The 103669-nt window shown below is 40.7% G+C and overlaps 9 protein-coding genes across 11 annotated transcripts in view; 4 read left to right on the top strand and 5 right to left on the bottom strand.

Annotated features, from left to right (window-relative positions):
- Window positions 1-615: 615 nt before the first annotated feature.
- klhl2 (kelch-like family member 2) lies at window positions 616-15663 on the bottom strand. Its single transcript, XM_083934876.1, has 15 exons — window positions 15265-15663; window positions 10926-11045; window positions 10702-10808; window positions 10474-10595; window positions 9905-10067; window positions 9595-9704; window positions 9378-9494; window positions 7245-7394; window positions 7033-7150; window positions 5880-6077; window positions 5629-5730; window positions 4140-4268; window positions 3912-4052; window positions 3670-3813; window positions 616-1986 (listed from the first exon to the last, which is right to left on the bottom strand). Exons 1-15 carry the CDS (start codon window positions 15330-15332, stop codon window positions 1958-1960), a joined length of 1818 nt encoding a protein of 605 aa, XP_083791002.1. The 5' UTR covers window positions 15333-15663; the 3' UTR covers window positions 616-1957.
- Window positions 15664-18527: 2864 nt separating this feature from the next.
- Window positions 18528-21068, bottom strand: med28 (mediator complex subunit 28; the record flags this gene model as incomplete). The annotated part of the gene is made up of 4 exons (XM_083932169.1): window positions 18528-19103; window positions 19406-19518; window positions 19627-19693; window positions 20910-21068. The coding sequence occupies 4 exons, from the start codon at window positions 21066-21068 to the stop codon at window positions 18900-18902; spliced, it is 543 nt and encodes a 180-aa protein (XP_083788295.1). The 3' UTR covers window positions 18528-18899.
- Window positions 21069-22200: 1132 nt separating this feature from the next.
- lap3 (leucine aminopeptidase 3) lies at window positions 22201-29416 on the bottom strand. Its single transcript, XM_083927781.1, has 13 exons — window positions 29220-29416; window positions 27747-27862; window positions 27343-27397; window positions 27153-27258; window positions 26891-27050; window positions 26637-26801; window positions 25660-25818; window positions 25443-25567; window positions 25131-25219; window positions 24920-25022; window positions 23719-23798; window positions 23518-23630; window positions 22201-22664 (listed from the first exon to the last, which is right to left on the bottom strand). Exons 1-13 carry the CDS (start codon window positions 29316-29318, stop codon window positions 22478-22480), a joined length of 1557 nt encoding a protein of 518 aa, XP_083783907.1. The 5' UTR covers window positions 29319-29416; the 3' UTR covers window positions 22201-22477.
- A 1533-nt stretch (window positions 29417-30949) lies between these two features.
- On the bottom strand, window positions 30950-34162 carry clrn2 (clarin 2; the record flags this gene model as incomplete). Its single annotated transcript, XM_083934029.1, has 3 exons — window positions 30950-31218; window positions 32192-32371; window positions 33910-34162. The coding sequence occupies 3 exons, from the start codon at window positions 34160-34162 to the stop codon at window positions 30950-30952; spliced, it is 702 nt and encodes a 233-aa protein (XP_083790155.1).
- A 1666-nt stretch (window positions 34163-35828) lies between these two features.
- On the top strand, window positions 35829-48474 carry tapt1b (transmembrane anterior posterior transformation 1b; the record flags this gene model as incomplete). The annotated part of the gene is made up of 14 exons (XM_083929614.1): window positions 35829-36006; window positions 37541-37671; window positions 37781-37899; window positions 38732-38894; window positions 39568-39703; window positions 40257-40354; window positions 40440-40509; window positions 40672-40752; window positions 40954-41063; window positions 42096-42155; window positions 43091-43159; window positions 43281-43357; window positions 43459-43631; window positions 44729-48474. The coding sequence occupies 14 exons, from the start codon at window positions 35829-35831 to the stop codon at window positions 44980-44982; spliced, it is 1719 nt and encodes a 572-aa protein (XP_083785740.1). The 3' UTR covers window positions 44983-48474.
- Window positions 48475-50960: 2486 nt separating this feature from the next.
- Window positions 50961-74645, top strand: prom1b (prominin 1 b; the record flags this gene model as incomplete). Its single annotated transcript, XM_083935598.1, has 26 exons — window positions 50961-51231; window positions 60261-60322; window positions 60800-60826; window positions 60930-61135; window positions 63674-63794; window positions 64051-64114; window positions 64205-64294; window positions 65762-65785; window positions 66039-66256; window positions 66383-66457; window positions 66560-66623; window positions 67104-67263; window positions 68088-68240; window positions 68642-68765; window positions 68907-69010; window positions 69114-69198; window positions 69310-69456; window positions 69766-69837; window positions 70622-70714; window positions 71013-71030; window positions 71325-71378; window positions 71711-71791; window positions 72158-72226; window positions 72806-72895; window positions 74276-74391; window positions 74590-74645. 26 exons carry the CDS (start codon window positions 50961-50963, stop codon window positions 74618-74620), a joined length of 2619 nt encoding a protein of 872 aa, XP_083791724.1. The 3' UTR covers window positions 74621-74645.
- An 8865-nt stretch (window positions 74646-83510) lies between these two features.
- Window positions 83511-85041, top strand: fgfbp2b (fibroblast growth factor binding protein 2b). The gene is made up of 2 exons (XM_083924195.1): window positions 83511-84349; window positions 84745-85041. The coding sequence occupies exon 1, from the start codon at window positions 83554-83556 to the stop codon at window positions 84328-84330; it is 777 nt and encodes a 258-aa protein (XP_083780321.1). The 5' UTR covers window positions 83511-83553; the 3' UTR covers window positions 84331-84349; window positions 84745-85041.
- Window positions 85042-90798: 5757 nt separating this feature from the next.
- LOC310960668 (fibroblast growth factor-binding protein 1-like) lies at window positions 90799-91485 on the top strand (the record flags this gene model as incomplete). The annotated part of the gene is made up of 1 exon (XM_083932425.1): window positions 90799-91485. One exon carries the CDS (start codon window positions 90799-90801, stop codon window positions 91483-91485), a length of 687 nt encoding a protein of 228 aa, XP_083788551.1.
- A 9293-nt stretch (window positions 91486-100778) lies between these two features.
- anxa5b (annexin A5b) overlaps window positions 100779-103669 on the bottom strand; it is a gene marked incomplete at its 5' end in the record, with an annotated part of 11580 nt that continues 8689 nt past the window's right edge. For 2 of the 3 annotated variants that reach the window (XM_083934291.1, XM_083934290.1), the window contains 6 exons: window positions 100779-101244; window positions 101358-101483; window positions 102396-102454; window positions 102543-102638; window positions 102725-102818; window positions 103198-103248. In XM_083934291.1, the coding sequence (XP_083790417.1) occupies window positions 101182-101244; window positions 101358-101483; window positions 102396-102454; window positions 102543-102638; window positions 102725-102818; window positions 103198-103248 (489 nt within the window). In that variant the 3' untranslated portion in view covers window positions 100779-101181. The remainder of the gene's footprint in view (window positions 101245-101357; window positions 101484-102395; window positions 102455-102542; window positions 102639-102724; window positions 102819-103197; window positions 103249-103669) is intronic. The other variant, XM_083934289.1, reaches the window with a different exon arrangement.

Below are 103669 nucleotides of genomic sequence, written 5' to 3' on the forward strand. Positions count from 1 at the left end.
TACTGGCAAAAAACAACAAAACAATGTTATACTGATTTTGTTATTGTTTTTTGTTGTTTTTGTTAAACTACACTAAATTCAACATACTTTAATATAATTTAACTTGATTAAAAGTAGCTGTAGAAATACTGCCTGATCTATATCTGCATAATGTATTAAGATTTTTGGTATGAAGCAGAAAGGAATCAGCAATAAATTACTACATTTTATATTATTACTGATCCATAAGCAGCACAGTTAAAGATCTGGAGGTCATTTTAACTGAAGGCAGGGTTGCCCAGATGGGGGGAAATAAATTTTAAAATATATAAATCAATATAAATCATATTATAAAAATAGGAAATGTCAAATATAGCCAGCTTCACCCGACACTAATGGCGTCATATGAAATTGCGATAGATAAATCCCTGTGTAATTATTCAAGTATCACACACAGCATATTCCATTTCAACGTTTTACTGATTTGGCAAAGTTTTAAAAACACATCATGTCATTTCACAGCTTTAAATACAAGAAGCATATTTATTAATGATAATATAAAACAAGTAATGAAACATTGTCAAAGTCATTAGCCTACATGACATTCCTCAATACACTGACAAGAAAACAGCGATACCAGTTACCATTATAGCAATTTTTTTTTTTCAATATAGGAAGAGAAAGACTGGAGAAAAACAGAAAATCGAGAGTAGGTTTGGTCACGTTCCAGAAAGAGAGAACAGATTAGTAAAGTAGCAAAGAGAGACGGAAATGAAGAGACATATTAAAATTGGCACATTCATATTACGTCAGGGTGTGCAGTAGTTAATAGGGTTGCTACACCAAAAGGAGGAAGAGGAGGAAGAGGAGGAGAGTCGGAGTTTGGGGACCATGCAGAGGTTTCAGCCTGTTGCTGTCATTAGTGGTTACAACCGCAGCGAAGACGGCTGCGGGGTGACGGTAAAGCACTGATACATCCAACTGTTCATTCACGTCAAACAGCTTCTCCCTCTGTCTGTCGCTGGTTTTGGCAACACTGACGACTGTTCTCCTTTAAGAGTAGTGTTCCAGTTAAAGTGTTTTTAAAGAAGAAATGTACATTTTCATCAACTGCATCAACATGCGGGCTAACGCAGCTGACGCATCACCCCCGAGCTGGAGTCAAGTGTACTTCTTTATCTCAGAACAGCTGCCGAGTCCAGCTGTTGCTCTGTCCAGTAAAAGTAACAGTAACAGTACTCGAGGCATAACGAAAGGGTGGAATAGGGGGAAAGCGGGGTGTAGTTTGACATTCAGGCACTCTTAAACAGCCACGCTGCAACACTGTAAAAGGTCAGAGGTCAGACAGAGTGCGTTCATGCGGCGTCGGACCACGCGTCACCACACAGATGCACACAAACACACATGCTCACATGTGCAAGCAAAGGAGCACCTTTAAATGCAAGCACACACACACACACACGCACACACACGCACACACACACACAGACACACACACACACACACACACACTTTTCAGGATAAAACGAAAGAGGAACAAAGATTTCAGTCCCAAATGTTTCTCTGCTTTTCTCTCCCGTAGGTTAGATCGGTGGTCTCTCTCACAGCTGCTTCGTGTTAACATTACTAATGTTAAATGCAGTTATAGTAGCTTCATATCAGTAGCATTTCAATGACACTGCAGTTGTGCAGCGGCGCTTCAGACTGGTTGGTCCAGTCACCAGCGGCAGTCCTGCCAGGAGGGGATTAAAACACGGGTTTGATTCCCCCCCGTTTGTTTACAGCTCCCCCTTTCAGGTAAGTGCAAAAAATCTTCGCCGTCATCCTCAACAACAACAATTCTTGTCATTTTCTTCATCTTCTTCAGTGCCTGTGCTAATGCTGCATCACATCGAAGCATTGGCCTCATAGACAGATCCCAGATCAGTATTCAGCAGGACACATGCTGCTCCAAATCAGTGGCAGGTGTCAAGAGCAGTCATAAGGGCTTGTCAATCACAGTCACACCTGTGGTGAAAACGAGAAGATCAAGATGATGCATCGCCTTTCGCCACATGTGACATTAGTTTTTTATAAAATCTCTAATATGAATGTGAAAAATAATGAAAATAAATCAAAGTCCACTATATTTAGAGTTAAAAGTCAATATAGTGGCCTGGATTTTCTCAAATAAAGGCCGGGTCTGGAATAATGGGTTGGCACAAACAAACAAGGGTGAATAAACTCCTGGTGGCTGTCATCAGAGTTGTAAGAATTACTCGGAGCTTTAACTAAAGTAAAACTAGTAATACCACACTGTAGAAAGACTCTGCTACAAGTAAAAGTCCTGCATTCAAAATGTTACTTAAGTAAAAGTAGAAAAGTATCAGCATGAAAAGGCACCTAAAGTACAAAAAGTAAAAGTACACATTATGCAGGATGACCCATTTCAGGATATAGGATTATTATTGGATTATAATTATTAATAGATTAATGTAAAACTGGGTCATGACCGAATGAACAGGGTCGCGGGTACAAGCGGCCGAAATGGGTTTTCTCAGGAGGGTGGCTGGAGTCTCCCTTAGAGATAGGGTGAGAAGTTCAGCCATCCGTGAGGAACTCAGAGTAGAGCCGCTGCTCCTTTGTGTTGAAAGGAGCCAGTTGATGTGGTTCGGGCATCTGGTAAGGATGAGCCCTGGGCGCCTCCCTAGGGAGGTGTTCCAGGCTCCTCCAGCTGGGAGGAGGCCTCGGGGAAGACCCAGGGCTAGGTGGAGAGATTATATCTCCACACAGGCCTGGGAACGCCACGGGATCCCCCAGTTAGAGCTGGTTAATGTGGCCCGGGAAAGGGAAGTTTGGGGTCCCCTGCTAAAGCTGCTGCCCCCGTGACCCGACCCCGGATAAGCGAATGAAGATGGTCTATTTTCAACACAAGTGTTGATCTTTGTACTAAAATATGACCAATTACGCTTTAGATTTACATTAGACAATATGAAATTGGATACCAGTGGTGGGGGGGAAATCGATACAGCATAGTGTCGCGATATTAATGATCTTTTTTATTGCAAATACAAATTTTTATATTTAAAAAGGGACAACGCAGATTAATTAATTAGAGCAACAAAGTCACACGTGCAAATGTGCCCGATTTTGCCACGCAGGCTCATTTTTATCTGCTGTCCTTCCAACTTTTTGGTACTTGAACAATAAAATCAATTGCTTCTTTGGTCCACTAGATGCTGCTGAGTTGTTGTTTTGTTCTATTTGTAACAGCACAGTAGTCAACAAGTTTGCATTCAGAGAAGTTGGATTTTGTAAACTGTAATGTAAACAGTTCAGTTTGTCAGGTACATGTATATTTATTATGACAGGTTTTTATGAGTGTTGGTCAGTCTGTCTGCTAGACCATTGTTGCATTAAAAATGACCTCAGCGAACAGACTGAACAGACTGAACACTTTGTTATTAGATTAAACAAAGGCTGCCAAATTTTTCCTCATTTTTAGTTGGAAAAAAAGTAAAAAATGCAGTTATATGCAGCTATATATCACAATAAATCGCAATGTATTTCATATTTAGCGTATCACAATATGTTGAAAATTGCATTAATATCGTATCATGGAGCCTCTAGTCATTCCCACCCCTGTTGGATACAAGATGTTAAGTTAAAACGAGTTTTCAGCACGTATGTTCACACGTGGCGTCAACACACCTGCATAACTGCGTCCTGTGCTCATGCAGGTCGGCAGTAGCGTCCACTTGTCCAAGTTTGGATTGTAGAACTCCACGGAGGCCAGATTGCAGCTGCCGTCGTCTCCTCCCACCACATACAGTAAGTTGTTTACAGCACACACACCTGAAAACACAAACACACACACACACATACACACTCAATGAAGATTAACGGACGTCTTACATCTCACACCTGAGGATCTTCTGGACTCTCTGCATTACCTGCGTTGCGTCGACACATGTTCATGTCAGCTACCTGCCGCCAGCTGTTGGAGGCCGGATCATAAACTTCACAGCTCTTCCTCACCAACGGCCCGTCGTGACCGCCAACAGCGTACAGTAAACCTTTCAACACACCGACGCCTGAGGAAGGAATCGGACACAAGATTGTGAGTTTCCCTTAAAAAACAATAATGTCTTGTTGACACCACTGCTGCCGCTCATACGGACCTGCTCCACTGCGTCTCGTGCCCATCTCTGCGATGTAGCTCCACGTGTTGCTTTTGTTGTTGTAAGCTTCGACTGTACTCAGACATTGCCTGGTCGCACCATCATAACCTCCAACTGCGTACATGATCCCTGAAACACACACACACAAACAAGGAGCACATGCAATTGGTTATTAAAATTCAATATGGTCGCAATCCAGGAAATAAAAAGGTGTGAAAGTCAAAATGTGGAAGTTTTTCTAAGAAGAAGAAGAAGAATTATTTTATTTATCCCGCAACGGGGAAATTTAATTTTTCACCCTTATTATTGATCATGTTACACACACAGGCCCGAAATACACAAACATGCACAGACAGGACCTATATACATGCAATTAAGAAGAGATGTTAGAGCAAGGGGGCTGCCAGTGACCAGCGCCCCGAGCAGTTGGGGGTTCGGTGCCTTGCTCAACAGCACCTCGGCAGTGCCCAGGAGATGAACTGGCACCTCTCCAGCCACCAGTCCACGCTCCATACATGGTCCACACAGGAACTTGAACCAGCGACCCTACGGTTCCCAGCCAAGTCACCTATGGACTGAGCTACTGCCGCCCCAATTTGATGCAATTAAGCCAGTTTTTTTGTATTTTTCTATTTGAAGGTCCCATATTGTGCTCATTTTCAGGTTCATACTTGTTTTTTGGGTTTCTACTAGAACATGTTTACATGCTTTGATGTTAAGTAACACATTATTTTTCTCATACGGTCTTTCTGAATCTGTATGCACCATGGACTGGAAAATAAGGGCATGACAGCTCCCCGAAAGAGAAGACAAAGCATCTTGACTGCATCATCACTGCCGTTGGGGAATGACTGTACCTGCACTTTCTACCTATATATAATAGAGTTGTGACATCACAACCACATAGAGGTCCTGAAGGCTCGTTTATCGGCATACATCCAGACTAAAGACGTTTCTGTTTGCCGCTGCTTTTCCGTAAACTGCACTGTAATAATCTTTTATGTTTTGAATGACCTTTTTTGTGTAGGACTTCAAGCTGCTTTATAATAAATTTAAAAACAAAAAGTGGAAATTTTTATTTTTTACTAAATTTTAAGTATTTAGCTCAAGCTTTTATATTGTGACTTTTACTTTATGGGTTATTTACTTGTTTCTCTCTTTCCCATTTCTTTGTTCCTGTGGAGAAAACTTCTGTTTTGAAACAAAGCTACATAAATAAAGCTTGCTTGATCAAATGTACATCAGTCTTTGTCAATACTTGTTATTATTCTATTAATACTGTTTTTTTTCTAGATTAAAAGAGTGCATTAATGCATTACTGTATTAAGCTTTAATTCAGTTCCTGTCTCTACAAACGCTGGCTGTAACACCTCTGATGGCCTTAAATTAAAAACAAGAGATGGTCTATTGTTTGGTTTATAGAGTGATTCTGTTGTTTTAATCTATTCCTAGATACTGACTGTAAAAATGAACTTGGAATTGTATTCACCATTGACAACACCCACTCCTACACTGCTTCGTCGGGTGCTCATGGGTAACACATGGAACCACTCGTCTGTCTTCGCGTTGTACGCCTCGATTGTTGACAGACCTGCAAACACACACACACACACATACACACACACACACACAAACAGAGCGTGCATTGAAGAATACCATGAACAGTCACATATAATATAATTTCCTGTTGTTGCAAAATGAAAAGCCTGTGGGGATTCATCGTCTTGAACCAAGCTGTACCTGTGCTGCCGTCAAAGCCCCCCACAGCGTACAGGAGTCCGTTGAGCACAGCGGCCCCAAGCGTCGATCGACGGTCCTGCATGCTGCTCACGCTCGTCCAGCGGTCCATCATCGGATCGTAACAGTCGACCGTCCGTACGCGCAAAGAACCGTTAAAACCGCCAACTGCATACACGCACCCGCCCACGTACACAACGCCTAAAAGGCAGCAAAATAAGATAGAGCTTTTTTTTATCCAGAGGTGAAAGTGCAAATATAAAAAGATTGATATGGTGCAAATCCAAAATGTAAAATAATACAAATAAAAATACTGATGTTAAATAGAAGTAATACAGTATGTCAACCTTGTATGCTGTTTGCCAATAATAACACTGGTAATGTATCATGCAACCTGACCAGTTTTATTTCTGTTTTAATGACTGTTTGAGGTTCCAAGTCCTGGTGAATTAATCAACTTAGTATTTACTGGTTGACAAAGACCACCCATAAACTGTATAAAAAAAATGGACGTAGCATCTCCGTCGGGGTGATCCAATCGTCCTCACCTACAGGAGTCGCCATCTTGTCAGACTTTGACTCCGCCTCATTTCATCTTACTATAAAAGGGCACTGATGTGACATTGGGGGGAGTGAGATACTTCCATCTGACTGACGTTTACCTCCGAGGAGAAGTGAGGGCCAGATGCTAGCTGTCACTCAAGAGGCCAAGCATCTAATTATTCATAAACATTAACCTCTAATAAAATGAAAAACTATCCTGGTACAAAAAAACTCACCTCCTCAGTGTTGTCTTGGAGATCTGACTTAAACATACAGAGTAGAAATTTTTTTGTACCGGGCCTTAAAAAGGTTTAATTATGCTGTGAAAACGGCCTGTTTAACATGGGGGTCAATGAGAAACTGCTCTGTTGTGAAACCTATGAAACCCTAGTAGACACTCAGAGAACTGCAGTTTTTGGCACTTCCGTATTGGATCAACCAGGAAGTGGCTGTGGTGGAGACTCTGTACCACCTGAACGCAACATTAGTTTGGTGATTTGGGGAGTAGGTGACGGTTTAGTCTAGCTTTGTGATTGAACTGCGTTCCTCAGAGGATTGAGCCCCCTGACTGATGCAGTTAGTGTTGTTGCTGCTGTTATTGAGGGTTTCCTACCTGCTCTGCATCTCCTGGTCGGGAGCTCAGCCACCTGGTACCATCGCTGCTCCTCAAAGTCATAACATTCAACACTGCGGATGGCCTTGGGAGCCTGGCCTCCGACCACGACCATCACCTACACAGAACAGAAACGTGAAGAACGCATGAAGAATTGTACATAAAATACACTTTTTCCTTTTCACTTAAAGTGTAAAAACTGGTGTAAATACCTTAGGGCAGCAGGCTGGTGTCCTCATGCGTGTGCGTGCGGTTTTCATCAGAGCTCTCTGGTCCGCCGGCAGCAGGTGATACTTCATGGCCTCAATCAGGTAGTCTTTACACGCACTGCTATTCTTAATCAGGAACTCCTCCTCCACCCGCTTACACATCCAAACAGTGAGAGAGGAGCCAGTCAGAAAACCAGATTCACAAAGTGCTACAGAGGGAACTAAAATCACATGCACTCAAATCAAAAGGAAAAACCACTTTGACCAACGTTTTGATCCAAAATCAGCGAGATCTGATTCTATATTTATCCGGTTTTACCTGAACAGTGTTAATAGTATGAAGACATTAAATGTTCTATTCTTAAGTTAGATAACACCCAGAGATTACAGAAAATAAAAAAACTATTAAATTAATGCAACACTATATGTATATATAAATGAAAAAATACACGTTTGGCGCCATTGTATCAATAATGTCTTGCAAGAGGAAGTAATGTGATATATTAGTGTGTGAATATTTCATCCCATCTCTATAACTAAGCATTTCACATCAAATTTTATTCTATAAATAAATCTTTGAATCTTGGCTGAAAATACACCCAGGTTGGTCGGTCTCCTGGGAAAAGCCTGATTTAACATTTGGACCAAACATTCCTCAGATGTATCAGAGCAACAGCGACACAGTGAAAATGCTCTATACCAGGAAATATTCTCTATTTTTGTGAACATTATCGTGGGAAAGAGAGAATATACCAACAGGAGGAGCCTGGTCAGACTACCCTTGGAGTTTACTTGACTGTAATAAAAGACATGAACTGATGTTTTGTGTCACCTCGTTCCTGTTTCAACAACAGCAGAAAAAGAAACTAGTTGGACAACTGGATATGTAGCAACATGCTGCTTGTCTGTATGCTGCCAATCACAGACACAGTGTATCCGACCGGAACCACTGAAGCACAGAACCGTTCTTATGGTCAAAACATAACTGTGATCTGGTCACAGGCAAGAAATGTGACTGACAACATCTGACCTTCAACTCATCTCTTTTGGATGTAAGAATAACTGAGTCTGTTGCTCTGTCACAAGCTCAGCTGTGGTTTAATGTTCAGGATGTGTTTGAACCTGTGTTGAAGTCACATGATCACTTAAACATCACTGCTGTGTCCTCAGATGCTGCAGTTTAAACTACACCTGTGATTTGATCTGAACTCATGCAGAGTTCACTGTATCTGAGCTTTAACTTACAAATCTCTGTACATTAATCGATAAGAGTGAATGCCGTTAGACCGCGTGCATGTGAGGATGTGTGCACACTTTCTCAGCTTTGACAGTGGCCGCATTAACAGTGATAATGAATTTATCAGAACATGTTGACGTGTGACAGCCGATGGTCACTACCATTAAGTAATATTTATCCAAATATTTCTGTCAAATGAACATCATATCGTAACACATTTGTCTCTTTTCAATCTACTGTATAGTCTACTGTACCATATCTGTCAAATATACAGAAAAAACTGAGGTGGGTCTGAAAATGTTTGCGTCATCATTTGTTTCTCTGACTTCTGTGACATTCCTGGAAAACTGACCTCCTGTCCTGTAGGAACTGGACTTGTGACTTGTGATTAATCAACAACTTGCTGTTGCGGTTGTGAGGTAATGGTTGAATTACAACTTCTATTTGGTCACGTGATGCAACCTGGCCCACTGAGACGTCTATGAGTCTGTGGATACATTTTTCTCAAGCATCCCAACCCGCCAAACGACTCGTGTTCATATCAGAATTTGAATATTCGGTCTGATAACATTTCAAAAGTCTAGAAGAGCTGCACGATCAAATCATTTGATCCTTATTCTACTTAGCCGGAGCACTAAACGGGAAGTAGCCGACCTGAGAGGTTTAAGTCTCTAGTGCTCCCTGATCAGCAGCGTCAATCATCCGAAGTTGAACTTTCCATTCTGCTCATTCTAAGCTAACAAAACGCCTCTTATTTTCAGGTGATTATACTGTACAATAATGAAAAACATAATTATGAGTCCATTTCTGCCAATACATCTCTAATTCTAAATCTCTAACAGCTCTAAATCCTACATGCTGCTCCTTTAAACAAAAACAAGACATGCGGACACTCATACCTGCACCAGGTATTCTCTGGAGAGAAGCGGCAGGCGAACATGTTCCATCAGGTGAGCCAAGTGTTCCTGTCGGACGTCTTTATCGTGGTTGACCCAAGCGATCACCGCCTCAAACACCTACACAATAAAGTACACAGAGAGACCTAAAGCACATTAGGTACGACCTTGGTCGTGATGTCTCACCTCCGTATACTGAACAGACTGAATGTGTGTGTACCTTCTCCTCTGTGGGGATGGTGAGCTTGTCGCTGGCGATCAGGCTGGACACTTGCTCCATGCCCAAATTAAGGAACTCTTCACTCCCAACCACCTCAGTGAAATGTTGCTCTGTCAGCAAAAGCATCAAATGGAAAACCCTGTGACTGCAGATTTTCTCTCAATATTGTTGTCAACTAAACCTGTTCTCGTTGTGTCCAACATCCTCCAGCACACACACAAACCCAATTAAGTGGGGCAATAAGAGCTGTTCACACGTGCACATAGAAAAAAAGAGATTTGCACACACACACACACACACACAAACACACCTGCGTAGCTGTTGGCCTGTGTTAGGAGCTGAGAGCAGGCGTGTAGGTCAGCGAAGGCTCGTATCCCCAGACAGTTGGATGGATGAAGCTGAGAGCTCAGGAACTCACAACAAGCCTTTTTCACCTCGTTCAGCTGGAGGAGGCCGGCTGCAGGCAGCAACGCCTGTCGCACGCACACACAAACACACACACACACACACACACACACACACACACACACACACACACACACACACACACACACACACACACACACACACACACACACACACACACACACACACACACACACACACACACACACACACACACACACACACACACACACACACAGTTACCAGCATAAAGTTGTTGTTTTGGTTCTATAATATACTACAATGCAGACAGATTGAATTAAAGGGGTGACAGGTTGGCCTGGTGTGTAGAAACACCATCATTATGTCAGCTGATCACAGGTTCAGTCACCTAAAATGACGTTCTTGTCACCACTACAGCTGAGTGAGAAATTTGTGTGTGGATTACAGTGGCTGTGTGTCCATTGAGCGGTGAAAGTATAAATGTGTGTTTACCTGCACGTTATCCTCCGTGACCTGAATCTCTGCTGTGTAGATGTAGTCGATCAGCAGGCCCAGAGTCCAACCGTCCATCTCCTTTATCCTCACTCGTTTCGCCCGGCTCTCTGCCATCTCACCTGTTGATACCAGACATCCTTTACCGCACAGACACTGAAACACAGGGTGAAACAAGATCCCGCCACGCGTCCAGCACCAGTAGCAAGGATGGAAGAGAGTCCTCACCTGTGAACATAGCGTGGAAGTAGGGGCTCCCGGCAGCCAGAACCACCCTGTGAGCAGCGATCTCTACATCCTCCGCCACTATGGTCACATCGCACAACAAGCTCTGGCTGTTTGGTGGCATTTCAGAGACGGACAGGTGAGAGGTTACAATGAAAGCTACAGAAGATGGTGCTCAGAGGAAAGTAAAGTGCTGAAGAGAGAGAGTGAGTGTGTTTGTGCATCACCTGCGCAGCTCGTTCATGACTTTGAACGCCTTCCTCATGTGCCGAGGGTTGAGAGTGACAGGACCTTGCCTCTCGACGCCATCTTCTTTGTCCAGAGTGTGTGGACAAATTCTGGTGCACCTGAGAGACAGAGAACAGACCCTGTTACTGAGGACAGACATCAGACTTTCTTTTACACACAGGAGGTAAATAAGTAAGGGATAATAAACAACAGGGTGTTCTGATGTGAATATAATTGTAATTTTCTGTAGCAGGACATCATGGTGGTTACTTACAACAACCAAATGAGAAGCTCTGTTTAAATCAGCATTTGTCTCTATCTGTTTCTTGTTTGGCATCAGTTTAGACCACGACTCGGTCTGTTTCACCAGCGAGAGTTGGTTTAACTGTTGGAGTGACTGAGGCAATTAGCACATACTGTTGTTATTGGTGCTTGTACAGGGCTCCCACTCTTCTCTAGAGATCATTTTCCAGGACTTTTCCAGAACATTTTCACTGATGATCTAACTGGTAAAACAGACAGGGATCATATATGTTTCTCTCTATGGAAGCCTGAATAAAAGTTGGGGATCTATATCTTAAATTGGTCATAGAATAATATGTTAATAGAAACAACTAATAATTGGATTTAAAGGATAATGTAACGCACCTTTTTTTAGAGTTGCGGCCACTTTCCAACCTGCACGTGCTACCATGTGACGCAAACCTACTACATCATAACCGACAGCAGCCTATTCAAGATAGTCTCATTCATAAACTACCATTTGAACGTTAATGTGACCCTGAACACATCTTGGTCCTTTCAGATGGAAAGGCTATTCATTTTGTTGAGTTCTGAGCACAGTTGTTCATTCTCACCTAAAGGGAAATAGGACAATGTTGAAATTATTTTCCAGGACATTATATTTTTTCTCTAATTTTCCATAACTTCAAAATTGGTCCGCTGTTTTCCAGCTTTTTCAGGACGAGTGAGAACCATGTTATGGTTTAAAATGTTCAATAACTTTGCACACTTACGTATTTTGAAGGGTTGGTTCACCCAAATTCTGAAATTATCCAGTCATGCAGATAGTTTAAGTTTTATTTGTTTTAATATTTGTTTCTGAGATTTCTGACTCCACTCCAATAACATGGATGTGGTATCATAACAGGAAACTTTTAATTCAGACCACACTCAATGATGATTTGTGATGTAATATAATATGACACCTGCAAGCCAATCAAAAAAAATGGTATTTTACACAGCTATGACATAAAATAATGTAATTTCTTCATACATAATAGTTTTATCTAAACCAGTTACAAACACTGCTTCACCTACACCACCAGGTGCACTATAGTTTAAAAAAAGAACAAACATTATATTGTATTAAGTATTTAAGAAAAGCATGCATATAAATCATTACAATAAACACCAAACGCGAACACGCGGAGGAGATACAGGGGTATTATTGATATGTATGTGATACCTATTACCTATAACTACATTTAACTCTACAAGTTTGGTAAATGGAGTTGTATTTATATAGCGCCTTCCTAGTCTTCTTACTACTCAAGACGCTTTCACAGTGTTTGTCACATTCACCTTTTCACACAGACATTCACACAGATGGCAGTGGACATCTACAGACCATCTAATCTAACCATTCACACCATATTCGCAAACCCATGTGCAGCTCGGGGAGCAATTCGAGGTTCGGTGTCTTGGTAAAGAACACTTCGACATGCGGACCGGAGGAGCCGGGGATCGAACCTCTGATCTCTCAAATGGAAGATGTGACAAATTCTCATGAATACTTCTGACAGCAAGTTGTGTGGATTATTCAGACGTTTGATTGTGGAGAGAAATGTTGCGGTTTTACGTGTTAAATGTAACTTTTCAATGCTGTGAGCACCACACATTAAATTCCATTAACTGCACTTTTGTATTGAGGTAGAACAGGGAGCATCACAAACTAAACGGCATCCTCCAGAAACACTTTCAGCAAAAACTGAAAAACTTACATGAAGATTTTATCGCAGAACTGTTGTATTAGATCACATTAGTTTTAATAAACTGCCCCCTACGGACACCCCACCACTACCTGGCTCCAGCTTTGATGTGAGTCTGGTGTTGTCAGCTGATTTGATTAAAACCACCACTTCATTGATCAGTATAAACTAATCAATAAGATCATCTGATGAGCCTTTGACAGAGCCACAGCATTAACTAACAATGCAGGGCTGGGCACACCGGTTTCTTTAGCGCTCGGACAAATGAGCAATTCATCAAATTTCCCGGGAGATAAACCAGTCTGGACCTCATAAAGTGGCCACTGAGTGTAAATTTGAATTGAATTGGTGCTGCACACCTTTAGCACTTCAAACTACAAATACACAATTTACTAATATCCAAAAGTTCTCTGTGGGAGACATATTCAAATCCTTTAATGTAAAGATACTTATGATACAAGTAAAAGTAAAAGTCTGCTGGAGTGATGAGTGATGTACTAGTATGTATTAAATTGTTAATACAGATGTCTGTTGAAGCTGGTCAGGGTGTAATTTTAACTACTTTATAAACTGGGGTTAACCTCAGTGAAAGAAATCAGCATGAAAAAAGCATAAAAAAGGACTAAACTAAAGAAATCTTCTCCAGAAAGTAGTTTCAGTCAAAAGCAACTGGACTTGGTTATTAGGGATAACAATGACCTGGACAAATGAGAACATTCACAGGCTTAAAGAAATCTTAGTTGACTAAGAACAAAACATCTGATTTTGACTATTATTATGTTATATACAGTTAGCTAGTTTAGTCCAGTGGGACCCTCAAAAGGGTCACATGATAAATCTGAGGGGCCAATAAGATGAAAAGTACACAGTTGCAGCTTTGCATTCAGTTTGTTGCACTTCTTCATAAACTTAGCAGTATTTTGTGAATGATTGTGAGCAACTGTAGTTTCTGGCTACAAAAAAAAGGTTGTAAGCTACTGAAACAAAAGCTGTCATTTGAATGTAGAGGGGTAAAAAGTAAAATGCACGCTTCCAAATTGAAGTGGAGAAGTACACAACAGCAGGAAATGACTTTACTCATGTAAAGTCAAGGCTGGACAACCATTTATGAGCAACTGGCAACAAATCTTGGCCTTGATGGCGACCACATTTCAACATATAGATTGGGACAGCAAAGAGCAAAACATGCACTAATGTATATATTTGCTGCATTAGTGATATTTAATATATTACATTAATAAATATGAATTATAACTGTTACAGTCAGAATGCTGCACATGTGCACAGATGTCTGTTTTAGAGACGATGGTGACGCAAATTAAGGTGCAAACTGGGGTGAAAAGTTTTAACTAAGCCGTTAAAATCACACACAAATGTGAAAATCGATTATGAAAACATATGAACCCGAGGGGAAAACAGGAAGACAACTGGTGGATTTATGTGTCTCTTATGTCACATTTTAATCATTAGTCTGATGTATAATAACCATGTAGTATCTTATTTAAGGTGACTAAAAGTGGCAACCATATTTCCAGTTTCAGCAACCAAAAGCTGGCGCCTGGTTGCCAACCCGGCGACCACCTTTAAGTTAGTGTTGAGCCCTGAAAGAACCAAACTGTAAGTGTTTTACAGCATGGTTCAGCCTCTCCCTTTCATAATAAAACACAATACATTTACACATATGATCCTGCTGCTCATACCCCTATAAAACAAATACAATATTAATAACTGGCCTAATAACGTGCATGGACACTGAGTATGTGGAAAACAAAGATGAAGAGATTCAATAGTGAAAATGATAAAAGAAAAATGGGAGATGTGTTAATTTGCCTGCCTTACCTGCCTGTCTCATTTTTAGTTAATTAATTTCTTCATATTTTTCCTTATTTATCATTTTATTTTGTTTGTTTGTCTGTTGCAATAATGAAAATATAATAAAAACTTTGAATTATATATTTAAAAAAAAACAATAAATCACATGGCCCTTGTTTTCTGTCAAACACACACACACACACACACACACACACACACACACACACACACACACACACACACACACACACATGGCTAACACATACAACACATATCCCCTCACATGCCATAGACACAAACACCTCTCAACAAACATTAAACACACTCAACACAAGCACAGACCCCCTCAGACCCCCTCAGACCCGGACAGGCTCGGTATCAGTCCCCGGGTGTCAGTGACCGGTCCCCCCCGGTCAGTGAGCAGCCACACCGGGGCTGGCCGCTGTCTCTGTCAATGCGGCACCATCAGTCAAGCGGCCACTGGGAAACGTCAACACACACACACACACACACACACAGTTTTTTCTGCACTTACAGCGGATGACTGTCCATGATTCCGGTGTTTTTCAGAGGCTGGAAACTTGGCCCAGCAGCGTGCACCATTCCATATCCACAATGTCGTCTTCAGTGGGGCTAAAGTCAGGCGTGGATCGCGGGGATCAGCTGTCCAGAGGCGGGGACGGGGGCTGACGGCAGCCCCATTAAATCAGCCTGCTTCATAGAGAAACACACAGCTCTGACTGCGGTGACACTCAGCCACAAACACGTTGCGACTGAACCCGGCTGTTGTGCCCTGCGGACCGCTTCTTCTGTCTGCAGGAGAGGAGCCAAACCACCAACCAGCAGCGCCAAACGGGGCTTTGTTGTGATGTTGTGTTGTCCTCCCCGCTCTCCTGGGTGTATTTGGGTGCGAGAGGCGGACGGACACGGCTACCTGTTATTTTCCAATCGCTGATTAAAACGCACAAACAAGGACATGTCGGCAAAGACGGTCCTCCGAGCGGCCAAGGCGTCCCGCAAGAAAGCACTGCCTCCCTCTAGCTGTGGAAGACCGGCCACATAAAACACCTTATTAGGGTTTATTATGGGTTTGTTATTAAACATTTATGAGTATGTAATGGATCAGTGTGGAATGCATTTTGTGCATTTATTTAATAATGTTTCACCTATTTTCTTCTCTTGTTTTTTGTATTTTATTTATATCTTTTAATGTATTATTTTGCTTTGAGTTGCTTCATTAATAAAGTTTAAATCCTGCTGTTATTCTCCATCCAGTGTTTAACTAACATCTCTAAATACATGGTTGACATTTTTTATTTGCTTTGTATTTTTGACTTTTCTTAATTTTAAGGGGACAACTGGGAAAACCCAACATTTACATGATTATATATTTTTATTGTTCTGTAAACTTACTCTTTCCTTTTTGTCAAGTTTTATAATTTTAATGGTTTAATCATTATTATTATTATTATTATTATTATTATTATTATTGTTATCTGTTTTACAATTCAAATATTTAGAAATGTTTACTGCTACTGTCCTTAATAATGGAAATGACTTTCCTTCCAAATATAAATAAATAACAAAACACAAAATAGTACTTACAAATAATATACTTACTTTAAAACACACAAACACATATCCATCAATCCAATTTATATTAATATTTATATTTAATAGATCAATCAGTAATATATATATATATATATATATATATATATATATATATATATATATATATATTAAATAAATACACATTCCTGACATAAAAACTTGAGTTACAACTTCGATAATTTGATCATTTTCTGGATGTTTAAATTGCTGAGGGCCGGATTAACCCCAAGGATAAACGGTGTTAGTAAAATCTGAGGGTAACGGGAGGGTTAACTGAACTGAAACTAATATCTCATTATTCTGACTTAGCTGGCCAATTCACAAAACAAAGGTAAGAACAAAAATCAATTAAAATAAATAAATATAATGTAAAAAAAAAAACTAAAAAAAGTTTTTAAACCAGGAAATTTAACTTTAGTATGTATTAAATATACATTGTATAATAATAATAATAATAATATTAATAATAATATTAATAATAATATTAATAATAATAATGCTTTATTTTTGGTTCGGGACAGTGCACATTAATGAACATCTATATTTAAACATATCTGTAAACATGTGAGATTAAAGCAAAACTGCTAATTTTAATCCGTAGTCCCTAATAAATAAATAAATAGAAAATACATAATCAGAAGAGACAGGACACACAGCACTTTACAGTCAGAAGGATACCAGACACAGAGAGGATATAACAATGAAATAAAAAGTCATGTTAAATTTGGCTCAAGTCCAGTTGGTTGTTGCACTTTTGGTTTTATTTTGTTTTAGTTGTCCTTTAAAAGAAGAACGTGTCGGGCGGTCCCTTATTGTGGAGGGACGACTTTCCCCAATGTCCCCCCTACAGCAGACGACACGTTCAACCCAAACACGGGCGTCTGTGGGGGGATCTCACTATACATTAATAGTGTAAATCAGTGGATAATATGTGCTATACATTAAATAGAAATGTACACAGGAGAGGCTTGTTGGGTAAAAAACACAAGTATGAATCTAATTATCTAGAATCATTTTGATTCTTTAAGTTGATTTGAGTTCATGAAATTTGACTTTCTACCTTCAATTTCTATCATAATCTTGATTTAGTATCAAACAAACCTCCTAAATTTGTTTTAAGTGAAATTTTTGACATGCTGAGTCAGTTTTGATAAAACCTGCATGGTTCAAACCCTCAGGGAGAGTAGTTGTTGCCAATGAACAATCAGAGATTTGACGTTAAATCTCGTCGTTTTAATTTGATAACTGTAAACATTTTATCACTATTTTGACTTACAATCCTGTGATCTTTCATCAGCACCTCATAACTTTTTCAGCATTTCTATTTTTATTCTTTTTCCTGGCAGAAATGAGCATCCATACGGCAAAGATTCAACTAGAGGAGGCAAAACAAGAGTTTACACAACGAACATCTCGTGTGTAAAAAGAAGAAAAGCCCATTTGGAGCTGTGCAAATGCAGCATAAACCCACAGTTCCCCTGTTTATTCACGCCAAGACCACAGACCCCTTGTTCTGTTCTGCAAGGATTTTTGTCCCCGGAGTCCATCTGTGAAGATCTGTGTGTGGCTGTACCGTCAGTGGACGGGCGATAACTGTGAAGCTGCGGAGAACAAATCTGTTATGGTGTGAAGACGCTGAATGCATTACAGACAACGGGCTCAGTCATGGGTTATCTCAAGTCACTCCTCTGTCATGATTTCAAACACAAGTGACATATTAAAGATGTCAGCATGTTTTTTTAGACTCCTCTTTCATATTTATGATAAATCTAGTTTATTTGAAATCATGCATCATAGTCGTTTTGTAAGTGATGATTTTCCAGTTACTCACTTCCATATGGGAAAAGGTTTTAACGCCGTTATAACAAAGAATGGTGCACAGCATCTCTTTGTTAGGTCCTCTCTGCTTTGTTAATATATTTAAAGTCCAGCCTCCCAGTATGTAACACCAGCGGGGTTTCTTTTTTCAGACTAAACAAAAGACATTAAACAACTGTGCATCTTCAAGTGTAAAAGTGGGTGAATGTCCCTTTAAATTCACTGCAATTTATAGTTAATGTGGATCTATTTCTTCTTCTCCTTGTTATTTCTCTGATCCAGCACCCATTGGCACTAGGACTGTGTGTTTTTAAATAATTTCTTACTGTAGAACAATAAAAACATAATAAAGACTTCAGTTCAGAGTCAAAATACTCAGAAATTTTAATTTTACAGTTAAAAAAAAAGTCAGCAACATAAATATTTACATTAATGAAAATTCTGACAAAAAAAGTTTAAATAAAACTTTGTGTGATTTTCCCACAGCTGGGCAGTGACAACCATCTGTTCTTCTGTTTTCTCAGAGGTTGACATTTATCGGCAGACATCACACGGCGTACGTGGTGTGTATACGCTTCTCGAGTGTTTGGGTACAGTCACATTACACTTCTGTTGTTCCTTGTTCCCCATTTCGGTGCAACCCTTCAGCCGGCTGCAGCTGACTTGCAGGTCAGAGTTCAACATCACACTCTGGACGGGGAACAATTTAAGGAGTAATGGGGCCGTACCTTTGGTGTGTTAATTTGGTTTTAAAGGGGCAGGGGGCAGACTCGCAGAGGCCTGCTCCAGAAAGGCCAGTGGTCCAGGAGGGGGCAGGTCTGTGGGTTTGCGGTGCTGAACGCTCACATCCTCCAGCACTTGTTGCCAGTGGTGCAGTTTGGACAAGTGTTTCTGAACCAGCATTTCTTTCCTCTGCAGCTCATTGCGTAACTCTGACACATCCTGAAGTGAGAAAAAAAAATTAAGGCGCATTAACAAACAGAGAGAAATAAATAATAAGTCAACAGTGACAGCGGGTCTAAGAAATAAAAGCGACGTCAGTGAAGCCTGGATACGACACAGATGACAGTTCTCAACGAGGAGTTTGGGAACTAATTTTGTTTGTTTTGGTACACAGACGATTAGGGAGAGCCAACACCTACAAATATACAAATGATAGGGAATGGAGAGTTAAATAAGTGGACGGGAGGTGGAGAGAACGACTTCAAGAAGAGAAGAGAATGAAAATCAGTACAGTAATCTACCTCTTTCACCACCTGCTCTGGTTTCTGCACAGATAACTGAAGTCTCTTCTGTAAGAAGAAGCACTCGGTCTGTCGAGCCACATCCAGGAACTTCTGTATGCACTGGTCAACGCCTAAAAACAACAGACAGATGGATAAATGTACTTAATTATTACAGTTTGAGATAAACTAAAACTATCATAAACATAAAAGAGAAGGAAAAAAATGAAAGCTTCACTCACCAGTTCGAATCTCTTCCTGGTCAGTCCCATTAACGTAGTCTTGGCTTACCAGAGATGCAAAACATGCCTGAAGAACAAATGAATAAATGCACAGAGAACAACATGAGTAAAGGTGCTTTTTAATAAATTAGTAGATCAAAATGATGCTCCTTGGGGTTGGAGTACAGGTGGTTGTGTAGCTCTCCAGTCCCTGACTTGAATAAGGATGACAGACTTTTTCATTTTCATTGGGAAGGGCACTATAATAATAATAATAATAATAATAATAATAATAATAATAATAATAATAACTAGAAGGGGACTTAGAGAGTGCAGACCTCCAACCTACCTTGAAAAAAAAGTTTGTTTATTCACCCCGTCATTGAGATCCGCTCCAAAATGCCCACGCCATCCAAGTATAAAGTAACATAAAATGGAAATACTCACGTACTAGTACCTCAAAACTGTATTTAAATACAGTGCTTGAGTAAATGTACACCACACTCACTGACCGGGGCCCTCTGACTGGAGCCCTGTAGCGGCCACAATCACATCTCACTAACCAGCTTCAGGGGCCCGACAGCGCCAGATCACAATCTCATTTACATGACGTCATGTCCTTTCTGTCTCTATATGGTTGCACGTTTAAAATTCTCCTCTGCACTCTGTATCGTGCACGGCGGAGAAAGTCCCCGACTGGGACTTTAAGTTCAATAAACGTTCCTTTATTTTTAGATGGAGTCACGTAACATTTGTTATCATCATTGTGTAATTTGTATGATGTCCATTGAGGGAGCAAAAGTAGTATCGGCGTCAAATGTCGGCTCAAGAAAATCAGAGGTCCGTATCGGTCATCGGCTAAAGCTGATGAAAATTGGCCCTAAAAAATCCATATCAGTCGATCCCTAAAAACATGTATTGATCTTTGTACTAAACTATGACCAATTATACTTTAGATTTACATTTACATTAGACAGTACCTCAGAATAGTACTTAAGGACAGTACTACAGGAGGCTGCAGTACTAACGTTAGAGGTGGAGCCGTCGGGTTAAAGGGCACGACTCCTGGATGTGAAGCTATGAGTCAGTCTGAAAACAATTTAACATTAACATAGTTATTCAAGCGTTTACAGACCAAAACTTTCTTTACATGATTTACTCTTCACTCATGATACATTACGGTCTATTGTAGCCCTCTCAAGCGAGACCGCAGTATCTTAGCAACGCCAGCGAATGGAACAGCTAACAGCTAACAACAGTTAGCACACACAGCTAACGGAAGCTAGCACATGATAGCGTCCTACCTCGAAGGAAGCCTCCAGTTCATCCACCAGTGTGTTGTTCCCCGGAGCTCTGGTGGCGGTGCCGGGGAAGCCCGGCTGACCCGGTCCACCGGGACCGCCGACTGGATGAGCACCGGGCGGCTGCTGACCAGAGAACATCCCGCTCATGGACGACGCCATCTTGATCTGACCCGGTCCGCACATGCGCACACAGAGGGAGGCGGCTGGGTGTGTATATCTGGCCAAAAGTATGTGGACAGCCATGTTCACATACCTATTTTGTTTTTTCATGGTTTGGCTGGTTTCACTTAAGAGTAATGTTTATGCTACAGCACATAATACTATTTTAGACCAGTGGTTCCAAACCTGGAGGTCAGGGATGGATATGCTTAAGGGAACTGGAAAAGAAAACATCTATTACACAAACACATCTCAATTTCCTGCATTTTTTTCCCTTGCAAATTAGTGGTTACTTTCCCCTCTTTAGGTTTCTACAAAAATAATCAAATTAATTCAATTACATTTTGTGCCAACTCATAACAAAAGTTATCTCAGGACACTTTACATATGAGTAAAGACAATATATTCCTCTATTAATCACACAAAGGGGATATTTCATTTTTACAGCAGCAAATAGGATAGCAGACATAGAAGCATCAATAATAATTAAACAATAAATTGCAGAAATATATTAAATATAACAATAACAGGAACAATATATACAATGTTTTAAATTTACTCCAAGGCACTCTTGTGCACACAGTGGCAACAAAACCTTCCCTTTAACAGGCAGGAACATCGGACAGACCCAGCTTTATGGAGGACCGACATTTGTATACACCGGTTGGGGAGGAAGAAAAAGAGAGAAACAGAGAAAAGACAGACAGAGAGACAGTCCCAGAGATGGAAGCAACCTCAAAAGTACCAGTAACTATGATAATATCTATAGTAATGTGATTATGACTTATATGTTATTGCAGTTAATTTAGTAAAATAGTAGAAACAATTCCCTGTTTTTCACAAGACAATCCCCCCTCACACAACAACAAATTATTTTCAGAGTTTGGTGTGGAAGAACTTCACTGGTATTTAAGATGAACGCTCAATATCAGCGTTGAACCTCATGAATGCTCTTGTGACTGATCAGGCTCCACAATACCGTGCTGTTACAACACATCAATGCCAATGGGCCAAGTAGTGTACTGTTCCTCCATGTTGTCGACAACTTAGCCATAAGCATAACAAAAGTGTCACACACATAACCAAAGTCTTATAGAGTTTATTTTACACAACATATAAACTATGTGAGCTGTTTAGTTACAGAGCTTCAGGTGCTTTAGCTGAAATCACAACAGTGTGGAGAGACACTGAACCTGAATGCATCAGCTGTATGTAAACATTAAAGCTGTCAGGTTGATTTAAAAATACAGCCATAAATGTCTGCCAACTTTTCTAGAGCTCTTTATTTGGAAAATGACACAGTTCATTAGTGCACTGACTTCTAAACGCGTTGAGAGTTCGCTCCAGAAAAGAAGCTGACAGTCAGAGAGAGAGAGTCCTGTGTCTGATCTGGTATTTGTGTCGACCTCTCAGCCATTGTGCGCCAGTCCGGCTGCAAACTCCACCAGCGTACGTGTCGGTCTTCCAGACATGCCTTTTCTCAGGTAGGGAACTTCATCTTTGTTACTCATCACACCTGCGATGTCCAGATGGGCCCAGTGAGGAGCTGTGACAAACTCTCTCAGGAATGCAGCTGCTGTGCATGCACCGCCAGAACTAGAAAGATAACCAACACACACAGCAGTCCGAATCAGGTAAATAAAGCCACGGCTCAAACATGCCGTCATCAGGCTAAAATCCTGTTAATTCTCATCATTTGGTTCTTGATTTATCAATCCTGGATAACATTATTTTGAGTAACACTGCACTCTTACCTTGAAATAAAGGCAAAATGAGTCAAGAGTTGATCAGATTTATTTTAAAACAGTTTTGGAGAACCCAAAATCCAGACATGTATCAAATAGTCATTCTAATTTGGATAACTCAATTGTCTACCAGGGTTCCCACTCTTTGCTTAGTCATTAACCAGGACCTTTCCAGGACGATTTATGTCCCGGTGTTTTTTCTTGAAAATACAGGACAGCACATGCTCAAAACCAGACATAATTTATCGGTAGGCCTAGTATTGAAACAACCCACTTGCAGCTCTGCAAAATTTCGACTTGATGCTGAAAAGATTACTGCAAATTCACTACAATCCACAAATCGACTAATGTGGGAGCTGAAATGGAAAAAGGAGCGTTCTGCTTTACGTCTGGTGGACCAGCTTTTATGTGTCATACCATGCAGTTTTTCCTACCAACAAGTCGAGTTTCAAACTTAATACACACCTAGGTGTACGTAGTGAGTGAGGGGTTAAAATACAATCCAAATTCTATCAGGACAACATAGATCGTATGTAGGATATTTGGTAATTTTAATCAATTTTCAGGTGTTTCAATGACTGGAGAACCAGTCTCTAAATTTGCAGCTTTTCCAGGACGCTTGGGAACCCTATCTAGGTATGAAGAGCGAGGCCCTGTACTGCGCTGATGCTGCAGGTGCTGACTGAAAGTAGTGAGATACGTACCGGCTGTACTTGCCAATGTTGTTGAGGTCAGCCAGCTGGCTGTCAGTCACCTGTCTGGTGTAGTGCTGGAACAGAGGCATCCGCCACAATCTGTCACCTGTCACAACACTAGCCTTCACACACACACACACACGCCATTAGTCAACACAGGAGCTGACGGACTGAGATGTTGTGAGTGTGTTCATTGTGCATACACTGGACCTTGTGCAGCTGCTCCCAGAGCCAGTCAGAGTTTGTGAATACTCCAGTTGCTGCTGAGCCAAGAGCTACATCCATCGCACCTTTGAGACAGAAGAAGCTACAGTTTTAACATTTAACAATTATATTTGCATATCTTATTATCAGCCTAAGGTGGCTTATACACCTACACTTCAGTTAAGCTTGTCTATGACAACGCTAGCCTTCTTGTTCTGCTCCATTTCCTGTTCATTATAATTATTACCAACAGACTAAAACTGTAAATGTGAACTCACATGGACAGGCAACTCAGTAACTGGACAGTTTTGGTGACAGCGCGTCATGTGGACTACATGGGGACTACATGGAGATATCAAATGTGTGTTAACTTATCTTTCCTGGTGTCAGTAACTGATTATGAGCACTTATACTTAAGACTAAAACTGGACTTCACATGTCATTGATAAATGCATGTTGATATGTTCAAACAAGACAAAAAAAGAGGCATCTTGTACCCATGGGTTAAACGATTTGTGAGCCTGAAAACTTTTCCAGGAGGAAATGTGGACAGGTCTGTGTCATAGCAAGGTGGGCGGTGTGTGCACATGAACAATGTTTGGCTTCCCTACGTGGCAGAAATGCCCGCGGAGCCTAGCAGCGGAGAACAGCCACGGAGCGTAGCCGCGAAAAGAATCAGCGGATTTCTCTGACAGTTGATATGATCACAATGTTTTCAGCCCAGCAGATCTCAGCGGACCTCTGATGCTCTAAAGTCTGTGCATTGCAGACACGGAGGGAACCAAACACTGTTCAGCTGCACACACTACCCATTACCATGATACAGAGCTGGAGTTAAATCAGCAAATATCTCTTTAAATTTTATATGAATTTTAAACTGCTCTATGCCTGAAATCGGACATGGAGCCAGAGGACTTCAAACCCTGTGTACCATAATTAAAGGGGGGTATTTTATTTTACCAATATAGTGAAGATATAGACAGGGGATAAGGGGACAGTTAGAGATGTATGATAATCAAAGGGGCCCAGTGAGATCTGAATTGGGGACCTTATACTATATATATATATATACTACGTCTTAATCACTAGACCATCTTTGTCCTTTTAACTTTACTTACAATAAAATAAAATGTGATGTGAACATAAAGCATCAGTTGTGTTTTGTCTCAAATGTCACTGTGTAAATAAATGAATTGAAAAATCCCACCTGTTAGCGTAGCAACATTGACAATGGCTCGGGGGTTGAAGGTGTGTCCGTAACACAGTGCGTCAGCGAGAACCAGTCGGCCCTCTGCGTCTGTGTTATCCACCTGCACAGAACAATTAAACCTATTCATCTGTACACACACATGTAAGTGCACAAACACAACACACTCACGTAACTGTTTGAAGCGTTCACATTTCATCGTGACTCCCACCTGAATAGTTTTTCCATTTTTGGCCGTGACAACATCCCCCGGTTTAGTAGCTTTTCCACTGGGCATGTTCTCACACAGAGGAGCCAGACCTGATTCGTTTTAATCATTGGAAACACACAAGCTTAGAGACTTGTTTCCCTTAAACATTACAATAGGTTTTTAGATTTAATACATAAAAATAAATACATGCACAGTGATTCAAAGTTAAAAACAAAACATTTAATCAGGAGGGATTTATTTTTAAAGAAACGTTCATTTGCTATCCATGATAGAAAAATGATGTAAGAGGATCCATGTTGTCAAAAAGCTCACCAATAATGTTGACTGGCAGTTTGAGAGCCGCTGCCGTGACGATAGACGCACACACTGTGGCAGCTCCACCCATATCAGCTCTCATTTCATCCATAGAAGGAGACGGCTTCAGAGAAATACCACCACTGACGGAGAACAGACAGAACCAAACGGCGTTAATGTGAGCATTGTAATGTTTTTTTTTTGTAATGGGGTAGAGAGTGTTATTATGGTTTACCTGTCAAAGGTGATGCCTTTGCCCACCAAGAGCAGCGGGGCCTGCGTGCTGTCAGGACAACCATTGTAATGTATCTCTAGGAAAACAGGGGGCTCCTCTGAGCCTTTAGACACACTGAGAAACGCTCCCATCTGTTGCTCCTCTATCCAAGCCTGAGATCTGCAATAAAAGGGTTAAAAATCAGACCTTATTTCAAGTGATAGAATATTAAGTTGTTAATAAGAGTTGTTTGATGGTGATTAAAGCTGCAGTCGGTAAGTCTGGGAGATCGAGCTGACTCAGTTAAATGTCAAACGTTTAAAACTCTCACCCCCCTCCCCGACTACCACCGAGCTCCTCCGCTCCCTCCCATAGAGTTCTTGTCAGCGTGTGTCTCTTCTCATCGATCAACGGCATGGAGTAACCGCTACAGTGATAGGCTGGCTAATTTATTCATAGATAGCAATTGTTAACGTAATTTAGCGTATGCCTAGCTTGAGGCTCGTGTCTGTGATATTGTAACATGTGCGAGCGGGGAGAGAGAATCTGTGGCGTGTGCACAAACTGTGAGCTGTGCTGAGTGGATGGGATGATATGGGCGCAGACGCAGAACAAACAACAGGCTCTACGTGCACGTAGAGGCGCGTTCTTTTTTCTAAAACCGATTTATGTTGTTCTATCGGAGCATAGTGTCGGTTTCAGTGAATATGATCAAAAAAATATATTGCAGACTGCAGCTTTAATCAATTAGAACATTAACACACCGCACTGTTTATTTGGATCACATTCTCACCTAAAGTGAACTCTAGAGTATTTGGAAGGATACGGAGACCCTGCACTATCAGGCAGACCAGAGTTCAAATGTAAAATGCTCCAGGGTTCATTTAAAACGGACCAACCACCCTAACGTGCCCTTCAATTAATCGATGCATCAAAATACTGTATTTCACGTTTCTTTGTTGTTTTTTTCTGAGTACTATAATCACTGATGAACGAACCTCTTATTTATTGTGACTCCTCCAGCATGTGGTGCTAGTTTCTCCTCGATGGTGTTGGCAAAAGCAGTAGGAGTGATGTGATTGGCTGGAGCTTCCATGAGTAGCCGTGCCAGGTTTTGGCCTTCTGCATACATGACTCCTTTCTGCCAACCGGCCGAGTCAGCACTGCAAGCAAATACACACAGACATAAACACAAGTGACCCTGCATTTATCTGTATTAACCCCAGAGTGAAGTGCTCCTTTGTTAGTCTACCTTCCATGGAGCTGTGTGGTTACTTTGGTCTTCTTCTTGGATTTGAGTTGGTCGTACTGGAACAAACCCAGAGCGGCACCTTCTGCTGCTGACTGAGCATCGCCGCAGCCATCGACCTCCACATGGTTCACCTCCAGATCCTGAAGCGACCGGCAGCCCACTGAACACACACACACACACACACACACACACAGACAAACACACAAACATCAGCTAGGTTCTAACGCCAGTAAATAAAGACGAGCAGAGTCATGTGTCTTACCCGACACCGCCTGTCTGATGTTCTCCTTGCTGGTGTCCCAGTTCTCTGACCCACACACACCTGCACTGGTCTTACCCAGCCCGACTACTGCCACACAGGGAAAGTCCTGTAAAAGACACAGGGAAGAGTTAACTACTCCGATGTTGTTCAGAGACCAGGTTTGTCTTAATCTATCGTCACACCTTGTTACCTCGTGGATTCCATAAAATATTCTGCTTTTCCCTTTCTTGAGAGCCGGACCAGAGCTGCAGAGAACAAAACAAAACCAGTTTATTAACAGCTTTAGTTGAATTTACTTTAGTTTATTTCAGTCATTTGTAACTTATACAACACAATACACTGATAATAAACAATAAAAAACTTCTTAACAACCGGTGCAGTAGATTATTCTCGATAAATAAACAAATTCTGCCAGTAAAAGAGTAATAATACAACATTAGCCCCCAAAACGACCATAAATTGAGTCAATAACTGAAGGACTGTTGTGTTAGTCTGCATCAGTTTACGTCAGGAGTCCCAAATAAACTTCATGTATGTTGTTATTATCACATAATAAGACAGCTGTGACATCTCACCGATATATCACAGACTCACATTTTCAGCAGTTCAGAGAGTTTCCCAGACAAAGTTTGGTCAAAACCTGCAGCAGCTTGTGTCAGATGAAGGCCGCCCTCCTCTCCCTCCTTCTCAAACACGCCCAGCACCAGACCCTGCAGACACACACACATCCACACAGTGAGGAAGCTCATCATCAGTCCTGTCAGAGTCCCCACAAACCTCACAGAGTACACCGACTAGTTGTGTTACTGTTCTGTTATGAGACATAATATTATTGACAGCTTTATAATTCCGATCAAATACATTTTGTAACATTTGTTTTTTGAGGTGAATGCTAAATTCTACATGTATATATAATCCCACATAATTCTCCAACGCAACTCTTGCTATCAAATAAATCTTCAGATCTTCGTCCTCCACAGAGCTGGGTCTGTCTGACGTTCCTGCCTGTTAAAGGGAAGGTTTTCGTTGCCACCGTACTCTAAAGGGGAATTGTTGGGTCTATGTAAATCATAAATAAGTCATAGAGTGTGGTCTTTACCTACTCTGTAAAGTGTCCTGAGATAACTTTTGTTATGATTTGACACTATAAATAAAATTGAATTGAATCTTACACATACATATTTTAAATACTTAGTACCATAAATATGAATACATGTATTTATTTATAAATAAGTGTATTTATTTGCTTATTTTGGAACCAATATTAATTTTATTTTTGTTTCTTTAACAACTTTTTTCCCCCTAACACTTCAGACTTAACATTAGAGGTTCCTTTTTTTTTTTTTGGTATTACCGGTCAGATGATCGTATCCCAAAACTTTTGCCACTTTCAAATCTAAATGAAAAACTCTGTTCTCCTGTGCTTCCTACTAGTTGTATCTCCTTTGTTGCATTTGAGGCGACTTACTAATTACAACACTGTAACTGAACTCTAACTGGATTTCTGGTCCATCCGATTTTTATTTTATATTATCTAATAAAATAAAATAAAAATAGTTTTATTCCATCCTTTTTTTCTTTAAACATGTTTTTATTTGAGAAAATGAGGGTTGGGGACAGATATTCAACATACATACCGTAGTTTTCTTATTATCTTATATATATATATCAATAAAATAGTGAAGATGAACTCGAAGAGCACACCTCAAATGTTACACTGAAAAGGTTACAAGCATGAAAATATACAAGGTCAGAATAATAATAAAAATAATATATACATATAATAATAATAATAATAATAATAACATAACATCCTAATGTATTTATAAACTAAATGTATTAATTTTGATATTGCTATAGTTTTTAAAGCACTTTGAATTCCCTGTGTCTGAAATATCCAATATAAATCACACACACACACACACACACACACACACACACACACACACACACACACACACACACACACACACACACACACACACACACACACACACACACACACACACACACACACACACACACACACACACACACACAGCTAATGTTTGACAGATTGACAGTTACCTTCCTCTCGTGCAGGTGAGTCTGTGACGCGGAAAATGACCTGCAGTGTTTTGTGCGCACCGCCGTCTGCGCAGCTCTCCTCAGAAGCAGCATCGTCATCTGTTATTCATGCACCAAAAAACATTTAAACCCCCGAAACACACTAAACACTCAGAGTTTAGAGGTCGCACACATGTGGGGAAAAGCAGGCAAAAGGGAGTCGAGCGACCTGACAGCGTCGCATTTGATATACGTCACCAACAAGCGACAAAGACGAACTCTTTTTTTTTTTTTTAACAAACTTTATTTTCAGAAATATTCAGACATTACAAAATACATAAAGGTACAGACAGGAGTTTTACACATAAACATATATTTTTATTTTAAAAAAAAAACTGAAATCACCTGGTCCATAGTGTTGTTCAAGATGTGAGAAATTTGTTTTGTTTTTTAAATACTTTACATACAGAGTCATCTAATATCTAAAGTCCACCATAAAACAAGTTTTTACTGCGAATAAACTGAATAAATCTGGCCCTTGTGAATGTGAGTGTGAATGGTGCCTGTCTCTGTTTGTCTCTATGTGCCCTGGGATAGACTGGCGTCCTGTCCAGGGTGTACCCCGCCTCACGCCCAATGTCAGCTGGGATCGGCTCCAACACCCCTGCGACCCCGTTAGGGATAAGCTGTTGAAGATGGTGGATGGATTATAACACAACAATACATAACCATTTTGCATTGTGAGCTTTGAATATATTGTAATGCTAAAACTTATTTTGATTAAGTACAATTAAGTACACTTTCAATGCAGGCCTTTTACGTAGTGGTCTAGGCCTTTCTACACTGTGATGTAGTAGTGATACTTCTTTAACTTAATATCTGAGTACTTCTTCTTCCACCACCTGTAGTTAACAACATCAGTTTGTAAGATCCCAAAATAACAACTGATAACTTACTTTGAAACAACAAACTGAATGAATGTGTTCAGAGAAAATCTGAAAAAAGGAAATTAGTCTTTGGATGCATGCGTTCTGTCAAATTCACATAATTCAAATCTAAGACTCTATAATCCACCATAATAAATGAATCTGAACAATGTTTAATCCATTAAAGCTTGTGTTCTGTTGAGAGGGGAGACAAGCGTTTCGGGACTTGATATTTGCATGTTCAGAACAGAGATTATTGTATTTATTATATTATTATATAAGAGATAAAATAGAACAATAATGACAAAGTTTCATGTCCTTGGAATATTATAACCATTAAAAAAGAAGCATGTAATCTAATTTATCTGTTCGTATCGAAGAGATTATAAACCAGTGTTACACATGTAATACAAGTCCTTTAATTACTTTTTTTATATTTTCACCCTTATAACAGCTGACTTCTTCAGACTTGATCTCTTTCTGTGCATTGAAGGTCGTATACTTAACATTTATCACATAAACCTCATAAAATAAATCACTTTCATAAAGGAAACAAGAATCATGAATGTAAAAAAAAACTAACGTTAAATCCCTGAAGAAAGGGTTTAAAGTGGCTGAAAAACAGATCAGTCAATGACAATCTATACATATAATGAAAACAGTTAAGATGTATTTACATTTTGCAGCTATAAACAGAATCAGCACAAGATGTCCAGGATGCAAAGGGCGAGTTTGGGACTAAACTCTCTGCACTCGTATTCAAGACTGGAGGGGCTCAGTTTGACTGTCAGCCATCAGTGACGTAAATGCTCCCGGGTTGGTCCTTCAGTAGAGCAGGTCCAGAGCAGAGACGGTGGGTTCTTCGGGTTTCTTGATCTCTGGTTTGGGCAGTTTGATGCGGCTCATGGCAACCACTCCACAGACGGCGAAGTGAGTCGCGATGCTGCCCACGCCCAGCCAGAAGGACCAGTCCAGGGTGTCATCCAGGACAACCAGCACGAAGAGGTTCTCCCGATGATTGGCCACCCGCTCCGTCAGACTGTGGTGCCTCACGGCTGCCAGGAAACACAGCACGCCCAGGGCACCAAAAAGAGCTGGGAGAAGAGTCAGGGAAGGGAAACAGGGAGGTGAAATAATGCAGAGGAGAGAGAAAATACTGGTAAATGAAACAGAAATGATGGTGGGGAGAATAGAAGAGGTGCACATCAATAACTGTCTGGTTTGGGATCGGCCACCAAACAGGACAGGAACAGACTGCAACGGACAATCAGGTCTGCAGAAAAAAGACCCCTCACACCCTGCACACAAACGGTTTAAACTTCTTCCCTCTGGTGGGCGTCACAGAGCTCCAAGATCACCAGACACAAAAACAGTTTCTTCCCCAGGCCGTCCCCCTGATCTCCCCATAACCCCCTGTCATTGCATGCCCGTTTGCACTAAACATGTGTATTTGAAGAGCTCTTTTCCAAAACGAGATAAAAGCCAAATTTAAAAAGAAAGAGTTTGAGCCACTTTGCTGTATACAGAACCTTTTCACTGCTTCATCAATGTTTCATGCCAAATCGCTATATGTCCTTGTTTAAAATGGTCCGCAAGATGCCTTTCAGTTAAGGAATTCTCTTTAGTAGACCTTGGTCCTGTTGTTCTTCCAGTCGTGGTGCTTTTTCGTTTTCAGGCTCAATTATCAATTATCACATTTCCTTTCTGACATTTTGCTGCTGTACTGTGTAGTAACCATAGTAACAGTGAGTGAGGTATCATTTGACAACAAAACTGATCTTATGAGCCCGGCCACATGGTGGCAGCTGATTGGGAAAATGTGTTCCATATCCATCCAATCAAGGGCCCCAATAGGAGGCAGGTTTTTTTTATCCCAGTGTTAAATTAAAATGTTTTAAAATAGTTTGGCCAATCTGGGGCCCCTGCACACCTGGGGCCCCTAGGCTGCAGCCTTGGCCAGCCTGTGCATTAATCCGCCCCTGCACGTATGTTTAAAAAAAGAAAAAGAAAGAAATGTGAAGCAACAAGAAGAGAAGGAAGTTTGAGGGACAGCGGTGCCTCACATACCAGCAATGAGGTTCCATAGGTAGAGTCCTTTGTGCCCTTTGATGCTCTGGTAGGGAACTTTGCGTGCGTTGTAAATGCAGAACGACAGACTGACCAGCGCGAAACCCACAGCCACCAGCAGGAAGATGATCACCATCATGTGAAGGCCGCTGTTCAAGGTCCGCACAAGCTTTGGGAAAACTGGAGAGAGAAGAAACACAGATACAAAAACACACATTATCAATCGTGATGAGACAAGATGAAGAGTGAAGATGTGTGCAGGTGTGGATGATGCGTAGATGCAGGATGTATTTGATCTGTATTTTTCATATTTCCATAAACAAATAGGTTTATTTCATGATAGTTTATTTATTTATTTAATGTAGAACACGTTGGGTTGAGTCCATAGTCTTATAAATAGTGGACAGAGGGCTTATAGGCTGTATTTGATCTGTATTTTTCCTATTTAAATAAACAAAAAGGTTTATTTCATAATAGTTTACTTAATATTGATATTGGGTGTAGTCTAGAGTCTTATAATGAATGAACAGAAAGCTCATACTCCTGTACTATAATAATAATAATACTACTGTATTTTTTCCCATTTCAATAAACAAATATGTTTATTTCATGTTTGTTAATGTATTTATTTAATATTGAACACTTTGGATAGTCCAGAGTCTTATAATAGTGAATGGGCACAGAGAGCTTATATGCTGTTTTGTAGTTTTTTATATTTCAATGTTTATTATATGGTTTATGTAAATATTAAACACTTTGGGTGTAGTCTAGAGTCTGATAATGAAGAATGGAGGGCTTATAGGCTGTATTTGACTGTATTTGATCTGTATTTTTCACATTTTAATGTATTTTATTATTGTTTATGTAAATATTAAACACTTTGGATGTAGGCTAGAGTGTTATAATGAAGGACAAAGAGCTTATAGGCTGTATTTTACTGTATATTTTCATTTTTGTAATGTTTATTTCATTATGGTTTATGTAAATATTAAACACTTTGGGTGTAGTCTAGAGTCTTATAATGAAGAATGGAGGGCCTATAGGCTGTATTTGATCTGTAGTTTTTTATATTTCAATGTTTATTATATGGTTTATTTAAATATTAAACAATTTGTGTTTAGTCTAGTCCTATAATGAAGGACAGAGGGCTTTTAGGCTGTATTTGATCTGTATTTTTCACATTTTAATGTATTTTATTATGGTTTATGTAAATATTAAACACTTTGGGTGTAGTGTGAAGACTTATAATGAATTGACAGAGTTTATAGGCTGTATCTTACTGCATTTTTTCACATTTTAATGTATTTCATTGTGGTTTATGTAAATATTAAACACTTTTGGTATAGTCTAGACTGTTATAATGAAGGACAGAGAGCTTATAGGCTGTATTTTACTGTATATTTTCATTTTTAAATGTTTATTTCATTATGGTTTATGTTAATATTACACATTTGGATGTAGTCTAGAGTGTTATAATGAAGGACAGAGAGCTTATGGCTGTATTTTACTGTATATTTTCATTTTTAAAATGTTTATTTCATTATTGTTTATGTTAATATTAAACACTTTGTAGTCTAGAGTCTTATAAGGAAGTATAGAGGGCTTATAGGCTGTCTGATCTGTATTTTTCACGTTCTAATGTTTATTTTATTATGGTTTATGTAAATATTAAACACTTTAGGTGTAGTTTAGAGTCTTATAATGAAGAATGTACTTACTGTATATCTTGGAGCTCCTGTTGCCGAGCCCGCACTTCTTGGTCTTCCCTCCCTGGAACAAGCCGTAGTAAACGTCCCCGATGAACTGCTCCAGCTCCGGGTGGGACGCGTTCACAATCTCCGCCCCGGTTTTACACAGGATCCGTCCGGTGACCCACCGCTCCGTGGACAGAGCCACGACCAGGAGCGCCACCGAGCCGACACAGAGCACCGAGGCCGCCGAGAACGTTATCCGTTTCCACAGCGAAGGCATCTTAGGAGCCCATGGTGCCCCGAGGAAGGTAACACGACGCCGGGCAGCGACCGCGACGCACAGCCGGCGATCACCATGAGTTTATTCTCTAGTTTGAAAGAAGAAAAAATGAATCATAATCGGATAAATACTTATTTCTCTCTGTAAAATGTCGCCTGTATTGATGTATGTGAGTCAGAGAGGAGGAGAAACCGAATCTATGGCGGTCAGAGAGATCCGTTACCGGGAGAAACTCTATCCCTGCTGCTGCCCGGCGCGCCTGGCTCCGGAGCCCTCCCTCTGCGCGCTCTTTATGCAGCGGGTGAATTAACCTTTGCAGCTTGGCCTTTTGAGCTGGCAATGCATCACGACGGGTGACCATAAAACCGTGCAAGCATGAGTTAACGGTGTCAGAATGACAGTTATGATCCACTGTAACAGAGACCCTAAAGGTCAGAGCATTAATCAAAGGGGCTTTATTATAGTCCTGCATCTTGTTTCTGCATAATTTATCTGCAAGTCCATAGAAGTGGTTTAAGGCGCATTTACTTTAGTGTTGCAGGCTCCTTAATAGACTTTTGAGCAGTGGCAGACAAGACACATCAAAAGGGTTTTCTAACATGTGGGCAGCTTGTATGACAATGCATTTTCTCCACTGAAAGAACACAGAGGGGCACTTATTATAAAGGTTATATGTAAATATTTTGGTACTTTGTATTGTTATTGCTATACATTGTACATTTATATTGCTATGTTATAACGTATAATTTTCTGTCTCTCAGTTAAATTGTACCTATGATGCAAACTACAGACCTGGCGTCATTTTAAGTGGGAGAACTTGCACAATCGTTGGCTGACCAAATACTTTTTTTGCCCAACTGTATATCAGGATAGAAGATTTTGGCTAATCTACCCCCTCACTGAGTTGATTTTGAAGTAATCTCTCAATTGATGGGTGTAAGGCTTGTAGCCCATTCTGGAAACTATTTTTATTCCACATAAGTTTTTCCTACAAAAACACCAAAAGGTATATATGAAAAAAAGCTTGAACAAAACTGTAGCATTGGCACTGGGGAACATCAGCACCGTACTAGTTAATTTCATTATTTGTCAAATCGTCTTGGCAAGTGATCCAAACTAAAATAACATTAAAAAATTTAAGGTAAAATAAGGACACAAACACAACACATGAAAACTGATTGATGAGGCACTGAAAAGTCATTGAGAATATGTGATGTGGTGGCAAACTAATTTAAAATAAATACAGGATCGTTAGAAAATACACCTTTCTCTCCTCATCTTGCACCTTAAAATCCACATAATACTTTATAATATAGTGTTTTAAATTTGCGAAACTGTACTCTTATTGTAGTTTATATTTTGTGTATTTCTGATTGTATTGTACCGCTGCTGCGATGACCTAATTTCTCCTCGGGGATAAATAAAGTTATCTATCTATCTATCTATCTATCTATCTATCTTTCTATCTATCTATCTATCTATCTATCTATCTATCTATCTATCTATCTATCTATCTATCTATCCATCTATCTATCTATATGTACTCACGGGGCGTTTGGCGACATCTGCCGGTGATTGGGTGGAACTGCAATGCGTGATGACGCCATAGCTCGTGACGCAGATTGTCAGTCTCCCTGGCAGCAGCCGATGAGACCGTTGGGCGAAGATGGCGGACTCGGTGGCGTCAGGTCTGGGAGAGGAGAAGGAGAAGGAGAAGGAGGACAAGGAGAGGGACGGGAAGGCTTTCAAAACTGAGAAGAACAAGGAGAAAGCCGGAGTCTCCAAGACGTTGGGCTTCAACGATAAAAACGGCGGCAGTAAGGAGGAGAAACGCAGCCTGTCAGGTGAGAGCTAACATCAGCCCACAGTTTGACAGCGCTAATGTCGCTGCTGCTACTTTAACACTTAGCTGAGGTAAAGTCATGGCTCATATATGTGACATGCATCCAAATTACAACCCGACTGTCACAAAGACGGCTCCGCTGCTACTAATGTGTCCTCATGCATGAGTATAAATAGGCCAGTTTGCTTCAGTGTCAACACCTATTGCCAAGACGTGCTGTTCTTTGCGCATGCGCGTCCAGGCGTGCTGCTGAGCGGTACATACCGTAGTTTAACCAGCAAAGAGGGGGAAAACGTGGACACACATATACACACACATACTTTTGTGTACTCTTGGTTTTCATGGCTTTGGCTAGTTCCGATTAAAGCACTCCAATGATTTAGTGAAGGGGTCTATAACGTTTTTTAGTCCAAAGACCCCCCTACTGTAAATACTGTATTAAAAAAAGCCTATACACAGATTTTAATGCTGCTTACATTACTAAGATATTACAATGATCATTACTATCATATTCATATATTTATATATAGCACTTTGCCTCACAGCAGGAGGGTTGCTGGTTCGAATCCCAGCTGGGGCCCTTCTGTGTGGAGTTTGCATGTTCTCCCCGTGTCTGCGTGGGTTCTCTCCCGCTTCCTCCTACAGTCCAAAGATGTACACATGTTAGGTTAATTGATGACTCTAAATTGCCCGTGAATGGTTGACTGTCTCTGCTTGTCCTGTACCTGCGATAGACTGGAGCCCCTTTTGGCCGACCGATTTGGGGTCTATCACTAATTCTTGTCTGGTAAGCACCCACATCTTTCAAACTGACCAGACCAAATCTAGATTGCAAGCCCGAGATAACCCTGAGAGGTTCCTCCAGAAGCACAAAAACATTTGTCACAGGTAGAGTAGTACTCGTGAAGTACCTGTGCCTCTTAATGGGAAATCTTAACGATGCTAATCCAATGATATGAGGAAGGCTCTTGCTGTTTCAACCCACCGCAAAGCGAAGCCCATACACAAATTGTTTCCCCAGTTTTCTGTAGAAGAACTTGACTGGCCTGCACAGAGCCATGGCCCTGCTCGAACCCGTCCCAAAACCTTTGGGGATGAACTTTAACTCCAGTTGCGAGCAGAGACTTATCATCAGTCCATCATCAGTCCTCATGCTCTTGAGACTGAATGGGAAAAAATCCCTGCAGGTTGCAAAATACCTTTGCCTTTCCCAGAACAGTGAAGGCTGGTTTTGGAATATGATGTTCAACAATCACATGTGGGTGTAATATTTAGTTGTCCACATATCTTTGGCCATAAAGTGAAGGTATCTCTCATAATTTAATAAAAATGTAATGGTTTATTATTAGCTTAAGTTTCCCTTTGCCTGCAGTGAAAGTGCAGGCACCTGCTGTTAATCTGTGAATGAAGTCATCAAAGCTTCTACGATGGGAGTTATTTTCGTCACTAAGGTGTGAGATATCATCGCTGGCAGATGAATTTAGGTCTACGTGTATGTGTCCAATGCTTTGCCTTCTGTTCATTTCTGGCTCTAGACCTATCTCTGGTCAGATTTATAACGACTGAGCTGACCAGAGGCTACTTCCTGGAACACAATGAGGCCAAATACACAGAGCGCAGAGAGAGGGTCTACACCTGCCTCCGCATCCCCAAGGAGCTGGAGAAGGTAAACACAAAAACGATTTACTGTGGGATGTTTTTGTAGAAGTCACAAATAATTAAATGTGTTCTCCCTCTCCGTGTGTGTGTGTGTGTCTCTCATTCTCTCTTTTTAGTTGATGACGTTCGGCTTCTTCCTCTGTCTGGATGCCTTTCTCTACGTGTTCACCCTGCTGCCCCTCAGGGTGATTCTGGCCCTTCTGCGGCTCCTCATGTTGCCTTGCTGTGGCCTCAGGTAAAGTATGCTCTTAGGTGTTTGGGATGCAAATAAGCTGTTTTAGCTGTTTTATTACATTGCATTTTGTGGTATGATGCAAATATGTCCTTAATAGTAATAAAGGGAGACCAGTGCTACAACTGACAATTACTTTAATTATTGGTTATTCTGTGTGATATTTTTTGGTCTATTAAAAATCAGAAACTAGTGAAAAATACATATCACAACAAAGCCAACAGTACCAAACATATTTACTTAAGTTTACTGTAATATTTGACGAGGAAAAGTAGCAAATTCTCACAGTCACACATCAAATATTTGGCTTTTTTGCTTGAAAACCTACTTAGACTGTTAAGAGTTAATCAGAAAGTTGCAGATACATTTTTTCTTGATTGATTAAATAGACAAAATGTTTAAGTTTTAATGGAAAGTGTACCCTCCCTCTTAATGTTTTGTCCATCTGTACAAACCAGTGCTTGTCAATCAAAATGCTTTGTCGATTAATTGTTAAGCAAAAGAAAATCAACAAAGTGCTGATAATCAGTCGAGTCGCAATAGTTCATGTCATTTATCAAGCAAAAAACTCCTAATTGTCTTTGATTTTGACCTTTTATTATTTTTACCAAAGATTTATCAGTTAATTAAATAAAAGAAAAATTTAGTTATATTATATTGTATTAAGTTGCGGCCTTGTATTTGAAAAATACAAACAGTGCAACATTGTTCTTGACCACCAGATGACAGCAGAGACCTCTGACGTTGTTTAAACAGATTATAACTTGTTCTCTTATTCCTTCTCTCCTGTGAACATTTCTTCCGTGTGTAATCTGTGTGTTTGTGTTTGTTTTAGTGGCTCCCGTCTGCTCCAGCCAGCCCAGGTGTGTGATGTGCTGAAAGGCTTCATTATGGTGCTGTGTTACTCAATGATGAGCTACGTGGATTACTCCATGATGTACCACCTCATCAGGGGACAGTCTGTCATCAAACTGTACATCATATACAACATGTTAGAGGTACACTAAGATAATACTTCCCTAGGGCTGCAACTACCTACTAAGTAGCTGTTTTCTCAAATAATCAGTTTGTTGTGTGATCTATAAAATGTAGATCAGTGTTTCCCAAAGCCCAAGAAGACGTCGTCAAATGCCTTTTTTTATCCAAAACTCGTGTATTTAGTCAAGATAATCAGTTTACTCTAAAGAAAATCGGAAAAAATGCATTATATTACATTTCATTTCGTGCTTTTGTCCATAGCGACTTCCAATAAGTGCATTCAACAATTAGGGTACAAACCAGAAGAGCAATTATTAAGTAAGTGTGGTATCTATAGAGTGCTGCATATAAGTGCTTTTTCCCCTCTTTTTTTTTACTTTTAATCGTCTTCTTAGCCAAGGTGCAGTCGAAAGAGATGCGTTTTTAGCCTGCGGCGGAAGCATTTGAAAAGCTGGAATCAGAGAATTTTGACCATTATATTATTATATTTTTTCTTAATAAGATGACTCAAACTGATGAATCGCTTATCAAAATAGTTGGTGATTAATTTAATAGATGCTTACTAATCTAATTATCTTTCCAGCTCTATACTGCAATAATAATAATGTTTATAACTCTGATTGTACTGTACAGTGAACCACCAACTCATTCCCTCTCTTGCCCCCTCTCGTCCGTCCCCTGTTGTGTTGTCAGGTGGCGGACCGCCTGTTCTCATCTTTTGGCCAGGACATCCTGGACGCTCTGTACTGGACAGCCACAGAACCCAAGGAGAAGAAGAGAGCGCACATAGGCGTGATTCCTCACTTCCTCATGGCTGTGCTCTACGTCTGTATCCTCACAGTCTAAATAGCTACATGTGTATTTCCCTACATTCATAGATATACGTATGTAGCAGTGTAAACACATGACAGTTTGTCAGACAGGAAACTTTAGTTTCTCTGTGTATGCTTTGTAAAACTGGCAGATGAGCTTCTTGGTTTAAATGACAAAATAGAAACTAATCCAAGAACGATGAGTAGATTTCATTTCTAAAGTATTTTCTAAGCAAAATGTCAGAAATTGAGTTATTACTGTTTTTTCGTGTTCTGTGAACTAAATATCTTTGGGTTTTGGACTATTGGTCAGACAACAGAAGCAATTTGAAGATGTCAGCTTTGGCTTTGAGTAGAATTTTCCACTAATGTTGAGTCATAGAAACTACATTTTTATGTGTTGAGCATTATATTGTCAATATAGTGAGTCAATTAATTGAGAATAATCAGCAGATTAATCATTAGTTGCAACCTCACACAGCTTCACTTCAGAAGAATGAACATGCAGCATGATATTCTTCACTGTAGTCTTCCTCAGTGTATTCTTTTCCTCAGCATGTGTGTTACTAGTTCTCCATGCCATCCTCATCATGGTTCAGGCCACCACTCTCAACGTAGCCTTCAACTCCCACAACAAGTCCCTGCTCACCATCATGATGTCAAACAACGTGAGTATCCTTCACACACATCACACATTAACTCAATTAAAAGTACATGCAGCACCAGTTCAGCCATTTCTTTATTTTCTTGTAGTTTGTGGAGATCAAAGGGAGCGTGTTTAAGAAGTTTGAAAAGAACAACCTTTTCCAGATGTCAAACAGTGGTAAGAAGTCAATGATTATTGCAAAATCAGCAGTCTGAGAATAATGTTTAGCTCAGCCTTTGAACTTGGTAATTTGGTACAAGGTAAATTTATGGAACTGCGCTCAGCTGCAGCAAGTAAAAAGTAGGTTAATCCAGGATTGATTTGTTTTGTTTCCTACAGACATAAAAGAGAGGTTCACCAACTACATCCTCCTGCTCATCGTCTGTCTGAGAAACATGGAGCAGTTCTCGTGGAACCCTGGTAACTAGCGCAGCGCTGCACAGAGAACATGACATTACGAAATCTACAGCTGATTTATCTTAATGACAGTTAGACGTTACATCACACAGCTCCTCACCAGTGCATCCTCGGGGCTCAGTGTGGCTCTGCACTGTCACTGACTTTAATAACTAATATTATACTGAATGTTGACACTGATCAGTTTTTAATTTTTGTTTTTAGACCACTTGTGGGTGCTGTTTCCTGATGTTGTCATGGTGATTGCCTCAGAGGTGGCCGTGGACGTTGTGAAGCATGCCTTCATCACCAAATTCAATGACATCAGTGCTGATGTGAGTCCCTTTTTGAACACAGTACTTTCACAGTTTAGTGTGGTTAAGTGTGGCAGCAAAGGGAGTATTATTGTTATTTTAAAGACAGTCCAAAGAGTGCATTTTGATTTGACAAAATAATCTAATTCTAGATCTATTCACCAGCTTTTTCCAGTGCTTTAAACCACGTCTCACAGTCTTCATGGGAGGATGGAGTTTGCTCAGTTATTGGGCTTTTTTTTAACATTTCGAATTTAGAGTCACTATCTGTATAAGCCAGGAATGTCTTTAGGCGTGAGACGATGTAAAAATGTCATGTCACAATTATCCTGGCCATGACTCACGATATCATCCCGATAACCAATCAAATCAACATATGTTTAAAATTCTTTAAATAGCATTAAAACATACTGAAATCCCTTTTTGTTAGGAAACAAGTATTTTTATTGTGTCGCAGATAGGGCACAAATAGCAGGGGAACAGACTTGCAGCGATCACGGAGAGCCTGTTTAATGTTTTTTTGTGTTTTACAAACTGGTGATACATTCTCTTTTTCCTTCTTTCCTTCTCACACACTCACACCAGATACGCTGTAGTATCAAAGGGTAACTCTCAGTCAACTGAGCCATTTTCCCTTTGTTTTTTCCCGCCTCCTTCCCTCTTGTGCTCGCTTCCTTTTTCGATTTCCTTCAGGGAGTTGTAACTTTGGTTATGTAACGGAGAGCGACTGCACAGGATGGGATTAACCCCTTTATCTCCAAAGTGTCAAACCTAATCACACAACCCTTACTCACATGGGGAGAGCGTTCAAGCACTTGTGTATCCATTTTCATCCACATTCAATCCATGTGTGTAAATTTCCGCTTTTGTCTTTTTAATCTGGTTTTATCAAAATTCAATTTGGCTCATATTCTACCTTTACCCCCACTGTACCTTCACTTTACACTAATGTAATACATACATACTCCGACACCCTCTGCACATTCTTCATATTTGTTTGATATTTTATTACTTTACTGACTAATATTGTGTCACTGTGTGTCGTTTATTCAGGTATACGGAGAATACAGAGCCAGCCTTGCCTTTGACCTTGTCAGCAGTCGACAGAAAAATGTGAGTTCAAATATCAGATTTGTTTCCAAACTAGCTCAAACTTGCAGTCAGGATCCCAGGTGGTGTTGCCTTTTACACTGTATTTGGTCAAAATATATGTATTTTTAAATACTTTACATTCTTACAAAACCCCACTCAGCTTTTGCATTTTGCACAAATGTTCAAAAAGTTCATAATTTCATATTTAAATGTTAACATGCACTATCTCTAAAGGCTATGGTCAAATTAACTCGCAGGTCATAGAAGTTTGACAAACTCTTAGCTACGGGTGAGCGTTATGGATACAATCTTCCATCACTGTTTATATTGTACTACCAGTATATGTACAACATTATATCATATACTGTATTACATTCAGTATATCACATAATGATATATCATTGTTTTTCATGGAGGCAGAGAGCTCAATGCTCTGCAACTAAAGAAAATATGAAGAGATTTCTTAAGGTTCATTACATTGAGCTCTTCCAGACAACATAGTTCACTACCCGGACCGTAATTTGTCTAATCCAGTGAAGTAAATATATGAAAATCACATTTATCCATATTTATCGCAAAAACTCCTGTCACATTACCCACAATGTCCAAACACTAGCAAATATACTGTACTAGGGGAACAATCACCAAGGTGTTATCAGTATGATTTTATTATTAATACTCTGACGGATTACATATTTTTATTGTCACAGTATAATTAGTGCTAACTGGAGTTTTTCCATTTTGTTATTATGAATTCTACAAATGCTTTTCCATTGCTAATCACAACATTTGTGTACTTCTTGTTGAAGACTGAATGCCAAATAGAGACTGATATTTGCAATATCAAGGAAATCTTTCCTGATTTGTGTGTAATGACTGATGCATTGGTTGGGACAGAAAAAACTTTTGATTCTTGTTGATGCATTGTGATAAAAATGTCCTTAATGTGCCTCCAGGCTTACACCGACTACAGTGACTCCGTATCCAGAAGAATGGGCTTCATCCCGCTTCCATTAGCTCTGCTGGTCAGTTACTGTTTATGAATTATATCCATTGCTATTGATGTTGTCTGTGTGTGTGTGTGTGTGTGTGTGTGTGTGTGTTTGCACTTTACATCTGATTGTGTGTTTGTGTTTATTTATTCAGTTGATCAGAGTTGTGACCAGCTCAGTGAAGATCCAGGGTTCGCTCTCCTTCATGTGTGTGCTGCTGTTTTACCTGGGGTAAATGTCAAGTGCTCCTTTCCAAGTTTTGATCACACATTAGCAGTGTTATGAGTGTTTATTAATGTGTATAATGGTTTTGTGTCTGTGTTTGTGAGCAGGATGATCACTCTGAAGGTGCTCAACAGTATCGTTCTGCTGGGGACGTCTTGTGTGTTCGTCAAAGAGGCCAACATGGAAGAAAAGCTCTCCGACCCGCCACCTTCCGTTGTCTCCAGCCGCGCAAACTCCAGAGCTCACCGCACCAAACACGTTCCCACTTCAACACCGCAAGGTATATCTATGTCTCTGTTTTCATATTGCTAAATGCAGCATTTGATAAATCCGACCCTTCTTAGGTACTGTTGCTATTTCTGTCAAACTTTCTGTTCTTGCACGCTACAGTTTACAATAATAACAGGTGCAGATTTACTACTTGAAACTCTTAGTAATTTTTGAAACAATGGATCCTTCATTTTAGACAGAAGAAGACAAAAGCAGCCTTTTAATTTCTTGGCAGCAACCCTGTTTTTGGCAGATTCTGTTGGCTGTAATTGGCTACCTAATTAAGCTAACTTTAGCTTCATGCGTTGATCGAAAACTTTGTCTCTGAATGACTTTTTTTCAACGTTTCCAATTGATTTCTGCAAAGCTGATCTTACATATGCACTCGATGACTACATACATGGCATTGAGCTAAAAGACTAAAGCTGCATGTCTGTGGAGAGGCCAGCATCCTCCCCAGTTGGTGTAGAAGATGTGTAGATAGAGAACCAGCATTGTACAGTATTTCAATATAGACCTTGTTAGTTCTTTTATTGTTAATATGATAAAGGGAGGGAAAATCTGACCGTTCAAACATAATCCTGTGTGTTAAAATTAAATTTTAAGGTAAAGCCTTTACAATGAGGACTAACCGATCTGGGATAATGTTGGCTAGTGTTGTTGGAGTGCGAACCTCCTCAAATGTAACAGGACAGCGCTGCCAACGTTACCCTACTCTGATATAGTAACATGCAGGACTGACTTTCATCCAGAAATGCTACGCAGTGGATGTGCTAGTTGTGAATGTTTTTTTTTTAATTGTAACCTGTAACCCCTCAAAGTAATTTACTTAGTTAATGATGTTCCTCCTTGCCTGTAATGTAGTAATGTCCTGTACCTCCCTCCAAACTATTTAAAGGCTGAGTATCTACTTATCTTATCACATCAACATGCACACCACTTCAGCATACAGAGAAACTCAAAGCTTGTCAGACCTGCTTTGCCTAGTTACAGTGGCTAAACTATGATTGGACAATTGGTGGAGGGGTTCAGTAAATGTCTGTACCACATATGTATGTTCCTCTGCCGCTTTCTGTACAATAAACTCGACCACTTTCCCTCAAACAGAACCCACAACCGACAAAGGAGGAATATCACTGGCAGCGGACAATTTCCCGCTCCCCATTATTCCAGAGAGCTCCGCCCCAACACTCCCCAAGAGCGACTCGGACACATTCCTGACCACGCCAGACGGGGACGACGAAGACAAAATAATCAATGCCGACACAGGACTGGAAGGGGAACGACTTGAACTCAGAACGCCCAAGAAAGATTTGCTTGAAATAGACCGCTTCACCATCTGTGGCAACCGAATAGACTGAACGCCAAATACAACGAGTCGGCGTGTCCCGGCAAAACAGCGAGGTTCAGGGATTGGACACGGGTCGTAGAGTATGCTCAGACCAGACTTTTTTTTGTGCACCTGACCCCTGGAGTATTTATTTATTTATTACTGACAAAACCAGCCAAGGCATTAAGCTGTTACTACGAGCATCAGAGGCCGCTTCAGATGTTTCCGTCTGGTCCAGCCGGTGCCTCGTCGGGAACCAGATAGACTCTGAGGAAGAGTCCATAGGTTGTCGGGGCAACCTGCAGACATGCTTGCTGATGATGATGATGGGAGAAAACTGGCACGCAGAGCACGAAGAGGGAAACAAATCTGCATATGTCAAATAGAAGAACGTGGGTCTCTGTGTGATCAGAGGAACATGACAGCTGGACTGTGCGAGGGCGTGTCCAAAAGCACAATCATATGTAAAGTGCAGAGTTGTTTTTAGAAAGAACAAAATTTGTCAATTTTTTTTACATTTTTTTAATTTCAAAAGCCTGAAAAATTCAAATATTTGAAATGAATTTTTTATGAAAAATCTCTTTTTTTTCTAAAATCGACCTGCAAGAGTAAGACTCAAAATCACATTAACGCAGTGATGAAATCTCAGAATTGCTCTGCAGACACACACACACACACCAACACACGTTTAAAACATCTTGTTTAAAGTGCGTTACTGTGATGAGTCCGGACGTCCATAGCTGTCAGACGTGGCAGCAGTGACACAGTCTTGCGTGAGTGCATTGGCTTCAGGCAAAGAGGTGACTTTGTTTTTTCAATACAGATAAAAGTTTGGAGGTTTTAGTGTTGTACACTTTGTGTTGATGTTACTTTGAAGCACTGAGATAAAATGGTGCCTGTTTGTAAAGACAAGTATTTATTTTGAGTCCAAGCCAGACAATTTGGAAGATATTTCATTTTTAAGTGACTTTTCATAGGTGTGCTTCATGTGTACACTCACCATTCAAGCATGTAGCCTACAGATAATCCCATCTTGGTGTAACACCACTGTGTTCTTGGTCGCATTTGAAACATTTGTCTGTGACACTGGCTCACCAGCATCAGTTTAACGTTTTACCATCTTTCACCATTGGCTTTACTCGTGTGAAGGGGGAAGGTTTAAGGCTGCCTGAAGGCTGAGGCACAGTGATGAGAATGAATCAAGATTTTGGCTTTTCTTAAATTTGCAAAAGCAAAAGTCCGGTGTGAACCCTAAAGGTTGCTGGCATTGTTTGGTGTGGTCATCTGCAGCTGGCTGTGGTTAGTGGAAGAAGCTCTTCCTCCAAATGCTTATGTACCTAACAGTCCTAAGATGCTGTGAAAGCTGGAAGCACTGTTTAACAAATGAAATGGATTATATAACTCCGGTCTGAAGTGCCAGGAGTTGCATGTCTTGGGCAAAAGCTAAGTCCAACCGAGCCCCAAGTCTCGCCTCTCATGTCATGAGTCGAGCCACAGTGCTCACAAAAACATAGTTTTTCAAAAAACAAATGATTGTTTTAAAAACCCAGAAGGTCTTTTAACTAGGAATGGGAATTGATGAGATTTTATTGATACCAACGCCGGTATTGATTCTGCTTTATCGGTCTGATTCTTTCTTATTGATTCCTGATCAGTTTTCTTAACGTTGACCTACAGGATGTTTCAGCATCAACAGAACTGTTATCTGAGTCTGAACACTGTAGATGAAACCAGAGAATTTGTACAACTTTATTTTGTATTTAGGTGTTCAGGTTTTTCAAAGAAAAATCAGCTTAGCCTGTCTTGTGTTATTATAACACCACACGTTGGACCGTTTCGTCATCTATGCCACGACTCGTTCTTGCTGCAAGTTTCCATCCGCAAACGCAAGAGTTTGATGTCATTGTTTTGCAGAAAACATGCCCGCATTGATAAAAAAAGGTCTTGATCAGCTCATAGGCAAACGATTCTGATTTGTTTCCTGTTCGCAACTTTTATTGCTGGTCTGAAGATATCTCCAGCGTCATCAAAGACTCTTCTAACAATCTGAATGAAAAAAAATATTCTCTCTGTCCCACTGTGATGAAGATTTTAACTTGTTGCTCAAGTTGCAACTATTTCCTTCATCCAAACAAAGTTGCTAGCCAGCAGTATCACACCTCTGCTCCATTTGTGAATCAAAATGAGTTAGTCATGAGATATACAGCATTTGTCTACTGTATATTGATGTTACTTTGTAATATTTTAAGTTTTAAAAAGAAATCCTTTCCGACTGCTTGGGAGGGAATTAGAGTTGCACCTCGGAAAACAGATTAAATAGGTGTTGCACAGCGTACATTGTTATGGCCTCTTGACAGGGAAGAATCCACAGTGTCAGCATTTCAATCCTCGTGTTTCGGTTAAAGTGTAATTCCGGCACAAAATCGTCCCATGGTCTTTTTCGGCACTTACATTCATCATATAAGCCATCGAGACAGTTTTCTTTTGCTGCCTTATTGAAGTTTTTTTTCAAGGTGTTTTTTGCGCCATTGTTTCCTGGTTTATTCTGTTCCCGGTGCCCCCACTCCTTTTGCCACTGCCGCAGAGTGGGGAGCATGCGCGGCCAAGAAACTCGTTGTTAAACCGAGAACGCTGTTTACATACATGAATAATCGGGGAACTGAAGGAGTTCTCTAGGTCTGTTAAAGAAACCGGAGTATGACCTTAACGTGAATATAATCGGGTTTTTAAACTGCACGTAAACACACTGATAGTAAAGTCCATTCAAGTCAATTACCAAATGCAATCCAAAAGGAAGGAGCTCATTGCTGCTTAATTTTACGTATAGGGTCTCTTTTCATACAACTGCAGAGGTTTGGTGTTATTTTGAGCGATATTAGTTGTTAAAACTGTTTGAATGCCTTCACCGTGCTGCCCCGAGCTAATCAGTGTTAGCCACGTCCGGCTGTCAGCGACTCTCCCGGATTTCTCCATTAATAGTTGATGCGCGAAAAAAAACTGTCTCGATGGCTTATTCGATGTATGTAAGTGCCGAAAAGGGATGATTTGCGCCGTAATTACACTTTAAAGGACCCTCTGGGTTTTTTCAAAGATTGCCAGGTATTTATTGTTTGGGAAAATGTTTAGCTTAAACGTAATATCTGAGGAGGACAGTCATTACAGTAAACTATTAGGCTGAAGTGTTGTGTGAGTGGATGCATCGTGACAGAGTGATGTGTGTGTGCGTGTGTGTGTGTGTGTGAGAGAGATCGTGTGCAGTGCATGGATGGATAACTGCCTAAAGATAAACTATACATATGAATCAGGTATTTCCTTGTTTTTATTTTTCATATGTGTACAACTCATCTAGGTAACTCATCTCCTACATGGTAGAAGGAGAATAAAACAATATTTTGTTTTGTAACCCTTTCTGGTGTGACGTGACTTTCTAACTGTGTGTTTGTTTCACTGAGAAGAGTCGGCCTCTGTTCACAGGGCAAACACTGCGCTCCACTGTTCCCCCTGAATGGGCATTTGGAGGGAGTGTCCGTCATCACTTATTCACACACAAGGGGACTTTTTTCTCCAGGGTTCAACTCTGATAAATTATCTGCTTCTGGATACATAACTTGTGTTTTCCCCATTACGTCAGCATACTTGATTTAACCTGCGTGGTGTCACGTATCGTGTAAAGTGACTGTCAGCCATGTGACAGAGGATTAAAGAGAGTGCTGACATATCACAGACTTCACCGGGCTCTAATGTTACTTTTTAACTGAACTTTGGGTTTTCCCTTTTTTGAACTCAAACCTTGTGTGCTTGCCAAAACTTCACTGGCCCTGAGCGTCTATCTGATCAACCCCGGAGCTGAAGGTCGCCGCAGAATAGAGTCAATGACCTGCCTCACATTCATACAGAGAGCCACTGACATTATGTCGTTAGATTCTCTCGTAAACAGACTCAATAATGCTTTCTGCGGGGCTTAAAGGTTTTAGGCGCCGTGCGTACATGTTTGAGGCTCATGAATCATTTCTCCCTTAACCCCTGAATCTGACCTCTGCTGCTCAGGTGTAAAAATACACACACACACAACTTTTAGCTGCATTAACATTACAGCCAGACCAGCAGGAGGCTCCTTTTCGAATGCCTGATGGTCACTATTAAAAAAAAAAGTGTATGTATGACAGAATTATGTAGAAATCTTAAATTTAAACTGATGAAATGGTTGATTGAGACTGTTAAGTGACTTAATCTGGTGATTTAGGTTGACTGACCTTCATAGTCATGTTAAAACACAAGTTATATGTCACAAGTAAGGCATGCATTTAAAATTTAAAAGCACAAAAGTAAAGTAAAAGGCATCAAAATGAACCCAAAGTAAACACATTATAGTCCATTTCAGAATAATGTATATTATATTACTGAATTGTGATGAATGCATTAATGTGTATATTGCTTATTTAAATGATTGATACTTGTGTATATATTACTTTATATAATACTGGGTAGCTTGTAAATTTCCCTCTTGGTGATAAGCTGTATTTATATGATAATATAATTTATTTTTTCATTATATTTCGTATTCTTAATCTAAATCTGGAACTGACCTAAAGTCTTTAAATTAATGTAGCCTAGTACCGGGGTCTTCAACGTTCTTTAGACCAAAGACCCCTCAGCTAAAAGAGAGAAGCAGCAGGAACCCCCTACTACAAATATTATAATAAATTGAGTTGCATAATAAATTGGGCATAACAGCTAGGGCGGCCTAAAGCCTATACACACAGCTTTTTATGGTGCGTACAATACTAAGACATTACCATGATCATTATGAACATATTCACATTTATACATCATATATTAATGTTAAACATGTGCTTGCCTCCTACAGGGCCCTTAAAAACATATTTTTTTTTAAATTAAGTAGCTGATTGGATAGATATGGGACACATTTACCCAATCGGGGTCAGAAGGTCAGTTGTGTTGTCAAATGATACGTCACTCACTGTCACTAGACAGTATAGAGGCAAAATGTCAGAAAGGAAATGTGATAGCGGTGCACGAAAAAGAAAAGCACAACAACTGAAAGAACAACGGGACCAAGATCTACTGAAGGAAATTCATAAATTGACAGGATTTTTCAAGGTTGCAGACTCTTCTTCTGTTCAAGCAGGTTTTTTTCTGATAAAGCATGATTAATAATGTGGGGGGGGGGGGGGCAAACAGACAGTAGCCTAGGGGCCCCTGACCACCTTAATCCGCCACTGGGTGAGACACTGTAATCTATCCAGGCTAGGGTTGCAAAGGGGCGGCCTATTTTTGGTAACTTGCTGGAAACTTTCCAGACAAAAAAAATGATAAACCTTTTTTAAATTACATTTCAAGGACCTTAAAAGTATTTTCTTAGTATTTAATTGATTTAGTAATTAATGTTTCCTTTTTTTTTAATTTATTTTGGAGATTCTTTGAAGTACCAGCAGTGGTACAAGGGCCGCAGTTTGAGAGCCCGTGACCGTATAAAGGTTAACACTAGCAGTACTTGAGTAAATGTACTCGGTTACTTTACTTGTTGCTACGTAACAGATGACACCTGATTGGACACGGCGGTGTCGCGCGCCACAGAAGAATCACCGGGCGAGCTTTCGGCGAGCACGAGCGTTCTTGAGCGTTTTACGTGCACACGCGGGATTACAGCAGCCGGGCCGGTGAGAGTGAGGACACCGGGATAACGGACTCATCCTCAGCCGTCGGTCCTTTCCTCTACCGTCGAAAGTCTCCGGGAATAAAAATGTCCGCGACGAGTCCGCACCGAGAAACCAGGCTAACGGCTGTTCGAACCTCGACCGTTGGATGTGAAGTTTAAAAGTTTTCATTCGGACGGTTGGTTTGTGAGCTGCGGGGAAAAACCACCGAGGGACGGACAGGTGTCCTCACATCAACAGCCCGTCTCCCCTCTCCATCCCCCGCTAGACTGTAGCACGACCGGGGCTAGGAGCTGTTAACTTTTCTGTTTGTACTGGACTTTTCTGAGCCATGTTGTGGGCGAGGTGGCTCGTCCTGCTGCTCTGCTGGGGGGGCACAAGCGGAGAGCAGCAGGCGGATGAGAGGGACGAGACCCCGGCTGATGGCCGGGTGGACTCCCGCAGGCAGCGGTCCCCTCCACCGGTGGAGCCGTTGGATTTTGGGTTTGTACCGTCGGCGGTTTATAATACCCACGCTTACTTCGAGCCAGGGCCCATTGGGATCCTCTTCCACATGGTCCACGCTTTTCTCTACGTGATTCAACCGAACCCCTTTCCCAAAGGTGAGTTTATCCTTCAGCCGCCTCTTCCTCCTCCTTCACCCATGCCCTTCTTTCTTCCTCTTCACTCTGTTTCTTCCGCTCACATTTATGGAAAGCTAAACATGACTCAAGTCTAAGTAAATAAATAAATGCAGAAATAAATGTTTAAATACTTTCAGGAATAAATTAATAAATGCAGAAATAAATACATAAAAAAAAATCAATAAAAGCAGAAATAAATAAATAAAGGATAAAATACATGCAGAAATAAATAAAAAGATACATGCTGAAATACATGTATAAATAAATACAGGCATAAATAAATAAATGCAGAAAAAAATACATAAAAGAATAAATAAAAGCGGATATAAATAAATAAAAACAGGATAAAATACATGCAGAAATAAGTAAAAAAATAAATGCAGGAATAAATGTCTAACATACAGGAATAAATATTTGAATGTATTTATTTATTTCAGAAATACTTACATAAATGAATAAATTAATGTAGAAATAAATAATTAAATACAGAAATCAATAAATAACTCAATTTTGAAATAAATGAATTAAAAAATGTATAAAATGATGTATAAATTAATTAATTAAAAAATAAATACATAAATACATGCTTTTCATTTATTTCTACATTTTTATTCACCCACATTTACTTATTTCTGTATTTCTGTCTCCATATGTTAATGAGGGAGGAGGTCCCATTTATTCATGCATTTATTGGTTTATTTATTTCTATTATTTCTATTTTTTATTAATTCATTGAGACTTAAGTCATGTTTAGTCCTCCACACACAGGAGGACAAACTGTCAGGGTTTTATGCTTTTTTTCTGGATATAAGTCATTCTGGATAAACACATCGCTTAAATAACTCAATATATAATAAAATATGCATACGTACACTGTAGAATAGGTGAAAAAGTACAAATAATGGTTCAAACTCACCAAAAGAAATACTGACAGGTACATCTATGTTACAATATGACCAGGTTACTGTATACAGCTGCACAGAAACTGCATCTGTGCAGTGTTTTTCAGATAAGCTATGAATGGACAAAAAGAAATGTATGATCTGTAATAAGAGAGTCCATCACACTGCAATTAGGAGATAAAAAGAAAAGTATGAGTGGTTGAGATGCATGGTAACAGTGCATGATGTCATTATGAGTTTTGGATAGCAGCTGTGATAGCAGAAACTGCAAAGCACCAACACCTCACCTGTCAGTATTTGGTTACAATATCAGTATTTTGTGTAAATCTATAGCTAAATTATTCCCAAACTGGGGATTGAGACCTCAGAGAAAACTGAAGGGGTAACAAGATTATTAAAGTGACAACAAAAAAATATTACTGTCACACAAACATGTTTATTCTGACTTTTTCCTTTCGTTTTCCTTCTTTTGTGTGTGCAAACCATTCCACATCTTAAGGTTTCAACAATCAAATAAAATGAGAAGAAAAACTAAGTCTTTGGACATAAACCTAGCAAACTCTCACCTGTGTGGAGGGGTCACAAGTCATAAAGGTTGGAAACCACTGGCCTTAGTGTCTTTCTAGCACGACAAACTCTGACTGACCTGTTTCACGTCATAAATTAAACAACAAAGTCCAAAGAAACATTTAAAACCTCAAAGAGACCGCTTTTGCAGGAACTATTTGCACATGCGGCGGTATCTATATTCTCTCTCTGAACTTAAAGTTGTGACATATCATGGCGGAGTCAACGCATGACTTCCAAAAACCGCTGCCACTGGTTCAAAATAGCATGTGAATGGAGGCACTGAAGCAGGTTATTGGGATCAATAGCTGTCATAGCTCATAAATGATCCTCTCTGGGGCCATGCTTTAACATTATTGAGGTGATTAAAAGGCGATCAGGTCCGTCACTGGATCAATACACTGTATACATAGTGAATGTTGCTCTCTTGGCCACTTGGTGACGTCCAGTCCAGTGATGGATATATAGAGCTACAACCAACTTAAAGGGGTTTGTTTGTTTATACAACTTGGAGTGGTCACGTTGGAGGACGCCATAGTGCAATAGGATTGAAGGTTTTAAGTTGCTGCCATTTTGGTGTCCAGGGTTAGTGCCGCTGGCTGGGTAATCAATTAGCAGATCAGCGATTAGAGGAGGCTTTCTCAGTCACCTGCATCACTGCATAATACCTTAATCCACTGGACCATATGCCGCTACTGCCGGGGACTTTCCAGTATGAATTACTGTCATACACACGCACAGGTAGAGACCACCTGGATGTCATGTCACACACTCCCACATCACATATCATAGACGCCAAATCAAGCATTTTTGTCACACACATCAAACACGCACATATCTCTAGGTTCATTATTACGCTGTTTACAACTGCATTACATAAGACATGAAGTCTGGCAGGTTCAACTGACCGTATATGAACTTAATTATCTAAATTTACTTGTCAACAACAGAGTAAAGTAAAGCCATTAGTTAAATTAGAAATCCTAAATTAACTGGTAAAAGGCCTCACAAGCACCTTCCTCATGTGTCTGTGAATCCAAACACTTAAAGGGATCATTATGACTTTGAGTATTTGTGCATGTTACTCGAACAGTTTGAACATGTTTGCTAAGACAGATGAAACTGTTTTAAACAACGCCAGATGTTCAGTACCTCATCATGCAGTTTACTATACAGGCTTTTGCACAAAAAAGTGAATAAATAAACTCTAAATAAAGTATTTGGTTGGGTTTTACCTCTTAATTTAACATTTCATTGTGCTAATCATAATAGCTCTGGACAACACATTTCAGTATATACCCAAAATTGTACCCAGGACGGGGCAATGTGGGCAAAATCTTCCATAACTCCATAATGATATATATCATGCTATAGCACGTTTTCTGGTACTTTCATGAATAAATAGCCTAGTGTATATGAAATAATCATATGGTGAAGCATATTTTTGTATACTCTTGTGCACTTTTAGTACTTGAGAAATAAAAGTACTTATTCCAGTGTTTCCATGCTACACGAATAATCTGATGTAAAGACAAAACCAGAAGTTTTCAAATGATATTCCCTCAAAATATTTCATATTAGAAATGTCAGTGAGAATGTAGTCATTATTATCAATTTAGACTGTGTCATTGTTTGTCACTATATCTTAATATATGATTTCATCCCATCCATTTGTTTACAAGACGATGAATTATCATATTGAATTATCGCCAACATTTTGTTTTCTGTCTCTCCCCTCTAATATTATACCTGTATGTACTTTTATGAGTATAGAATTTGTATATGAGTTTAGCTATGGACAGTGGTAATTTATTGGATTTTGGGTCGCATAGTTTTACATCCTGTGAAGTTTAGGTTAAAAAAAAATACAACCATAGAATCAAACCAAGTTTTTACCATGAGAAACTCGAGAAGTAGATTTTTGGCAAATAGAGGCTTGTATGCTATACGTCTCCTTATTGTGTGCTTTAAGAAACTGCGGACATTTCCTTTGTGGTACAGTATCTTATCTTGAACACTTGCATCAAATTCTGTCACCCCTTCAAATAATGCTTCCTGCAGTGCGGATGTCCAAGGTTGAGGCGAGGGCTTGCGGCAGGGTATAATTAGCTGTTGCAGAGGTGACTGGGTCGGGGTCAGGGCTGAGGTTGATTTGAAGTTAAAGGGACCATTCATTTTTTAAAGTAGGGTTGTTTGAGGTACTGCAGACCGCCATCCACTGTAGGTAAAACACTGATACCACTGGTACCTCATACAACCCTGCTTCAGTGTTGGGCAGTCTGAGGAGATGTGGTTGATTGGTTGGTCTTGTCGGATGATAATTTGGATTTTATAAGCTTTAACAATCTCACGAAAAGTCTGTGGCAATCAGTGAATTGCTGCTAAAAGAGGCCCTTTATTGGTTCTTGACTTGGCTTCTTCTCCTGAGTCGATCATTCGTCTTTTCAAATCTGCGTGACGTTTGTTTTTATGATGAAGAAGCATTTTGGACTCTTCCTCTGTGTGAGGAGGCCGTGTCTTATCCCTCAGATACACACAGGGTAGATTAGAGGATTAGCATCCACAGGGCTAATGCTAACACTGCACAGCTACTACAGATGGCATTGTCGCACACACACACACACGCACGCACACACACACACACACACACACACACACACATACCGAAAGTGGGTCATAGTCATGGTATTTGTCTGTTTTCCTTAATTACAGTGATTGGAACTAAAGAGAAAGCCAAATCAGTTGTCTGATAAGGATATTTAAGGGAGGACGTCTAGTTTATCATGTGCAGTATTTATGCTTATATGTCAGATCTGCCCAAACAAACAGAGACCTGATGAAGAGCACTGAACTTCTGTGTAACACTTTGCACTTCTGCATCACACATTGCAGCTACCATTCATTCATCTTTCATACACTTTATGTAAATAGCTGCAAGCACATAGTTTTCAAGGTGTTTTCTTGATGGTAAACTGGACAGTATGTCATTTGGGTGTCACTTGTAGACCTGAAAGAAGAGACATGTCAATTACTCGATAAGTCAATCAACAGAAAATTGATGGGCAACCATTTTGAACCTCTATTCATTCTTTAAGTAATTTGTTTTACTTTAAATTTTAGCAAAAATGACACATATTTGCTTATGTTCCTTGACATGGGATAGTAAACTAAATATCTTTCCACAATTTTCTGTTTATAGACCGAACAACCACTCAATTAATAAAGAGAATAATTGGCAGATTAATCGATATCTCTTGTTTTTTGGTATCTAAATTTGAAACTAAATTTCTTTTGGGAAGTGTCGAGTGCGGACTAAAAAAAACACACATAATCCTCTTAGTTCTTTTGCTCCTGCCTCGGCTTTGTAACTTTCTTTAGCTCCTGCTGCCTTAAAAATACATTCTGTACTTATAGCCTCATGTTAAATAGAGTAAAACATACTGGACAGTTAGTCGTATTTAAAGTAACAAACAGTAAGCGCTACATATAACTGTGCTTTGGCAAACATGACTGGTGTCGTAACACCTTTTGAACTGCAGCCCACAACATCACGTCCTATTAACGTTATGGCGTGTACTAAAGATTGTACTAGAGGAGTGACCATGCCTCTTTTAATCTTTAGAGCTACTGCACAAACTCGCGTTGTAACCCCAATGTTAAACTTGTTTCAAAACCATTTCAGTCACGACAATTAGTGGTCTGCAGTAACTTAAAGCAGTGGTTCCCAGCCTGGTGGATCAGGACTTTTCCTTACGTGGTAAATCTGAGGGGAACTGCATAGGAAAGAAAAAATAACACGTTTTGACAAATATTCATGTTTTTTAGGCTTTTCTCTAATGTTTTCTCGTTTCCTGTGACACAGTGGATAGTTCCTCTGCAGGACTCAAAAACCCTCAAATAAAACAATAATGATGATTTACAGCAGGCGTTTGTAATTCCCTTTAGAAATGTCTCAGATGTGAAAATCACTCCCTGGTCTCTGCTCTCAGCTCATTAACACATTCAACCTGTAATGAGGGGTTGAAAGTAGACATTGCTTAATTATAATGAGTTTTCTGCTTGAAAATATAGCTTTTATTTTAGCTAAATAATGCTTTCTTTTCAGCACCATATTCCTCTGACTGTCACTGAATGTAATCTGAAACTTCCATTTCTCCAGCAGTTAACTGTGATTTCACTTGCTTCATCTAAAAGAGGTTCAAAGTATTAAAAGTAATAGTAGTATTATAGTTTGGTTTTAAGTTTTTCTGTAGTTGCACCACTTTCCATGATTAACCAAGTCAAGTGGTTGATGCAGTCGTGCCGATGTCAGCTCCAGCCCTCTGTTTTGTGAACGTGGGGCTGAGAGCGTTACCAGTTATTTACTTTAAATGAGGTCTTTAATGTATAAAGTGGAGATGGTTGTCGGGTTGCATAAGGATTTGTCCACAACTTCCAGTAATCTCCCAGAGCAGGTCAGCATAGGCCTGTAGGTGGTGCGAGCCTATATTTAAACATTGCAGTAAGAGGGTTGTAGGTTCGGACCGTTAACCATCACAACAGTTAGCTAGCTGCAGTGTTTGTTGACATTTTTAGTCTTACAGTAGCCTAAGTTAACGTGTGTGTTTGTTGTGGATCCAATACAACTGGGGTTCTTTACAGGCCTTTTATGATGAAAAAGTAAAGAAACACACATAAAATGTTCAATAACGACAATGATATTTAAAAAGTCTTCCCAACAGACACTGAAAACATGAAAATGCTACGATACTTATGCGTGTGTTGGTACAGAATCATCCTTATTGTTGCAGCAGACACGTCCGTTCAAGTCGGGCAGTGGTCTGTTCATGCAGGTCTAACTCTGTTGGTAGTTTATCCCCCCCTCTTCCTATCGTTTGCAGTAGCTACCTCCTATACTGGGTCACTGAACTAAGCTGTCTAAGCTTAACTGCCCTCCCAGGCTAATGCTAACTAAGTACCTGAGCATGGCAGGTGGCATCGGCATGACTCAGATGTGCTCATATGCTGCATCTGTAGAGTTAACGGAGGCAGAAGTTTTCACCTTACATGACAGACTGAGGACTCCTGCAGGTGAACCGCTTTTCATAAACACTTCTGAGAAAAATAAGACGGCCACCCGGCAGGACAGGAGGGTGGTGTTGAGAGGATTATCCATATGGTCGCAAAACTCCTTTTACTCAGCAGCAAGGCTTATTCTGAGACATTTTTACTTTTAAAGCACAGACTTAAAACCTCACCTCATTTAGAGGCTGTTGCTTGGCAGCCAATCATTCAGTGAAAGAAAACACGTAAAGATCACATTAAACAAGACACTGTTTGGTTGACTGTGTCCAATAAACCAAATGTTAAACTATTCTTGTTCCCATTTATTTTGACAGTAATCAGATAGAGAGCAGAAATGACTAGTTAATTATTTAATTAGTCAAACTTAGCAAAACAAAATTAACCTGCAACTAATTGTTGCAACTTTGTTTCTAATGATGAACCTTTTCGGATTTTATTTTTTTATGTCATATGTTGTAAAGTCCACAAAGAATTTAAAGACCTCGCCGTGGAAAGAAATTTAATATTTCACTATATTCTGACATTTTACTGACAAAAAGATTCAAATCAATTAGCAGTTTAACTGATGATGAAAGTAATTATTTGCAGCCCTGTGAAATGTGGGGAGATGGGTATGACATGAGAGAGCGGATAAACAAACCTTTAGTATACAAAGCATACACAGTAATAGTAATAAAAGTACTTTAACTCTCCTCATTCACTGGAAAACTTTAAAAGTGAGAAAACAGAGGTTGCAAATAAATAAAGTCACACAACATTTCAGTTACATGTGTTTTCTCAACTCACCTGAGGGCCAGCAGGCAAGCAAGAGGCACAATATTTCAGTGTGTGTGTGTGTGTGTGTATGTGTATGTGTGTGTGTGTGTGTGTGTGTGTGTGTGTGTGTGTGTGTGTGTGTGTGTGTGTGTGTGTGTGTGTGTGTGTGTGTGTGTGTGTGTGTGTGTGTGTGTGTGTGTGTGTGTGTGTGTGTGTGTGTGTGTGTGTGTGTGTGTGTGTGTGTGTGTGTGTGTGTGTGTGTGTGTGACAGCTGTGTCAGCATTTACATGCTAAACTGGCTTCCATCTGCTGGTCATGTGCAGTGGCACCTCCTGTACCAACCTGAGGAACTAGTTCCCGTGTCAGCACCTTATTGTTTACTCTTGTTTCTGTGTGAGAGATCTCACAAACTCATGAAACAAACACTGGGGGAAAAGCCTTTTTCATCTATGCAGCTTCAAGCAAGTAGTGCCCAATGTTTCTATAAATGTATATTTGTACATGTCTACATAGTCAGTAGAGGAAGAAGCACTCACGGGTTTCACTTCAGTACCACAGTCTAGAAAAATCCGACTTTTTCAGTCCTGATACAGATATCTGGGCTCTGAGTATCAGTCGGTACCAAATACTGATCCAATACCAGTTTAATCAACACAAAAATGAAAACTTATGCACAAGAATATGTATAATATCTTATCCAACTATCTCATTCTATTTAACACTTGAAACAGCGACTTGTATGTGACCGCGGCGAACACATGAACGCTTAAAGTCCTAAAAATAAAAGTATTCATTATGCGGAATGGCCCATTTTAGAAATATAAATATGATACTACTGGATTATAATTGTTGACGCGTTAATATGTAAGTACATGTTGTAATTGGTAAAGGTGGAGCTAACCACTTCATATACTGCTGGGCAGCTGAATCTATAGTAATATGTACTTTATCATTTATTGGTTGATGGTTGTTGAATATAAGTTATATTTTGTATTCATCTTAACAGTAACCGGTTATTTATAGCTGTCAAATAAATGTAACAGAGTAAAAATAACATTAACGTGTGATATGAATTTGAGTAGAAGTATAAAGTAAAGTATGGAGTACAAGCACCTCAAAAATGTAACTAAATAAATGCACTTACGCGTGTTGTTTCTTTCAGCTGTAGATTTACATGCATCAGTTTGTATATAATAGGTTTTATTTTTTAATGTACATGTTGTCAAATACCCATACTGTACGTAGCATGTACTGTATGAGTTTCTTTGTGTGTATGCATACAGGTGTTGGTAGCATGTGTGTGGCAGAATCAGTGTGCACCTGCTGAGTAAGAGTCAGGGTGAGGCGCAGGTAGGCTTAGTGTCGGCTGACCTATATAAACACACAGACAGCTGGACTGAACAGCAGTCCTCGCTGGCAAACTACACAGTTCAAACAGCTTCTGCAAAAACACACAGCTGCTAGATATGTGAGGAAATACATCACAATATTGTCCTCGGAAATTAAAATATAAGTCCTCATGATCTGTGTTGTCCTCATGAGTCGGCTCATGAACAGATAAATGGATTTTTCATTCAAACGTTACACAGGAAGTGTATATGATTGAGTCATGTACAAGCCATGTACTGACCCTAAAATAAAGTGAGTATAATTCTAGGGGAGAGTTTCTGCAGATGGAAAACTTGTGTACTTACATATCTGTTCTGTTTGTTTTTTCAGATCTAATTATTAAAGTCATTCAACAAAACATGGGTGGAATCAAAATAGAAGAATGGAGAAAGGTACGTTTGATTTTAGTGATATTTGAGGTGAACTTTATGACACTTTACTGATAAATGTGTTTATTCATTTAATACATGTGAAAGATGTTCTTGCAAACTCTAAAACATATAAGTGTTGACATTTTTAATGACATTTTACTGCCTAAGAGTGTGTGTCATTTGAAAGAAATTGCAGACTAAACTATATATTTCTCACATACTTTAAAAACGGAACAGTAACACATCTTAATTATATCATGGCGGTGTGTCTTTTAGGGTTCCCCTGGTTCAAGATTCTGATAATTTTACCATTTTTTATCTTTTTCCTACTTTGCGTTGCCTTCACATCCGTCTTTCATACTTGGAATTTTGCTGCCTAATCTCTCGGCTGTCACATTGACCTTGTTTTGTCTGTCTTTCCCCCCTCTTGCTACGGCTTCGTGTGTGTGCATGTGTGCATCTGCATACATTGGTGTGCACATACTGTGGGGTACACAGCCAGAAAATGTGGTCCTGTTACTACAGGTAAACTCTTCATAACATTGTATTCAAATAATACACTCTGCAGTGTCTCAAAAATGACTATGTGAAGGGTAATGATGATTGCATGAACCCTCTCCTCCCGCAGTCGATCTACTATGAGGCAGGATTCCTCATTTGTTCGACCATCGGCATCATGTTCGTGGTGCTCACCCCCATCATAGGCATGTGTTTCTGTGTGTGTCGATGCTGTGACAACTGCGGAGGGGAGATGCACCAGAGACAGAGAAAGAACGTCGACTGTCAGAGAGGTTTTTACACCGCCTCGCTCATTGCCACGTCCATCTTCATCGCGTGAGTCGTCAGTTTTTATCATTATTGTCTTCTTATTTATCATCATGAGGATTCTTTGTTCTTTCATGACAGACATTAAGGTATTATAAGTGTGCGTCTAACTGCATTCTGATGGGTTGTTGGAAAGTGGATTTTCAATATACTGTGCAGGATACTGGAAAAAGTATTTACATGTACTGTAGACCTCGACATATATTATATTTTTTCAGATTAAGAGAAAGGGGCGCATGCTTTGTTAAACTTCCCAAGATCCCAAAGCAACCTGTACACAAATGTTTTCTGAATTTTAATCCCCCCTCACATCGTAAAATTAAAAAGCTTAGAAGTTAATATGACAAATGAACCACAACGTCCCCGCTTAGAGTCCAGCCTGCATTTTTCTCTCACCATCACTGTGCAATCTGTGTTAAAGGCAACAAACACAAACAAATTACTAAAAAGGTAACTAGCTAGAATGAGCTTTATAAAAACAGAAATGTATCTAAATTATGCAAAATCAAGGGGTGTAAAAAACCTTTATGTTGTACTGTTTTGTCATGTTTGTGTGTATTGATATATCTCGGTTCTTAAAAGATATAAAAGATTTAACTACATCATTGTTGGACTCATAATGGACGGTTTAAAAAAAAAAATCAAAATTGATGCAGCAGAACCAGACACATATTTGCATTCCTTGCCAAAACCTGGCGCCTACATTGCCCATAATGCAACTTGACTGTTGAAAAGTTTTGTAGGAGATTCAGATGTAGTGGAAAATGTAAACTCAAGCCCCTCGTCTCAAGCAGAGACGAGGAGAGGTGTGAACTTCACCTCTTTCTCACTCACGACTTTCTTTTTTATTTTGGATCTTGTAGAATTCTTCAGCTCCAACTAACCTTAAAGTTGTACTCTGTAAGATTTGTATCTGTTTAATTGTCTTTTAAGTTAATATCTATCAAAGAACAAGTTAAAACAAACATAAGACCCACTAATGAAAGTGCCTCTAATTGCCTTTTTGCCGAGTATTACAATATCAGTGTCTGTGGCGACATTCCCTCCCTAAATGTAAATACGCCGCCATGTTAGTGACGCTGCGGTTGGTCTGTGGGCCAGTTATGCTGCGTTCACTTGTAATCCGAAATCGTGAACTTCCAACTTCTGAGTCAGGCTTGTAGTAAGAGTAGAGGTGTAATAGGAACATGTGTGTATGGATTTAAGAGGGTAACATACAGGAGACGGACTGGAAGTAGAGAGGTGAATGTGTTTCAATAAAGTTTACAAAAGAGCAAAAAATAAATAAAAATAGTCATCACACATATTGACCATGAACGTGACACGATGGAGGCTCTGAAAGAACAGGCAGTTACATCTTACTGCCAAAGATGCCGCTCGAAACAACAAATCTCAATTCTTATGGAGTACAACTTTAGTAGACATCACTTTATGCAATTTATAACTTTTGTCACATATGCAGTCACACTCGTAAAGACCCGTAAACAGAAATTAAAAGTGTAAAACCTGTGGAGTTTCCCTTTAACAACATCTGTCCACATGCAGACTGGAACATGTCTGCAGTCTACCTGCTGTGTAGGAAAGTATAGGTGTTGGTCTATATAGTGTAGGTGCACAGTTGCAGAAATACGATCTAAACTGCAGGACAGTCAGGTGTTACTGATATCACTTGGCTGACTGTGAGAGGCCTCTCTGTCTGTCTGAGTGCTCACAAACACACACGAGTACATGAAGCACTTTGTGGCCATTCTGAGGTATGGAGATATTATCTGATCAGGGTCGGCTGTTGTGATTCTTTCATAATCTTTCACACAGAAGATTCTTTCTTTTTCTCAATCTATTGACATTCAATCTAAGCTTTGCTTGAGGCTCGGCAAATGTCTTTAAAAAGGCACAAAATAATATCCAAGTTCAGGAAACATAACAACTTTCGTCAGCTCAGCACCCGGGCGGTCCTCATCGTTCTTCATTGTTTTTAAAAACAGTGAACTGTCAAAGCATTAACCATCCTTCTTTCTGACTTTACTATATTAAGGATGCTACAGCATATAACAACACGAAATGTACAGAATTTCCTTGACAAACCAGGTTAAAACCAGGTTAAGTCAGTATTCATTACTACATGTATTTGTTTTATTTACCAGTCATCAGGTAGATGCATTTCAGTAGAGTGAGATGTTAATTTTCTGAAATATGTTCAAATATTGTGTGCAATGATTGACTGAACATCATGTAGATCTTTCTGTAATCTTTCTCAACTCTTTGTCCGTCTTAAAGTCTTTTTGACACATGTGTGGAATCAAAAACTCTAGACTGTTAAGAAACCAAAGAACGATATAAATAAAGAGATATGTAGCTGAGAAATGTGACTTTACAGTCCGGTCACATGTGAACTCCCAGTGAGGGACTTCTGAGGCCCATGCAACAGAAATACTTGTAACCATGCTGCCCTCTGCTGGTGAATACTGCTCACCGTCTATACTTTACTCATCCTGTACATGTATGTATGTGTGTGTGTTTGTGTGTGTGTGTGTGTGTGTGTTTCAGTGTGGGAGTACTCATTGCATATGCTGGGAACCATAATGTCAGCTCCCAGATTAAGAACACTCGGCGGTTCATCAACACCAACATGAGAGACCTGAAGACATTTGCAAACAACACACCTGCGGTATGCCCTCTCTCTCTCTCTCTCTCTCTCTCTCTCTCTCTCTCTCTCTCTCTCTCTCTCTCTCTCTCTCTCTCTCTCTCTCTCTCTCTCTCTCTCTCTCTCTCTCTCTCTCTCTCTCTCTCTCTCTCTCTCTCTCTCTCTCTCTCTCTCTCTCTCTCTCTCTCTCTCTCTCTCACACACACACACACACATATATTCCTATGTAAAAGACATAAACATTCATGTTTGAATGTGCAGTGTGTCTTTTCTGTTGCAGCAAATTGAATACCTGACAGCCCAGTACACCACAGCAAAAAACAAAGTCCTGTCAGACCTCGACAGTAAGTTGAACTGTTTACATGCAGTATTTGTCTAATTTATGACCGTATCGTTGTCATAAATCCGCCTGATTTTTCTGCATTTCCTGACAGACATCGGGCCTCTGCTGGGTGGGAGGATCCACAGTCAGCTGGAGAAAGAGGTGGTTCCCTCACTGGACACTGCGCTGCGAATGGCAGGAGGTAACACACACTCTGTATTAGCGTCTGTTAAAACCTCCCGTTCAGCTCAAACAGTGAGATGTAGTATCACAGTGCAGTGGTGATGCTGCGGAGCTGAAATAATATCTCCTCTTTCTGTCGCCACATCTGATTGCTCATATTTATTTCTAAATTCAAGGATAAACCTCTTCAGCCATCAACTACTAAACTATAAGATGCTGTTAATGTTTTGTGTTACATAAGATGCTCAGAAGTCTCTAATCAGGCCAAACGATACTATGTTGTTTAATTCACGAGTAGGTAAGTAGGTAAGTATGGAATTAAATTTGAGTAATTTCCAGGTCTGGATAAGTTTGGAAAAAGGGAAAAGAGTTAATTGTACATCCCTACTGTTCCTGTCTGTGGTGTTGCAGGTTCACAATTATTAATTTCACTTTTTAAGCATTTAGTTTGGATAAAATGTTGTGTGTTGAACATGTCTCGGTTTAGAGTTCATTCACTTATATGAGCTACATTATGTTGGTAAAAATGTCTTGTAATTGGCAACATAATGGCACACATCAGATGTCAGAATTTAACATACATGTTAAAAGTGTGATTTTAAAAACATTTATTTACATAATAAGCATCAACAATCGGTATTCAGATGTTTAATATTGACTGAAAAATCCTCAGAGAAGTCTGAAAATTTGAAATGGAAAATGTGAAGAACCCTGAATTCAATACAAAATACCTTCACATTGCCGGACCATACTCAGCACAGGAATACGGTCTGGCTACAACGGCTCATTATTCTGGGATAAATGGGAAAAAACTCTGGGTTGTTTGTATTATTTAAACCAGGGGTGTCCAGCCCTGCTCCTGGAGAGATACTGCGCTGCATTTTTTAGGTTCTTCCTCTACTCTAACACGCCTAACACACTAAAGATTTGCTTGTTATCCAACCCTTGGCTTTACCTGCTTGATAATGAGTAGGTCATTAAAGTCAGGTGTGTTGGTGGAGGGAGAAACCAAAAACATGCAGGGCAGTAGCTCTCCAGGAGCAGGGCTGGACACTGCTGTTTTAAACCAGTTACAATCGTCTTGGGCGGTGCTCAGGCACGGATGCAAAATAGATTAAAAAAATAGATAAAAAATAGATAAAAAAATAGCGGAAGGGTATATATCCCAGCCAGACTAAATACAAAATAATACACTTTGATCATGTTGAATGTTTCTATGAACTGATATCGTAAAGCAACCCTTATTTTGCTGAACTAAAAATCAAACATTGTGACACCGTTGCAACATATATGTACTATGTATGATTAGATAAATGGATTTTGTGATGCAGAATGATTTACTTTGCACAGTTTCCTCTCGTGTGGTTTTATTATCATCCCAATGTATCTTTAAATGGCTTATTACCATTCCATATCATACCTCCTTACCATTTATTTAACTTTCCTTTCTCCTTTTTGATTTCTTCACATTTCTTTTTATCTAAAGCAAAAGTTGAGAATGCCATCAAAGGTAATCAGAGCTGATCAGAACCACTGTTGTACCCTGTAAACGTCTTCTATTGTGGTTTTCCTTTGTGGATTGTTTATCTGTGGTCAGTGTTATCGTAACAGTTTGGATAGTTCTGTGGTGGTTGCGTGACTTGTGAGTGTGTATCAATATAAACCGTATTAGGCTCAACACACTGTTCTGGATTATTTTAGTAAAAGTGTAGTTTTTGTTTCTAACTTTTAATCCGATATCCTCTTCCCTCTCTCTCCTGTAGCTATGCGTGAGACCAAAGAGGCCCTAGAGAACGTCAGCTCTTCTCTGGAGGTTCTTCAGGAGGGGACGGGGAAACTTCAGGCCAGTCTATCGGGGGAGCGCGCCTCTCTGTCCAACACCTTATCGGACCCTGCCTGCACTAACGGAGCTGTGTCTCCCACCTGCAGCTCCATCCGCTCCACGCTGTCCCAGCTGGGAATCAACGCTGACTTCTCCAAGGTAAAGAGAAAGTAAAGGTTCTCCGACACTTGAGATAAGAAACAAAACCTGGAAATGAATGGAAATGAGTATTTTGATTGCAGTATCTCCATATTTACTCATCTTCTTCCTCTTTCTGTCTGTCAGCTCCCAGATGTCAATCACGCCTTGACCAATGTCAATACCGTCCTGAGAACTGACCTCAGCAACATTGTACAAAAGGTTAGTGTCTGTCTCGTTAGGCAGCTCGCTTTTAACATCCTTGTTAAAATGAAATGGTATATTTTTCCTAATCATCTTTTCTCTGTTACGTTCCACCTCCAGGGTTACTCATCATTTAATGATACACCAAAACTGGTTAAAGACCAAACTAAAAACATTGTCTCAGGTACACAAGAGCGTGTGTGTGTGTGCGCGTGTGCGTGCGCGTGCGCGTGCGTGTGTGTGTACTGAATGTATGTGTATTTAGTTTGCCTAACAAATATAGTTATTTTCCCTTCTTTGAAATTGGTATCGCATTAAATCTGACTGTAGTCTTTCACTTTTTCTCCTCTCCTCTTCACCTGCGTACTTGTGAATGATGAAACCACAGCACTACCTCGTAAGTCCTTCTTTCACCCTTTTCCGCCTTCTGTTAGACCCCCCTTTTCTCATTGTTGTCACCTCTGAGTTGACAGGCCTTCTAATTGAAATTAAAAAACAAATGCACTTATTAATTTTGCTTTCTGATTATTTTCTTTGTGTGTGTGTGTGTGTGTGTGTGTGTGTGTGTGTGTGTGTGTGTGTGTGTGTGTGTGTGTGTGTGTGTGTGTGTGTGTGTGTGTGTGTGTGTGTGTGTGTGTGTGTGTGTGTGTGTGTGTGTGTATAGGAGTAAAAGGCATGCTGGATAAGATTGGCACAGAGATCACCAGCTTCTCCAAGATGTTCCCAGTGGAACCTTCTCTGGCCAATTTCACCATTTTTCTCAACCAAGGACAGAAAAGCATTGAGTCCTATTATCCACAGCTTGACCAAATGGATTTCTACAGGTTTGTGCATACGTGTTTGTCAGTGTACAGGTGGTGGGAACAAAGAAACACACATTACATAGTCACATTATGGGGGCAAACTTCCCATCTGAGGGACAAGAATTGAGCCTCCACAGGGTTAACTAATTCTTTTCAAAATGGCTGTTATCAATATTTTTATAATTACAGTGAATACATGCATTTATTTTAGTGCTCCCCTGAATCTCTCATCAGCTTTACAGAGCTTTATATTGAGTTTCAGCTCATTGTTTAGCTGTTAGGCCACATCATTCGTGTTTTGGTTCACTCTCACCGCTCTCATAGGGTTGTTTTCATCCGCAGCAGGCAGCTTTTTTCATCAAAAAAGCTCTAAAAACCCACTGAAAATGACCTGCCCAGCACCAGACAGCAGGCAGACACGGTTAGCGACTAGCTGTTGAACATAGTGGAGCATTTAGCAGCAAAGGAGACAGATATTTCCCTTAAGAGTTGGTGGACTTACATTTACCAGGTGGCCAGAAACACACACTTTAAAAGACTGATAATGTAGCTCTGTGTCTGTGTAAGTAAGCGGTTGCTATAAAATCCTCCATATAAACTTATAAAGTGGATAATATGCCAATGCTGTGTTTCCACTGCCTCCAAGTGAACCAAAAAAATCAGCTGTTATGAAAATGGTTATGGTTAGTTATGGTCAATACATTAAGTCTGTGTGTGTGTGTGTGTGTGTGTGTGTGTGTGTGTGTGTGTGTGTGTGTGTGTGTGTGTGTGTGTGTGTGTGTGTGTGTGTGTGTGTGTGTGTGTGTGTGTGTGTGTGTGTGTGTGTGTGTGTGTGTGTGCCGCAGGTGGGTCGGCTGTGTGGGGGTGCTCTGCATGGTCGTCCTGGTCCTGGCCTTCAACACCCTCGGTCTGCTGTGTGGCACCTGCGGCTACGACAAGCAAGCTACACCAACAACACGCGGCTGCCTATCAAACACAGGCGGCAACCTGCTAATGGCGTACGTTACCATACCAATGTTCCAACACTCAAACTGCAGGGGGCCGAGTCTGAAATCACTCCCTCATTCACACATTCAAAAGTCTCTGTATAATGCACACTAAACAGTCACAGTAAATAAAATGGCAGACAGTAAATGTCGTTCACTATTTAGAAAATAGAAAGTGAGTTGAGACGCTGCGTAGACTATAGATATTTTGACTTTAAAAAGTTACAGATAGGAAGGTCTAAACAGATAAAATATGGCCAAAGCTCAGTTACATACACTCTAAGGTCCCACCATTTAACATTTATACAGCTTTGTCCCTGCTGAATAATGTATTTAGCCAGTTATTCTTAGCAGATATCCACTGATATTTCTGTGTATTTATGTTTCACACACTCTGCCTTTTGCTCTTTCAGTGGGGTGGGCTTCTCTTTTATCTTCTCCTGGGTGCTGATGGCCATCGTGACCACTTTGTTTGTTGTTGGTGGCAACGTGGAGAAGATGGTGTGTGAACCGCTCGCCAACCGACAGCTATTTAAGGTGCTAACAACAAACTCTCTTCCTCCCTGATCTTATTTACACTCTCCTCTCTCTGTGTGTTTACCTTGGAGAAAGTTTTATCAGTGCAGGATCGTGTTGCATAATTGACAACACTGTGTGTGTGTGTGTGTGTGTGGGTAGATCATAGACACACCATTCCTGGTTCATCCCCAGAAGAAGAACTTCCTTCCTGGGATGCTGTTTCAGAATCCGAACATTGACTTGACTTTGGGAAGCATGTACAGGTAAAATGCCAATTTACTGTGTGTCTAGTTCTTGATGTCCAAAAAAATTAATTCACGCAATGAAAAAAACAGTTTCAGTGTGTGACCATGTTTTGTCTCGTAGGGACTGCTTTGAGAACAACGGTCTGTACCATTCTCTGCAGCTGGAGACAATGTTCAACATCAACTCCTTCCTCAACAGAACTGTGGTACGTGTCAGTTTACTGTGTAAGAAATGCTTAAAAAAATGTGTGTTACTGATGAATTGGTGGAGCAGGATGAACGGTAACTTACTAGTTTATATGTGCGTTTCACAACAGTACAACAGGGATCTGGCCAAAGTGTTTGAGAGTGTGAAGGTCGATCTGCAGGACATCACGCTGCTGGAGCAGGCGGGCAGGGACAACCTCATCAACTTTGCAAACTCTGGGGTCGGACAGATCGACTATGAAGCCTTCCTGGCTGAGGTAATCTGTGTCTGTGTGTCTGTGTGTCTGTCTGTGTACAGTACATTTCTCCCATATGGGGACAAAAAGCAGGAATAAATCGTTAAGTTAATAAAAACAGTCATAGTTTACAAATACAACTGATGCATCACAGTTTAATTTTGAACGCTTATTCTCTTGTAAAAGAAGATACTGATACAAACATAAAATGCTCTCAGCATGAGAAGAAGATAATTAATTTTGAGCAGGCATTTTTTAGCTTATTCTTATTGAGATTATGAATTAAAAACTTCAGCATTCATGAGCGAATGCCTTGTTTTGTTGTTTTAGGTAAATAAGGGAGTCACTCTCGTGGATCTCCTGTCTTTCTCTACTGACCTGGAGGCTCAGGCCGACCAACTGGTGAGTCTCATCATAATCGTACCGACAAGTTACAGCAACATCATGACAGCTTTTATCATTCAAATGTCAAACTCGTACAGAAATATGATTACAGTGATGTTTTACACACACATATGCAGTAAACATTGCTTTTTAAGTATCATGCAAGTTATACTTACAGTTCTGCAGCCTGACTAAGATGAGGAATTTAGCTGCAGGGACCTGTCACATTTAGTTTCCATTCAAGTTTAACTTATGCTGCTAAAGTATTTAGACCCAGGCAGTTGACTAGAGATTATTGCGTATTGCCTTTTTTCATTTTAATGTATATTGACATGATAAACTGTAGGAATGAAGTAGAAATATTCTTAAACCAACAAGCCCAAATCTAAAGTTGGACAGCCTCTCTGGAAAAGGATTTCACTTCATGCTCAGTCGGTCTGAACAAGCTGTCCATTCACCCTGAACACACACACACACACACACACACACACACACACACACACACACACACACACACACACACACACACACACACATTTATGGCACATGCATAAAACATAGTACAGGAACTGTCCCATTTAAAGGCACATGGGACATGCCACAGAAAGATTAGTGTGTGCATTTATTTCTACAGAAGAAGGAATAATAAATAATTGAGTTAATATTCATTACCTTATTATCCTAAATATGTAACTACAACAAACTGTTATATCATCTCCTTTCTGTGTGTGTGTGTGTGTGTGTGTGTGTGTGTGTATGTGTGTGTGTGTGTGTGTGTGTGTGTGTGTTTGTTGGTTTACAGCCACGTGGTGCACTGGAGAACGCACTGAAAGGACACGCCAGCAGTATCAGACAGATTCACAGGGAACAGGTGGTTCCAATGGAGCAAGCAATGGTAATCACCTCTCCCATGAAACACCTACCCTTCATACACATGCACAAGCAAATATCCAAAACATGTGTTTCTTCTTCTGACAAAGTGTTTTATATAACATGAACACTCTTGTGCACTCTTGTTCATTTTAAAGCTTACTGTAAACAGCTGACATATAAAACTGCAGATAAAGTGCGACAAAATGTACCTGAATTCTACAAACTACATGAAGAAAGTTTCACATTTAAAGAAATTTTGAGGAAAAAATAAATTAAATTGTTTTCTCTCTTCTTCCTTGTCGTTCGTTTAATGGTGACAGAAATATGTCAAAGCGCGGGTAAGCCGCAGTTCATACACTGCAATGTGACGTGTTATTTGTGCGTGTTTGTCGTAGAAGTGTCGTTAATGTTGTGACAGACGTGACGTGACGTGACGTGATGTGACGTGACGTGACGTGATGTGACGTGACGTGACGTGACGTGACGTGACGTGACGTGACGTGACGTGATGTGACGTGACGTGACGTGACGTGACGTGACGTGACGTGACGTGACGTGACGTGACGTGACGCGATGTGTTTGTTAATTAGACATGAGACATTTAGACTGTTTTTGTTTTTGTGCTCACACAGAGCACACTGAACCAGAGTATCAAGCAACTGCAGAGGATGTCCAGCGACCTGCCGGTGAGGAAGAAAGAAATCAACTATTAAAACACAACAGTACTGTTTTACTGTTACTCTATTGTTTTATAGCCGTGGTTTATTAAAGACAGTTTACTTTCATATTGACTGATCAACAACAAGACAGGAAACCTTGTAAGATTTACGTTCACTGATTCACTTTTGCACTGAAAAACTTGATGGAACCATCGTTTGTTGTAAATACGATAAAGAAGAAGTCTACGAATCGAACAATGCAGAAAACTTCTGTTTTATTAACTGAACTTAAAAAACAAACTATTAACAATTACTCTCCAATTGTCTCATAAGAACAAAAGAATCTCTCTGTCTTTTAGGTCAAGGTCACAAATGTCCTGAGTGCCATCGATGCAGCAGAGTACCTCATCTCTCACAACGCCTCCCATGTGGTGAGACAGGTAAATAAAACAGCAAATACGAGCAATGAACAATATGTAACTATACTTGTTGCTTTAAACTGGTCATTCAGATGATGATAGATGGCGTTTTGATCTAAAAAAACAACCAAATTTTCATCAATTGCTCGGCTCAACTTTTAAACCAGATGTTTAAATAACCTTTAACCCCTTAACAACATCGGCTTTTATTCCGAGCTTGATTAACCTGAGCAGAAACACCACTACAATAGAAACTCTTGCTTAAATGTATGAAATGACTCAGTGTTTTATCTTACCTTAGTAATCCACAGTAACCCTCAACCCCCAACTGACTGCAGTCACACATTTGCAGACGTGTTTTCCTCTCTCTCCTCTGTCGGTGTGTAGGAAACAAAGGGCTACACAGAAAACTTGGTGGGATACTTCAAACAGTACACATTCTGGGTTAGAAACTCGGTGAGTATACTACCATGTACACATAATCATCATGTCTCCTTTTAAAGATTGTGGATTCATATTTTACATTTAAGACATTAGGTTTCCATCCACATATTTAAATGCATAAAAAAAGTTAAAATTCAAATAAAAACCAACACAACAGACATGACCAAGAGAAACCTGATATTTGCGTAATAATAGTGGATGGAAACGTGCCGAAATTAGATTTTTTTTAAGCAGATTTTTCTGAAAATTTGTTTGACGTTTTCTCTACATTTGGATGGGAACCTAGCTAGTATGTCAGCAGAAGGGAAGAGAGTAAATTTAAGGTTCAAACTGCTCAATTACAACCCCAAAGGACAAATGTTCCTGTACATGAACAGTAAAACTCGAGCTGCACTCTTTGAGTCAACGTGATGTTCAGGGTTTCTCAGCCCAGGAAGCCACTTTGATTTAAATTAATAAGAAGGTTCAGGAGAGATCATCTTTCCACTGCTACACCAATATACTCATCAAGTCATGGTTTTACGTTGGAGGTCATTCATACAAACACTGTAATCTATATTTTTTGGGCTTTTGGTGTATTTTCCCTGACAGTTGACTTCAGAGGTGGCCCAGTGTAAACCCATCAGTAACCTGGTCGACAGCATGGAGATAGTAGCGTGCACCTTCATACTCGATTCAGTGGTAAGGAGACAGAACATTGTGGTTTGTGTGTGTGTGCGCGTGTGTGTGTGTGTGTGTGTGTGTGTGTGTGTGTGTGTGTGTGTGTGTGTGTGTGTGTGTGTGTGTGTGTGTGTGTGTGTGTGTGTGTGTGTGTGTGTGTGTGTGTGTGTGTGTGTGTGTGTGTGTGTGTGGCAGGCTGCTGAGGTGCACTGACTCCTTTCACAGCTGTATGTACAGTACATGTCCCCTCGCATGTATTTGAGTCTCCACTAAAAATATAAACGGCTCTTTGACGGTTTTAGGGAGCTCTGGGTTCTCTGGAGCAGTGAAGACTGTGGAGTCATTGGGCCACAAAAACGAGAACAGCATGTTCTCAAGTCTCCAACACACTCGCTCACACACACAGGGATGAGATAGGGTCTGTTTTGAGGCAGGACGGGGAGGAACATACAGTACACATACTGTAGATTCTTCCCCGTTTTCACTCCGGCCCCGAGGAGTTGTAAAATTTTATATTAACATATCAGCTATATATCGTGTGTGAGTTTGTGAGTTTAATGAGAGCTCAAACAAGCCAAAGACTGTAGTCAACATAAACAGAGATTTTTATATATCAGCACTCCAGCATGGAGCTGTATGGGCTGCATGCACACATGTTTATATGTATATGTTCGGTCCCATCTGTGCCTCAGAATGTGTACATTACTTGTGCATCCATGTGCATGTGCCTCTGTGTGAAATCTGTACGCTGCAACTAACGATTATTTTCATCATCAGTTGATCTCTTTTCTTTGTTACTCTTTTAAATCTTTAGAATATGAAAATGGAGACTAAACAGTCCAAAACCAAAGGATATTAAAATACCGATCATAGGGAAGAAAAAAAATGTGTGTACTGTATAATTACCATATAGTACTATTTTATACTTATACTGGCCTACATTTCTGATGCAAATATTGATCTTTCTTAGTGCACAACAAGTTATTTTACAGATTTTACATATAAAACATGTAATTGGTTAATAAGTTGTCATGCAGTGATTGATAAAACGAATCAACGCTAAAATAAACCTCATGTAAAGATTAAAATACTGGTGAAAATGCATCAATCCTAATAATCCATTCGCCCGCATGAGTACTTTTACTATTAATACTTCAAGTGCATTACACTGTGCTACTGCTAATTTTTACTTACGACTTTAAAGGATCTCAATACGTCTTCTACCACTGTATTTGAGAGGCTGAGAGCGCCTTCAATGATTAATTCATTTACAAGTTTTCACTTTAATGACAAATTAATTAAGCACTAAAAATCTGTTTATTTTAGAGGGATTACTGTGTGATTCAAAGAAAAATTAACTGGACAAAAGAGGTGAAAATGACGTGTTAACATGTTTTTCAGAACACCTTCTGGTTTGGTCTGGGAGGCTGCTGCATCCTTCTGATCCCCAGTATCATCCTCTCCATCAAACTGGCCAAGTATTACAGAAGGATGGACACAGAGGACGTCTTTGAGGAGTGAGTCCAAACACACGCACACTTCGCACATACTGTAAAGGCTCAGTCAAATCTAGTTAGGTTTGCTCGTAGTTTTTCTGAATCTTTTCTGTAGATCAAAACGAAATTAATTAATCTTTTTCTCTCCTTCTCTCTGTCATTATCTCTTTCCATGGCCCTTTTGATTTTCTCCTCGTGTTGTTTCCGTTTTCTCTCCAGCTGCTCTTACCCGTGGCTTGTTGCTCTTTGATGTTTGTCTGCTATACGTGCATCCTACCATCATCCTCCGTGCGCCCACTCCCCCTTTGATACGGGATTCTTTGACTTTGGATCTTTCTTACTTTTTTTTTCATCACAAATCACAAGCATGGTCTTCCTCTCTTACCCTGGATCTTCATTTCACCATCTTCTCCTGCGTCTTCTTCCTCTCTTTTCGACCTCGACTCTGAGGATCACTCCATCCTTGTTGCTTTCAGCGGAGTCTTCGAGTTCTCTTTCTCACCTGTCCGCCCTCGCTCTTGTGTTGCAGTATGGGTAATACAGGTAATCACGGTGAACAAGCGTGCGATATCCACGGAGACCTCGCTGTGGTCAGGTACGAGCGGTGTCTCTGCTTGTTTGCATGCCGCAGTGTTAACTGGTGGAGGGATGTTTTTGAGAGTGGACAGTGCAACATTTCTCCACAGATGTTGAGTTTATAAAGAATTTCCCATATGTATATATATATATACAGTATATATGTGTGTGTGTGTGTGTACATGTAGCTCCCCTTATAAAGACACTCTGACCCGGTTTCCTCGGGCCTCTGCTCCCCCGATCGACTACGACTGGTGACCTAAAGGAACTCGTCGATGAGGTACTGATCGTCGGTTATAACTTACCCTCATCTAACAACAATTAAAACCATCTCAGAACCACCAGCCTTTTAATCATCATCAACGTCTTGATATTTCTATCTTTTCTTGTCTTCTTCATCCTTCCATCCGTCACCATTTCTTCTTTTAAACGCTGACGCCCGTTCAGACATTGGGGGCTCAGAAATAGAAAAGTTGCACATGATGGAGTTCAGCTGAAAAGACCTTTATACACCTGATACGACGACTGACTTTTGTGTTTGTCCTTGGACGTCCTGCAGGGAGAACAAGCAATTTGTGGTTTTAAAGTGGTCATTTGTTTACTTGACGTGCTGTTGTGTGTAAATCTGAAGTCATGTAGGAAATGGAGCAAATACTTAAACATAAAACATCGTGTCCTGTAATGTCAGTTAATCCTTAACATTCTTTCTTGATGGAATATCTGATTATCCTGATATTTTTGCAAGATTTCAAGTAAATGTTTTGCAAAGAAAAGTATTGATGGATAGAGGATACCATCTTGTTGATGATACCACCCCAGGCAAGCCAATCACAACATTTTATCTCATAAGGGGTGAGTTTTTATCACAGACTGTATAAAAAATGGACGTAGCATCTCCGTCGAGGTCCTTTGTCTCAACTTGATCCAGTCGTCCTCGCCTACAGGAGTCGCCATCTTGTCAGAAGTTGCCTCTGCCTCATTTCCTCTTACCAAAAAAGGTCATGTATGTGACGTTGGGGGGAGGGAGATACGTCCATCTGATTGACGTATACCTGCGAGGAGAATTGAGGGCCAGAGGCTAACTGTCACTCAAGAGGCCGTGCCTCTAATTATTCATAAACTTTAACCTCTAATAAAATAAAAATTAGCCTGGTACAAAAATATTCACCTCCACGTCATGGAGATATGAGCTAAACATACAGACTAGAATGTTTTTTTTGTACCAGGCCTTATTAAGGTTTAATTATGCTGTGAAAACGGCCTTTTTAACATGGGGGTCAATGAGAAACTGCTCTATTGTGCAAACTGCCTCTAGTTGACACTCGGAGAACTGCAGTTTTTGGCACTTCCATATTGAATCAACCAGGAAGTTGCTGTGGTGGGAGCTTGGTTTTGGTACAGTGGCCGACAACTTTGCAACCCCTTCGCTCTCCACACAAAATACGTGATGAGGCCATTATGGGCTCGAGCTCCCACGTGCTATGGACACCATGGTGAGCATGAACAGAGTTTACTAAAGATGAGCGTTGTGGAGGCATCTTTTAAAACAACCAGGATGGCAGAAACAGAAACTCTCATTCACACACACTGATGCACCATCACAGCTCATGTCTGCGTCACATTTTCCTTTGCCGTGATTTGATGTAGGTCTGTCCAATTTCAGAGGCATTTTGTTCTACAGCCCTTGGAAATCGCAAATGAAGTGAGAGGATCCAGACTAACTCGCATTTCTGATTTGGTGTGCCGACATCAGGCTGCCATCTTGTGCCTTTGATTAAAACAATTGTGGGGAAAAGAACTTCGATTCTCTGCCCAAACCGGATTTTTTTGGGCCGTATCATAGCTCTATCCCTAAAATAAATATTCTTCTTCCTCCATTGACCTCCTTGTATATTTGTAGATTTTCACAAGATCATTTCTACTCATATTGGTTTATATTTGCACAAACATGCTTTTGCCTCAGTTTGAAAACAATGGGAGCCTGAATGGTTTAGAAAGTGAGACACGGTCGGGAACAGGGAGGGAATGACACGGTTTATTTAATACATGATATGGTGTTATCTTTAGTAACTAAAAAGGCATCATCCACTTCACCAATAAGCAACAGAAGCGTAACTCTACATCTACATCTGTACTTTGTTTCCTCCATCCCTCTACAATCTTATCACAGAAATGGCAGTGGCAGTTTATAAGTTACAAAATGTTCTCCTGCTAATGCTTTTATTTTGGCTTTTCTCTTTTCCCACAGCGGGCAAGAGAGCTGGAACTGATATTTTATATCGAGGTAAGTCATCTCTCCTGTCTTCTCAAACACATCTCATCATGAAAAAGAAAACACACAGTGACGACTCCAGGTCATTTCTGACGTGACCTTTCTTATTGCAGGATCCCTGGACTCTCCAGCTCACCCATATAGATCTTGTAACACTTCCAAGGACCAAAGCGAAGAACAACAACCATCAGGAACTGTGTGGTGAGGGCGTCCCACCCCCCAGTACCCCTTCACGCCATTTGACATGGACCTCAGATGCCAGCCAACTGTAATTTATCAAGTGTTCTCACGTACACATCAGAACCACAGCCGTCCTTTAGTGTCTCAGACTACTACAACTACCAGAGCGATGTTTCCGCATAGCTAGTTTACATCGACTGTAGACGATACATTTGTTTGTTCTTATGTTATCAGTTTTAACATGGTGACACAAGTGTACATTTTTTACGCTTTCAAAACTTTTGAAAGTTTTATATATTTTTGTTAATGTTTGTTTTATAAGAAGTAAGTCTTTTTTCTTTTTTGTAGAAGTAGCTCTTTTCTTTCTTTGTCAATATTTATAATGTAGCTTGCACCATTTTGACTCAACACGTTGCATCCGACAGGAAATTAGGGAAAGGTCGACATTTTGGGAAATACGCTTATTTGCTTTCTTGTTGACGGTTAGATAAGAAGATACCACCCATGTCTTCTTGTTAAATACCAGTCTGTTCGATTAGTTTTGCATGAAGACAAAAACAAAGTGAGGCAAGAGTACAGCCATGCTACCTGTTGTGCTTTGAGCTAAATGCTAACGTCTGCATGCTAATATGCTGATGTTTACCATGTTCACTATTTTAGTTTCAACATGTTATCATGCTAAAATTAGCTAATTTGGACTAAAGAAAGTATTTGTAGCAAAGTAGAAAGTACTGGAACAAATAAAAATGTTTTACCTGATGATATCGCTAAATGAAAAATCACGTGATCACCAAAGTTATTGCAATTCATTCTCTGGACACTGTAAATAGCAAATTTCATGGACGTCCATTAAATAGTTTTCAAGACATTTCACTTAAAATGCTAAACAAAAAATCACCAAACTTAAGTTTCTGTATAAAATGTCAGAGCAACAAAAGCCACTAGCATGGCTGAAAAAGATCGTCTGACAGGAGTTAATACACCGGACTTTTCTTTGGTCAGACTTCTCAGAGTCGTTTTCATGTGTCCGCCCCGGCAACAGCCATGGACAGAGGCACTGTTTCAAGTTGTCTGTGTGTCCGTACGTCTATCCCATTGAACGTGATATCTCAGCAACCTCTTAAGGGGTTTTCTTCAACTGTGGCACAAATGTTCACTTGGAATCAAGGATGATGATTTTTGAGGTCAGAGGTCAATGTGACCTCACAAAACGCATTTTGTCCACAGTTAATTATGAAGACATTTCACACAAAGGTCTAATAGGTTTAAAATGATGAAGTGATGACATTTTATATCCAACGGTCAAAGGTCAACTTCAATGTGACATCATAATGTTTCAACCGCGTAACTCAGGAACAGAAGCGGAGACGTTTGATCAGAAAAAGAAAATACACTTCATACCTTTAAGTAAATTTCGTCAAAGTCTTCACTACATACATTATGTCAGTCTGGACAGTTTTGATGTAAACTGCAACTTGACTGTTTCACAGAGTTATGAGTTTAATCTGCTTTTGTTAATTATTGAGCTTCAGTGGTGCTGGTATGATTTTGTTCCCTCTGGTTTTTTTTGCAAAGCTCTGTGCTGCTAACCTGACTCTCGCGAGTGGAAATTGGTCCCGCCTTGCTTCCCTCTTCCACCTGCGATCGCCCGACAGGGAAGCGATTTCAGGAGCCTTATCAAAAATCCTTGCATATGACTGGATAGACCACTTGTCCATCATCTTTATTCACGTGCTACTTGAACCACTCACATCGAAACCAATCTGTGACGCTGATGAGAGCAACGCAGGGAAAAGCCAAACAGAACAGCCGACATCGTTTGCACCACCAAAAGCCTTCAGAGCCGTTCTCCGGTGTTGTTTAAAATAGAAATATTTGCTCAAACACGGATGAAATAGCAGCATAGATGTTAACGTCTGCTGCCTCAATGCAAGCCGCCACAGTCGTTTCTCTGCTACGTCACATTTATAAAAACCCACCCAGGGGACTTGATTGGTCTGACCATTTTTTGCGGACCCTGAAATCACTTTCCCATGGAGCGAATTCAGATGGTCGAGGGTAGCAAGGCGGAGTGACGACGGAAGCAAGGCGGAAGGAAAGTCATCTGGCGAGAGTCAGGTCACTATGCTGTAGCTTCATGTCAGCAGACGTGAGAGTGCTAATGATCTTCTGGGCAAGAAAGCAAAAGAGAGCATTTCCCAAAATGCCTTTTAACACTGAATGATAAACCTTGCAGTTCTGTACGGATCTAAATGATTAAAATCCTGGAGACATTAAGAGATCAGTCCAGAGTTAATTTACATCCTACAAAAGAAAGATATTGTGTCTTAGGCATTTCTCGCCAGACCATTAGTGACCACTAGTTTGCTTGTGTTGTCAGAGGGTTTTTTTCTCTTCACCATGCTGTGGTTTGAGAAATACAACTCCCAGAAGCCTTTGTGGTGTCAGAGGCCTGGTTGAGGAACACACAGACAAAAACTATTACAATACAGCTGGAGTTTGTGCTGAGGGCGCATATCTATGAATAAAAACTTCAGTCTTATAAGTGTCTGCCGTGTTTTTCTTCCATAAACACTTGAAACATGAAGTGGATGGACATCTCCTGCTACATCTCCTATTAAGGAAACTGATATTTTTGTTCTTTTGAAGGTTATAAATCACCCAAATTACCTTTTAAGTGTGCTTTTATACTATACATGCACCCTGAGCTGCAGGGAGGAGTGAAAAAAGAAACACTTGATTTGAGTAGAGCACATGTACAGAAGGGTTAGACATCCACACCCCTAAGAAAACAACTTAGTCTGTCTGCCTAAACACACAGAGAACATTCATGTGACATGTGCTGAATACATGCACACACACACACACACACACACACGTTTGTTTCAGGGGGGTTGACAGGTTTGCAGCAGGGGGGTGGGCAGCGGTTATTGAGGTGGCGTGACGCTGTTGCATCCTATCAGAAGAGGACTACACTAATCTAATTTAGAGAAACATCTGGTCCAGGCAGCATATACACACACCTAACTTCACGTGTTTACTTTGAATTCCCGGTGTCTCTTACAGGGGAACGTTTTCTCTTCCTGCACCAGATTGAGGGCTATAAAAACAAAACTTCTTGAATGTACTGAGGGCATATGTGCATTTTGTACACACATGTGACTTTGTACGCGGCAGCACGTTATACATACAGTGTTCTTCCGCTCTGTGTCCAAGCCAGCCGGTACATATGGAATATGTCTCCTCAAAGCCCACGTCTGTTCTTCTGTTTAGTTTCATAAGTTAAAACTCAATGTACCGTGCTGTCAGGCCTGGTTTTCAACTCAATACCAGTCCAGTCAATGGAGTGATACTGAGCTGTGCCATTGTATTTATTCATATTTAGACTTTTGGGTCTGTCTTTAACTCAGTCGCTAATTTCAGTGTATAATTTCACCTTTAGTTGCATTTTGTTTCTTACCTGCTGACTTCAGCATCTCTGTTTCACTCGGTCAGTTTTAGTATTTGCTGCTGTACCTATTTGCTTTTACCACCTAGAGTTACGTGAGAAGATCGTGAAAATCCTCATATCTCTCCGGTACATGTAAATCTACATGTAAAGTACAGTCGGCAGCAGTCAGGGGAGGGGTTCATATGTTCCCCGGGTCCTATGTTCCTCACTTTGTTGTTATTTTTTCCACAATCAGTGCCAAATTCCCCGGTAAATATGCCTATGTAGACTCTAACACTACCCTCTAACCCTGACTCTCACCCTGACCCTAACCGTAAGCTCTGGTCTTAACAAAATGCTGGGACTTGGGGAACATAGGGATGGAGACGGGAGGGAGGAGGAAACAGCTAGCCTGCCTCTGTCCAAAGGTTTAAAAGAAGTTCATCTGCCAGCATCTCTAAAACTCATAAACCTACATGTTATATGTCTTTTTTTTAATCTGCACCAAAAACTTAAGGGTAAAAAATAAACGGGTTGTGGTTTTATGGAGAGTTATGTCTGCGGGAGGTCACTGCTACTCATCATGAAATCACAACTTTATGTACGCATTAAATAAACAAGATATAATCTTAGTTAATCGGTGAGTTTTAGAGCTGCTGGTTGGCAGATTGCCTCCTTTGGACAGAGCCAGACTAGTGTTCAGTCTTGACAGTGCTATGGTAAGCTAGGCTAACTATGTGCTAGCCATAGTTATGTAAGATTTACCCATCCTAAAACAACCAGTCAGAGCCGAGCAGTATTTTATGCAGTGCCAATAGCCGTGTTTCATTAATGTATTTTGATGCATATTTTTGTAGCAAACTTAACTCACAGAACTGAGCAGCTGTTTCTGCTCTCAGCATCTTCTTGAATATTCTCGTGATGTGTCTTCGTCTCCGGGTAGCTGCCATGAGGGACAATTAAAACTTGCTCAGTTGACTTGTTTTGTTTTCTGTTAGCATTTCTTCTACTCTGTTTACTGGAGGATTAAAACCATGTGTAGCCAACTTCTGACAAAACTACACAGCAAATCTAGTTTATTCTCTCTAAGATAGTTGATAGAAACGCACCTTATTCGAATGTCTTTTTTTGCGATGTTTTAAAAGTTCACTTAAAATGAACTTGACATTTGAATGGAAACAGCTGATGACTCCTGTGAACTCGGATCCAACTGTGAAACGTTGCGGCGCTGATCAAATATGAATCAAGATTCTGTGACTGTATTTCTTGCGGGAAGTGTTTTGAGAAACATATCATTGAGTTATAAAATGAGAAAGTTTGTGACCAAGTACCAAGAACCACCCACCAGCTGACCGTCCAGACAAACTCTCTTGTTTTAGAACTTAACACTACATTAAAATGTGTTTCACACCTTCTGCGAGAAATAGCCAAGACAGTAACAGAATGTGGATTAATTTTTTATCAGTGCTGCAGAGTTTCACGGTTCGATCAGAGTTCACAAGCAGTTATTGACACTGCGTCAGAGACTCCTGGGCTCTTTGCTTTAGCAATGCCATCAAACTTTAGCTATGAAGTTGTAATCCGTAAGAATTGAGATTTGTTGTTTCTAGCGGCCGCTTTGGTGGTAAGATGTCATTGCAGGCGCCTCTGGGACCTCATCTCCCAGAGTTCCTTTAGAAACCAAACAGTTTTACTGTATGACGTCAGCAGATTGTCAGCTCTAACCTGCACGATGCGGCCGAAGAGAGAAGGCCCGCGACGTAAAAAACTCAACCAACTGTCCAGGTCATTAACATTTGATTTTAGCACGGGAAAGTTGCCAAAGATACCCAGATCGTATTTCTCGGCAAAGCAGCAAAGACAAGCGCTTTAGTTAGTGAGGGATATGATCAATCATCTTGGTTTTAACTCACTCTTTGAAAGATAGAAACTTAACAGACAATTAACTAGATGACAGTCTTACGGACTACACCTTTAAGGTTGTAAGAATCATCTTTAAAATGCTCTGTTCTTCATTTACATGGAAGTATTTTCATACATCAGTTTATAATTTCCTCTGTGTTTCCACCAGAGCATAAAATAAGGCAGTGTTTGTAAAGTTTGTAAAGACGGTATCTGTTTGTGCAGCTCTGTTGGCAGTGCAGAGACAAAGAGCACGATGAGGTTTTGATTATTACACGTTCACAGATCGACTTTCAGCAAACAACTTCAGGCTGCAATTCTGCCCTGGACCCCCAGTCCTATCCTCCTCATCAATAGTCAAAGCACCTCTTATGTTAGATTATATAATGTCTCGCAACTCTTTTTCACAGCATTTGGCTTAATGTGTGTAACGTCCTTCAGCGCCTTCCTGCTCCCACAGACCTGCTGACCCCTTCCCCTCACCCCTTTTCCTCAGTTTATGTTCTCCCCCTCCTTCCATCCATCACTTTTTTTAGTTTTGAACATACCACACAGGATTCATGTGGTCGCAGTGTGTGTGTGTGTGTTTGTGTGTGTGTGTGTGTGTGTGTGCGTGCGTGTGTGTGTGTGTGTGTAAGGGAGAGAGGGAGGGGGGTCAGTGCCGGAGGCGGAGTTTGAGACCTCCAACTCACCTGAATAATACCTTCTTTGTGAGCTTCAGCCTTATAAAGTCTCACTCAGATGCTTTCCACCCTTGCACACTCCAACCTTCCACATCATCCCATACCTTCACCCATCCAACATCAGCACACCGAACGCAGCCATGGGAGCCAGGATGAGAGTGGCGCTGCTGTTTCTAGCAGCAGCTGTTTGTGTGTCAGCTCAGACCAGCAACAGCAGCAACGTCAACAAGCAGCAGCAGCAGCAGCAGCAGCAGCAGCAGCAGCAGCAGCAACAGCAGCAGCAGCAGCAGCAACGCAGCGTCTGGGATGAGCCCATCAGATTCAGCACCAAGACCAAAGACACCTGTACCATGGTGGTGTCTGGAGCCGGGGACTATACTCGCCTGCGTGTCACCTGCAAAGGTCCAAGCCAGGGTCAGACCCCGGGACGCTCCTACTACTGCGACTTCCAGGGAAAACCCAACCTGTGCCGCGCCTACAACCTCAACCCTCGCCACTACTTCACCCAGATGATGTGGGACATGAGGAAGCTGAGCCACGCCTGCCAGGGACCCAAAATCTATCGCCCAGCAATGTGCAAGAAATACCCAGACGAGGCCCAGATGACCTTCCTGGCCTCCTGGCCCAAGACCACCACCCCCAAGCCCTCCAAGCCCGTCCAGGAGCCGCGTAAACCAGTGGTGCCAGCCCAGAACAAGCCCGTCACTACTCCTAAACCTGTCAAGCCCCAGCAGCAGCCCGTCAAGCCCCAGCCAGGCAAGGGACCCCAGACCAAGAAAGCCACCCCCAAGCCCGGGAAGACCACTAATCGTCCCACAGAGCAGCCTGACTCCAAAGCCTCCCGCATCGCCAACGAGTACTGCTGGAAGAGCTTCCACGGCGTCTGCACCTACTTCATCAGCTGGTTCCAAAACTGAGGCGAGACCGCAGTCACAGGTGAGCGAAAAATGAAGTCAAATCCAGTTAGAGATCAAGTTTAGTGAGAGGTAGAAGAGATTAGATTAGATTTCTTTATTTGTAGCCGCAGGTAAATTTGGCTCGCAGTGAGAGACATTCATACAAAACAATACAATGAATAAGAAACAGTAAAATGGTAAAATAAGGCTGGAAAACTATGAATTAAAGTGTGACAGATTGTTTTGGTGCAGATTAATTGAACTGGGAACCACTGCACAGATCCTCGGGAGGGAGGGAAGTGATTTCATGCCAAATGTTCATTCATTCATTCATTCATCATCATAGTTTATGGAGGACTTCATCTCTGTGCATTCACAACAGAAACTACCTGGCTTATATTAATTACAAAATCCCTTTTTTTCTGTCGGTTTCAGGTTGCAAACACCAGCGTCAGAACTGATTCTGTCGCCTTGTGAGGTCCGACTCCCGCCACTGCAGCATCTTACGGGCCGGGCCACAAAACATTTGACCCACACCTGTTTACGGTTAGGGGATGACTGCTTGTGCTGCCATGTATGTCTTTTTTTTTAAATCTGTAAAACACACAGCAAGGCAACAGGATAAATATGGCAGGCATGTGATTTTGTTTGTATATGATGTAAAATTATCTCCTCGTGTCACACCAACAACATGTGAAGGTAAAGAGAATAAAGTCAGAGTGGAGACCTCTATTCTTCTTCTTCTTCTTCTTGTTTCGTCCGCTGCACGTTTCCACACTCATTCATTCAAAAAGGAGTGCTTGTTTCTGTTCCTCGCCAGCTGTAACAACACGTCTGCAGTCTGGCTGCTGAGGAAGTTGTTGACGGACAGACACAGACCGCACTAAAGATAATGAGTCTCAGTCACAGGGGGCGCCTGAGCAGAGCTAAACACTTCTTTGTATGAGCTGATGAATTGAGTCTTAAGAGCTACCGTGTGCAGGAACAGAGGAGGTCTGTGTGAGAGGAAACGTGTGTGTGTGTGTGTGTGTGTGTGTGTGTGTGTGTGTGTGTGTGTGTGTGTGTGTGTGTGTGTGTGTGTGTGTGTGTGTGTAGCAGCGGCGCCGATCTTAACACAAACACACACCGTGGATGAAGATGGAGGCTGCAAATCCCTTTATTTGAACCTCTTAACAGTGTGTTCAAACTCACAAATTACAGTGGAGGGGGGGCGCACTTCGATCCTTAACTTAAATTAAAATAATACAATGTAAAAATACTAAAATACTAGGAAAAGTCCTGCATTTAAACTCTTATTATGAAATTTAAGTATTAAATGTACTTGTTCTGCAGTCAAGGGGTTAGTATTGATGCTGCTAAAGCATCAGTGCATAAGCAGCATTTGTCTGTTGCTGCTCATAGATGTGGAGTTTTGTTTTAACTACTTTATTCGTATTATACTTTATATTTAGTCCAGTGGGTCCAAACCTAAGGGTCGAGCCCCCTCCGAAGGGTCACAAGGTGATTAACGGAGCAGGAAAGAAGAAAACACAAACATTTTAGTTTTTATTCTTTGGATTTTCCTCTGATCTTGGTGAAATATTTGAACTCTTAAGGCCCTGAATGTTTGTTTAAATGAAACCATCTAATAAGTTTTTAGGGAACAACTCATTGACCCCTGAAACACAACAGGGCTTGGTTGGACTGGTTTAATCTTTAGCAATCTGTTGTATTTTATTGTTCATCGTGTTTCTTATTGGTCCCAGATTATAGAAAGTGAGACTTTTGTGTTATTTTATTATAAAGCCGGTGGAAGTGCTAAATAAACAATTACTGTGAAAGTGTAAAAACGCTCAATGCAGAGAAGTGCAAACAGCCTGTGTTCAGAACTTTAAAAATGCTGTTAAGTCATTTCTGCAGCGACACAAACAGCGCAGATGTGGAAGACCTGGAAACGGTGACCAATCAAGAGGAGATCTTAAAGAGAGAGGCGCTAAAACTGAGCGTTTTGGACAGAGGGTGAAAACAGACGGGATAAGAAAAATAATGTGCATTTTGAACGTGTTGTAAAAACCCGAAACACAAGTATGAACCTGAAAATGAGCCTAATATGGGACCTTTAATGTCAAATATTATTCTGAAAAGTAACTAGATTCAATATTTTTCTCCATAAAGTAGTGGAGTAGAAATATAAAGAAGCATAAAATGGTAAAAACAACAACATCAGAATTGTACTATAGTGCAGAGACTTGAGTAAAGACTACTGAAGTGGCCTTTCCTGTCATGTGTGATGACGGAGAATACACGGAGGAGGGGACCCAAATGCAGACACGGAACTCAGGAGACGGTATTAACACATTAATATAACTTATTTACAAAAGGTGGACTAACACAACGGAAAAACACGAAGAGAAGTAGATACAAACTGACACGATGAATGGACACAAGAGGAACAGGTACACAGGGAGACATCAGGGTAGGTAGAGGGTATGATCCGGCACAGAGTGAGGCTCAGTACCGGGTTAATATACAGAGTGGCAGGTGATCAATGTTAACAAGGATCACCTGCCAGGAAACCAAACTCAAAACCAGAGAAACGAAAGAGAGCACATACAGAAAAACACTGACAGAGGGAGACAAAAACAACAATTAAAAAGGAGCGAGAGAGAGAGAGAGAGACTGTCCAGAACCAATCACAACATTTCCGTTCCTCCAACCCATGAAAAGAAAGTCACTGCTACCGTAGCTGATATACACGATATTGACGCGTGCATCGCTGCAGTTAAACCAGTGCAAACAAAAGTCCAGTGTCACTCAAAGTTGATTTTTTTGTTCTTACCATAAACAACTCAAACTCCACTACATGTCACTGTAAAAGAAATGCCTCATCAGCCACCCCCCTGTGGCTTGCTCAATCAAATAACCCCCGTGACCTGCAGTTTCTTACGTCACTCCCTTTTCCCCCACAAGTGACCAAACACACCCCACCAAAATAAAACACAAAAAACACATCAAAGTAAAACCAGAACTGGCTCCTACACCTATACAGTCTATGGTAAATACTGATCATATGTACAGTAGGCTGGGGAGGAGGCTGCTGCACCTCTGAAAAACACAAGATGGTGCTGCTGAGTACAGAGAGAACACACACGTACACACACACACACACACACACACACACACACGTACACAAACACACACACACACACACACACACAGCTCTCTGCTACTGTTTACTCAAAAGTAAATCCACTACTACTTCCAACACAGTGACTCAGTGATAAATAAACTTCCTTGTGAGATTACTGGACTTGTGCCCGTACGAGTCTTTATGTTCCTTTGTTACCGTGTGTGTGTTCCTGCCTGCAGCAGCTGCGTCATTACAGGAATGAAACATGACGACAGGGTGGAGTGCATTCATTAACTTACCCTCGTAGAGCCACTGGTGTGCTGTAAGTGATATGCAGGTCCACTTCTAAGCATCAGAAACACCATATTTATAATATGAAATACAAAGTGCTGAATGTGTTATTTATGTATTATACCAGGCTCTCGCTGCTGATGTCACTGCCTCTGATTGGCTCACTCTGATATTCTTACGCTCATCTAAACCAATCTCATTCCTCATGCTGACACCCAAAGCAACTGACGCGGTCCACTTCTGGTCCATCGCCATCTCCTGGTCAGCTTCCGTTCGTCGCTTTGTAAGATATAAAAATTTTGTGTTGAACTATTCGTGCGATAGCCAACGAATGATGACAATGTACCTTGATGAGATTACGTTGTCAGATTAAGAACCAGACCCAACCTTGCGGTGAGCCCAGTGCAAAACGCTCATCATGTGAAGGCCCCTTAAGAGGTTAATGTTATAACGACGTGTGTGTGAACGCACAAACTACAAGCCACCCCTGCATCAGTCGGTGCCCTGCTTGGGCCACCCCAGTCAGAAAGTCTGGACACGGCCCTGAACAGAGGCAGCTGGCGAACGTCACAGGAATTATGCTCTGTCATAAATGCTAGTGTTGTTGATAGCTCAAGTAAGCGATTATTCAGTCATAGCCTTCAGTCATCTGTCTTCTCCCTATTTTAGTGCTCGATCATGAAAACTTGGAGCGCCACTGATGTAGAGACGTCTGCCGACCATCAAACATTTCTTTACGCTTCATGTTTCCAGGGACTGCAGATGGAAATGAGCTTTTAGCTAGAATCTGGTACAAATCACCTTTTTACACTATTTTGTACATGATCCGTGAAATAAATAAACAAAATAAACTAAACTAAACTTGTCAATAGTCTGGTTAGTTTCAATTTTCAGCTGTATTTGTGAGTATAAAGAGTGAAACAATATTTCATACAACATCGAACTGTTTTGTAGTTTACTCATCGTGTGTTATTTTTCTTGTATTTTGGGTTCCTGGCATCTTTACACTTTGTTGCATTGACAAAATAAGAAGTCAGACTAATAGCTGCTGAAAAAGATCATGCATGTGAAGGAAGAACAGTTTTAAAGGTGTTGAACAAAGTCAGAAATATGTTTGGTACAAAGAAAGTCAGCCAGACACAAGCAGTGCTGTTAAATGAATACATAGACAGACGTGCTCTGACTTCTGCTTGAGTGCATACAGACGCTCACTGAGTTAACGTCAGGATATCAAAGGAGGGAGGAGGAAGCAACGGAGGGTTTATGGAGAGAGGGAGCTGTAGATGTGTTACTGTGTTACTGTAGGTGTTACTGTTGGGTAGATAACATTGTTTAAATGTGCTGACAAAAAGTAACCTCAAGGTCCATTTGGTGACTGTTGTATTTGTATCACGTCATCTTCAGCAGATGGGAACCTGCTGTAAAGGGATTCATAGATACATTTCCTTTTCTCTCGTCTGTGTCGACTTAAAAGTGCTGAGAAATGAAGAAATGTGAATTTGAACATTTATTTCCACTACAACTGAGAACGGCTTAAAAGATTGTTTTGTTCCCAAAGTCAGGAGAGAACTTAGCCGATCACATGTACATCTTAATTAAGTTTGTTGAAAAACAGTAATAATAATAATAATAATAATAGAATAATAGAATAATAGATTTTATTTGTTGGCGCCTTTCGTGACATCCAAGGACACCTTAAAAAACCTGAATAAAAACATAAATAAAAGCAGTTAAATTCAGCACGCTGTCATAATTCCTTCTTATTTATGTGTTTATTGTGTTAGAATTAAATGAAGAACATATATTAAATTGCAATAATAGAACAGAAGAGGCCAGGCCACTTTGTTTTCTGGGCTCTGACATAAATTTAATGTAAAATTTGATTAAAAAAAGACAAAAGGCTGAATAAAATCTCCTTCTAATTTAGTAGAGTTTACGACTGCATAAAATCAGATCTAAGTTTATACATCTATACTATAGGCTACAGGATTATACGTTTTTAAAATACAAAACCACACGTTTAACATTTATTTATACTCATCCACACAAACACTGCATACTTCATGCCACTAATTGCATTTATTTGTTTGATTTGTTTTTGTTTAATTACAAAGTCTATAACAGATGCTCATACTTTCTTTACATTAGCAGATTGTATTGTTAATGTTTTGGTCTCTGCTTTTGAAAACAAGTCACATGCCTGAAGTGAAAAGCGAGGATCTCCTCATGGCTGAGTGCGACAGCGGATTGGTGGAAAGTCGGAGTCGGAGTCGAGCCCCCAAGAATGTCCGTGCGCACGTGTGCGTGTGTGAGGTGCGGTCATATTTTGGTCACCGGGCTTATTAAAGTTATGAAGAATAAAGTCACTGTGCACAGACACGCAGATCCACCATCACTGCGTCTTTGATCTGGAGTTAAACTGTAAATGTTGAAGGCGGGAGTTCAGTTTGGACACGAAAGTCATCTTCCAAAGAAACTACTCTGGAGGTGTGTGGTTGTGTGTGTGTGTGTGTGTGTGTGTGTGTGTGTGTGTGCGTGTGTGTGTGTGTGTGTGTGTGTGTGTGTGTGTGTGTGTGTGTGTGTGTGTGTGTGAGTGTGCTGGGCGGGAATGGTGGGCGTGCCGCAGCATCTATGTATGAAAGCCATGTGCGAGACCACAGAGCGCCACAAGAAGCAGCTTTACGCGCAGCGACACTCGTCATTTTCGGTGAGTTGGAGTCGATTCATGCGACTTTCTTGAATGTACCGAGTGTGTAGAAGACCGAAGTACGGCCTCGTTACTTTCCACTGGAGTCTGAAGTCACTGCAGCCTCAGGAACTCTAATTTAATCGCATCTTTTAGGCGCGTAATAGAGTTACCACATTGGCGTAAAACCTTTCTCGGTTGGGGAAACTTCTTTTTTTTTTGCCAATCTACAATAAACTGTTGGTTTGTTTATTTCTGTGTGTCTTAAATACGTTTCGATATTTTGCTGTGAGCAGCCTATTACTCATTTTAAACACTACTTTGTACCGGGTGACCTGATTGTTTCCATCACTGAGGCTCTGAACTCTCATTTCAGGTGATAAATTGTCCGCTAAAAGAAAAGATGTTGCTGCTGAAGACTTTCGCTCCCTTGTTGATGTTGGTCTTCCTCGGGCAGCAGGTCTCTCTGTCCTCCGGTATGCGCAATTCGTACCGAGGCAGGGGCCAAACAGGCTCCAGGGCCTCCGGCAGAGCACTGATGGGCGGGGGCAAGCCTGCAGTGAGGGGCCGGGGAAAGTTCTCCATTAAGGACAAGATGCAGTGCACGTGGGAGGCAAAAGACGTCGGGGCCACGGTCAGACTGTCGGTCAAGTGCGAGGACCGGGAGGCGCGCGTCAAAGGCGGAGTCACCGACCTGCAGTGTAGGTACGACGCCAAACCTCAGAGCTGCCCGGGCTACCAGTCCGACACCAAGGGCTTCTGGAAACAGGTGGCCCGCGCGCTCAAAAGGCTGCAAGGCAAAGTGTGCAAGGACGACCGCGCGCTGGTGAGGGCTGGCATGTGTAAGCGCGCGCCCCGAGACGCGCACTTCAAGCTGGACATCTCCAGCTCCGTGTCCTCCGCTCAGTCCGGCGGAGAGGAGGAGACGCAGACACCGCCTCGCTCCAACTCCACCGCTGCTGCTACGGCGGGACCGACCGCGTGCACAGGGCGCGCGAACCACCGGAAAACGGCTGAAGAGAACTGCAGCGGCTCGTGGGCCAGTGTGTGCAATTTCTTTCTGTCCATGATGCAAAGAGACAACTGTTAGCGTCCGAGCCTGGGGGGACGTGGACAGGAGCAGATTTATTTTTGTCATGTTTGTTAAAAAAAACAACAACAAATCCTTTATTTTTTAATCAATAATGGTCTGATTTTCTCTCCAGTGTGCATTTTACAGAAGTTTCCACAAACTCCAGCAGGGAATGAGTGTTTTTTTTACAAACTCATGCAGATGTGGATGTTATCAGGTGTTTTGAATGTAATAGTTTCCATTAAAATGTAATGTAATAAATGTAATTTATATTTTTTCTCAAGTAGCCTCCTGTCTTTAGTACAATGCTGAGGTGTTTTTTACTTGAGTAGTTAAATGTTATGCTACTTTATACTTCACAACATTCATCTGGCAGTTGTTTCAGATTAGTTTAGTTGATTTCGTTTATTTGTTTCAGGGACCGTGTACAAAATTCATTGGTTACATAGTTTAAAATGAGTATTTGTACCAGAAAATAGAAGCTAATTTACATCTGCAGTCCCTGGGATTTAAATGTTACAATTTTTATGTTTTAAAGATTAAAAAGAATCAAGTCTTATCTCCACTGCACCATTAAAATGCTGCTCACACATCACAAATCATCCAAGTTTAATAGCATGACACTCTGGAAGTGACCAGTCTGCACAGTGCGGACTTTTACTTTTGATATTTGGAGTAAAATTAACTGAGAAACTTATATTTGTACTTTTCTTTTGTTGTTTTTTTAAACATTACGTTCATGAACACTAAACACAACCACAAATGAATGTTGCCCTGAAATTATTTCAACGTTTTGGATTTTTCTTTGAACATTTCTTTTACCTGTAATAGAGTTTTTGTACAGTGTGTTTTAATCGACCTGAAAACTTTCTGCACCGCACAGAACTGAAGGTTGATTCGTATTATTGGTACTTTCTTTCTACCTCTGGTCAACTTTATCGACGGACCATGTAAACACCACTGTATTTATGCACCACAAATAAATATTTTCTATTTATACAATGTGTCCTGTCGCCTTGAAGAGTATGAATCATGTTGTCTTCAGCAGCAGAGGGATGTGTGGACACGTGGGTTGGGAAAATATGCTCCGTAAAATACAAGTTTAATCAGTTTTTCTTCTTTTTATTTTCACTTCTTCCTTTGCTTTCCTAGAACAATCTGTTTTAAACCAACTTTTTCTTTAGAATAAAGTGCCACTTTTCTTCCTTTCAGTGCAGAGATTATTCCGTCTCCTAGAAAATAAAACATGCACACGCTTCTCGTAATATATTTGCACCCATGGACTCACGACACTGCACACACGTTTGCTTTTTGTGCGGTACAGTCTGAACTTTTTCTGATGTAATGAAACAGCAGTTTTATCAGCAGTGTTGAACGCTGTTGCATGTTTGGAGGCAGAAGTCCTTTAACTCTGAAAATGTTACACAAGTGAAAGTTTAATCAGTAAAAATGTACTCAAAGTATTAAGAGTAGTACTTGATGCAGAAAAATCCTCACATTTGAGAAGCTGAAAACAACCAAAACAAACGTTGAGTAAGATGATCATTGCAGCTGAACATGTCGGCTTATATGAAGTTTAATCTTCAACAAACCATCGTGTTTTAGAAACTACATGTGTTTTGTGTAAACACCTTAGATCGGAGCGTAATTGCAGCTGTCAGATACTGTAAATGCAGTGGAGTCGAAGCAGAAAGTGGCAAGAAAAGAAAAAACTCACGTAAAGCACCTTTAACAGGTCAGAGAGCCAGAATACGTTTTGTTTCTTCAGATGAAAGTGTGTGAACGACGCACGCTGATGATGAAAGCTGATTCACTGTCCTCTTTTAAATCACTGCTTAAAACTCTTCCCTCTTTCCCTCCCTTTTTTCCAAGTTTTTTTATTGATTTTTGCGGACCACAACACAGAAACAGGTAAACACATGTGCAGTACATCAGCTTTAGGGTGAAATAACAAAGAAAAACACAGACAAAAACAGAAAAACCCAACATGAATCCCACAAAACTCATTTTTATAGCCTTCCTGTTGTGTTTTTATCCTTTTATCTCATTGTTCTTCTTTACCTTAAATTAATTAACTAGCAAGCTATGAAAAAATGTGCACTTTTACACAAGAAGAAGAAGAAGAATTCCTTTATTTGTCCCACAATGGGGAAATTAAATTTTCACTCTATTATTATTATTTTTTTCATGTTACACACACACACACACACACAGGCCCGAAACACACACACATGCACAGACAGGACCTTTATACATGCAATTAATGGAGGGATGTTAGAGCGAGGGGGCTGCCAGGGACCGGCGCCCCGAGCAGTTGGGGGTCCGGTGCCTGGCTCAACATCACCTTGGCAGTGCCCAGGAGATGAACTGGCACCCCTCCAGCCACCAGTCCACGCTCCATTCATCTATGACTGAGCTACTACCGCCCCAGTAGCTCAGTCCACAACAATGATGCGTCATTTGTGGTTATGGTCTACCTCATTGGATTTCACTACTAATATTATTATTATTTATTTTGTACTTGTGTGTGTATTTAGTTTTTTGCTATGTCAAAGCACTTTGTAAACTGCTGTTTTTAAAGGTGCTATACAAGTAAAGTTATTATTATTAAAGACTCCTTTATACACACACAAGTGCAGTGATTGTACATCAGAATATACGGTTTGTTCCTCCAGTTTCCTGCAGCAGCCTCTAATTACTTTCTCAGTGACGGCAGCCAGCTGCATTAAGAGCAGTCTCTATACGAGGAGATTGGGAGTAAAGTGTGTGTGTGTGTGTGTGTGTGTGTGTGTGTGTGTGTGTGTGTGTGTGTGTGTGTGTGTGTGTGTGTGTGTGTGTGTGTGTGTGTGTGTGTGTGTGTGTGATCCCTGAACAAGTGCAACCCCAGATGTGGGTTTTATGCTTTCCTGTCTGCTCCTGACCCTCTTCACCTTTGACCTGCTGCTCTTTGTCCCCTCAGACAGACACTTAAAAAAACTGCAGAGAGATTTCCACCTTCTTCTTTCTTTCTTTTTTTTTTACGGAAGTCCGCTCTCTTTGATGGCACAAAAGGGATTTTTCAGCAAGAGCTCAAGGACACATTCCAGGAAGGTGGAAGTAGTTCAAGGTCAGAGGTCGAAGGCGAAGCAGGAAATGAGGATACCATCCCAGGGTCTGCACCGTAAGGATCACCTGCCTGCTCCGCACCTCTGCTAGAACTCATGTGTGTTTGTGTCTTTTATCTTGAGGCTCCTCTGGGTTTTGATCAAAGGGGGATCCACCAGCAGGATAAAGTGCTGCAGGATCAGTTTAGACACAGTGGAAGAACTGCAGGGCTATAAATCAGACCCAGGGTGTGCTTTTAAACATCACTCTTCTTTAAAAGAAAAAGACATTTGTGCTGAAACGATGAGACGGGTAACGGATTAGACGACAGGCGAGTAATTGCGAAACATTCTCCAAACTAAGGATTTACCTCTTTCCTGTGTGTGTGTGTTTCTGTGTGGTCTGGCCAGCGAGCGCCTCAACACAAATAACTTCCAGAGCAACTACGTATGAGAGAGCTCTATACTGTCTGTGCTTGAAGTGGTTTAGTAGCAGGGGCTGTTTCACGTGTTATACGTTAAAGGTCCCATATGAAGCTCATTTTCAGGTTTACACTTGTATTTTGGGTTTGTACTAGAACATGTTTACATGCTTAAATGTTCGAAAAAGACATTATTTTTCTCATACTGTCTTTCTGAATATACCTGTATTCACCCTCTGTCTGAAACACACACACAGTTTTAGTGCCTGTCTCTTTAAGGTGTAATTCAAAAATCCTCCCATGGTCTTTTTCGGCGCTTTTACATCAAATAAGCTATCGAGACAGTTTGTTCGTGCAACAAATATTAACGGAGAAATCCAGGAGAGTCACTGGTTAGCTCGGGGCAGTATGGTGAAGGCATTAAAACGTCTTTTTTAACCACTAATACGGCTCAAAATAACACCAAACCTCTGCACTAGCATGATAAGAGTCCCTACACATAAAACAAAGCAGCAACAACCTGCTGTGTTCCCTGATTACCTGATTGTGTCCACCTGTGTCACCCTCCCTCATGTGTATATAGTCCTCGTCTTCCCCTCTCTTGTTGCCAGAGTATTTCGTATCGTCATGTGGAGTCCCTCCAGCCATTTCCAGAGCCTTGTCCAAAGTATTTCCTCGTTTATTTTTAGATTACTTGAGTGTCAGAGTTACAGCCTGCATTTATTGTACCCTGACTGCACTTGAGTCCGCCTTTGCCTAACACATTCAAGTCAATAACCAAAGTCAATCCAAAAGCTTATTTTCATGTGTAGGGACTCCTCTCATGCTGCTGCAGAGGTTTGGTGTTATTTTGAGCAATATTAGTGGTTAAAAAAGCCGTTTTAATGCCTTCACCGTACTGCCCCGAGTTAATAAATGTTAGCCACGTCCGGCTGTCAGTGACTCTTTGGGATTTCTCCGTTAATAGTTGTTACACGAAAACAACTGTCTCGATGGCTTATTTGATGTATGCAAGTGCCAAAAAAGACCAGGGGATGATTTACGCCGGAATTACACTTTAAAGCAGAACTCTTAAATACAGGAAGTGTCCAGTCAGACTGTACCGAGTGCCCATCACATCATGGGGGTGGGGGGGTTCTGGTTTAGGTATTTTATATATAAAATGTTTGGGAAGGAGCTCCACTCCCTGGACTCGGACGGAGTTAGTTTGAGGTGATCTTTGGATCAGGACTGGTTCACCAATATAAACAAAGTCTTTTTGTCGCCTGAACGTAACCGTCACAATCAAGGTGCAAAATTCCCTTTTTTGTCCACTGGCCAAATGGCTAGTGAATGTTCAGATTTTACCAGCTACTCAATAGATAACCATTGCTTTTTTTTGGCTGGTGGTTAAAGCACATCTATGAGCCTCTTGCATATTTTCTTAGCATTTGTCAGGTAAATGGAGCTAATTTTGTGCCCTGGTGACACATGTTTCACAGTCTTATTTCACCCACTGATGAGAACACGCACAACTTTGTTTGTGCATGAAAAACCTGAGTGGAAATACTGAAAAAAACCTCAAAATGTCACAAAGTTTTTATGCTCAAGCTTTTTCTAACTGGGTGTTCAACCATAATGTCCAAACATCAGGTGGTAATTTAGTCACTTGTTTTGTTGGGATTTATGTTGCAAATCAGTGTTTTTTCACCTCCTCGTTTCCTAAATTTAACAGAACGGCTGTTTTGACATCAAGTCTTAAACTATAAATGCACACAAAAGAAACTTTATTAGTCTAAAGCTCCACATAAACGCGTTTGCACCTGTTTCCTTCATCAGGAGAACTCTTATTCTTGCGTTAGATGGAAGAGCAGACAGAAAACACCGCCATCGTGCTTTTACTTGAAAGCTCTGAAACCTCAAAAAGAAGTTGTTTTGATACTTTGAGCAGAGGAATGAAAGGCCGCTGCTTTCACAGGTGTTTGTTTAGTTTGTGATGCATCGACATTACCGCCCTGAGTGAGAAAAAAAGAAACAAGACGAGACATGAAGCCATTGAGACGGAGGTGAGTGGGAAAAGGACACGCATACCTTAAATATGACTCAGATGACTTGACGATTATTGACGATAATGTGTTTTCCTGAAGGGATTTCTTCCCCTCATTAAGATATTATCCGGGGTTAGTGAGAGTGTTTGTCTCCATAGAAAGCGGTACAGTGTGACATTAAAGGGCACTCCATCAATTCAATTTACTTGTCATGAGGAGTCTCCAGCCTAGGGAAGCTTTGTTCTTATGACGGGGCTTTGAAAGTATGAGTATCACTCAAGTGATGGTGGTTAAGTCATTTTTGGTTTTGGCTTGAGTCTGATTGTTATTTATTTATTTAGTTTGGAAGTGCACAGTTCAGAGGGGAATGAGTTTAGATCAAAGGTGTCGGTCTACTTCGTCAGACCTGCTTCGATTGACGGACTAGAGTTTGTTCTGTGCAGATTTCTGGAGAATTATTATTTTTAAATGTTAACCGACAAAGCAAGATTGATTTTTCCTTTAAATGTCCAAACTGCAGCCTTCCCCTCGGAGGCTAGTCACATCAATGCCCTTTTTTGGAAAGAAGAAATGAAGAGGAGTCAAAGTTTGACAAGATGGAGACTCCTGTAGGCGAGGATGATTGGATCAAGTTGAAAGAAAGGACCCCGACGTAGAGGCTACGTCCATTTTTTTATGGTTTTGTTGCCAAAACATGCCACCTTTTGTTTCCTAAACGTAACAAACCGTAACTATTGTGATCCACTTCCGGTCACCGTCTTCGGACATTAAGTAAAACTTCATATTTCGTACAATATTAATCATATTTTTGTACATTACTTTTCGTGCGATATCCTACAAACATGTTGATGAGAATACATTGGTGCTGTAAATCCCCGGGGAGCTACATCTCCATTTGCGACCTCCGTTCATTTCATAAATTAAAGTTCTGGGCCCATTCAGGACGTCATCTTAACTCAAGCTACGATTACTTTAATAACACAAAAGAAAAATGTCTTTTTTATATTTAAAAAGCCTTTCACTAGCAAGGACCGCACCATCAACAAGACACGTTTAATGATTTATTAGAGAAAACTTAATTGATGTGCGTGGTTTGAACAGCTTGTAGTCTGCTTTGCTGAATGCGTTGTGGGGAGGCTTCGATAGGGAATGCACCGCCACACCCGCAATCCACAAAGCAGAGGAGAGGACGAGAATAAGGGCGCACTCACACTGTCCGCCCGTAGCGTGCCCCGTGCTTTTGGGTATTTGTCCCCCCCACCCTCTCCCCCCGCGGCCCAGGCCCGTTTGTACTCACACTACCTGGGTCTCGTGCGAATGCTTCTGGCTGCCTATACGTCATCACGCCGTGACACGTCACACGCATTGATTGACGTCATCGCGATTTGCGCTTTGATTACAAATCTTTCCATAGACCTCAGAGTTTTTTGTGTATTTTGTCCGACTGCTTTTGAATACTTTCGTCCTAGCCTAGGCGCGGTACGGTTGCACTCACACGGGTCAACGAACTAGACTTAAGCAGTGAAACGTGTTTGGGTACGATACAGATGGACAGCGTGAGTGGGTAGTTATGAGAAACCAAAGAAACATGAGTTAAATTATTAATTGAAAATCAAAATAGTTGCTGATTGACAAGTAAGTTGACTACGTGTTTCAGCTCTACAACGATGTAAACACACAGACTGGTCACCGGAGCTTTGAACTACAGACCACGTGACACGTTTCTGTGGTTCTGGCACCAACTTCACCTTTTCCCAAGGTGCACGGAGAGGGGAAGAAGCCTAAACAGGTCAAAACTCAAGCGACCATTGTAATATAAAATAACTTAACAGAAACACGTAAAATCGATGTGTTTCTGCTTTCAACCTTCATCAGACGCTGATCGTTTAAACACAATGTCTGTTGCATTCTGTCACATCTAGTTAGTTCTTTCATTTATTTTATGTTAGCTCTATTTTTATTTGATTTATGTTAAGTTATTGTTACTCTGATCCTTTCCCATCTTTGTATTGAAACTGTTGCACAATAATTTCCCTCTCGATAAATAAAGCTTCTTGAATTGAATCCTCAAAGTGTGTTTTTTGGAGTTTGGTCAAACTTTTGCAGGATTAAGTTTAGTTGTGTCATTCATTCCTTCTCTTCTCTGTTATCAGCTTTACTGTCTGGAAAACAGACTTGAACTTGAACTGTTTGTAGTTCACAGAGCTTCAGTCAGTGGTGACGGAGAGGAGGGGCTCTGGATTTCAGGAGGGGCTGGAAAAAAACATCAAAACACAACCCAACGCTCCACTAAGTACTTGAGGTTTGACCTACAAAGCTGACCGGACACATGGCCACCCAAAAACACACACAGCAGCGAGGAGGGAGGAGCTGGAGGTATTGTTGTTCCTGGGGCTCGAGGTGGCCTGACCCCCACACCCTGCTGTTCAGACCTGTTATTGGCTGCTTGTTTCTACGGCAACAATCAGCGGCAACCGCTCCGGGAAGAAGAAAAACAGAAAAGTAGTGAAACAGGACCTGGGATGACCCCTCCTTCAACAAACACACACACACACACACACACACGCACACACGCACATTATTTTCCACTTTCACTGATTTATATTCTTTAACCAACTTCAGCCCTGAATATTCCTTTATTTTCAGAATTTAAACCTTTTAATGCCTTCATGTTCTCTGTAGAGCACTTGCCTTGTTGTTGAAATAGAGATAATAGAGACAGTATTCTCTACAACATGCAGCAGTGAAAGCTTCATATTCACTCTTCAATTACAAAATAACATTTTCTCTGAATGGTAATTGCATTTAATTGTAGCGTTTCTGGGTTTCCATACTAACAGACTTCAGACAATCTTTTTTGTGTTGGAACGGAGGCAGAAATAAACCTGCACCATGTTTTTACAGCAATACAACAATGCCAAAATACTCCATTACATGTTAAAGTCTTTCAAGTTAAAGAGTTATACAGAAGTATTATCAGTGGTGGTCAGCACTGTCGCCTCACAACAAGAGGGTTCCCGATTCGAATCCCGGCTGGGGTCCTTTCTGTGTGGAGTTTGCATGTTCTCCCCGTGTCTGCGTGGGCTTCCTCCGGGTTCTCCGGTTTCCTCCCACAGTCCAAAGACATGCACGTGTTAGGTTAACTGATTATTCTAAATTGCTCGTAGGTGTGAATGGTTGTCTGTCTCTGTTTGTCCCTATGTGCACTGTGATAGACTAGCGTCCTGTCCAGGGTGTACCCCACTTCACGCCCAGCTGGGATCGGCTCCAGTTCCCCGCAACCCGGATAGGGACAAGCGGTTGAAGATGAATTAATTAATTAATGTATCAGTGAATTATTACTAATAATGCAACAATGTAAACAGCATTAGTAGCTGGTCAACATGGAGTGGATTTTAACTTTACTTTATATAGTAATAATTATATATAATATAATAATATATTCCTGTAATAATGCTTCGCATGTTATAAACGCATCATGTTTTGTAGATTAAGTCTGCAAAGTAAGCAGCTACTGAAGGGAAGTCAAATAAATGGAGAGGAATATAAAAAAAGCACATTATATTTAATGTGTAGGAGCCATAAAAAGCTGCACAAATACCTAAAAATGTAACCCACAGTAAACTAAAGTACTTTCCTCCTCTAGTACTTCTCTCCATTAAAGTTGCTCTACCTCCCTCTCGTGGCTATGAGAGGCCAGTGCACGTTCAACAATAATAAAACGGGTGTTAAACAGGTATTTGTGCATTGATCGTTACTGACACAGGAAGAATACGCCGTTGTACTTCATCAGTTGAAATGTTTATTAATGCATTGTTTCATATTGTTTCTGCGATACAAAGTGCAAACTAAACAATTGTAATCTGATACTTTTGCGTTACACATGACTCATGTAATATTAGTCATATTGAAGATGTTAGTCGACCAAAAGCTGCATTACTTAATGTGGACGTGAACAAAATGTTAGCTACCTTTCAAAGACATTATTTGGAGTCATAGTTTAAAAAAAAAAAGACCTGATCGGGTCGTCTTCGCACACACAAGAGCGCTTTGTTGTGATCAATTTCTCCTTCGACTGTTTTAGCGTCTTGTTTCGTTGAGTCGACGGCCCAAAATAAAAAAGGCAGACTTAGAGAAGAGGCACTCCAGGTATGGTTCCTGATTTACTGCTTGTTGCCACGGTTACGCATCATCTCCACCACAGAGCAACAGTAAGGCCTTTCGGTAGTCGCCGCTGGTATCTCCCTGTAACACAAACACGCAGAATTTAACCTTCATAGGTGAACGGCAGCTTACGCAAAAGTGTGCATGTAGTGCAGTGTGTGTGTGTGTGTGTGTGTATGTGTGTGTGTGTGTACCTTGATCATGGAAAACAGAGAGCAGGCGAACAACCTCCTGAACTCTGTTCTGACGTCCATCAAGTCCACCTCACTGCGAGTCACCATGGCTCTGATCAGGGTGTCATCATCGGTTCCTAGCCCCTGCAACAAACCCAAAGACACGCGATGACAGCATGCGTCGTAGATGTATAAACATTAGCTGAGCGCAAGTTCTTGTAGATATTTAGAAATACTTCATGTCCATCTGGATCCGTCAGGCATTAAATCATCAATTCAGAATCAAAATTTAATTCTGGCCGATTTCGGCATGAATCAAATGAGCCATAGAGACAGTTTTTTTCGTTGGTCACTTATTAACAGAGAAATCCCGGACAGTCCCTAACAGCCAAACGTGGGTAACACTGATTAGCTTGGGGCGGAGGGCTTTACGCATCCAAAAAGGCTTTTTAAACCACTAATACTGCTCAAAATAGCACCAAACCTCTGCAGTAGCATGACAGTCAACAGCACCAACAACATAAGTTAGCGAACCCAGAGTTTATTAAAAAAGACTGTTTCACAATGCTAATTTTGTGTGAATGTGTAATTGACTTGTATGGGCTGCCTGTCAATATGGACCTAGCTGACTGCTAAGGCTTGAAGCATTGTGAAACAGTCTTTTTTAATAAACTCTGGGTTCGCCTACTAAATAACAGGCTTATGTAGACCCTAACACTAACCCCTAACCCTGACCCTAACAAAATGCTGAATTAAATCAGTGAAGGCACATGCTTATGCGACCTTGTCCTATGTTAGCCATGTCTGGCTGCTAAAAACTCTCCTGTATTTCTCTGTTAATAGGTGATCAACGAAAAGAAACCGTCTCGACGGCTTATTTCATGTATATTCATGCGCAAAAGATTCAAATAGGCCGGAATTACACTTTAAGAAGCCCCATTGATGACGTAGCTGCAGCAGCGTTGGATTGCATACTGCTGTCATTATAACATGTTTTTACAGCTGATCTTATGGTGGCTAAACGTAGCATTGACTCTACTGGATTCAAACTGCTTTTACCTTCATCGCATAGTACAGGGTCTCAGCAAAATAGACTGGAACGCTCCTGGCACACTTCACTTTAAAAGAAAAAACATGTAAGTATTAATCATTTAAACACGGCGCCACCTCTCAAGAAGCTGAAACAGTTTGCAGTGGTTTTCGTACCGACGGCCAGAAGCAGATCTCTCAGGCCTCCAGATGTTTCCCTCTTAATGGTCTCCTCCATCTCGTATCCAGATAACTTCATGTAAGCATCGAACACTGAAACACAGATTCAGGATTAGTCTTGATATTAAACAAACGATAACAGAGGCTCTTTAATTCTACTCTCACACACACGGACGAACCTTTCCTGAGATGCTCCGCACTCCGGTTTCCCAGGATGGTGACAAACGTTTGTTCATCGGTGCCGAACTTCTCCTCTCCTGCCTTAAAGAGGGTCTGCCACCACAGAAACAAACACATTGTTACTCAGCTGAGTAAGCTTTAGACTATTTCTACTTTATACTTCTACTGCACTACATTTCCTCTACTCAGTACTGGAGATGGATCTCGCTGTCAGCCAGTACTCCTTCACTGTTTCTTTTTTTTTTAAATCTTAAATTCAACCAAGGGGAGTTTTTCTCGCTCCATCCACTAGGAGGCGTCACATCATTACACGCACACGCACACACACACTTCAAAGGTCGGCATTCTCAAAGACTTTATCCACCACTCATGTGACAGTCACCCCCTCAGACAGAAGGACAAAGACATCATTGATGGTGCAGAGCAGGAATAAATTATTCACAGACCAGCGCCAAAAAAACAATCGACTCACCTGAGCGTCAGACTGGATGTTTCCTTCCTGGATCCCTCGCTGCCTGTTCGCCTGAGGAGGGACAAAAATGAGTCTGTTACAGGGGAGAGGAGAGGGGAGGAGAGGAAAGGAGGAGAGGAGAGGAGAGGAGAGGAGAGGAGAGGAGAGGAGAGGAGAGGAGAGGAAAGGAGAGGAGAGGAGAGGAGAGTAGAGTAGAGGAAACAAGAGGATAGGAGAGGGGAGGGGAGGAGACAGTGGAGGAGAGGAGAAGAAAGGAGAGGAAACAAGAGTAGAGGAGAGGAAACAAGAGGAGAGGAAAGGAGAGGAGAGGAAACAAGAGGAGGGGAGAGGAGATGAGAGAAAACAAGAGGAGAGGAAAGGAGAGGAGAGGAAACAAGAGGAGAGGAGAGGAAACAAGAGGAAAGGAGAGGAAACAAGAGGAGAGGAGACAGTGAAGGAGAGGAGAAGAAAGGAGAGGAAACAAGAGGAGAGG

The sequence above is a fragment of the Echiichthys vipera genome (assembly GCF_963691815.1).
Source record: "Echiichthys vipera genome assembly, chromosome: 2".
NCBI lineage: Eukaryota > Metazoa > Chordata > Actinopteri > Perciformes > Trachinidae > Echiichthys > Echiichthys vipera.

Excerpts from the sequence above, each read along its gene's own strand:
- klhl2 (XM_083934876.1), bottom strand. The coding sequence starts at position 15,332 with ATGGTGCACGCTGCTGGGCCAAGTTTCCAGCCTCTGAAAAACACCGGA. Across the intron at positions 10,068-10,473 it reads TCACGGAGGATAACGTGCAG|GCGTTGCTGCCTGCAGCCGG; the intron begins GTAAACACACAT and ends TGCGTGCGACAG. Across the intron at positions 4,269-5,628 it reads AGGAGTGGGTGTTGTCAATG|GGATCATGTACGCAGTTGGA; the intron begins GTGAATACAATT and ends TGTGTGTTTCAG.
- fgfbp2b (XM_083924195.1), top strand. The coding sequence starts at position 83,554 with ATGGGAGCCAGGATGAGAGTGGCGCTGCTGTTTCTAGCAGCAGCTGTT.
- lap3 (XM_083927781.1), bottom strand. The coding sequence starts at position 29,318 with ATGACGATGCTGCTTCTGAGGAGAGCTGCGCAGACGGCGGTGCGCACA. Across the intron at positions 23,631-23,718 it reads TCTGGGAGCAGCTGCACAAG|GCTAGTGTTGTGACAGGTGA; the intron begins GTCCAGTGTATG and ends GTGTGTGTGAAG. Across the intron at positions 22,665-23,517 it reads AACATTGGCAAGTACAGCCG|TTCTGGCGGTGCATGCACAG; the intron begins GTACGTATCTCA and ends TTATCTTTCTAG.